General features: G+C 44.0%; 4 protein-coding genes and 1 pseudogene across 5 annotated transcripts; 1 reads left to right on the plus strand and 4 right to left on the minus strand.

Moving 5' to 3' along the window:
- Positions 1-408: 408 nt before the first annotated feature.
- On the minus strand, positions 409-7,646 carry LOC128942866 (E3 ubiquitin-protein ligase RNF170-like; annotated as a pseudogene).
- A 10,301-nt stretch (positions 7,647-17,947) lies between these two features.
- Positions 17,948-39,987, plus strand: HOOK1 (hook microtubule tethering protein 1). Its single transcript, XM_054286009.1, has 22 exons — positions 17,948-18,024; positions 22,193-22,278; positions 23,831-23,903; positions 24,214-24,264; positions 25,222-25,354; positions 25,997-26,064; positions 27,286-27,348; positions 27,940-28,023; positions 30,575-30,741; positions 31,345-31,485; positions 32,579-32,780; positions 33,651-33,761; positions 34,053-34,140; positions 34,219-34,270; positions 34,692-34,832; positions 35,402-35,489; positions 35,813-35,847; positions 36,395-36,477; positions 36,897-36,997; positions 37,333-37,434; positions 38,099-38,167; positions 38,349-39,987. The coding sequence occupies exons 1-22, from the start codon at positions 17,974-17,976 to the stop codon at positions 38,505-38,507; spliced, it is 2,148 nt and encodes a 715-aa protein (XP_054141984.1). The 5' UTR covers positions 17,948-17,973; the 3' UTR covers positions 38,508-39,987.
- Positions 39,988-44,268: 4,281 nt separating this feature from the next.
- Positions 44,269-50,061, minus strand: LOC128942912 (cytochrome P450 2J2-like). Of its 2 annotated transcripts, XM_054285600.1 has the most exons (10): positions 49,884-50,061; positions 49,222-49,526; positions 48,541-48,703; positions 48,244-48,393; positions 47,303-47,463; positions 46,731-46,907; positions 46,342-46,477; positions 45,983-46,170; positions 45,386-45,524; positions 44,269-44,782 (listed from the first exon to the last, which is right to left on the minus strand). In XM_054285600.1, exons 2-10 carry the CDS (start codon positions 49,408-49,410, stop codon positions 44,607-44,609), a joined length of 1,479 nt encoding a protein of 492 aa, XP_054141575.1. In that variant the 5' UTR covers positions 49,411-49,526; positions 49,884-50,061; the 3' UTR covers positions 44,269-44,606. The 2 variants fall into 2 exon arrangements, with proteins under 2 accessions (XP_054141575.1, XP_054141576.1); XM_054285601.1 differs by lacking the exon at positions 49,884-50,061 and having other exon boundaries at positions 49,222-49,622.
- A 3,101-nt stretch (positions 50,062-53,162) lies between these two features.
- LOC128942884 (cytochrome P450 2J2-like) lies at positions 53,163-63,296 on the minus strand. Its single transcript, XM_054285540.1, has 10 exons — positions 63,129-63,296; positions 59,218-59,522; positions 58,538-58,700; positions 58,241-58,390; positions 57,357-57,517; positions 56,785-56,961; positions 56,396-56,531; positions 56,037-56,224; positions 55,440-55,578; positions 53,163-53,758 (listed from the first exon to the last, which is right to left on the minus strand). The coding sequence occupies exons 2-10, from the start codon at positions 59,404-59,406 to the stop codon at positions 53,583-53,585; spliced, it is 1,479 nt and encodes a 492-aa protein (XP_054141515.1). The 5' UTR covers positions 59,407-59,522; positions 63,129-63,296; the 3' UTR covers positions 53,163-53,582.
- Positions 62,829-72,575, minus strand: LOC128942883 (cytochrome P450 2J2-like). Its single transcript, XM_054285539.1, has 9 exons — positions 71,673-72,575; positions 70,003-70,165; positions 69,230-69,370; positions 67,165-67,325; positions 66,180-66,356; positions 65,493-65,634; positions 64,744-64,931; positions 63,603-63,746; positions 62,829-63,123 (listed from the first exon to the last, which is right to left on the minus strand). The coding sequence occupies exons 1-9, from the start codon at positions 71,877-71,879 to the stop codon at positions 62,950-62,952; spliced, it is 1,497 nt and encodes a 498-aa protein (XP_054141514.1). The 5' UTR covers positions 71,880-72,575; the 3' UTR covers positions 62,829-62,949.
- Between the last annotated feature and the right edge of the window lie 69,997 nt (positions 72,576-142,572).

A 142,572-nucleotide genomic window follows, 5' to 3' on the forward strand; every position in this document is an offset into this window, starting at 1 on the left:
GCTGAGTAATCAGCTGTGATAACACAAACACTGCTGCAGGATTTTGCAGTGAGACTGCCTGACCATCCTTGTGTTATACAAGACTTAGCAAATTGTTCAGTTTGCCAAGTTCTCAAATTAAAATTTAATTCAAATTGAGCCAAGAAGTAAAATGTAAAAGCTCAAGAGTTCTAACACTCTTCAGCTGCAGGTCGATGGGCACTGTAATGTTAAACTCTGATTGTGGCTTGAGGCATTCTTGTGAATCTGTCCTCTCAGGGCTCCACACTGTGTGCCTTGGCCATGCCAAGCGCTGCTGAGTCCTTCAGCCTGTGGCAGCAGCACAATGACAAACCCATCCCAGTGCCCCAGTCCAAGAGAAGCCTCAGTCACGGCTTGATGAAGTTTGGCCAAGGGCCCCAGGTGGGGTCAGTCAGGCCCCTGAGCTGCAGACCCTGCCATCCTCACCCCACCAGGTGCAACTTGCTGATAGATTTTTATCATGCAAATTAAAAGAAGGGAAGCAACCATCATGTCATCAGCTGCTCCAAGAGTCCTGCAGAGAGGCCCAGGCTTTGCTCACATGGAGAAGACAAGATATGATGGTTCCAAAGAAGCAAAGAGCAACTCTTAGGAAAAAAACTCCATGAGACCTACCTGGGTGAAGAGTCCTCACAAGGTAAGAGTCAGGAATGACAGCCTGTCATACAGGTAACCTGCAAACTGAATGTTCACATGAGATTGGTTATTTTGTATTCTGATGCATTTCAGTTCCACGTGTCTCTTAAGCACTTTGAAAGTTAAAATCTCTTGAATGCAGAACCTTTCTGTGCTGTCCAAATGCCCCTACGCTGTTTAGTCATGGTAATCCAGAGGAATCCTTCTAAAAGGGATCCCTGCTGCCCCAGCCCTTGGATTCTGTATCAAGCAGAAAAGGATTCTGCTTGGCACAGAATCTTTCTGGGAACTGGGATTCCAGCATTAGGAAAGGGCAGAGCCAGTGTGAACTATTTGGATTTGGCAATACCTGAGGGAAAATCCAGCTGCTTTCTACTGGAATCTGATTTGAAATTTTAGAGGCAAGTTAAAGTCCTGCAGTTCAAATCTGAGGGATATTTGAAAAGTCCAGCCTGACCCTCTCTAGGTCTGCTTTTTAATTAACTTATGCTTTTTATGGAACACTGTGTTCTCCTCCCTGCCGGGGCGACTGCAGGACTTCTCCAGGTAAGAATTCCAGAAGCACCCTCACTAGAAAATTCTGGATGCAGCAGGATGGTAACATTCCACCACAATATTGCCAGTACCTGCATCAGAAGGTAATCACACAATGGTACAGACTGGTTTTCCTTGCTGGGTCTCTTTCAATCCATTTGTTATGTGCTGCTCACTCAGTAAATGCTGATTTATAAACACTTAGGGGTCGAGGTTGTTTCCTTGGCTTATTGTGTTGCTTCTCACAAGAGGTGTGAAAAGCAACACAGTTCCACAATAAAGAACATTTTGCTTTTTTCCCCTATATCCAGCCTCCCAGTACAAGAAGCAACCTCTGACTGGGGCCTGGTGAGATTAGGAACTTCCATGCTGCTTTTTGTGGAATGTTACCCCAGAGATTCAATAAACTACACAAAAGCAAAATGCTGGAGGCCTGTTTGATATTTCACAGAGTTGTTTGATCTGACATGTGTCAAATGATAAATGCAAATGGCTGCAGGATCATTCAAGCCCAAGTGGGTTTTGAAATGCTGTGGGAAAATTAGAGGATAAATAAATCTGATCCCAAGAGCTCAAGCTCAGTGTTTGGCATGTGTCAGAATGCAGACAGAGGTAAATATTACCTCCCTGCAGGGAGGGCAAGTTAGTGCTGCTAACCAGGGACTGTGCCTCCAGCAGGGGGTCAGGCAGCAACCTACCAAATTAAAAAATGAAGATATGCTGAACATATTGGGGGTTATTTAATGTTTACAGGGAAATTGACAGGATTAATAAACCCTCTTTCTACAATGGACTGTGAAAATGAATGTGATTCTTTATTTTTAATACATGCTTTTCCTATGCAAAGTGGCTGTGCAAAAATGGAGCCTTTGCTCTTCTACACTGGTATTTACAGATTTACAGAGAGATTTATGTACATATATATTTTTTTAACATTTATATTATTTACAGATTTACAGCAGAGATTTACAGATCAGCTAGGGGAAGGTTTCCTTTCCACAGCTTTTTTCCCTGTGGATCTTACTCTGGAAGCTCCCTGGGTCATGGCTGAAGCCCTCAGGATTAGGGGTGCCCATGGACAGAAGCATTGCAGCTGCATCAAGGTGGAGTTGTCCAGAGTGACTTCCAGGGCTAGTTATCCCAGATAAACCAGCAGGCACAGCCAGGAACAGCTTGTACCTCTGGAAAAGCCAACTGCCACATCCTTTTTTACCCAGACTGCTGCTGATTTCCATGTACAGCGTAGAGCAAAAGGGGGCAGACTGTGAGGACAGTAAGATTAGGCTGCACATGCAGTGACAGCAGTGAGTTAGTGCTGGTCAGAAAACAGGAAAATTGAATGTCAGGGCTGGCACAACCAACAAACCCAGCAAAGCACAAACAGCATCTCAGCAGAAGCAGCACAGCTTGACCGGCAGCTCCAGGGCACAGCGAGCAGTGTGACAGGTCAGGGAAATAAAACCTCTCAGCATTTCAACTGATGCAACTTGACAGGGACCCCAGTGAAAACAGCAGCACAACACTGTGCTGCCATTTTGATGGGATTGTTTTGTTGAGCTGAACAATGATCTTTGTTCTTAAAAACAGCCAGTGAGGAGTTTGTGAGCTGTGCTGTAACAAGAAGTCTCCAGGAGCCCTCAGTGCAGGGGTTCTGCACCCAGCATCACCTCATCTGCTGCCACTCAGAAAGGGAATTTGAGACAAACCATGTTTGAAATCCAGAAAAAAATTGTTCCCGATGCCATCAGTTACATCATGTGTACAAGGACTGGGAATGTGAAATTTGGCCCAAAGGTATTTTTATGAACCTCGCTCTGACTTGTGCTTTTTACTCATTTTCATTTGAGTGCAGGGTTTTTCTTTGTGCCTCTTGTGTTTTGTTTGCACACACAGAATGTTTGGCTGAGCCCACAGCTGTGTTTATTCCTAAATCCCCATCCAGTCTGTATGAACCCAGTCTGGCACTCAGCTTCCAGCTTCTCCTTGAGCTTTGTGTTTGACACCCCTCACCTCTGACTGGCTTTGACTCCCTGGTGTGGTGGATCAAAGTCTGGGGATCCCCATGGCTGCACTGCTCTGCCTGTGCCCAGTCCCAGCAAGGCCAACAGGGCACTGATGGATCCCAGAATCCTTCAAGGCCTTTCACAAAAGAATCCCATGCAAAGTAAGATTTGCTGCACTCTGAATCCTTTGTTTGGTAGAACAGGAAAGGTAGGACTCCTCTGAAGTTGACCCATTTGTGCTTCAGTGAATTTTTCATAAAATTGACAAAATCCTGTTTTAATCTATCCCACTCCACAACCTTCTGAGGGACTCTGTAGGTTTCTCTAAAATACCTCTGTGGTTATTGTTAATTAGAAAAAAATAATATTGCTGAAGGATCGCTTTTCAGTTGAACTTCCTGAACATATGGTTCAAACTGAAGCTGAAAAGGAAAACTTCAGGACAAACTGTATGAATTACTACTAATAATAAAATCAGACATTTTTTATAAGTCCACATTAATCTTCTTTAAAAGCTTTGGGTTAACCACATTTTTTAAATAAAACTTTTACCGGAGCGGAATTTATTAAGAGAGCTCAGTGTTGCCTTAGCTCTGTTCCACGGGGCATCAAGAGAAGTTTTATTACTGATTTCAGTCACAACAGACTTAGATCTACACAGAATGGTTTTGATAAGCCCAATGTAAAAGTTTTATTGGTTTAAGACATGAAAAACAGACATGTTACAGAGACCACTTCTACTCTATAAACAGCCATAACATGGATAATGCATCGCACTGGAGTCAGTGCTCCAGAGTGTAAATAATGAGGTGGAGGGAAGGAAAGCCTGGCCAAGTATGTTCAGCTAAGAAAAACAACATAGACCCAGCTTGTATATGGTACTTCTCCTCTACAGATCTCAAAATTAAATACAAATAAAGTCTGTATCATTAGGTCATACTCACAGATGGAAAAGGGAAAATTAACCAGGCCAGGGAAAGAGGGAAGTTGATGCTCTTTGTTGTTATGTCTATCTTTGTACTTGAAACTATAACTACTGAGGCATTATTTGAAACAGGTTTTGAGGCCATGTGGTTGCTGTTTGTCCTGGATGGGTTCTGTTCAAAGTCTCCTTTTCCTGTATGTTTTAAAACAGTGTTGGAAAAACATGAAACAACCGGAAGTATTACATGGTGTCTCCCAGAGGTGTCCCTGGCTGTTGGGGATCCACTGATTTGTTCTCTCAGAGGATGGGCATAGTGGCAGTGGTGATGTGGGGCTCTGCTCTGTTATCTTTATCCTAAAGATAAAAATGTGCTTTTATTGCACCAGCATTAACAACACGGCCCCTTGTTCTGCTTTGTACTTAGATCTTTTTATAGTGTGGTGAAAAAAGTGTGAATGGCTTGTAAATATAACTTGCACTTGCTTCAAGGTGCCAAGCTCACACTGGCTCCAGTGGTGCAGAACATGGGCCTTAAAAATCCTGAAATCCCTTTATAAATGCAATTATGGACATACTTCCTCCCCTATTCTGTGCTTCATCCTTGTATTCACTTGGAAAAACTATTTAAATGCTGTAATCCCAACCATATGGCTCAGAGCCTCAAAGAAGGCATTTAGCAGACACGTTTGTCTGCAGAATTAGGGTTTTACACAGATTATCCAGTGACTGGAGATGGGATACCTCCTCTGGGGGAGGACAGGAGCCCACACCAGGGGCTGCCTTGACAGAAGGACTCTCTAAATCTGTTCTGTCCCTTTCCTGTTAAACAGATCCTGGGCTGGAATAAACAGTGAGCTTACATTGGGATGAGATGTCTTTGAACAATTTTCCTCTGCAAGACCACACAGATTTCCTTAAAAACAGCAAACAGATTAAAAAACCCTTTATGCATGACTAGAAACCAACTTACTGAATTGTTTAAAATGGAACTTCCACTACTTTTGTTTTTGTAAAAAGCTTTTACAGGACTGCAAACCAATGTAATTATGCCTAGATCACTGTTTTATTTTAGGCAAATGTTTCCCATGGGAAGCAGCAATGTGGGACAGAATGAGACCTAAGCCTGCTGTGTCCTACTCCTGATTTTTACCCATAGAAATTAATTTTATGGGACAGCTGGATTTTTATGCTGCTGATTAAAAAGACAAGTTGTCTTCTCAGAAGTGAGTTCATGCTTGAAGATGAGACTTCATGTTTGTTACATCTCGAGCTTTCACACTTACAAATGTGATTATTGCACTGTTGGTTTTTGTAATAGGTTGGGTGTTTTTTGCATAGTCAAATACAAATAGTGGGATTTTCTAGTGCATTTTACCCATTCCACAAGTTTGTATTGTAATTTAACAGTATCCTCTGAGATCATCTGTTACTTTTTGGCTCCCTAAGACTTCATGGGCATTTCAAAAGCAGCACCTTTGTAGATATGAAAGCAATGAGCAAATAAAAATACAGTTACTGATTTTTCAGGGAATATAAAAATGGGATTTCTCCTGCTTCTAGCGAGGGAACCTACATTAATTCCAGGGAGAAGGGCTTGGTCCTGGTTCTTGCACAGGCCTTGAGATTGTTGCCAGAAGAATGCCTTGTTTAGAAGCCTGTGTAAGCACTGCCTGCACTGTCAATCCACAACACTTCCCACAGAATAAATGCCCACAGCTGGTTTCTGCTGGGAGAGGGGCTCACTGGAGGCAGGTGGGGCAGCTGGAGTTGCTGTGGTTCCTGGGAGAGATGTAGTGCACAGTCTTCACAAAATTAGTAATTAGATTGACATATTCAGTTCATTAATAATAATTTACTGTGATTAGCAGAGAGTCACAGAAACTCAGCATGGATATCACACAGAACTAATTGTCACTGTTTCCCTCCTCCTCTGCAGTTGTGTCTGTCACTTAAATGTACTGAAATAAAGTCTGGTGTGTTCTCTGCCTTCCTGGGATGCCAGAATGGGATTCTCTCTGTACCATAAACTGAATGGAAAAAACAATCCAGGTGAGTGTTCATGAAACCAGTCTCTTGCCAGAGCCAGGTCTAAAACTATGAATTCACCAAATTAGTAATTTTAAATCAGCACCGTTCATACCATTCTTTCCTCCTGTAATGAGGATCTGTAGATAAGAGCAACTGGAAATTTTAAAATAATGTGCCATGACTTTGATTCAATGATTTTCAAGGGCTTTTCCAGCCTTAACAATAGTGTTTCTATAACTACTGGAATAAAAAAAATCTTTCTTTACTGTGAAGTTATAAATGTATTTGTTTCCATCCTCAACAGAAAAATGTCAGATGCCAAAGGCTTTTTCATTGTTTTCAGATTTTCCTTTCCCTGCACTGATAAGATTCTCTCCTGCAGAGATAACAACCACACAATAGCCCAGCAAAGGATGGCTGGGTAGGAATAAGACACCACAGCGATGGTCAGATCCAAGTCCAGGACACCAAACTCCAGGCAAGCAGATTTTATTTCACATGGTGGCACCTAAAATTCATCTGGCACATCCCATTCCATTCTGACTTCCTGTGCAGGGCTGGGGGGCATTTGCAGATCCAGAACATCCTCTCAGCTGGCCAGGCAGTGATGGTTTCTGTCAGCTGCAGCCCAGAGCAGTGGTGTTTACCAACACTGCACACACACACAGGCTCATTGGGTATCTACTCTATTTGTCCACAGGAAAAACACCCAATTTCTTTAGCTTTATCTCCTACAACAAAGGGAACAAAATGTGTTTCTGGTTATGTGATAGATATGGAGTCAAGGGAAGCCCAGCATTCCCAGACTGTAACCAATGGAAATTCTGAAAGGCTCTCTTGCCCTTTGCAACCTCAACAAGTTGGAATCTCTTGTGTATTTTGTATTAGCTTGTCTTGTACAGTAATTAACTTATATATGACTCCTAGGGGACAAGTGATTATGGTTTATTTCCAGATGACTCATGAGCAAGTCTGCAGAAAGAGAGTTTGTGCTGCTCAGAAAACAGGAAAATGGAATATTTACTGTTGCTGATGATACCAGTTCTGGCTGCTGAGCTCAGGCACCAGGCAGAAGGGCTGGAAGCTTGTCAGCTTGAGTGCAAGGGCCTGTTGAGACCCTGCAAATGCTCCAGCTCTGCTCCCAGAGCATTCAGTTAGGACCAGGAATTACATCAAAGATCCAGGCAGTGATCCTGCCCTGTGTGAATAATATGTGTGTGTGTGTAGGAAGAATAACAATCATTCAATCAGCATTCCAATCCAGCATTGTGACACCACATTTTTAATTTCCTTGTGATCTCTCAGTGATTGAGTGAAGCAAGGTAGGAACCTCCATCAGCTCTTGCAGGATGACCAGGGCTGCCAGATCCAGAGGGAGCAAAACCAGGCAGTTCCTTACATACACAGTAAAGCATGGACGTGTTAATGGATGCTATGGAACTCCTGAGTCCAGCAGGTCCCAAGGCAGGGTGGGCCTCGTTTTACCTTTTTATGGACATTCTTTCCTCCAATTGCATTAACAGAGCATTTGGGAGGAAAGAGGAACTCGGGATCACCCTCAGCTAAGACATCAGCGGTTTAGTCTTGTCCTCAGTCAATCAGCTGGGAAAAACATGCCAGGTCTGTCATTTATTTTTAATAGATTATCTGCACATAATCAAATTTCTGATTTATTGAGTCCAAGCACTCCCAATGATGCTGGAGTTGGCTCTAACCAGCATCAATGGTTATGAGGGGCCCGCCCAGCTGGATCTGATAGAAGGAGAAGACAGATGATATCTGAGATTGCTGTAGGGCTGCCAGAACTAATTTACCCCTTCCAAAATCCTGAGCTGGCCTTTGAACATTTGAACTGTGATTGAATTAGACATTGATTGTGGCAGTCAGTGTTTGTGTCATGAGGCTTTGAGGTTTTGATGGCACTAAACAGTCCTAACAAAATAAAATATTTAGTGTGACTTTGCCTAAAATGATAAATTTTTAGGGAGCTTCCTCTCTTGCAGTAATTCTGTGTGTTATTTCAAACAGCACTATTGAAATTGTCATTGCTCCTAATATTTTAGGCTGGAAACTTTGCAAGTGCCCTTAGGAATGACTATTTCACTGTCTTATATTTGGATCTGGGTGTCTTTGGTGGTTCTAACCCATATGTTGCTGAGAATCCTCAGCCAGAACTGAATGATAAAATGTTTAGTCCAGTAGAAGTCAATTTAATTCATTTTGAGGAAATGAAAGGAAAAAAGCCCAACCAAAACTAAACTCCAAATGCAGAAGCAAAAACAGACTTAGAATTCAAAGACCTAGAGAAAGCCTAAAGTTTTTCAGGAATCAGATCTTTATGTTTCTGTTCCTTTCTCACTGCACAGCACAGGTGTTCACTGAGGTCACATTTCCACAGGCCAGATTTGCAAAGGAATTCTTCATGTAGGAACCTCACCAGGGGCCAGGCTTTCAAACTGTGACAGTCAGATTTTTGAGAAAAATGAGCTTTTCAGATCTGGACACATCTTTTGGCTAAAAATGAAAGCTGTGCATTTCAGAAAACAATTCTAGCAGAACTCTGCAAATCCAAGCCCATTGTGCTAAACCCCAGCCACCAGATTTGATACATTTTTAATTCTTGCCCACAAAAGGAAGGCGTGAAGCACTCATCTGTTTGTTGGCTATGCAACCAGAAGCTCCTGGGTATAAACCTTTATCTCTGTAACACAGCTCAGCTCAGAACATCTTCCAGTTTTACCACAAGGAAATTTAGCTCTAAAGCATCAGTGGTGAGTCTGTTCTCATCAGCATCTTTGAGGAGAGGTATTAAAGTTTAAAAACCCTTAGCAGGTTGAGTGCTCACAGACATTTATCGGTTTTTCCATGAGCATGTGGCATTGTTCAGTAGAGCAGCCCCTGCTTTGAGGTTGGAAGTTGTCAGGGAGGGGTGACAGTGGCACTTTGCTCTGGCAGGGGAGCAGCTGCTCCCAGTCTCACTTACAAGGCCAGTTCAGATGACAAGGGAGGCTACACTGGACAGCTCATGGTTTGGCAATCCAGATCTAAACTAACCCATAAGCAAACTAAAACCAGGACATTTGAGAAGGAAGAATTAATTCATGTGGATTTTCCAAAAGTAATCTAATGATAAAACATCTAAATAAATACTTCAATTATTTATTTCTAATCAGTCTAATGAACACTTCTTACAGTGGTCCAGGAGACTTCCATGAGGTTGAGTTTGCCATTCCTCTTAGCAAAAATGTTTGAGAGGAGCTGAGTCAGTGACACTGTTGGTGTGGAATCATTCTGCATGGCAAATTATGCCTTATTTGCCAATTAATAATTTAATTTCCCAATTTACTTTCCTTTATTTGCCTATTATTAATTTAGCTGGCAAGGGATTCTCAGGTTTTATAAATTATGAAATGCATTGTAGTTTTTTTGCATCCGAAATTAATGCCCTCCCTTTCTAAATCTTCTCCTCTAAAAGACATTTAACATCATTGAAAAAGTACCTGAGCCCAATAAAAACTTGCATTCCTATTTTTAAACATTAACTTGAATCAAGGGCACACTGCAGGTATTTTGATCACCTGTGCTATTGTGAAACATCTCTAAAACTTGCCAGACACTTGTGATACTTTGGAATTTCATAACAGCAGACTTGGTTGTGTAATACAAATTTGTCCACATCCTAAGTGAAGTGCAGAATTTAAGCAGAACGTCTAACATGTTGAGGTAATTTTTAATGATGGGCATTTATATGCCATAGGGTATTTATTCTTTGTCCTGCTGTGTGATCCTTGAGAAAGGTTTGATTTATGTAAAGGTGTTCTTCAATTTAATGCTGTAAAATTGATAAGGAAATGTGTTCAGAGCTTGGTTTTGTGCAGTGTTCACCATCCTGATCCTGATTCAACAAGGCACTGAAGCACAAGCCAAATATTCAGCCCTCAGGTAACACATAACCTCTTATATGTCAGTAATATTGGAATAGAAATACACTTAGAACAGAAATACTGCCCCTGGCATTCCTGCTGAAGCACTGATAAGCTAAACAAAGCACTTTTCAAAGCCTAATAACCGGATGGGATTTGTAGCATAAACAATGCTCCTTGTTAGTCACCAGTCCCCAGGGCATCTTCCTCACTTTGTTACAGATAAATTAGCAACAAATGAAATGCTGTGTGTGATTTCCTGCCCTGGGTTTGCCTGTGTGCTCGCGTGCCAGTGTGAGAGCTGTCATTTATTATTTATCCAAGAGCGTATTCACGTCCACAGTGTGATTTAATGGCTTATTAAAGGTGCCAGACTGGCAGATGCAGAAGCTGGAGCAGTTTGGTTGTCCAGAGAACGTGGTACAGGCAGTGACATCCTCTCCAGGATGTTCAGTGCTTCACCCCAATGGACTCCCCAGATCTCCAAGCACAGCTCTTTGTCTCCAGCCTTTTCCCAGGTTCTCTGCTTAAGGTGTTAAGTTCACAAAGGCTGCTAGCAGAGATGTCAGTCCTGTGGTTTTTAGACAAGATTGGATTACTGGTACTCTGGAAAATGGTTTGAACACATTAGGTCAGTCTGTTTTAGCTAGGCTACTCAAGCATTGGGTTAATACTAACAAAGGTGAAACCCCTTCTAACTAAATAATAGCAAAATATATTATTTGTAAAGGTAGTAAAAGCCCAGATTTCCTTCTGCTCACCAGGGGCTGTGTGCTGTGGCTCTACTGCAGTCACTCAGGCCTTACCACAGACACACTTGTCTTGGAATCTGCAGACTTAATTCTGCACTGTTTGAAGAAACAGGATTTTGAGTTCATTTTTTATGTCACTCTAAGCCTGTTACTGCTTAATTGTGTTGTTGAAAGCACTTCTCCCACCCCCAGGTACAGCTGGATGGAGGACAGCAGGGAATCTTCTCTTATTTCCATCAGTACACAGGCTTCAATGGGGAAACTGAGATTTTATTTGGCCTAACTCATTGGATTTGATCAGAGAAAGGCTGTTAAATAACAGCAAGGTTCCTTTCACATAGCTCCAGAATATTTTGAGGAATGAACACAGGAAAATCCAAACTTCTGTGAATGTACATTAAATCAGTCAATCCATGATTAGCCCAGGCCAGCCATTCCTGTTGCCTTGCTGACATTTTTGTCCTACTACATGCCCGAAATTTGGAATCCTGGATCCATTTTGTCTAAATTGTAGCTTGGGCTTTTTTGGTGCTTGATCTTTGGTTGGGTCTGTAAAGCACAACTGCAGTGCCAGGACCAGTGTTTGGTCTTAATGAGCTCCTTGTTTTGGCTCTGGAGTTTGAGCTGGCAAACACTGCCATGCCTATTTTAGTTTGCACAGTTGAATAGTCCCATCAAAGCCAGCAGGTCTGGACATGCCAACCACTGGCATTGCTGCATTATTAATTCCCAATTTTACACGTCCAGTCTCTTGATGTACTCCACAAAAGCCTACCTAACCAAAAAGGGAGCCTGTGAGGTACAAAGATGGGGCTGAGAGGTGTGAAGGTGTGAAACACTTCTGGCACTGTTCTGAGCAGGGCCTGCATGATGGCCTTTGACACAAACTGGGGGGGTTTTGACTGAGATAGGCTTTTGCATGACACACCCCCAGTGAGTCCCATCTGTGACTGAATTCCATCCTGGAATGTGAGAGTGGGGATTGCTGAGTATGTAGGAGGCTTCACAGAGCTCAGCTCAGAACCAGTGTGCCCCTGGTTCCTGTGCCTGAGCAAAACAGAGCAGGTGTTGGAGAGCAGCATGAAAGCAAGGGAGAAATCTCTACATGCAAACAGAAGGGACAGACAAGATTAGCCTTTATCTTAAACACAAAAATATAATTGCAACCTCACTGGCAGTCTGTCCAAGAGAGGCTCGACCCCTGCTGTGGGAGTTGGCTTTCCCTCTTTGGAATATGCCATAGCAAGAACCTTCAAACATGAAAGAAAATGTGTTCAAAATGCTGAGGCAAACTGAAGTCTATTTTCAAATAAAACCAAGAAAAATGACATTGATATAGAAATTATGGGAAATCTGAACTCGGTTTTGACAGGTAGGTACAAAATAACTTGTTTATTTAATATATAAATGTTGCAGTATCAGGACCACTCACACTTCACAAACCTGTAGCTCTCCTACTGTCACCTGTGGTTGGGTTTGAGACACTGTTGTGGTACTCAGTAGCAAGTGGTGGCTGTGACATTCTCACCCAGTGTTTCTATTTTTGAACACCAATTCTTCTACTAAAGAATACCTTTTCAATACTCCATTTAAAAGTATGCCTTTTAGTGCTTTTCACACTAACTTTCAGATGTTGAGAAAGGAATATTCTTTAATAACTTAGCTGTTAATTTTCCATTTTAAAATAATGATCAAGTTACTAACATTTTATTTGGTGAATCTTCTGTGCTGGTAATAATGTTTCTGAGTAATAAGATAATGGTATATAATTGGTATAATGGAACATAGAATTCTGAAAATTATTTTCTTTAAAGAAATTAGAGATGTTCCCAGAATTGGTTTCCCTAGCAATACATACCAGTACCCTGGCACAGAATCAAAGGGGTTACTTCTTGAAAATTGAGTTTATGATTTCCTTCATCTTGAAAAAAAACACATTCCTGATCTTACCTGTGGATTAATCCCTGACTGTGGTGAGTACTGGAGGTATTTGGTGCACAATATTAAGTGTGAGGATAGTCTCAGGATCAGAATCTGTATGGCACAAAACTGGGACACAAACCCATGTGCCAAAATGGTGCCTTAGGAGTCACCCTTTCAGCACACCTGTGGGAACAGGATCTCAAAGGGTCACTGTGTTCGTGTCCAGCAGGTTTCTGCCATAGTTCATATCCCAATGCTCCATTTTTTGTCCTGGGCACAAACTGAAATTGTATCTGAGACATTTAATACATGTGCATTTGCAGAGGGGCTGCTGCCATGACACTGCCAACAGTTCCATGATGTCAATGAACGTCAGCTGGGTAATGCTGGAATTGCCAAAGCCCACTCTCACTTGTGACCTTGTTCACTAAAAAAAGATAAGGCTACTAAAATAGAACTGCAGATATCAGTGAGAAAGTCAATGAAAAGGCAGAAATAAAAAAGCATAGATGGGAGATGAACAAATGTTAGGGAAACAACTGAGGCACTGAGAACGGGGGAGGGAAGGGTGCAGTGCCAAACTGGGGTTTTGCTGAGCAGAAATGAGGCTGTGGAGGTGTAAATATTTTATTCTGTTCAAGTAACTGTTCTTAAAAGTTGCCAATCCTGAGATTTTTCCCTGAAATCATTGAGGCAGATAATTCCTTAAGGATGTTACCATTTCTCTCTTGCTGGATGATGCCTAAAGGTGCAATTACAAGATCTGGTCACAGTCTCTTTCATAAATATAGGTCAGTAGTTTGCTACCTCAGACTTGGTTTGTCTTCAGTATAGCTTTTAATGAAATTTAATGACATATCACAAATTTTGGTTTCATATTTTCTGTTTCAGTTTACCTTCCTCACTGGCATATGATAAACCTTAACAATTACTTGGAAAAGCAGTTGTTATTTTTTTCTGCAGCTCCTATAGTAAACAATATTATTATTCTGTGTGAAAGATGTGCATGCATTTGTACTCTGTATATACACACTGTACCACATGGGCTAAGATATCTCTGTCTGGGAGTCTGCAACCAAAGAGTCCAGAAATTACTCCAGTCAAAACAAAATTAATTATAAAAGACTAGAAATGCCACCCCAAGCCTTGAGAGTTTTAATGAGATGCCTGTTTCTTACCAGCATTAAATCTGTGGGGATAAGGAAATATTCACTGAGTTAAGATGTACTAAGAAAAGTGTAAAGAAGAGCATAAATGGCTCAGGAATTTCAGGAATCCCACTGGCTTAAACACTCTTTTATTTAAAGCAAATGTTCTCATAGTTGAATGACTTCCAAGAAGGGCCTCAAGTGATGAAAGTATTTCCATCTAATGTGAAAATACTTGAAAGATGCTTATTCCATGTGAAAATATTGCCACCTTTCAGAAAAGCCTGAATATGAGACTCCTTTCATGAAGATACTCTCAGACAAGGTATTGATTTTCAGAACATACAAAATATCCAGAATTCCTACTGTTTTGATAATAAATAGATTTTAATGACTTTCATCTCCTATAGCAGCCAGGGAAAATATTTGAGAGTATTTCACAAAACAGATACTTCAGTAACAGAGTGAAAAATTTTACATTCATCATCCTGACATTGCTCCCTTTTCCCTCAGGGCATGACTGACCTGGAAAGTACCACTGAGCATCTGCAGGGAAAAGCAATGGGGAAACAAAACCTGTAGAGACAAGAAAGGCACGAACAACTCCAGTCCAGAGCAGTGGCTTTTTAATTCTTATTTTATGATTTTTAGATGTTCACTTGTGCTGAATAAACTCCATTTAATAACTTCTTAATTGGCCACATTTGGAGAATAAACAGATAGTCACTGCTTTCTTCATGAAAGCAGAGTAACTTCCAACACACAGCTTGATCCAAAAGTGGCAGGAAGGTGCCAGGGATTGTGACAGGGTGTGAAGGGATGTGTGGCCCAGCAGGTATCAGAGCAGTTTGTACTGTGCAATAATTCATTGCACACATACTGGGAATTGGGTTGATTCTGGTTTCTGCATCTAAAACTTCAGATATGCCTCAGGATTACAGAACACCATGGGGATCACTGGATGCTCCTAAAAGCTTTTGCAAGAAGTGCAGAATTCCAGAAATCAAATCAACTGAGCTACTAAATGTGATTGGAAAGTGGAGGTAGATTTTTTATCTTCTTTTCTAAAGACAAGAAATGTGCAAGTATGTGACTAACCACCAAGGGTCAGTGTTCAGTGTTTTTACACTCTGATATCTTTGTTCCCAGGTGCTTGGAAAATCCCTTTTAGATGCAGTACTGTAATTAGGATTTTCCAACAGTATTTTTAAACTACCAGTGAGATGCATATGTGCCAAAGTATGGGAAAATTCAAGTGTCTGGACATGGGGCTTTTGTCAGCCAGCTACAAAGTTATGTCTGAACTGAGTATTGTTCATATTCCTGGATATAACAATGTAAGTCCCATTGAAAATAATAAAAAAACACCCTAAGAACTGGATTTTATTTTTATGAATAGCAATTAAGTTATTGTAGCAAATGCCATTCTTCTGTTCTGTTAAGAAAGTTAAGACAGCTCTCACTGAGAGAATGTCAGGTGCTTTGTCAAGATGGCAAGGGATGCACTGTCAAGAGGAGTGAGCACATTTTAAATAAGTTCCTGTGGAGAGAAGTAATTTAACCTGACTTTAAATCATAGTAAGGGTGGATATCAGCCATCAGGAGACTGAGCTGCAGCCTGGCTGGCCTCCCCTGATTCTGGGATGTTAATATAGGTCATAATCCTTGATTGGCACAAACCCAGAATGTACTGACAGACATTCATATAAACTGCAGCTCGTGAAGAAATCTCCACCCAGGCTTACACAATAAACCCAACCCACCTTACCCCACATAAGACACAGAGATCCCTTTGTTCCCCTTCTGCCCCACACTGAGCTCCAGGCACAGCTGCCGAGGGCTGGGGTGCCCCTGCTTAGCTGTGACTCACAGGGTGTAAAACCTGTGCGGATTTCTGTGTGGAGCTGATTTTATTTCTCTGCAGGCACAGCCAAGCCCTGGCAGTGCTGACACTGCTGTGCCTGGGTGAGCTCTCAGCCACCTGGAGCCCGTCTGAGCTGGGTGCAGCTGGGGAGCACAGGAGTGAGCGGATCCCTGCTGACATAATCCCAGATTACCCGACCTGCACAGCCTGCCTTGTCTGGCACGGATCTCAGCCTCACTCCTTGCCCTGCCCAGTCTGGAGCACCCCTCCAGCACTGCCATCCCTCAGGAGTAACCATTTCTGGATGCTGAGGGAGGATCGACCCTCAGGAAAGGACATAAAATTATGGAAACTACAAAGTAATGAGAGAGAAAATAAACAAAAGATACTAGAAATTTAAAAAGAGCAAAAATACTAAAAAAACTAAAATGAGCATGCTAAACAGTACAAATCCTAACACAGAACTCTGGGGGATTTTACTGTAAAAACCTTTTATTCCTTATTCTATTTTTAATAAGGATTTATGTTAATCTTCCATGGCAACCAAATCTCTTTAAGAACCTTTGGTGAAGGAAACAGTAATAGGGATTCCAGAAATCCAAGTCCACTCTCGAGTCTTTATCAGTTCTGGAGAACACTAGGAGGGGAAATAGTTATGTAAATACCATCATGTCATCACCACAATTTTAACCTCTGTGAGGCAAAGTAGAATCAGTAGTAGAAAATTAAAGTATGTTTCTTGAAGAACAGCCAAAAACCAGCAGATGCTGCCTGTAGCAGTTATTATTCAAGTTGTTTAGTCGACTCTTAGGCTGACCTGAACACTGATGTGTTTAATGCCATCCTGCATGCTTCTGTAACAACAGGCAATATGGAAATGGTCATAAAATTGAATCAGCTAAGAAAAAAAATAATGGTTCAAATTAGTAAAAGAAGGCTGGTGGAGGGGAAATTTAAGTAAGTTCCTCTGGTGAAACAAGAAAGGGACAGAATAAATACATCTCCTTAGTGTAAGGTGCTGAGACTTTTCTCTGGCATGCCTGAGGCAGTGCTATAGCAGACAGGATCCTGGCTCAGGCATCCATCCATAAGTTCTGATCAAATAAGGCTAACCTCTTCCTATCAAACAAATACAGTGTTTTCTGGAACAAAACAAAGATCAAACAAAAAAACTACTTGTACGTTTTAGCTATGGTGCAGTGAAGTAAGCAAGATGAAAAGCAGGCGTGTGGTGGGGTTTGATGTGCTGAGAGGGCTGGAGCAGAGCCTTGGCCGCGAGCCGGGGCAGGAAGGAGCTGCTTGGGAGGAACAGCTCACACCTCGCTGGAGGTCCAGGCACTGGAGGCTGCTGGGCTTTGGGCACGAACAACTCTGAGCCTGAAAAGAAGAAATGAAAATATGAATGAAGAATAGGTCAAACTGCCCCGACCCTTCTCCATCCATCCTTTTGGAAGGGGGCACATTTCCCACCTCTAGAAGGGTTAAAGCAGCTGTTCCTCACCCCCGTGCTTAGAGTGCTCTTAATCCTTCACCTCCCCAGATAATTGAGTTGGTATTTTCACATCATTTAACCTTTTTTGGTTTAAACTTAACAATTTTTTAATCAATTCTTTACCATGCTCTGAAAGCAGTGTCTGTGGCAGGTACAGGTACACTGACCTACCTACACCTTAAGCACAGGTAATTCTGCACCACGCCAGCCGCTCTTCACCCGTGACCTCCCCGGCCCGTCCGTGCCCGCGGCAGCGCTGACAGCCGGGGCAGGGCTGTGAAGCGGCGGCACCCGCCATGTTGGGACGGAGCGGCGCCTCCCGGGCCGTGCGGGGAGAACGGGGGCCGCTCTCGGCCCAGGAGGTCACTCCGGGCGGGTGACACGATCGCGTTTGGCCCACGCGTCAGCCCGGGGCGGGTGACGCAGCCCGGGGCGGGTGACACGGTCCCGACTCGCCCCCTCACGGAGGCGGGGCGGCCGTGAGGGCAACCCCCGCCTCCAACGGGTCTCACCGTGATTGGCGCGAGCGCACCCCTTTTCCGCTTTTATTGGTCACAGGCGCTGTCACTCCCGGCCTCTGAGGGCAGGGGCGGGCGCTGAGTGGTCGGCGCTGGCGGCGGCCCCGCCCCCGCGGGGACGCGCGGGCGGAGCGGAGCCGCGGCCGGAGCCTCCGGAGCGGGGGCGGCCTGAGGGCGGGGGGGACGCGGCAGCCGCCGCCGCCGCCATGGAGGCGAAACCGGCGGACCCGCAGCTCTGCGACAGCCTCATCCTCTGGGTGAGTGGCGCGGGGGTTCTGCCGCCTCTGGGGACCCTCGAGGGCAGTGAGGAGGCGCCAGCGGCGGGGGCTTTTCCGTCCATCCTTCCCCCCGTCCCTCCGGCCACCCCTCCCTCGGTCCCCGCCCGCGGAGCGGGAGCTGCGCCTCGGTCGGGCACGGCCGCTTCGGCGGGGCTGCCTGGGACGCGCTGCTCACAGCCAGCAAATGTTCCCGCGGCACCCTTGAGTGTGGATGTGGCGGTCGGAATATCCCGTGGGCCCAAGTGCGGCTCTCCAGCGGTGGCTTCAGTGTGGAAACTGCTCGGCAATTAACACTATTAATAAATAAATGCAATTAATTTGCATTGACAGGCGTAGAAACCTCAGAGTATTTCATACCGGCTGGTTAAAGCGTTTATTAGTCAGGCACGCCACGCCTGGGTGTGTGATGTTACCTGTGCCACAGGCACCTGTTTGGTGCTGCGGAATTATTTAGGTCAGAAAAGACTTTTAAGGTCATCGAGTACAAACGTATTTATTAAATTCATCAATTCCTCTTGTTTCCTCTTTATCTTTCTCTCCAGGCTTCTTCTGTGACCTTGTCTGTAACTCTGGTTTTGCAGGTGCAGTAATTTCGGTGACAGGGAGCTCTGAAATAGAACTTCTGTGTGAAATCTTGGCAGGGAAGGTCACAGTTACCTGTGTGAAGGATTTCTCTAGAAGTAGCAGGAGTTTTGCCTCTGAAGTGTAAATCATGGGGAGAAGGGAGTGTTTTAGAGGCATTGTAGAAATCCAGGAATGAAACTGGTAAAAGTAACAGGAGCAGCAGCCTGAGTAGGTGTTCTTGATTTTTGCATGGCAGCACAGAAGTGTTAATGAGTTAAAGTCTGTAATAAGTCACTGATAAACAATTTCTTCTTTTCTTTTTCCTCCTTCCACTTTCCTTTTAGTGACACTATAACACTGTATTCTCCCAAGGTTTTTTTGCTGTCTAGAATTTTGGTGGCCTTATGTTGGATGTCTTTTGTTATTTAATCTTTCTCTTTTTTTGGGCTCTTTAACTTTGTATTTCCCCCTCAGTAGTCAGGTGAGAGGAACTCCATCGTGATTCAATGGCAAAAAAAAAAAATCACTGCATTTTTTTCCACAAAACTCCTGTCAGCAGTGCTGAATTCTTTTATTTTTCACAATTCCTGCTTTAAATGTTTCTATCCTAATTGTCATTTTTGGTGTGTTCACAGTGTATTAGCTGTAATCACATCATGAATCTTAATGGAACCTTAACTGGCCTTAAACTGAACAATTGTGTCAGTGTAAAGGAAGACCCAACCCTGCGTTCAGGTTTTCTATACAACACTCAGCAGTTGCATGGTTTTAGATTTAGCACCCTATTTCTCGGGCCTGGTTTGCAACTTAGAAACTGATTCTTAACACTTGGATGTGTTTGAAACATCCCTTCACAATTTGAACTTCAGTGTGAGTAATAGGGAGAAAAGTGATGTGAGGAGAGGGGGATGGAGTGCTCTGTGTTTGGAGAGAAAAGGGTTCTGTAACTCTCTGCTTCTCATGGCTTCCCAGTTTATTTACTCATTAATATAGCAAACAGATGCTTATGATTCTCTGTATTTTGCTGCCAGATCTGGCATTTTCCTATTTATTTCACCAAATGCAATATTAGAAAACATGCTGTGTCCAGAGAAGAAAGAGAATATTCAAATAAAAATGTTACCTGTTGTTTCTGCAGCCCGGGTGTCACTGAGTTTAAAGTTCTGAGGATTTTACAGGAAAAACAGAAAGCAGCTAAACTGAATTATAGGGGTAATGTTTATGAGTATCCATGAAAAATTGACTTGGGTAATGTCTGCTATGGTGGAACTCACAAGCTGCAGCAGAAACAATTTTCTAAGTTAGTTATTTTTCCTCTGTGTAGAGGAATAATTAATTGGGTGTTTTTCAGTGCTGTACTACCTGAGACTCCAAAGCAGGGACTGGATGTATGGCAACATCTTAAATTGGAAGCATTTTCCACTATAAATGCACTGCTTGGCCCTGGCACCACTGGTAATGTTCATTCTGTCCAGTGGCTGACTTATTCTATTAATATACTTGGTTTCAGCATAGGAATGTTTATTTTTATTTTAAAATCTCTTTGATTACTCTCTAACACCTCTGTCCCTTGCGTGTGTAGTCTGGGTGTGAAATGGAGTAACTCAACCCTTCATTGTCAGGGAAGCTGAGGGCACACCTTCCCAGGTGGATGGGCTGATTTCTGCTGGCACTCTTTACACTCATGTTTCATCTGCAAATGTTTGGTGGTAGAGCTACAAAATGAACTTTTCAGCTGTATATTGGGAGCATTACAGCTTTGTAATGAGAACTTTGAGAACTTTTGCTGTAGCAGCAGGTGGCAGAGTGCATTCGGGGTGGGATTCACAAAATGGTTTTCAGCATGAGTAGCAGCCTATCCTTGGAGCTGTATTTAGTAAAACTGAAACAAAAGGGAAGAAAGAGCACTGCTACAGTCCTGAAGTCTGTGGCTTCTTTTTCCAGCCTCCTCCCCACGCCTGCCACTTTTATTGGTTTTGCAAGAACAGTAAAAATCCATTTTGATGAAATGATTGGGCTGGCATGAGGTTTGGAGAACCCATAATTAATATTTCTACTCTCTTATTATTTCCAGGTCTTCGTGCAACTTTTAAATACATAGAGAAACCTAGACTGTCAGTTCTGCTTTTTGCTTAATTTTAATTAGCTGTTTCTATTCTGGGAGATCAGTGTTGCATGTCAGGGTGTTCTAAGGCCTCGTTTATCTGCCCTAACAGGCTCAGGTGAAAAGGTTGCACCTGTGTATCACAATTTCCTTGCTTTATGAGGGGCATATCCAGATGGCAGCAGCACAACATTGTGCCATGAAACTCTGGATTTGGGAAGCCCAGGCTGGAATGTAAACTTGCATGCCTGTGCTTGTGCTGAGGCTGCTGGAGCAGTAGAAGCCAGGGCTGTCAGGCAGAGCAGCTTTGGGCTGTGCTGTTCCACTTAATCTTTTATGTAACCTACGAGGGATTACTGACTTCTCACTTCCTGTAAAACAGGATTTAAACCCACTTTTTAAATTAAAAAAAATCCCCTTGCTCTGCCTATTTTTCTCTTGGCTTGATTGGGTTCTTCTTTAAGGAAGCAAACAAGGACTCAGAATTATGGTCACTCTTTATAAACACAGAGTGGACAAAAACTGCCTCAGATTCTCTCAGCTGAAAACTGCTTCTCCATCACTCTGCTCCCAGTAGCTCCATTACCCAAGCACAAGGTCATTCTTTACCAGGAGTTCTGAAGAAGCTTGTGTTGCACAGGATGTTTGGGAAAGGCCTCTTGCAGAGGGACAGGTAATTTAGGACATTGTAAATACACTAAATTTAAGAAGTCCATTTCTGCAGTGGGCAGGGTTTATAAGGATTTGTACTTGCTCCCATTCTATTCTGGCTTTTAGTAGTACCACTAATAAATTTTCTGTTTTGTTTATTGTGGTAAAGAAGGCTCTTATTTTCCTGAGTAACTGTGATGAGCTCACCTGTGTATGGAAATGGCTCTCTCATTTTGAGTAATTAGTTCTGAGTTAATTGTCTTTGGAAGAATAAAATATTACAATTCTAAATATGCAGCTAATTCTGTCAAAATGTTGTCTATAAGCTTGGGGATAATTTGAAAAACATCCCACAATGTTTAAAACAGAGAAACATTTTAACATTGAGGTAATCCCATCCTATTTCTGTTACTAAGTTCTTGTAGTAAAAGACTGGATTTTTTTTTTTTTTCTAATCAGCTTTCTGATAACCTTATTGTGATGCTGGTTTTTTGTTTAGGTAGTTATGTCCAGAACTAAGCACTACAACATAATTCAAAGGCTGGATAAATATGACTTCAGTCTCCCAAGTTATCATTCCATAATCTGCTTCACAAGAGAAGGCCTAGCATGAAAAAAGAGAGTGTGGGTGTTCCTACCAACTTTTTAAGCTACCAGTCATAACAGTCACAAGTTGAGAAAATTGGGTTGGTTTAAAATCTGTGTGGTTCAAAAAGGATTTCAAGTAGAAGGACATCTTGCTAAATGGTTGTTCCTGAAAGGGGAGAAGGAAGATGGCAGCTGATTTATTGTCTGCTGAACTAAACCTGTTTTATTCCCCTGTTTTAGCTGCAGACATTCAATACAGCTGCTCCCTGCAGGGATGTCCAGGACCTGACTAACGGGGTTGCCATGGCTCAGGTGCTTCACCAAATGTAAGTTGATTCTCCAGCTGGAAGAGGAGGGATTCAGTTGCCTGAGGTTTTTGTGTTTGACAGACATAGTTGCTTTTAAAGCAGGCAGAAATTCAGAGTGGACAGTTTATAACAGAAGATGGGTTATGCCTTTGTGTTGCTGTTTTGGGGATGATATCATAGCTGATTAATGACGTGGTGGGAAAGGTGGTGAGAAGATGTACAAATACTGCAGTATTAAATTCATACTTGGGGATAATTGGGCAAGGATGACATTATCTTCTTCACTTTTCCCATCAGCACTCTTTCCATGCTTCAGGCAATGTGTTCCTTTTTGGAATGAGAAACTAAAGATTCCAGAGGCATGGCTTTGTGTTCTTTTCTTCCTGAGGTTGCTCAGTTTATTTAGATTTAAGTTCTGGGTTTTAAATGACAACTTACTATTCATGTGGAGGACAAGAACTGTAAAACTTCAATTGCAATTAATAGTTAGGAATTATTTTACTTTTGATTAGTTGTTCTATTGGTGTGATGAAGATTGGCAGTCTGAGTGATGCACTAGTTTTGAAATTTGCATAGAGGGTTGTAGTGCAAGTCTTGTTTAGAAATAGTATCATGCTGCAAGTCATCACTGCAATTTTATGGCTATTGTTGGTCCAGGTAATTGAAGAGAAGTCTGCATTACCACCTCAGGTTCAAAGTATCATTTTGTAATTACTGAAAAATTACTTCAACACCATCACAATCCACCTCCCCCACCCCCAAAAAAAATGAGCTCAGAAACTCTCCTGTCTGTTTGTAAAGATTTTAAATGTACTTTTTAAAGACAGCTCACCCTTTTTCTGGACATGGCAAAAATTGATTTAGGGTTTGCTGAGAGTTGCTCCCCATGTATTTTGGATGTTAGGCAGCCACGTGCTTTGAGCAAACTTCTTATCACCAAGCTGGTTCTTGTGCAAGTGGGGATAATGATTGTTCTTTATTAGGTGCTTTGAGATCAGTGAATAAACAGTGCACTGTCAAAGTTAAATATTGTTAAATATGCTGAGTGTGTGTAACACCTCCCTCAGCAATTTATCCTTGGTTTATGCTGGCAAACTGAATCCCCTTCTGCCCAGGGGAACCAGAGACATACAAAATGTACAAAATGCCAGCAGTTTAAAGGGTTTTCTTAATACATGCCTATGACAAATTGGAGTAAACATTAGTTAGGCCAGCCTACAGGAATAGGTACCAAACATAATATCAGCACTAGTCAAAAAAAAGATGTTTCTTTACCTCATTATGGTTACTTTATCAGGTATAAAAATTCAGCATGACAAAAGCCTCCACATCCTTGTGCTCCATCCATAGCTGGCTCAGGCACACAGAGAAATCCTCTCAGCCCTGGAATGTGCCTTAATGCAGCCAGCAGCATGGAAATCTCCTGTGATATAAGTTTACCTTGCAATCTCCAGGAATTCTTGCCTTGTTAGACACTGGAGTTCAGCATCAAATGATTTAAATGCTGGGAATTTGCTGTCTTATTTATTTAAGTCTGTGCTCATTGATTAATAATTTCATTTTATTTCAGAGATGTTGCCTGGTTTGATGCATCTTGGCTCAGTCGCATCAAAGAAGATGTTGGTGACAACTGGAGAATAAAGGTATTTAAAACTGAAAGTAATGAAGTTTGTGGGGTTGGATGTTGTGCCTGTCCTGTGATCTGGCAGTCCAAAACCTAGAGAATTAATCTCAAGCTTTTCAAGGATATTTTAAATGAGCTTGAATTGTCTGTTGATAGTTTAAGAGCCTTCCAGCATTGCTGGATGGGGATTTTCTGCTGTGATATTTCTCTTCCTATGTCCTCTCATAGAGCTGCCTTGTAACCAATTTCATTAGAAATTGTTATTTGATTTAATGAGAAGTAACATTTTAAATAAAATTGTACCCTTGTCTTTCATGTACAACAACTAGTCCAGTAATTTGAAGAAGATACTGCAAGGAATTATGGACTACTACCATGAGGTATGGAAAAAACAATTTACTGTTGTTGTTCTCACCATTAAACACAATGATTATTGCTCCCCTTGACTTAGCCAAGTAGAAAAAAAGCTGTAATTCGTTCTGAGGACCTTTTAGGCAGCAGATGCATGATAATTATGTATTAAGGGGGAGGTCTGAGTGAATATGAAATTAATTTGGGCAGGTGTGTTTTAGATGAAGCTCTTGGAGTATGAACTGGGAGCCATGTCTCTGCCCGGGTGAATGCTGAAAGGACTGAGCTGCAGAATCCTGTTGACTTTTGTGTGTGTGTTCATGTTTGCTCTTGTCTAGAGAAGTTTTAATCCTGTTGTACACAACAGAACAGACTCAGCAACCCCAGTGTGGGTTTTATGATATTCAGTGGGAAGCTGGGAGCCAAGATAGGAATCCTCCTGTTCTGTGTCATGCAGGGATGAGTACAGTAGCCATAAAAGGCTGCTGTATTTTGAATTTTAAAAAAATTGCTGAATTTTGTATTGACGTGATTACAGTTATGTAATGGGTATGGTATAGAAAAACTTGCCAGATCTTGTTGTGGCTTCCTGGTCTTGCTGGGCTGAGCTGTGACACCAAGAGCCAGGCCCTGATGTGCTGTCAGTTCTGAGGATCTCTGGCAGGCCCAGAAGCAGAACTTGTTTAAAGTTATGAGAAGTTTTGTTGAAGGATTTGGAAGCAAATCCATCTGGAAGTGTTATTAATTCCTTTTTCTATTATGTTGGTAAAATAAATGAATTCTCTCATATGTGGGAACTGTCCAAATAACTTTAACTGTAGTCACTTTTTCTTGTAGAAGTGCTCAGTTAACTGAACCTGATAACCAACTTCTAGGGCATTTTCTCTGGCTGGCTCATTGAGCCCAGATTTCCTACATGATATCAGATTTTCATGTTGTACAAAAGTGGGAGTCTACTTTTTCTTATAATATTAATTTTTTTTCAGTTCCTGGGTCAGCAGATTGCAGAAGAGCTTATTCCAGACTTGACCCGGATATCTGAGAACTCAGATCCCACTGAACTGGGCAGGCTCCTGCAGCTGATTTTGGGTTGTGCAGTCAACTGTGAGAAGAAACAAGGTAGGCACTACCTTAACCTGCTCAGCAAACAGCAGACTGCCTCAGGTGATAGTTAAGGTGGAAAAGATGTAGAAACTTCTCTTTCTTATTTATCAAGATTGTTAATTTGCCGAATGCCTGTTCTGAAACTGGAGTTCACTTAAAAGCAGAAATTCCCTGGGAAATGTCTGTGAATAAAACTCAAAACTTTGTTCAGAGTAGGTTTAAAAATAGAGTCTGAAATGTGTATGGTCTATTCATATTGTTAAAATATGTACCAAGACCTATTCAAATGCAAATATAGCAAAATTAAATTAAGTCCTTAAATTAGAAACTGCTTCTCTGCCTGCAGAGGCTCAAGACTGAATTGGTTGTTTTCTCTCCCTTTACCAGAACTAATCCTCCATGCTTTGATGACATCTCTCCTTAGGCAGAGTGTAGATTTGTCCAGTTAAGAGTTTATAATGTTTTGTGCTTATCTGCCATATTACTGGATAATAATGCTGGTGGTTAATGGTACTCCTCTATACAGAGACCACTACTTGTTTTGTGGGAGCTTGATGGATAATAATTTTTTCTGGATCTTTCAGCAAACAGTTTATCATTTTACTCAAACCATTGAGATGACCATTGTCATGAGTCACTACAAATCCTTTTTCACAGAGCACATACAGAATATCATGACCCTTGAAGAATCTGTTCAGCACGTTGTCATGACAGCCATTCAAGAGGTAGGTAACAGTTCATAGCCTGATGCTGTCAGTTGAGAAGTCCAAATATCTTTTTGTTGACCTCTGTGAATTTTTTCATCCAAGCAAAGGTCAGGGAGGAGTATAAGAACTTTCCTAAGTTATTTGAGAGGTTTGGGGCCAAGACACCTTAAACCCCAGCCAAAAGGTTTTGGTTTTAGACTCATGGTGCCCAAACATACAACAAATGCTTAAGATTTTTTTGTTCCACACAAGAAATGTATAGAGTTGCCAGCCACTGATTATACTGGAGTTAGACTCTGAAATTCTGTCCCAGTACTGTAGTCTTGGTCCCAGAGTTAAGCTGATTGTGCTTGTGAGGTTGCATTGTTCTGACAGACCATTCCAGCGTCTGACTTAGAAGCTTGCAGCTGCATCTCTGCTATTTCTGTCACAGTGTGCTCCTCCTCCTGTCTTAATTTGTTCTTGCTTGGATCATCTTAGTGATCCAGCTCACAGCTTAGCTCTGCAGTCACTGGCTTTTGAGAGCTTCAGGAGTGTGAAGCAGAGTGTGGAGAGAGGCAAAAACTAAACACTGATTGTGAAGAGAAGGTGGTGTGTAATTGCACCCTCATCAAGGTAACAGTGGAGTTGGTAATAAGCTTTATAAATTAGATTTAAATTGTCTGTATAGTCTTTAAAGCTGTACTTGTCCTGTTGGTAGAAATAAATCCATAAAGCTTGTGTTTGTTGTCTTCTGACTAAGTAAACTTTCTAGAAGAAGGTCTGGAAATAATTCAGTCATTTCTGAGAGGATTAAAACCCTTTAATTGTTGGTAAATACACACTGTACATCTTCGTATCTGAGAAGTAATGCTCTCTGTGTTTGTTTAGTGGCAATTAATGGGACACAAAGAAATGTGAAAACTGTTAAATCAGTGGAGTGAAATCCTGTCTTTTGGTTCACTCCAGTTTGACTGATTAGGGGGTGGCAATACCTTCAACACGTCACACATTCATCCAATACAATGTTACTGCAAACTTGATTAATTTTGAGAGGAGGGAGGTGAAAAAATCATCTTACTGGAGATCTGTTTAAATCTTTTACCAGCCATGAGATGAGGAGGAGCATTATTAATCTGTTTTGGTACATTGAAGGGATGCAATAACACAATGGAAAATACAGTTGGTACTCAGTAGACAGTGAACTCACAGATCTATAATCTCTAATTTAACCTTTTTTCCTGTGGCCTCTCTCTGTAGCTCATGAGCAAGGAGGTAACAAGTGCTTCCCCATGTGATGCATCAAGTGAAGTGGAACAGCAGGTAATTGCCTGATCTGTGTTGCTATTGTAGATCAAGCCTGAACTGTAAGTTGGTATCTGACCATCCCTTAAATGAAGAAATGCTGGTTTTCAGTGCTAATTAACTAAAAATTTAAGTGTTATTCTATAGCTTCTTTAAAAAACCCACAGTGACTGCATGGGGTGAAACTGGTCAGTGCAAACCTACATTGCAGGGAAGGGTAGGGGTGCACCAAGGCTCAGCCTTCTTAGGCTGAGTGCTTCAGGTTACTCTTAAGGGGTTGTGAAAATTCCTGATAACATGAACACTACAGGATGTTGCACATAAAATGAACTTTTCTTTTAAGGCATATGAAAATGGTGACAGCACATTCCTGTGTTGTGCCTTTAGCCTAAGTTGTTGTGTTTCAGTAATTTAATTTCTAAGTGTGATAATCAGGCAGGTGAAATGAGCAGGGATTCTGATCTAGCAGAGTATTTATAGGTTTGTGTGTCAATGTGTGCACCCAACAACCAACTTAAACAATGGGTATAAGCAATTGAGGCATTTTAGAAGCTGTAACTGAGTATTTTGAATATGGGCCATAGTGATTGACTGCCTTATTTTTGAAAGCTTAAAAAAGCCTTGGAAGACCTTGAGGAAGCACGAGCAGAAAAAGAGGAGTTGGCACAAAGATGTCAAGAGCTGGATTTGCAGGTAAGAAACAGTCAGTTGTTTGTTTCTTGAATATGTAGTGGTGCTGCTATTAAGATGCAGAAATTTTTAAGGGCAAAGTGCATTTTGCGTTTAAATTTTGGTGAGAATTTGTACCTGCTTGTGGTAGAAAAGCAATTATTCTCTGCTCCAAAATGCAATTACTGGAAAGAGTTTTCTGATGGAAGTGTAAGCTGAGGCCCTGTGCCAGCTTATCTCAAAGGTTCTTTGTCTCAGGTTAATGTTTACCATTAGTAGCAGGTAGTGTTAAAACCACCTTATCATGGTTTTAAAAATTGCCCTTTTCATTCTTGGTTCTCTAGTCTTTTGTACTGAGTCCAAAAAATCCACTTCATGTCATAAACAGTAATTAGATTTAATCATAGGAAAATCATGCTGTTTCAATAGGAGTTGATGAAGGACAAAAATTCATAATTTATCTAAAACTTGCTAACTTTTTCTCATACACAATTGCAACATGGAGGAGATTTCAGGATAAAAATAATGAAAACTAATAGATCCTTGCTGACATTTTCAAACCAAGCTAATAATAGACCTATTTTTGTTTTTAATGGATATAGCAGTTAATCAAGTCACTCTTGAGAGAAAGGAATGAGGACTTCATGACAATAAAGAGAAATTTGCATTTCAATCAACACTTTAAAGAAAAAAATCACTTATTAGCCCCTCTCTTATGGCACTATAATCTGAGAATAGAAAGAGTTTTATCTGGGAAGGCAATTCATGTCAGATTTGGCTCTGCACAAAGAGAACATTGGGGTGGCATCTTCTTGGAGGAGCCAGAGGGCTGCACTGGCTGTGAGAGCCTCTGGAAATGAGCACCCACAAAAGCAAAGGCCACTTTTACATTTCTTGCTGACAATGACAACTGTAAAAACAAAATACTTGTGTCTAAAGCAGCTCAGAGCTACTTGCCATGCCCAGGAAGCCACTGCTGTAACTGAGTTGATATTTAATTTTCTTTTTTTCTTGAGGCAGTAGTAAAGTAAAGGGATGTAAAAATGCTTGTGAGAAGAATCTGCAGGAGAAATCCCAGGTGCTCTCCTGTTCTCTCTGGCTTTTCATCCAGAATTCTCAATTAATTAATCATAGGTGATGCAGAGCCAGTTGCTCATAACATGGCGTGGGGCAGGTGAGAGGTGTTCAAGGGAAAGGTACTGAATATAAACAGATGAGTTGATGACAGCACAGCTCTGTAATACTGTGATGTGTCTTTAAACCCTCTCTTCATAATTTCTGTCGACTGTGACACCACTTTGCTGCATTGAAATAATTTGAAAAGAAGAGAAGGCTACCAGAAAGCAACTGAGAAAAGATGTAAAACTTGCTCTGAGTTGTGTATCAGAGTATGATCTTTACGTTTTTTTTAAGTCTGAGATGAGTGATGTTTCAGGATTATTGTGAAAATCTGAATGTTGTGCATGCTTAAGGAGTGGCTGACCCTTGAACAGGAGGCTCAGATGTGCTCCCTACTCACAGGTGTTTGTGTGTATTTAAATAGTAAATGACATCTGGTGCATAAAAAGGAGTGAACCTAGAAAGCCAGCACCTCATGAAGTGGCAGATTAACCACTGATTGACTTTTACATCTGTTTGCCTGATAGATTTTTAAATTATGATCACAAACAAATTGTTTCTTAATATTGCATACTGTAGATTATATCTGTTTAATGTCATCATGTTATGTTTTATTTTATTTCTTTGAAGCCGTAATATTGACTTGACACTTCTCATTTAAACTAATTCTTAATAAATTCACTTGTAAGGTCTCAGTCTTCCTTGATATTTTCCAAGAGTATAAGAAAGGTAGGTTTACTTTATAATTCAGGAAAACATAACCCAAAAAGCACATTGTCCCTGTTTCAATGCAGTCGACTAACACATGCTGCGTGCTCCTATGTTCGACAGGACGTTAAAATTAACACAGCAGCTTTCACTAGACAAACTTGAAAGGTTCTATCCTCTTAATCCTTGTGGCTGTGAGGCTGGCTGCTGTGAGTGCAGTGCTGTAGCCCCTGTGCTTAGCTGTGACATGGGGTAGCCATGTGTGCTGCCAGGGTTGCATGCTCCCCCAGGCTGGCCAGGCTGTCCGTGCGTGTGCGCTTGGCCCACCCCGCTTCCCGCAGCCATCCCCGCTCAGCACGGCAGCCTGGGCTGCTGGCCATGCCCTGCTGCTTCTGGTTGTCAACTACAGGCAAGATGGACACTTGTTGCAGCAGCACTCGGAGTTTTTTGTACGGCGTCCGTGGTGTTTTTAATGGAAGTAGCAGTTTCTCTCCATATCACTTTGTCCGCCTTTTTACCGTGGTTTCAGTTACAGAAATTCGTCTTTTTATTTAGAGGGACTTTTCCTTTAGTGCTTCATAACTGTCATACACTAAAGCATCTGTATGCTCCAGTGTGCTCTGTAAACTACATTCTAAAACTTCTAAATGCTCAGCCTTTTTCATTAACTAATTTGGTGATGTATTGCTGTCTTGCTTCACTTCTTTGGACAGGTCTTATACTATTCATGCTGTTTTATCTGTGCTAGGTGGCTGCCCTCCAGGATGAGAAAAACAGCTTGATGTCAGAAAATGAGATTATGAATGACAGACTAGAGCAATTAGACGACTCTCTTGATGATCCAAATACCATGGTTGCAAAAAAGTATTTTAGTGCACAGTTGCAGCTGGAACAATTGCAAGAAGAAAACTTCAGGTATGAAATTATTTCCCCCCAAAATCTCTCACTTGTCTAATGCACTCTGCAAATTTCTGGTACTCTTAGAGGCTTTTCCATCTCATATTCTTTTGCATTAAAAGCTGTCTAGTGCTGTCTAAGCATATTTTAAAGGCAATCCTTACATTTGAAAAGAAAAAGAATCTGTTACTTCTTGTATAAAGTATTGATTTGTAATTGGAATAGCCCTCTAATACTTCCAAAAAGGGAAGAACGTGATGGAAGGCAAAAAAATGAGTGCTGATTTGTGTGACAACAGATCAAAAGCTAAACCCCCCAACACCACCATGTGTCTCTACTGAACTGATTTCTTTCTTTCTTTAGTCTCTCTCCGTGATCCATATTGGGAAACAAAATCTCTTTTCATGTGATTCCTTGATACTGATGTGATAAATTTGTAGTGTGCAATGCATTTTGATTTAACAGGTAGACAACAAAATGTTACATGTCTACTGTAAAATTTTCCCAGCTACTTAAATCAGTATTTTCCTTCTATCTTGTTTCTTTTTAGTAATTCTAGTACTAAAGAAACTGTGGAATAGTGATGAGTTCCTAACAAAAGTACTGGTTTTGATCTGGTAGGCTTGAAGCTGCAAAAGATGATTATCGTGTCCATTGTGAAGATCTAGAAAAGCAATTGATTGAGCTGCAACATAGAAACAATGAACTGACCTCTCTGGCAGAAGAATCAAGAGCTTTGAAAGATGAAAATGACATTCTTAGGTATGTAGCAGAGAGAGCTCCACACGCACATTAGGATTTAATGGCTAAGCCCAAGGATTTGTATTTAACAAGGTTTTTTTGAGGTGTTTTTTCTGCAGTTGTTACCTGAACGGGCTCTTTGGCTAAGCAGAGGTGAAGTACAGGCTTTCAAGGAAAAGCTCCATTGTTTGACAAGGATGACACATGGAATTTGAAGCAGAATTAATAACTACAGAACTTAAGCTTCTTTGTATGAGACCGAAAGTGGAAGTTCCCATGTACAAAAGCATATGTACAGCTAGAATTTTAACCTAAGTTCTGGTGTCAGCATTCTAGGCCAGATTTAGGTTAGTAAGATCATTAACAAAATGAAGATGAAACACACAGTAACTTCCTTGAGAATTTAATGTAACATTAAATTCTCATGGAAGTTAAAATGTATGAAATACCAGACCACCCAAGAAATATCCAAAATAAATTGCATTGTGAAAGCAGATCTGCTATTCATAAAATAATATGAATAAAACGGAATGGAAAGAAAAGTGGTTTCAGGTGTTTAACTTAGTGGTTCTTAAATAACATCTGAAACAAATCCTAGCTGTGGATTTTTTCCATTACTTTCTTGTACCAGCTTCTGGCGAGATATGAATGCAGATAATAAACACAAATGTTAAAATTAATTTTAAAAGTATGGTCCCAGTGTTTTCTTACCATGTAGATTTTTTTAATGATCAGCTGACAGTTCTTGGGTGTATCTGCCAGTGATCATTTTCTCAGAGCAGTTATGTTCTAATTCTGAATAATCCCTCAGTGAGATCATACCAGGTACGAGTATTTTGAGGTGACTGTGTAGCACAGGATGTCGTGGTGCCACAGAATTCCTCAGGGATATTTGACCCACTAACCCTTGGTATTATTTCTGTGACTGTCAGTCTCACTTGAAGGCTGGCTGATTTCAGTTTTTACAAGCAAGTTTGTGTCAATTATACATTTAAAAATAGAGCGGTGAAACGTAACTGCTGCTAATCATGTCACATCTCTCTTTGAAAACAGTGTGTGTCAGCAGCGTTGGAGTTTTCTAACATTTCCTTGTGGTTGCTGTTGATATCTCCAGGGCTACTGCAGACAAGGCAAGCAAGCTGGAGTCGACAGTGGAGGTGTATCGGAAGAAGCTGCAGGACCTGAACGATTTCCGCAGGCAGGTCAAGTCCCTGCAGGAGACCAACATGATGTACATGCACAACACTGTCAGCCTGGAGGATGAGCTCAGGAAAGCCAACGCAGCACGGGCCCAGCTGGAAACCTACAAGAAACAGGTAGTGCTGCACTTGTGTTTGAAAGGTTCCTGTTTCCCCAGGTGGCTGGGAACACTCTAACAACCCTGCATTGTCCTTCTGGAATTTCGGAGTTGTGAAAACTCCTTCATACCCTGCGGTTCCCTTGTGGGCTTTTCCCTGTTTGTTAAACTTGCAAGCCTAAGTGTGGCTGTGCTCTCGACTGATGTGAGAGTCCATAGTCTGCAGGCTTTTCTTCTTTACTCTGACTGAGGTAATTTGTGTGCCTGGGAGAGGTTGTTCAGCTGTTACTGAGATAATTTGTGTGGAATCATAGAATGGTTTGGCTTGGAAGGGGACCTTGAAGATGATCTCATTCCACTGTCATGGGCAGAGACACCTTCCACTGTCCCAGATTGCTCCAAGCCCCATCCAACCTGAGCTTGAACATTTCCAGGGATGGGACACCCACAACTTCCCTTTGAAATCTGTGGCAAGGTCCCACCACCCTCACAGTAAAGAATTTTTTCTTAATACCTGATCTAAACCTGTTCTCTTTCAATTTGATCCCATTCCCCATGTCCCGTCACTACATTCTTATATTCTCATATTCTTACCATTCTTCATAAAAATTATAAGTTTTATTTTAGTTTCAGTAGGAATTAAGAAAGAGTTAAATAAAAACAAAACAAGAACAAAAAAAAGACCACAGAAAAAAACTCAAAACCAACCAACCAATAATCAATATAACCCCCTCAAAACACAGAGGTCCCCATCCCATCTCTGCCTCCTTAAGATTGAGAAACCAACTGTTTTATTTTGGCTGAATTGGGCAGGAAGGATTGTCTTAATGTAGCTTTTTAAGGTAGCATCTTGCAACATTCCTGTGCTAAATAAAGTTTTTATGAAAAGGTCCAGGAGCTTCATAACAAACTGTCTGAAGAATCCAAAAGAGCTGACAAGCTGGCGTTTGAAATGAAGCGACTTGAAGAAAAATATGAAGCTTTAATAAAAGAAAAAGAGGTAAGTCCCTTTAAGAGTTTATTTGAGCACCTAAATCTCTCTCAGATCCTCTGCATGAGGAGAACCTTCCTGGAAGTAGTGCCACTATAAAAATGAAGTTTAGTGCCCTGTGTGTGTGCATTCACATATAAAACAAAATATAGAATCTTCGTATTATGAAGGTTGGGAAAGATCTCCAAGATCGTCTAGACCAGCCTAAATTTGCATGTGTCATTATTACTTCTGATGAATGTTATTTGGTGTTAAAAGTGGTGCACCTGACCTAATTCCATCTCAAATGTGTCTTGTTAGAGACTGATAGTGCAGTGTGATGCATTAAGAGAGACAAATGAGGAGCTGCGGTGTGCACAGATGCAGCAGGATCACCTGAGTCAAACAGGTACTGCTTTATCTTCTCTTTTATTTGGGTTTGAGATTTCTTTAAGTGTGCTGCATTAAACCCCTCATGTGATTTCAGGTGAAAAAAGCCATGAGAATCTTGCTGCTGAAATTCTGCCAGTGGAATATAGGTGAGATCCAAAAGCTGAGGTTGTTTGGGATGTTTGTAGGTAGGGCATGAAAATGTCTCTCTGAAAGTTCAGTATTTACATCAATGTGATTCTTTATCGCACTCCTTGCTTTGCCACCATACAGGTGTTAATAATTATTTTCCCACACTAAAATTACTTTGCTTTTTTTCTTAAAAGTGTATCAGATTGGTGTGTATAAATCTGGGTTTGGAGTGACAATTTAAAAGTCTGCTCATATATCTTAAAGTTTTCAAGCATTTTAACTTGCCATTTTATAACAAATTGCATTGTTACCCAATTGCATCATTAAGTACAACTTGCTTGGCTCACTTTAATATTGGGGGAGTGAACAGGACTACTTCTTCCTCCTCTTAGTCACCTTCTTAATTAACAGTGACTTTTTTTGTTGTTTTTGCTTTAGGGAAATGTTTATTCGGCTGCAGCATGAAAATAAGATGCTCCTGCTGAAACAGGAGGGATCAGAAAATGAACGAATTGCTGAGCTCCAGGAAGAGCTGGAGCAGAAGCACCGGACAGTGAACGAGCTGGAAACTGAGAAAAGGTGGTGGGGGAAACTGTACCTTAAAATACAGCAAAAATGATCTCTGGAGTTTTTAGGGTGACTTGTACATTACATCTGTAGTGTAGGAACATTTTCTTTCACAATAAATGAAGGATTGTGAAGCAAGGAAGAAGCAAAGTGGTTTAAATGTGGTAGATCTGTGGGTACCGTACCCTGAAGGAAGTGCTGCTTACAGGACACTCTCCTTCAATCTGAATTATTCTTGGTTGACCAAGAATGGATGTGAACTCTATTTCTAGAACTTCAGACTGTTAGACTGTGGATTTTCTATCAATGAATGATAAAAAATTTTACTAGAAAAGGAAAATTTTTGATAGTTACGTTTTCTCAAAGCTTAACATGACAATAGGAATTTCATTATAAAATATTCAGTAGAACTCCATGTGTTTGTTTCTGCAGAAGTTCCAGTCACACTAAAAGCATTTGAAATCAGTTTATTTGTGGCTTAAGTCATGCTGGGTAGACCCTATGAAAAACTAATGAAACAGAAAAATCTGCCTGTAAACTATTTATTTAGATGGACAGTAACTGAGTTTTGTTCCTAAAAGGCTCAATGAAGAGCGTATTGGAGGATTACAGCAGCAGATTGAAGATCTGCAAAAGACTTTACAGGAGCAGGGATCCAAGACTGAAGGAGTAAGTGAAACATTTTGCCACTTTTGTTTCAAGTCCTCCAGTTTGGCATCAAGTCCTTTGTTTAGCATCTTATTTTTCAGTGTGTCTGAGGAATACCTCCATATCAACTGCAGTTCACTTGAAAAGCTCCTTGTGATTCCTTCTATGGAACTGTAACCCTTCTACTTTACTTTCAAAGTCCCTGGTTTTATCATTCAATAGATTTATTTGCTTTGGCTTATTTAGTTGTGCTAAGTATTCTTGGCTGATTTGTAAGAGCCCTTGAATGTTGCATGGTATGAAATACTGAAATACAACTGAATTTTAACTCTCTCCTTTCACAGTCTAGCAACCTGAAGCAGAAATTGGCAGCACACATGTAAGTAAGGCACATGCATCCACAATAGCTTGTTTATGCTAAATAGAGCACAGGAAATGGTTAAATCTTGGTAGGGATGTCTTGCTTTTCTAAGCCACTGATTTGAGGATTATGCATAGAGTTAAATATTGGTGTAAATATAGTTTTGTTTACTCTGCCCACAATGATCTTGTAGTACCACTTCACTGTCTCTTCATCACCACCAGCATTTTAACTGTTCTGATTCTACAACTGACTGCTAAAACCATCACTCAAAGTGTATTCTACTCCTCTGAAATATTTCCAGTCCTGTCAGCAGATGTAGTTCTTCCTAAGATGATGCTGGAGGGACTTAATTGTTAATTTTCCTAGTTTTAACTAAAGTAAGATCAACTCAGAAGTCAAAACTTTTATGATATTAATATTTCGATTCAAACCTTCTATATATGAAGAATTGCTGGAGCTTAAAATACTTATTTAAATACTTCTGTTGTGAAGTTTAAGCTTCCAGCTGTTAAACCTGGAATTATTTGTCAGCTTATTCCTTAGCCCAACTTTTCATTCACAGGGAAAAGTTGAATGAGGTTCATGATGAGTTACAGAAGAAGGAGGCTGATCTTGCAGAGCTCCAGCCTGATGACAGCCAGAACCGTGAGTTGTTTTGTGGTTTGGGGATTTTTTGGTATTTTTTAAATAAGACTGTTTAAGTTTCTTCTGAAATGATTCCCATAGCCACTGGATCATGGGATAGTTGTCTGGATGAGGCTTTCTGCTGCAGCTTAGCTTTAAATCTGAACTGAGGGGTCTGGAGGGGTTCTGTGTGTGGTGGTGGGCAGGGAGAGGATCCTGGGGGGGATGAGGTTTGTTGAACAGTGCTCTGCAAAATGGGATTTCAGGGTCAGGTGGGACAGCTGAAACAAAAATAAGAACTTAAACCTTCTAAACTTGAACTTCTAGCTTCTACATTGCTCTCTGTTTGAGGGATGGTGAAATCAAAAGAACACAGAAGCCTTGAAAGTACCATGTCTGTTTTTATTTTGTCTGTCTATGTTGATAATTTCTGTAAACAGCCCAGAAGATTGGAGAGCTGGAAGCAGCTTTACGAAAAAAAGATGAGGATATGAAAGCAATGGAAGAAAGATATAAAATGTACCTTGAAAAAGCAAGGAATGTGAGTAGCATGTTTCTGAGCATATGCATTCCTCCCTCATAAATTGTTAAACAGATTGAGTGTGTGTGTCCCCACTTCCCAATTAAAAGCAGTCGCTTCAAATTGCATTTTTAGTCAGATGTTCAACTGCAGTCAGTTAAATCTGAGAGAATAAATAGTGTTTAGGCTGAGCATGAGGTGCAGTAAGGATTCCTTTGTACCCTTTGGTCTCTATTGTACAGAGTAACAGCCTGACCAGAGCCCAGCCTGTTCTCACACTCCTCCTTTGAGCAGGTGAGATGCAGAGCTGTTGAGAATCAAACTGACTTGCAATGCTCTTGTTTTGCCTTGTCCAGGTGATAAAAACCTTAGACCCCAAGCTCAATCCAGCATCAGCAGAAATTATGTTGCTCAGAAAACAGATACTGGAAAAAGACAAAAGAATCGAAGCACTAGAGGTAAAAATCTTACATATTAAAATAACTTCTAATATAATCTGTTTCTGATATTAGTCATTCAAGGTGTTGCCTAGTAATTCAGTAAAATCTGTCTGGCTGAAATTCTGAAAGGATTGTTGACAGTAGTCCAAACATAAGAAAAAAATGGGGAAATGCATTGAGTTTCACAGCAATATTGACAGGACTATTTGGAATAGTTGCCTGAGCAAATAGGAACTCCTCAGCATGATTCAGGAGGCTGATAGGTCTGACTGTAAATGCTGTGGCCTCACATTTCTTTTATGTATGAGTACAAGGGAAGTATATTATATAATAGCAATTAGCCTGTCACTGGAGGTACATTCTTTTCAGGTGAAAAATTACTAAATTATTTAGGGATTTTCTGATACACAGCAGACCTCTTGTGCATATCCCCACACAAGCCCTCAGAGTACATTTCCAAATTTTGTGTTTCTAACTGCTACTTGTGTATTTCTACCTCTTCTTAAAACAGGCTCCTATTTATCTCTCAGTTGTTTATGGAAGTGTCTTTGTTTATACTTCTAGGCTTTGTAGTTATTTGGTGTATTGAAGCATTTCTGCTGCCTGTGTTTATTTCACTCAGTGAACTGCAGCAAGTTTATGCAGATAAAATTCGTGGCTTAACTGAGATTTGTCCTTGCAGAATGAATACAAAATAGCCAAGCTACGTGACTATGAGGAAAAGCTGATTGTAACTGCATGGTACAACAAGGTGGGTCAAAAATCCACTTTTTGAAACATCTTTTGCTACACGTGCCAGTTAAATCTTAATTAACCTAAGAAATACAGTGGAAAAAAAAAATTTGTGTCAGTACTAAGAAAGCATGAGGAGGATGGGTAATTTTTTTCCCTCTGTTTTTGCTGTTGTTGAAGTTGCTGTTTGCCTCTTGCAGAGCCTGAGTCTGCAGAAGCTGGGCATGGAGGCCAGGCTGGTGGGCAGCAGTGGCAGCTGCGGGGCCGGGCCCGGCCGCTCCTTCCTGGCGCAGCAGCGTCACGTCACCAACACCAGGAGGAACCTCACTGTTAAAGTACCAGGTGCAACATCTGATTAAACACCAGGACATGAAGAAGACTCACATGCTAAAGTGTCCTTAAATGTTTTATACCTTTCCACTTTACCTACTTGATGAGAGAGGAGGTTAGAATGCTGGGCAGCTGCAAATGACAACATCAGAGCCTGTCAGGAAGGGATTAAGGTGATCAGCCAGAGGGTAGCATGTAGTTTTCCAAGTAGATTTAATAACTGCAGCATGTACAAGACAACTTAAGAGATTTCTATTTGCCTTCAGATTATATTGTAAATACGAAATTTGGCACTATATATTTAAAACTTTATTTAAGTGGGTTTGGGCTAGAAAGTTGACTTTTATAATGGAAGATGTTATGCAAAGGTGTACTTCAGGAAACTGGCAATATTGGACATTTTTGCTGGGCTCTTCTGAAAACAGATCTAAAAGATTGGTAACCTCTTTTTAAAAAAGAGGTTTTTAGAGTAGAAAGCACAATTTTAAAAGCAAGAAAGTACTTGCATTTATAGAAGAAAATAAAGGTGTAGTACCAGCTGTTATGTAACAGAAGACAGGATTTGTTTTATGAGAAACAGAATTTCTCAGTTTATTTAAAAAAAAAGCAAAGCTTAAGTTGGTGCATATATGCACTGAGGAAAATCTGTCTTTAAAATGAATTCACTTAAGCCAGAAAAGCTTGTCTTTTCCTGGGTAAGAAAAAAGCTATTATACTAACTCAAAAGTCTGGGCTATATTTTAAATGTCTGGCATATTGGTATACTGCATTTATCTGCAGAAAGGGGATTAGGTGGGAAGGAGCCCCATTTATTTCAACCTATTTACACAAGCCTGTGCATGGAAATTGCATTTCCTCTTTTTTAAAGGTAGTTTCACTTGGCTATTCTGAACTAACTGTGCTAGGCAGAGGAGTGAGAGATGGCTGTGGCAGTTACTGGCAGCAGAGGTTGGTTGTTGGCAGGGAGCAAAGTGCATAAGCTGTAATAGTTTGATTGAAGATTAAATGGGGGTTGTTACCTGACATCTGTGTGCAGGAAGTTGCTGTCTTCCCCAAAACTTGTGACTTTATTTCCCAAATGTCTAACTCTTGTTTTGAATTGTAATTTTAGGAAAGCTGTTAATGTCTGTTCTTTGCAAATGGTCTAGAAAAAGTTCATTATACCAATAGTTTAATAAAATAAAATTGCAGCAGCCCTTAAAATGAAATGAATACACTTAATTTAAGTATTTGAGAGTGCTGTACCAGACCACCATCTAATATAAAATTCAGCTGCCTGTGAGAATGAAAACACACCTGTCTTACCATTAAGGCCATCTTTGATTTGAGAGCAGGGTTCAGCTATACAGAATTTAAAGTTTTGAATTGGGACCTTTGGATAGTGTGTCATTTTGCCTGCCCCTCACTATAGCTTGTCCTTTAATTTGTTCCTTCCCCAACGTCTTCAATCTTTAATTGGGCATTGCATATCATGCCAGAGAAAAGGCAAGCAAGCATTCATTTTTGATACAGCTTACTTAGAGTTGCTTCTTAGTTGTGGTAGTTGTTTTACAGTGCTGTATGTATGCATAGACATTCAACAGATTTCCTCCTTCACAAGGCATTGTTTAAAAGCCAGGCTCGTGCTCAGTGTGGCATGAGCCAGACATGTGGCTGTTGGAGAGTGTCTGTGGTGGTGTTTTTCAGGACTCTGTGCTTCTTAGGACTACCTCGTGGGTTTTGAGGTCTTTTATTGCTGCAGTGGTGTTAGTGGAGTTGGTGTTGTTAAGGTACAGTTGCATATTTAATTTGCCAGTGCTGTGAGTGGGAGGGAGGTGGTGGTGAGCAGTGGAGCAGCAGATTAAGGCTTAGCAAGATGCTTCCATTCCTGAAGTTTGGTATTTGGTGTGTTCTAGTGAAACGTGGAGCTGTTGCTGACGGTGTTGAGTGGGTCTCTTAACCCTCGTTCTTTGCAGCATGGAAACTTTCATGGATGTCCTTCAAATACTCATGTAGTTGGTAGGCTTGATTTGTTGTACTTCTCCCAGTAGTGGAGCTGTGTCAGTAGTCTGTCAGGTGCTGAATAGTGACAAACTTGGAGCAAATGTCTTTGACTTACACTTCTCAAAACTGCAGACCCTGGGACCAAAAATAACTAAGAACCTCCCTATCATTTAATTGGAAGCTTGTCTTCTGACTAGTGGTGGAAGAATTTAAGTCCTGATCTACAGGCAGGGATCAGCCTTTTTCAGGGCACAGCTGTCCCCAGTAATCATGTTGGGGTTGCCAAAATGAATCTGGTTTTCAGGTATTGGATGAAATGTTGCTTATTCAGGGCTTTTCCAAACTGTTAAGAGTGAAGCCTCTGAATATCACTCAAGGGTTTCTTTGGGACTGAGAACCTGTTTAAAACAGCTTTTATACAACTAGTTAAACCTGGGTTCTGTCCTGTGAACGAGGAACTGATGTGTGGAAATAAATACTGGAGTATAAGCCATGGTGTTGTATTGACTTCAGCTCATCTGCTTCTGCAGGAAGGACCATTAGGTCAGCATCATTTTAATGTTTGCTTCACCCATGTCAAAGCAAAAAGCTGCTAAAAACACTGCTGTGTTACAGCTGAGCTGTGTCCAGCATGCAGCAGCAGAGCCCTGGTATGCACCACGGCTGAGGCAGGAGGAACAGAGAGCCCCCTTGGCTCTCCTGAAAGGTGAATTTGTACCAGCACAGTTCAAATGAGGTGAAAATAAATGAGGTGAAAAAATATGAAGTGTAACCACTGAACCCTGCTGAAGTTAAATGGCATTATTAGGAATTCAGCCAGTTTCCAGTAAAACGGGTATTGTAGATCCAAAGAAACAAAAAAATATGTTCTGATTGACATATCATTTGTTAATTATTTTTTATATAAGATTAATTACTCTGGAGGAGAGAAGTGTTTTATAGCAATAATACAAAATATGGACTAGTAGGTTCTTTTACTCAAGATGGGTCAGGCAGCAGTTTTGAGAAGATTCTTTTGCAACAACCTTATTATATAGTGGTTTAAGAAGCGTTCACTGAAAAAAAATTTTCACCTGATTTTTTTGTTCATTAAAAAAACATATATATATATGGGTATTCTATTTTCTATGATATACACTTACTTGGAAATAAGTAATATAAGCAATACTGATGTTCTATTTAGGTAGCCATAAATAGTTTAGAAATTAGAAAGTGAAAACAGTTGTTTAGGAGTTGATAGTGTCTAGTACAATAATTTTCTTACTTGTTTCCTTTTCCCCTTCCCCTAAGTTAAGGTTTTCAGTGTATCGGTGTCTACATCTTCTGTTTAAAACAAATGTAAACACTGTGTTGCATAGAACTCAAAAAATTGCACTAATTTTTAAACTTTCAGTTTTATTTTTTTCTTTGGAAAAAATCCTTTTATATTCACATAAAGATTTTTAAAATGAATTCTTTGGTGTCTTTATTCCAAGCCATGTATTTAATGGTCCCTAGCTGGTGTTTCTGGGCAATGCACAAGCTGGTTCTGTATGTTGGTACATCTACACCACCTCAAATACCCTGTTTCAGGACAGGTATTGTAATGAGGGTCTGGATGTGGTGAGTTGTGCTGCTCTTCTCTGCTGTTTCCAGCTCATTGATCCCACCCAAAGCTGGCTCCCTGTGCTCAGCCCACAGACTGAGGGGCAAAGGGCCTTGTGAAGTGAAAATGTAAAACCCCTCTGCAGATGGGCTGTGGAGTGACTCAGTAATTATTGCTGCTGAGGAGGGTGAGGGTCTCTGCCTGTTCTCAGCCCCACCTGAGAGGACACAGAGGACAGGTACAGCTCTAAATCACTGTTCTTGCTTTCGTTGGGAAAAGAAAACTGTCTGCTCTGTCCAGCCTGCTCTGCAGGTGATTTATGTGCTGCATCCTTACTCCTATGACCAGATCTCATTCCCTGTGCACTATCCCTGCCCAGAAGTGCTGTTGGAGAAGACTGGCAGCCTTCAGCCCTCTGGAGTGAACATCTGAGGATGAGGAGCTGCATTGAATGCCCAGTGGAAGGGCCTGTCCCAGAGGGGGTGAAGCCATTATGGAAGAACTGGTTTTCCTGCTTGCTGAGGCTGGACATAAAAGCAGTTTCAGACACTGAAACCACAGCGTGCAGGTGTGTGAGGGAGAAGGAAAGGGAAGAGCTGCTCAGCTGTGCAGGAAGCCTGAGCTGAGCTGCAGGATGTGTTCAGTCCTGACCCTGTTTGCATCTTCTGGCAGCTCTGAAGAGCCAAGCAGTGCAGCAGGAGCTCTGTGTGTTCAGGTGAGGAATGTCCCTGCAAGAGGAACACAGGATTACAGCCCTGAGTGCAAAGGAAAGGAGGAGCTAAGGTCAGTCATATGTTGGAGATAGTTTAGGTGGAGGGGGCAGAATATTCAAGAAGCCTGTGAAATGCATTCTTCTTTGCAATTTAACTAACTGAGCAGAGGCCTATGGAGGAAACTTTTGGATAGAGCAGCAGTTTGGGAAAGGAATGGGAATCTGAGCAGAGCACTGGGGGGAAAAAAGTACCATAAACCAGTCAGATGAGACCTGTGCACTGGAATTGTTTGGGAGTAATGCTCACACAGCAGAAACTTACCACTGTTCCCCAGTCAATTCCAGTCATGCAGCCCACTTGCAGCCTTCCCCTTCTCTCAGAGAACGAAAAGAAAGGAGTTCAGGTTTAGAAAGTCAATTTACTGTTTTCTTTCTGCTGAAAACAGATGTGGGAGCCCTTGCCAGCAGCAGGATGGAGGACAGCTGGCATGAGGAGAGGAGAGGTGTAGGGCTGGGGCTGACCAGGTTCTCCCTAGGAATGGCATGAGACAAGTCTGCATTTAATAAATGCACTGGTTTGTGTCCCACCATGTATCCTCATTTCTCCACCTCACCGGGTCTGTAAAAAGGCCTCAAGTTCCAGGAGCAGTATCTCAGCCCAAACTCTTGTTCCCACTGGCAGAGAAAATCAGAGGAGGTGGCAGAACCCACCCAGCCAGTGCTGAAAGAGCTGTGCCAGAAGCTGTGTTCACCTGGGAGAAATTTGCTTCCTCTAGGAAGAGGTGAGTTGTACTCCAGGGAAAACTGAAAAGAGGAAAAGATTGCTCTCTGCTCATTTCCTCAGCAGGAGAGCTGGAGCTGGAGGTGTGTGTTCCTGGTGCTGTGCTGATTTCCTGATTTCCCATCCTGCTCCTGGGAGCTGCAGCTTCTGCCTGGAGGTCTCAGCAGGCTCCTTGGGGTGCAGCTGCTGCCCAGTTCAGTGCATTCACTGGTGTTAACCATTGGTTGCCAGTCTTGCGACTGTTTCATTATGTAGATGATGGTTCAAAATAGTAACTTGTTGCTATTATTTGCCAAGGTAGCCTTTTCCTCTTCAGACTGAGTGCAGCTGAACTGCGTTGTGTGTTGCTGGAGCTCACCCCACTGCCCTTGGACACACCAGCCACTCCATCTTGCTGGGCAGGTAAACAGAGGATTTTGCATATTGTAATTCTAGCTGTGCTGCCAGGATCATTTTTCCCATCACTTCTGCAGGAATTGCCTTTGCTTTTACAGTGTCAACCTCCTGCAGTGCAGGGACAGAGACACGGGGCATGGCCAAAGCCTACAGCCCCTGCTGGACATGGCCTCTGTTGGTCTTCACTTGGCAGAACACTTCATGACAAAAATGCTTTGGTAAAGATTTATTATGCATGAGACAAGTTAGATAGTGACTTTTTATTTATATAAGTACTTATTAAGGAAATCTCAAATTAATTGATGCGTTAATGTTATAAAACAAAGGCTGTACCCAGCCACAGTGAGTGGCTCCACAGTGCAGTCTCTAGTGTCCCTCATTTTGCCAAGGTGAACCATGGCCATCCATCACCAAATTAGGAAATCCCCAAGCCCTTCATTAATTTACAGTGCCATAGGACAAGCCTAATAATGCCCTGGAAGCTCCAAGGCTGATCCCATGATCACACCATCATGGGATAGAGAGTGCAAGGTCTAATTGTGAAAAAACCATGATTTCAGAATTGCTTTGAAAGAAATAAACCACCCAGCCTCCCGCTAGAGCTGCCAAGGGCCTGTTTGCAGCAGCCCTGACAAAGGATTCTCCATGTGAGGGTGGTGGCCAAGGCTCCCCTAGCGAGGCACAGCACAGATCTTGTAGGGCTGTGGGGCATTTGTGATGCCCACCATGGACTGGAGGCTGAGTGTGGTGCCTGGGGGTGCCTGGAAGGTGAATTTCTGGAGCAGGGAGGTGAAGAAGAGGAAGAGCTCAGAACGGGCCAGCAGCTCACCCAGGCAGGAACGCTTCCCTGTGGAGACAGAACCCACAGCATCCTCAGAGTGGGCTTTTTGTCCTTAGGACTGTGGTCCAGCTGTGCTACCCTGTTCCTGGGTGAGTTTTTCAATCCAAACCAAGCTTCCCAAAAATACTTTGGCATTGCAGCATGATCTGCCCCCAAATTACATGACTTTTTACACACACACATGACCTGGATGTGCCCATGCTGGGAGAGCTCACCAAAGAGAGCTACCACAGGAGATGTTGGTGCTGGTGTAAAGGCAGGGGCTAAAAGCAACTTCCCCATGGAAGCTGCTGGCTGGGGAACCCTGTGGTGGCCACAGTGAGGCCCCTGGTGAGCTCAGCCATGGGGAGCAGAGCAATGGCCTCAGTGAAGATGTTCCTAAGATCTCTGGAATTTACATGGTTTTTTATTCCTCCTCATTACTCTTTGGTGCACGTGAAAGACAGAAAAGGGCTCCAAGTGTGGTTGTGGTGCTGTGGGGAGGCAATGGGAGCATTTTGAGCAGCACCTCCAGGGTGCATCTGCCCTTTGCATTGCTGTTTTCCTCTCTGTCTCCACCCTGCAGATGGAAACCCAAGCCCACGTGCACCATAATTCAGCAAATCTTACCTGTAGAAAATGGTAGAAAATACTCGTTTTTCCAGAACTTCCCATCCTTCAGAAAATGCTCGGGGTTAAAAGCATCAGGGGTTTTCCACTCATTCTTGTCAAACAGCAGAGAGGTTAAATTTGTCATTACAATAGTGCCCTAAAAGGAAAAAAAAAAATAAATCACACTTTTGTGGCACTGACAGCAGGAGGGGCAGTTTTGTCTTCCAGTCTCCTCTCCATGAAGAACATCCTTAGCCAAATTCTACTGAAATTATTTGTGCAACTCCCCACTGCAAGCCCAGATTTTCTATTTCTTCTCTGTTTACAGGTGCAGTTATGTAACTGCATTTTCCCTCCTCAGCATCATTTTTATCTGTTGTAATCTTGGGCTAAAGTCCCTCTAAGAGCTGGGAGCTGTGCCTCAAAGGCATGTGTGGGGTGGGGCACTATTCAGGGAGCTGGAGAACATTGGATGGCAAAATCCATGTTGAGCAGGAGTGAACTCTGGACAGGGCAGGGACAGTGTCTGCACAGGAGGGACCTGGCCTGGCACTCTGCCTGGGGAGCTGGGAGTGTCCCTGGAGTGCCAGCACTTCCCAGCACTCTGGAGTTTACCTTTGGGATGTAGTATCCATCCACGTAGGTGTCCTCTGATGCCATTCTTGGCACGTTGAAAGGGATAACGTTGCCTTTCCTCTGCACTTCGTGGATGACAGCGTTGGTGTAGTGCAGCTTGTTCCTGTCCTCCAGGGCTGGGGGCCGTGCCTGGCCGATGACCGCGTCGATCTCGGCTTGCACCCGGGCTGGGAAAGAGCAGGAATGAGCCCAGGGAAAAACTCTTGGAACAATATGAGGATATTGCTGTAAGGGACTACCAAGGGACCTCTTATGGGAGTGTGGGGATGCTCCCAACTGGTCTCTCACAGAGCTTTGAGGGATAAAAGCAAGGCAAAATATGTTTTTGCTAATTGTACCTTGAATTTCTGGATGTAGGGCCATAAACAGCAACGCCCAGCGGAGCGTTGAGGACGTGGTCTCAGTCCCAGCAAACATCAGGTCAAGTGAACAGGCCATGAGGTGCTCCTCCTGGAAGGTGTTACTGTCGCGGTCCTTCAGGAGAAGGAGTGTTAGTGCCACAGGAAGAGTGAGGCTGTCCTGGCACCAGGCTTGGTCCAGACCACCCCAAGGATTTTGGCAGATGCTGCTGACCCCTCGCATCCCCATCCTGCTGATGCGTGGCTGAACCTGACATCTGTCCTGAGCTCATAAAAGGCTACACAGGCAGCTCAGAGAATCGGGGCTCGTTTCCCATCCCTTCTGGTTCTAAGCCCCACTCCAGGAGGGTTTTCTCCCCATTGCTGACCTTGGAGATCTCCAGCAGGTAGCTGTCGATGTAGTCCCGGCTCTCTGAGGGGTTCCAGTCCTCCTTGTGTTTCTTGATCTGCTCTTGCATAAAGTTTTGCAAAACTTTCCAGTGTTTAAAAATGGTTTGGTGGGCTCCAGGTAAATACTTCATTATAGATGGGAAATTGTTGTACAGCTTTGAATACAAAAGGAGAAAGACAAGTCAAATCAAGAACTTCAAAAACTCTTCTGACATCAAGACTTCAGCCTGCGATTGCTCTTGCTGAATTTCTGGAGCTGGTGGAAACAGCTCAGCTCCAGAAGAGCAGAATTCTCATTATGGGGTAACTTGTGTGTTACCCACTCTTTCAGCAGGCAGGTTGGCAATCAGTGGGCAGGAAAAGTGATTTTGGATGAGAGAGAGCAGTGTGAGCTGGGTACAACTTAAGCAGAAGGAAGATAGAAATGACAGGCAAATCTACCCTGTGAAAAGGATCAGGGAATGACAGCTCTGGTGATGACAACACTGTGACTTTAAGATTGACTCCAGAGAAGAAACTATGCTCTGAGTTGGTGGCAGGAGGGCTGTACCTGGCTTGAGACAGCTCCATGGAGGGCAGTCATTTCATTCATCAGCTTCAGCAGTCTTTGGAAATCCTCATCGTGGTAGTCAAACCGATTGCCAAAGATGAGGGAGCAGATGACATTTGCAACAGCATTAGTGATTTTCAACTGAGGGTTGAAAGGATTCCCTGGAGAAGAGAAAGATCAGTTCTCTCCACTCTTCTCAGAAAAGAAGAAAACACATGTCAGAGGTAAAGTAGTCAAGAAATATGAATGAAATGAGTGTCCCCTAATGGGCACTGTCCCATGTCAGTGCTTTCCTGGGGTACCTGGCTGACCCCATGAGCTGGCCAAGCTTGGTAGGACAACCCCAGTGGTCCCAGTTCAATCAGCTTATGGTGATGTTTGTTTACTTCTGAAAACAAGGTCTGCAGGATATCATTTGAATTCATTGGAAACATCAGCATTTATGCACACATGGTATATCCCAGAGAGGAGTAGACTGAAGGTGGGCTGTGAATAATGCTGTGGGTGTTGCCTGGTGCATTCCCCAGCCAGTTGGAAGCCAAAGCACCTGTAGGAAGGAGCAGGGAAGCTGGCAGTGTTGTAGCATTGCCAGCAAGGTGCGGTATTTTTCTGCATGCAGTGACATTATAACAGGCCCTACCAGGATGAACACTCACCCTTTTCATCTCTGAACACATCCACCAGGTATCTGCACTCCTCCTGGATGCGCTCACCCTGTTCATCCCTAAACACATCCACCAGGCATCTGCACTCCTCCTGGATGCACTCACCCTGTTCATCCCTAAACACATCCACCAGGTATCTGCACTCCTCCTGGATGCGCTCACCCTGTTCATCCCTAAACGCATCCACCAGGCATCTGCACTCCTCCTGGATGCACTCACCCTGTTCATCCCTAAACGCATCCACCAGGCATCTGCACTCCTCCTGGATGCACTCACCCTGTTCATCCCTAAACACATCCACCAGGTATCTGCACTCCTCCTGGATGCGCTCCTCCAGGCTCCTCTTCCCCAGGCCGAAGTTCCGCAGCGTGGTCAGGGTGAATCTCCTCTGTGCCTTCCACAGGTGCCCGGTGGAGGAGATCAGTCCTGGCAGGAATATCCCTGTGAGCCAAGGCAGATCTCCCACTGAGGGAGAAAAGCTCCAGGGCTCTGCCTTGTCTCTAGCTGTCTCAGACCTCTGCAGGGTCGAGGCTTGGAACTTACAGCTGAGGCATGGCTTCAGAGGTAACTCACCGATCTTGCTGAAAATCTGCTCATCGATGGGAAGGTCAGGGCGTTCCAGGAACTTGTCCCCTTGGTTTACGAGCACTTCCTTCACCAGCCGCATCCCAGTAACCAACACAAACCTCATGCTGCCCACGTGCATGCCGAAGATGTCACCATATCTTTTAGTTTGCTGGGAGGGAACATAAACAAAAGGGGTTTTCATTTGCAATGGATGTTCCTGGTGAAACCAAAACACCCATGTCAGGGGACATGAGTAAAAATAAATGAAGAGTGGGAGGGGAGACAGAATGTGTGCACTCTGCCTGAGGGCAGGGTTTTTTTCCCGCTTTTCCTAAATCAGTGATTGGGATTATGTTAATTGGCTATAAATCAAGCAAACCTCACCGCGTTTGATTTTTCAGTCCTGTGTTTTTCCAGTTATTGTTCCACCCCATTCCAGCCCCCACTCGGACCTGTTGGGTTTGTACATCTGTGACTGCACCTGTGGGATCGCACTGTGACCTCTGCCCATGGAATCACTCCACACTCGTCACCCTGCTTGGACTCAGGTAAATGTCAGCGATGAGGACAAACCTCCTGCCTGCCTCCACTACCTGTGGGGTTTGGGTTATCCCTTTCCCTGCATGGCTGGGCAGGTGTTGCTGCAATCCCTCCATCCCTTCCCTGTGCTGCTCACCACCTACGTACCCTCTGCACTGCACCCACAGGATCTTTGAAGTCTACGAGGTAGAGGTGGCCCAAAAAGGGCAGGCGGAGGGGAGTGGGTGGGAAATTCTTTGGATTTCTGTTCTTCATGTAGTCTGCGATGAGCAGGAAGATGAAGAGAAAGATGAGGAATGTCTGGAGGGAGACGCTGTCCCAGAGGAAGTGCAGCATGGCTGGATGCTGGGGCTCTGCAGGGACGTGTCCCACAGCAGGTCAGGCAGGTTGAGCTCACAGGGCACCACTGAGCCCCCCAGGTCCAGGGGGAGATGGGTGATGTGCAGGCACAGCTGTGGGTGCAAACACAGGACAGCAAGGAGTGGCTTTTGCAGCCTGCTCTTGGGGCTACATTCAGACTCTGGCTTTTACAGCTTCAGAAAGGATTAAACCCCTTCTTGATTAAACTGAAACATTCCCTCTCATCTGATTTAAAACAAATGCACCATGAACCAGAACACCCCCAGCTTCCCACTTCCTCTTCAGACTCCTCCTCCAGACTTTTCTAAACCCCAGTGCTCCATGCCCTTGTCTAAAGGACAACAATGAGCCTTGTGGTATTTAGATTAAAACCTGGCAGTTTGAGCATGCAGCTCCCACAAACCCATCTCCCAGGATGACCCTGCTCCCTCCTTCCCAGGGGTCCTCACCGTGCTACGTCCCAGTTTCAGCTTCTCAGGGAGCCTGCAGCTGCTCCGAGAGCCTCGTGCTTTCCTTGTTTACAGCAGCTCCCTTCCTGGTATGAGGAGTCCCAGGCCCAGCCCCTGGTCTCAGGGGACACCGAGATAAGGTTGCACAATCTCTCCCAACCCATCTGACTGCGCTTTGTGTTTCGTGTCTGGGTGACGTGGGCTGGAGTGAACAGCTGTCCCGGAACTCGGCACTTCCTGGGCACCAACATTTCCTGATCTCCACCAGAGCAGTGCAGGCAGAGCAGCTGGCTCTGGCCGTGCCCTGAGCTCTCCAGCCATCCCTCCCCACCTGCCTTGTCCTTTGGGTCACAGCCCACAGGGGAAGCTGCTCCCAAAGCCCCACAGAGCTGGTGAAGGTGCTGAGAAGCCGATGCAGATGCCCAGTTGTGCAGGCTGGGGCCCTTTGCTGGGAGCTGGCAGCAGAATGTGCTGCATTTTCCCACCCAGGAGCAGCTCTGGGTTAGGGAGGAGTTCATGCACATGGACCATGTGGAACTTTGATGTGTCTCTTGTGTTTTACTGTGAAAGAAACAGGGAGCAGCAGCACTTTCCCCTGCACCATGTGGCTCTGTCACAGCCCCTTGCAGTCATCAGCTGCCTCCTCTTGCTCCGGGGGGCGTTTTGGGTGCCTTTTCTCTCTTTTGGGGCCATCAGTTGTGGCTGTTGGGATTATTGTCCAGTGCTGATGACAAGGCACAGAGGTGCAGCAGAGCCACTGTAGTGACGCCATACACATGTTCTCCATAACCTTAATAACCTTACACTGGGAAGCTGGAAAAGTCAAATCTCTGTTTTAGTGTAGAATTTTAAGGGGAGAGGCCTGTTTTTGAGAATATCTCTTTTAATCTCTGGTTTTTAAGCACACTTAGGCATGAGTCCCTGGAGATGCATTTGTTCACCAGCAGTGACATGAGAGGATCCACTTGAAAATTAAATGAGTTCATGCCTCCTGCCTTTAAGGTATGGCATCATTGCATTTAATTAAAGGGGAAAAAAAAAAAGATCACTTCAATCATCTATTCTCCCCAGGAGCAGGGGAGGAAACTCCGAGGTAATGAAGAAACACAAGTAGGAAATGAAAGAGAGATCAATATTTATTTGCTAAGCCAGTGCAAATAACACAAGCTGCAGCCACAAGCTAGAGGTCAGACCTACAGCAGAACTAACACAAAAATGGAGAGAAACCAGTGCTTCGTGCTGAGTGGCGTTGAAGACTTCATAGGTGAAAAAAGTCCTTGTATCTTTTATGTTTTCTCTTTCACAAAGACAAAAACACAACATGGGAGCCCGTGACTGTGACACAATAATTAAAAACGCAATAGGATTAAAGTGATCAGTCGGAAGGACAGCTCAGTGACAGAATCCCCGTGTGCCCGGCGTGGCAGGGATGTGATGTGCAGAGCACTCTCCCCTGTGGCATAAATCTGCCACTGCACAGGGATTGCTTTGTACCGCAGCAAAGCCGCTACTGCCGGGGACAGAGGAGAAAACCAGCGGAAATGAAACTCAATGTAATCCTCTTTTCCTGTTAACTATTCCATATCCAACATGGGTACCCACAGAAAAGTCACTTATGGAAGGTGAGAAGCAAATAACAAGAAGAAGAAGAAGAACCTTTGCTATAGTGACTATAGTCCAAACTGACGCACACAGGTGACAGCATTTCTAAGCACAAATGCTTGGTCACATAGATGGAAAAATTCTCTACAAGTTGCATATTTAATTAACTCTTATCCAAAGCGGCCTGGCATAGGAGGAAGCTGTGTCCATGGTGCAGGGTGCCCTGTCCCAGCTGCTTCCTTGGCCCCCTGCTACGTCCATGCTGCTCACACAGACACAAATCTGTGCCAGAAGCAGAGGGGAAGTGCTGAACTCATGACTTCCCACCACAAAACCACTGTTCCAACACTTCCTTCCTGCGGGCCAGCACTGAGCCGCCATAGGCATGACCCTTCCAACTCTGCTGTTCCCTTTCTGCTGCGCTTCAGGTGAGCTGCTCCCCAGCAACCCCAGGGGATTATTTTGTTGCAGCTTTTCTGATTTGTATTTTACTAGCACAAACCTTTTGCTTTTCTAATATAAAATTACTGTATCATATTTTTATAGCCCTTCCAGACCTGATGAAAGCACAGCTCCTTGTGCCATCCCACTGGGGCTGGGCTGTGGTAGAAGCAGCTTTTACCCCCCTGTTGCCTTTTAATTAAAATTCCCATATACTCTTTGAGATCCAAAAAAAATTCTTGCTCCTGCTGCTGCAGAGATCTATTTTATATTTTAGATATCTTTTATCCCTGGATGTGTCCAAGGCCAGGCTGATTGGGGTTTGGAGCAATGTATTTTGTGGAAGGTGCCCCTGCCCAAGGCAGAGGGGCTGATCTTTAAGGTCCCTTTCAAGCCAAACTATTCCTTGATTCTGTGATTGCCATCACACAGCTGCAATGTGGTGCTGCAGGGAGTTTCTACTACCCTGAGCCCAATCCCACCTGAGGCTCAGGATTGGCTGTGGCCACCAGAAAGTCCATATTGATGCTGAAGGAGCTGTGCCAGAAGCTGTGTTCACCTGGGAGAAATTTGTTTCCTCTAGGAAGAGGTGAGTTTTACTACAGGGAAAATTCAAAAGAGGAAAAGATTGCTCTCTGCTCATTTCCTCAGCAGGAGAGCTGGAGCTGGAGGTGTGTGTTCCTGGTGCTGTGCTGATTTCCTGATTTCCCATCCTGCTCCTGGGAGCTGCAGCTTCTGCCTGGAGGTCTCAGCAGGCTCCTTGGGGTGCAGCTGCTGCCCAGTTCAGTGCATTCACTGGTGTTAACCATTGGTTGCCAGTCTTGCGACTGTTTCATTATGTAGATGATGGTTCAAAATAGTAACTTGTTGCTGTTATTTGCCAAGGTAGCCTTTTCCTCTTCAGACTGTTGAGTTCAGCTGAACTGCGTTGTGTGTTGCTGGAGCTCACCCCACTGCCCTTGGACACATCAGCCACTCCATGATGCTGGGCAGGTAAACAGAGGATTTTGCATATTGTAATTCTAGTTTTCCCATCACTTCTGCAGGAATTGCCTTTGCTTTTACAGTGCCAACCTCCTGCAGTGCAGGGACAGAGACACAGGGCATGGCCAAAGCCTACAGCCCCTGCTGGACATGGCCTCTGTTGGTCTTGACTTGGCAGAACACTTCATGACAAAAATGCTTTGGTGAAGATTTATTATGCATGAGACAAGTTTTAGACAGTGACTGTTTTTTAGATAAGTACGTCTTAAGGAAATGTCAAATTAATTAATATGTTAATGTTATAAAACAAAGGCTGGTATTGCTCTCCCACTGTACCCAGCCACAGTGAGTGGCTCCACAGTGCAGTCTGTAGTGTCCCTCATTTTGCCAAGGTGAACCATGGCCATCCATCACCAAATTAGGAAATCCCCAAGCCCCTCATTAATTTACAGTGCCATAGGACAAGCCTAATAATGCCCTGCTAACTCCTAGGCTGATCCCATGATCACACCATCAGGGATAGAGAGTGCAAGGTCTAATTGTGAAAAAAAATGATTTTACAATTGCTTTGAGAGAAATAAACCACCCAGCCTCCCGCTAGAGCTGCCAAGGGCCTGTTTGCAGCAGCCCTGACAAAGGATTCTCCATGTGAGGGTGGTGGCCAAGGCTCCCCTAGCGAGGCACAGCACAGATCCTATAGGGCTGTGGGGCCATTGCGATGCCCATCATGGACTGGAGGCTGAGCGTGGTGCCTGGGGGTGCCTGGAAGGTGAATTTCTGGAGCAGGGAGGTGAAGAAGAGGAAGAGCTCGGAACGGGCCAGCAGCTCACCCAGGCAGGAACGCTTCCCTGTGGAGACAGAACCCACAGCATCCTCAGAGAGTGCTCTTGCTGCTGAAAATGCTTCTGCCTGCCCTTAGGACTGTGGTCCAGCTGTGCTACCCCATTCCTGGGTGAGTTTTTCAATCCCAACCAAGCTTCCCAACAATACTTTGGCATTACAGCATGGTCTGCCCCCGGATTGCATGACTTTTTACACACACACATGTAGTAGGAGTTCTAGTAAAATATATGTATTTTATAAGTGGCCTTGCCCCAATCCTAGTTGCTCTAAATGGGCTGCAGCTGTGATGTCCTTAATTGGGTGGCAGCTGTGGCTAATGAAGATAACTGGGATAAAAGGGGGTGGGTTGGCTGGTCAGGGCGAGCTTTGGAGGGGCCCTGCTGAAGAAGCAAGAGCAACACTGCTGTGAAGAGCTGCTTGTGAGAAAACCACCCAGAAGATATGGGACTCTAGAAATAGGATAACAGCAATATGAATACAACCAGTGGTGACCCCGATGTGATAGAAGATAGGGCAACCGAGAACTGTGGCAGCCTGAGAGCTGGGACTCTAGAAATATAACAACAACGAGTGGTGTCGGACAGCCGAGAGCTGTGAAAAATATGGCCCTTGAGCCAGGAGCTGTAGAAGAACATAGCCTTTCAGTTGAGGAGCTGTGACAGCTGAGAGCTGTGAAGAATATGGCCTTTGAGCAAGGAGCTGTGTGTGTGTTGTACGTGGCCTTTGAGTCATGGGAAAATGTAGGTATTGTAATGTGGCCTTTGGGTCATAAGCAAAATATATGTATTGTGTTGGGGAAATATAAGTGGCCTTTCAGTCACAGTGAAAGAGACTTATTATAGAATATGTAAATATGTCTATGTAAAACCTGTTCTGTAAGTAAATAAGAAGAGGGAAATATAGTAGGAGTCCTAGTAAAATATATGTATTGTATAAGTGGCCTTGCCCCAATCCTAGTTGCTCCAAATGGGCTGCAGCTGTGATGTCCTCAACTGGGCAGCAGCTGTGGCTAATGAAGATAACTGGTATAAAAAGGGGTGGGTTGGCTGGTCAGGGCGAGCTTTGGAGAGGCCCTGACGAAGAAGCAGGAGCAACACTGCTGTGAAGAGCTGTTTGTGAGAAAATCACCCAGAAGGTGTGGGACTCTACAAATAGGATAACAGCAATATGAATACGACAAGTGGTGACCCCGATGTGATAGAAGATAGGGCAGCCGAGAGTTGTGGAAGCCTGAGAGCTGGGACTCTAGAAATATAACAACAACACACACATGACCTGGATGTGCCCATGCTGGGAGAGCTCACCAAACAGAGCTACCACAGGAGATGTTGGTGCTGGTGCTAAAAGCAACTTCCCAATGGCAGCTGCTGGCTGGGGAACCCTGTGGTGGCCACAGTGAGGCCCCTGGTGAGCTCAGCCATGGGGAGCAGAGCAATGGCCTCAGTGAAGATGTTCCTAAGATCTCTGGAATTTACATGGTTTTTTATTCCTCCTCATTACTCTTTGGTGCACGTGAAAGACAGAAAAGGGCTCCAAGTGTGGTTGTGGTGCTGTGGGGAGGCAATGGGAGCATTTTGAGCAGCACCTCCAGGGTGCATCTGCCCTTTGCATTGCTGTTTTCCTCTCTGTCTCCACCCTGCAGATGGAAACCCAAGCCCACGTGCACCATAATTCAGCAAATCTTACCTGTAGAAAATGGTAGAAAATACTCGTTTTTCCAGAACTTCCCATCCTTCAGAAAATGCTCGGGGTTAAAAGCATCAGGGGTTTTCCACTCATTCTTGTCAAACAGCAGAGAGGTTAAATTTGTCATTACAATAGTGCCCTAAAAGGAAAAAAAAAAATAAATCACACTTTTGTGGCACTGACAGCAGGAGGGGCAGTTTTGTCTTCCAGTCTCCTCTCCATGAAGAACATCCTTAGCCAAATTCTACTGAAATTATTTGTGCAACTCCCCACTGCAAGCCCAGATTTTCTATTTCTTCTCTGTTTACAGGTGCAGTTATGTAACTGCATTTTCCCTCCTCAGCATCATTTTTATCTGTTGTAATCTTGGGCTAAAGTCCCTCTAAGAGCTGGGAGCTGTGCCTCAAAGGCATGTGTGGGGTGGGGCACTATTCAGGGAGCTGGAGAACATTGGATGGCAAAATCCATGTTGAGCAGGAGTGAACTCTGGACAGGGCAGGGACAGTGTCTGCACAGGAGGGACCTGGCCTGGCACTCTGCCTGGGGAGCTGGGAGTGTCCCTGGAGTGCCAGCACTTCCCAGCACTCTGGAGTTTACCTTTGGGATGTAGTATCCATCCACGTAGGTGTCCTCTGATGCCATTCTTGGCACGTTGAAAGGGATAACGTTGCCTTTCCTCTGCACTTCGTGGATGACAGCGTTGGTGTAGTGCAGCTTGTTCCTGTCCTCCAGGGCTGGGGGCCGTGCCTGGCCGATGACCGCGTCGATCTCGGCTTGCACCCGGGCTGGGAAAGAGCAGGAATGAGCCCAGGGAAAAACTCTTGGAACAATATGAGGATATTGCTGTAAGGGACTACCAAGGGACCTCTTATGGGAGTGTGGGGATGCTCCCAACTGGTCTCTCACAGAGCTTTGAGGGATAAAAGCAAGGCAAAATATGTTTTTGCTAATTGTACCTTGAATTTCTGGATGTAGGGCCATAAACAGCAACGCCCAGCGGAGCGTTGAGGACGTGGTCTCAGTCCCAGCAAACATCAGGTCAAGTGAACAGGCCATGAGGTGCTCCTCCTGGAAGGTGTTACTGTCGCGGTCCTTCAGGAGAAGGAGTGTTAGTGCCACAGGAAGAGTGAGGCTGTCCTGGCACCAGGCTTGGTCCAGACCACCCCAAGGATTTTGGCAGATGCTGCTGACCCCTCGCATCCCCATCCTGCTGATGCGTGGCTGAACCTGACATCTGTCCTGAGCTCATAAAAGGCTACACAGGCAGCTCAGAGAATCGGGGCTCGTTTCCCATCCCTTCTGGTTCTAAGCCCCACTCCAGGAGGGTTTTCTCCCCATTGCTGACCTTGGAGATCTCCAGCAGGTAGCTGTCGATGTAGTCCCGGCTCTCTGAGGGGTTCCAGTCCTCCTTGTGTTTCTTGATCTGCTCTTGCATAAAGTTTTGCAAAACTTTCCAGTGTTTAAAAATGGTTTGGTGGGCTCCAGGTAAATACTTCATTATAGATGGGAAATTGTTGTACAGCTTTGAATACAAAAGGAGAAAGACAAGTCAAATCAAGAACTTCAAAAACTCTTCTGACATCAAGACTTCAGCCTGCGATTGCTCTTGCTGAATTTCTGGAGCTGGTGGAAACAGCTCAGCTCCAGAAGAGCAGAATTCTCATTATGGGGTAACTTGTGTGTTACCCACTCTTTCAGCAGGCAGGCTGGCAATCAGTGGGCAGGAAAAGTGATTTTGGATGAGAGAGAGCAGTGTGAGCTGGGTACAACTTAAGCAGAAGGAAGATAGAAATGACAGGCAAATCTACCCTGTGAAAAGGATCAGGGAATGACAGCTCTGGTGATGACAACACTGTGACTTTAAGATTGACTCCAGAGAAGAAACTATGCTCTGAGTTGGTGGCAGGAGGGCTGTACCTGGCTTGAGACAGCTCCATGGAGGGCAGTCATTTCATTCATCAGCTTCAGCAGTCTTTGGAAATCCTCATCGTGGTAGTCAAACCGATTGCCGAAGATGAGGGAGCAGATGACATTTGCAACAGCATTAGTGATTTTCAACTGAGGGTTGAAAGGATTCCCTGGAGAAGAGAAAGATCAGTTCTCTCCACTCTTCTCAGAAAAGAAGAAAACACATGTCAGAGGTAAAGTAGTCAAGAAATATGAATGAAATGAGTGTCCCCTAATGGGCACTGTCCCATGTCAGTGCTTTCCTGGGGTACCTGGCTGACCCCATGAGCTGGCCAAGCTTGGCAGGACAACCCCAGTGGTCCCAGTTCAATCAGCTTATGGTGATGTTTGTTTACTTCTGAAAACAAGGTCTGCAGGATATCATTTGAATTCATTGGAAACATCAGCATTTATGCACACACGGTATATCCCAGAGAGGAGTAGACTGAAGGTGGGCTGTGAATAATGCTGTGGGTGTTGCCTGGTGCATTCCCCAGCCAGTTGGAAGCCAAAGCACCTGTAGGAAGGAGCAGGGAAGCTGGCAGTGTTGTAGCATCGCCAGCAAGGTGCGGTATTTTTCTGCATGCAGTGACATTATAACAGGCCCTACCAGGATGAACACTCACCCTTTTCATCTCTGAACACATCCACCAGGTATCTGCACTCCTCCTGGATGCACTCACCCTGTTCATCCCTAAACACATCCACCAGGTATCTGCACTCCTCCTGGATGCACTCACCCTGTTCATCCCTAAACACATCCACCAGGTATCTGCACTCCTCCTGGATGCACTCACCCTGTTCATCCCTAAACACATCCACCAGGTATCTGCACTCCTCCTGGATGCACTCACCCTGTTCATCCCTAAACACATCCACCAGGTATCTGCACTCCTCCTGGATGCGCTCCTCCAGGCTCCTCTTCCCCAGGCCGAAGTTCCGCAGCGTGGTCAGGGTGAATCTCCTCTGTGCCTTCCACAGGTGCCCAGTGGAGAAGATCAGTCCTGGCAGGAACATCCCTGTGAGCCAAGGCAGATCTCCCACTGAGGGAGAAAAGCTCCAGGGCTCTGCCTTGTCTCTAGCTGTCTCAGACCTCTGCAGGGTCGAGGCTTGGAACTTACAGCTGAGGCATGACTTAAGGGGTAACTCACCAGTCTTCTTGAAGATACCGTCATCGACCGGAAGGTCAGGGCGTTCCAGGAACTTGTCCCCTTGGTTTACGAGCACTTCCTTCACCAGCCGCATCCCAGTAACCAACACAAACCTCATGCCGCCCATGTGCATGCCGAAGATGTCACCATATCTTTTAGTTTGCTGGGAGGGAACATAAACAAAAGGGGTTTTTATTTGCAATGGATGTTCCTGGTGAGACCAGGACACCCTGTCAGGGGACATGGGTAAAAATAAATGAAGAGTGGGAGGGGAGACAGAATGTGTGCACTCTGCCTGAGGGCAGGGTTTTTTTCCCGCTTTTCCTAAATCAGTGATTGGGATTATGTTAATTGGCTATAAATCAAGCAAACCTCACCACGTTTGATTTTTCAGTCCTGTGTTTTTCCAGTTGTTGTTTCACCCCAATCCAGCCCCCACTCGGACCTGTTGGGTTTGTACATCTGTGACTGCACCTGTGGGATCGCACTGTGACCTCTGCCCATGGAATCACTCCACACTCGTCACCCTGCTTGGACTCAGGTAAATGTCAGCGATGAGGACAAACCTCCTGCCTGCCTCCACTACCTGTGGGGTTTGGGTTATCCCTTTCCCTGCATGGCTGGGCAGGTGTTGCTGCAATCCCTCCATCCCTTCCCCTTGCTGCTCACCACCTACGTACCCTCTGCACTCCACCCACAGGATCTTTGAAGTCTACGAGGTAGAGGTGGCCCAAAAAGGGCAGGCGGAGGGGAGTGGGAGGGAAATTCTTTGGATTTCTGTTCTTCATGTAGTCTGCGATGAGCAGGAAGATGAAGAGAAAGACGAGGAATGTCTGGAGGGAGACGCTGTCCCAGAGGAAGTGCAGCATGGCTGGATGCTGGGGCTCTGCAGGGACGTGTCCCACAGCAGGTCAGGCAGGTTGAGCTCACAGGGCACCACTGAGCCCCCCAGGTCCAGGGGGAGATGGGTGATGTGCAGGCACAGCTGTGGGTGCAAACACAGGACAGCAAGGAGTGGCTTTTGCAGCCTGCTCTTGGGGCTACATTCAGACTCTGGCTTTTACAGCTTCAGAAAGGATTAAACCCCTTCTTGATTAAACTGAAACATTCCCTCTCATCTGATTTAAAACAAATGCACCATGAACCAGAACACCCCCAGCTTCCCACTTCCTCTTCAGACTCCTCCTCCAGACTTTTCTAAACCCCAGTGCTCCATGCCCTTGTCTAAAGGACAACAATGAGCCTTGTGGTATTTAGATTAAAACCTGGCAGTTTGAGCATGCAGCTCCCACAAACCCATCTCCCAGGATGACCCTGCTCCCTCCTTCCCAGGGGTCCTCACCGTGCTACGTCCCAGTTTCAGCTTCTCAGGGAGCCTCCAGCTGCTCCGAGAGCCTCGTGCTTTCCTTGTTTACAGCAGCTCCCTTCCTGGTATGAGGAGTCCCAGGCCCAGCCCCTGGTCTCAGGGGACACCGAGATAAGGTTGCACAATCTCTCCCAACCCATCTGACTGCGCTTTGTGTTTCGTGTCTGGGTGACGTGGGCTGGAGTGAACAGCTGTCCCGGAACTCGGCACTTCCTGGGCACCAACATTTTCTGATCTCCACCAGAGCAGTGCAGGCAGAGCAGCTGGCTCTGGCCGTGCCCTGAGCTCTCCAGCCATCCCTCCCCACCTGCCTTGTCCTTTGGGTCACAGCCCACAGGGGAAGCTGCTCCCAAAGCCCCACAGAGCTGGTGAAGGTGCTGAGAAGCTGATGCAGATGCCCAGTTGTGCAGGCTGGGGCCCTTTGCTGGGAGCTGGCAGCAGAATGTGCTGCATTTTCCCACCCAGGAGCAGCTCTGGGTTAGGGAGGAGTTCATGCACATGGACCATGTGGAACTTTGATGTGTCTCTTGTGTTTTACTGTGAAAGAAACAGGGAGCAGCAGCACTTTGCCCCTGCACCATGTGACTCTGTCACAGCCCCTTGCAGTCATCAGCTGCCTCCTCTTGCTCTGGGGGACGTTTTGGGTGCCTTTTCTCTCTTTTGGGGCTGTCAGTTGTGGCTGTTGGGATTATTGTCCAGTGCTGATGACAAGGCACAGAGGTGCAGCAGAGCCACTGTAGTGACGCCATACACATGTTCTCCATAACCTTACACTGGGAAGCTGGAAAAGTCAAATCTCTGTTTTAGTGTAGAATTTTAAGGGGAGAGGCCTGTTTTTGAGAATATCTCTTTTAATCTCTGGTTTTTAAGCACACTTAGGCATGAGTCCCTGGAGATGCATTTGTTCACCAGCAGTGACATGAGAGGATCCACTTGAAAATTAAACAAGTTCATGCCTCCTGCCTTTAAGGTATGGCATCATTGCATTTAAGTAAAGGAAAAAAAAAAAGAAGATCACTTCAATCATTTATTCTCTCCAGGAGTAGGGGAGGAAACTCCAAGATAATGAAGAAACACAAGTAGGAAATGAAAGAGAGATCAATATTTATTTGCTAAGCCAGTGCAAATAACACAAACTGCAGCCACAAGCCAGAGGTCAGACCTACAACAGAAGGAACACAAAAATTGGAGAGAAACCAGTGCTTCGTGCTGAGTGGCGTTGAAGACTTCATAGGTGAAAAAAGTCCTTGTATCTTTTATGTTTTCTTTTTCACAAAGACAAAAACACAACATGGGAGCCCGTGACTGTGACACAATAATTAAAAACGCAATAGGATTAAAGTGATCAGTGGGAAGGACAGCTCAGTGACAGAATCCCCGTGTGCCCGGCGTGGCAGGGATGTGATGTGCAGAGCACTCTCCCCTGTGGCATAAATCTGCCACTGCACAGGGATTGCTTTGTACCGCAGCAAAGCCGCTACTGCCGGGGACAGAGGAGAAAACCAGCGGAAATGAAACTCAATGTAATCCTCTTTTCCTGTTAACTATTCCATAGCCTACGTGGGTACCCACAGAAAAGTCACTTATGGAAGGTGAGAAGCAAATAACAACAAGAAGAACCTTTGCTATAGTGACTATAGTCCAAACTGACGCACACAGGTGACAGCATTTCTAAGCACAAATGCTTGGTCACATAGATGGAAAAATTCTCTACAAGTTATATTTAATTAACTCTTATCCAAAGCGGCCTGGCATAGGAGGAAGCTGTGTCCATGGTGCAGGGTGCCCTGTCCCAGCTGCTTCCTTGGCCCCCTGCTACGTCCATGCTGCTCACACAGACACAAATCTGTGCCAGAAGCAGAGGGGAAGTGCTGAACTCATGACTTCCCACCACAAAACCACTGTTCCAACACTTCCTTCCTGCGGGCCAGCACTGAGCCACCATAGGCATGACCCTTCCAACTCTGCTGTTCCCTTTCTGCTGCGCTTCAGGTGAGCTGCTCCCCAGCAACCCCAGGGGATTATTTTGTTGCAGCTTTTCTGATTTGTATTTTACTAGCACAAACCTTTTGCTTTTCTAATATAAAATTACTGTATCATATTTTTATAGCCCTTCCAGACCTGATGAAAGCACAGCTCCTTGTGCCATCCCACTGGGGCGGGGCTGTGGTAGAAGCAGCTTCTACTCCCCTGTAGCCTTTTAATTAAAATTCCCATATACTCTTTGAGATCCAAAAAAAATTCTTGCTCCTGCTGCTGCAGAGATCTATTTTATATTTTAGATATCTTTTATCCCTGGATGTGTCCAAGGCCAGGCTGATTGGGGTTTGGAGCAATGTATTTTGTGGAAGGTGGCCCTGCCCAAGGCAGAGGGGCTGATCTTTAAGGTCCCTTTCAAGCCAAACTATTCCTTGATTCTTTGATTGCCATCACACAGCAGCAATGTGGTGCTGCAGGGAGTTTCCACCACCCTGGGCCCAATCCTGCCTGAGGCTCAGGATTGGCTGTGGCCACCTGAAAGCCCAAATTGATGCTGAGTCTTGAGTCCAGAGCTTGTGTCCAAGTCCAGCAGCTCGCTCTGAGCAGGGACACCTTAGGAGTCTTTGGCTATTTGGGTGCTGCAGCATTAGGGGTTGCTAAGTGGTCTCTGGGTGATGGACATATTCCCCATGGAAAACTCAACATCAAACCATGCTTTTGCAGGTGGCAGACAACTTTCTGGGAATTGCTGACAGTGGAAATTAGGGAATAAGGCTTTTAAATCCATGCATTTTATCAGACTGGTAGCAGGGAGTAGGAATGAGGTGAAGGGAAGAGCCCCAAGGGTTGTGTTTGCTGCAGCGGGCAGGATGGGGCCCGTGTGCCCTTCCCCAGCCACCCAGATAGTGGCGGGTGCTGGACCTCCAGGGCCCATCATTTCAGCCCAAAACCTCTGGGGTGGTCAGGAGAGGGGGATGTCCCAGTTTGTGAGGCTGCAGGGTGCTCAGGAGAAGGGGATTTGCCAGTTTGTGAGGCTGAGGGGGGCTGTGGGGCAGCCAGGCCCGGCTCAGTGCCGGGGCACGGCGCAGAGCTGGAAGGGTTTGGGGCAGCGCGTGAGGCTGAGCGTGAAGGCGAAGGACAGCGCGGCCTCAGCTGGGGCCTGGAAGCTGAACTTCTGCATCAGGGCCACGAAGAAGATGAAGAGCTCGGTCCTGGCGAGCTGCTCCCCGGGACAAGCCCTCTTACCTGGAAAAGGAGCACAAAGAACCCGACAGAGTGCCGAGCGAGCTCAGCCAGCTCCGAGGCTCCTCCGGGCCGCGCCGCCTCGCACAGGCTGCGGCGGCTTTTCTTCCTGGAAAGGTTAGGTGGCAATGTTCACCCACACAATCTGCTCAAAGCTTCCCCAGTTTACTGCCGGGGAAATTGCGCCTGTTCCGAGAGGCGAGGAACGGAAACTGTCTGAACAGTTATGTAACTTCTGCAGGAAGAAAAAGAGCCTTTTTCTTTTCCTTTTTTTCTTTTCCTTTTTTTCTTTTTAATCCTGCAGTAACAAATTGATTTCCTCCCCGCTCCGAGCAGCCTCTATTAACTGTGACTGGGATTTTCGCTGTGGGGATGGGCTGGAAGCTGAACAAGAGCGGTACCCCCTACTCTAAAAGCAGTGTCTCGGGGAAGAAATAAAAGCCTTGCAAGAAGAAAAGCCACCTCGCCATCCATCACCCTACCTGCAGAGAAGGGCAGAAAAGCCTCCCGCCTCCTGTACTGGCCGTTTTCCAGGAAATGTTCAGGATTAAAGGTGTCGGGAGTCTCCCACACGTTTTTGTCGAACATTATCGAGGTCAGGCTGGTCATCAGGGTGGTGCCCTGCGAGAGGTGGAGAAAAGGGGCGATTACGCGGAGAGGAGCCGAAATGTTGTCAGACTGGGTTATTATTAGCTCTGTAAATTACACTGTTTTAACGGCAAAACGGGCCTTTTCCCCCCCTAAGCTACGTAATTAAGATGAAAGCCTGCAGGATTGTTCACTTGTGTGTGTGTCTTTACAGATCACTGAGTTTTGATCTGCATCCTGAGCTGCAGTAACAGGTTATGGTAATGCAAACCAACTTTAAATTGGTAGCATTGCATTCCCATAGGACCTTGAAGCAATTTAATCAAGTAATTCTCAATTGATTTTTTAAAATGTGTTTTTTTTAGAAAAAAAATTACACTGATCTGGTTTATCTCCACATTCTCCATCAGCAAGAGAAATATTCTAATCAATGGGGAAGAAAATGCCTGAATTTTTAAAATTTTCCTCAGTGCAACCAGTCATGTAGAGGGAAGAGACCAGTTATATATAAATCCTATATTTGCTTTTGTTATTGCGGAACAGTGTGTGTGAAACAATATTCATTACCTGTCTTTCATCAAGTGCTACTTTTAATAGATGATTATTAATGCTGTGTAGAATTAACAAACCCAAACTGTTTGCTTTCCTATGTTTCCTCTATTCCCATAACATGCTGAGGGTGTCTTTTACAAAATTTAAGCCATAAACCTTTTTAAATTATCAATTACAGCCAACACCTTGAGGATATCACAATTCTCCTCTGTAAGGAGGTGAGATCCATAACAACCCCACAGAATCCATCAAGAGGGCTTGTATTTTCTAAATAATTGTGATATTTCTGTAATATCCTGCTGGTTGGTTCCCCTTCAGGTGAGCTTCAGGGCTTGGGCCATGAAGACCCTGCTCTGGTGGGATGAAGGCTGGTAGGGCGAAGGCTGTTGGGATAAAGGCTCCTGGGAAAAAAGGCTGGTGGGATGAAGGCTGGTGGGACAAAAGGCTGGTGGGATGAAGGCTGGTGATCCCCACGCACTTTGGGCAGGTGGAAGCCAGCCAGGGTGGTGTCGCTGGTGGCCATGCGGGGCACCCCCAGGGGCACCACGTTGCCCACGCGCAGCACCTCGCTCAGCACGGCGCTGGTGTAGGGCATCTTCTCCTTGTCAGCCATCGAGGGCTGCTGGCACTGCCCCACCACGGCGTCGATCTCCTGCTGCACTTTCTCTACAGGAAGCAAAAAAAAAAAAAAATTAAAATATCTCTCTTCATAGAATTTTTAGAGTTGGAGAAGCTCTCTTAAATTATGAAGTCCAACCATTAAACCAGCACTGCCAGGCCACCACAGTGCCACATCCTCACTCCTTTTGAACACTTCCAGGGTGATTGCACCACTCCCCTGGGCAGACTGTTCCAGGGCTGGATAACCTTTTCAGTGAAGAAATTTTCCCTAATGTCCAACCTAAACCTCTACTGGCACAACCTGAGGCCATTTCCCTTTGTCCTGTCACTTGTTCCTTGGGAGAAGAGACTGACCCCCACCTGGTTGTACCCTCCTTTCAGGGAGTGGTAGAGCATAAGAAGGGGTCCTCCCTGAGCCTCCTTTTTTCTGGGCTAAACACTCCCAGTTCTCTCAACAGCTTCTCCTAAGACTTGTCTTCAAAGGGCTCCCAAGAGGATACCTGGGGCACAGGCATATCCAAGATGTGGCAGAGCTGGGATAACTCTGTTCCCTGAGCTTCCCTTACCCAGTTTTGGGCTAAGCAAAGGACCCCAGAGTGGCCCTACCCTGAATGTGGGGGTACGCGGCCATGTAGAGCAGAGCCCAGCGGATGGCGGTCGCTGTTGTCTCTGTCCCAGTCAAGAACAGGTCCAAGGTGGAGCACAGCAGGTTTTCCTCATGGAAATAGGAGCTGGTGTCACCCTTAAACTTGGAGGAAAAACATGGCAATGAAAGCTCTTATTCTGGAGGGGATGCTTTTAAAACCCAATCCAAAATCACCTGTGTGTAACTGAAGTCCTACTGCTCCTTTATTATCTACACCTGGGCTTGGAAATTTCCAGCCTTTCACTGGGTTTCAAGCCCTATGGACTGTTTTGACAGACACCCTGGTTGCTGTAGAGTGGCTCTTAAAAGCAGGTAGCATTTTTAAATGTCAAGTTTCACAATAGCAAACACAGGCGTGCGAGTGCTCACAGAAACATGAACATGTTCCCTGAGAGTCCTCCTACGCCGTGTGACAGAACGAAAAAGGGAGAAAGACAAAGTGTAAATCCTTTCAAATGGGAAAAAAAAATTTATATATGTGTTTCTAAGTGATCAGGCTTCTGCTGCTACAAAAGTTTGATGTGGCAGAGGTAGGGAGGGGAAGGCAAGAGCTGTGAGGCAAGAACTCCCCTGACAAAACAGCCCTGAATCTTCTCTGCTCATTCTATGGGTTAATCTTTAGGTGGTTTTGGTTATTTACTTCCTACCTTTTCTATTTCCTTCAGGTAACAGTCAATATAATCTCCTGCCTCGGACTGGTCCAAATCCTCCTTGTGCTTTGCAATCACGCCTTTCACAAAATATTGAAGTTTCTCCCAGTGCCTGAAGATTTTCCTGAAGGGTCCTGGCAACCATCTCATGATCAAAGGAAAAGCATTATAAAGCTGGTAAGAAATCAAACAGAGCAAAAGAGCATTTTTTGAGTTAGAAAAGAGCAGGTATCATAGTTGAGAGGATGGGACTCTCAATTAATTGATTAACTCTGTTTGCTACCATGAAAAAAAATTATCCTTGCTGTAACTGTCCAATTTGTACAAATTTATTTACATAGGTGTAAACCAGTGCAAACAAGGTAAGAATTGGACAGATATTTCCTCCTGATAAAGTTCTCAAATACTGAATGGCCAAAGCTGCCCCCTAATGTGAGGTGGCCACAGGTGAGGTAGATGCAGATGAGCCCCTTAGTGTGTCCCCATGGAGGGGACAGAAATCAGACCATGGTGTGTGGCCACACAGAAAATACATCACCACAATCCACCTATTTGGTTTCTAAACCTGGAATCTCAAATTTTTTTCCTAAATAGAAGTTATTTAAGAAACTGGTTGGGATATGGTGTGGGAAAAGATAGGAATTTTCAAAGTGTTACTAGTTCTTCTTTTTAGATTTTCTTTTGAGATCTTTTAAGGTTTTCCTGTTGTTTTTTTGGTTATGTCAGGCATAAGATTGGTTTCACAATCCTGTAGTATTTTTTTTTTCCTCCATGTGTTTCAATAATTTTAACTTACTTCCTTGCTTTCCTGATAGGCTTTGTGTATAAATCCCATCTAATGTAAAACAATTCTCCTGGTCATCTTCCTTTAAACATGGCTCTTTTTCTACAGGAAAAGGCAGATTATACCAATGCCTTAGAATCCCCAGTTTCTGAGCTGTTCCATGCAGCTGAAGCTGGAAAAACATCCCAGTGGCTTTACCTGGCCCCAGAAACTTCCGATGAGCAGCAGCGTTTCAGCCAGGGAGTGCAGCAGTTCCTGGAAACGGTTGTCATGGTAGTCAAAGCGGCTCCCAAAAGTTATGGAACAGATGATGTTTGAAACAGCACTGTTAATTTTGTAATGAGGGTCAAAGGGCTGTCCTGGAGGAAAGAAAAGGAAAGGAAACTGCCTGTAGGGAGGTTGTGGCCAGGTGGGAGTTGGTCTTGTCTCCCAAGGAACAAGGCATAAGAGGAAACAGCCACAAGTTGTGCCAGAGGAGATTTTGACTGGGTATGAGGGAAAATGTCTTCGTTTGAAAGGATGGCAGGCTTTGGAAGGGGCTGCCCAGGGCAGTGGTGGAGTCACCATTCCTGGAGTGTTTGAAAGGTGTGTAGATGTGACACCTAGGGCCATGGTTTAGTGGTGAACATGGCAGTGCTGGGTTAATGTTTGGACTCAATGAACTTAAGGATCTTTTCCAACATGAATCTCTCCATGATTCTATGATTCTAAAGACAGCTTTCATTTGTTTTTCCTGTTCAGTCTCAGTCAAAACCATATTCTCTGTCAGATCCACAGCTGTGAATCAGGGCAAGACCTGCTTCTCACCCATGGTGGTGTGAGGTTTCACCCCATGTCCTGGGGTACCCACCACCCCCATCACCTCCAGCATCCCACTGGAGCCTGGGCCAGGACATCCCATCCTGTGTGCAGCCCAGGCTGCTAGTAGGCAGTGACATTAGCACTGAGCTGCCCAAGCAGGGTCTGAAGCATTTTCCAGGGAAAACAACCAGCAGCATGCCATGCTATGGCTGTCAACTTTGCCCACTTCAACCTGTGTTTGGTGCCAATTTTAAACACCAGGAGAGGATCCCTCAAAACTTTTCCCAGGGCAGGGAGCCCAGGACAGCCACACTGCAAAAATACCATTGCCCTGGGCTTTAGTTATCCACCATGAAGAAATCAAGGGAGCTGGAGGAGAGGGTTGCAGATCTCTGTGCCCACCTGTAAAGCCCAGCAACAGCTCATGTGGCCCATAGAGCCCATTTATAAAGTGAAGTGTGATGTGATGCTTGTCACATCTGTGTTCCCTGAGAGAGCTACTGAGCAGAGACCTCCATCTCCTTGGGCAGCCTGGAGAGCCACTTGCTGTGACAAGTGACTGATCTCAGTGACAAGCCCAGTCCAGCCCTGAGCTACTGCTGAGCATCACTTTGAAATGCAAGGCACTCCTCGCAGCACTGCTGCTCTCTCCACTCTTCAAGAAAGTAATTAAACTGGGCTGGTGCTCAGATATTAGAGTGATGGACATGATCACTATTTGTCATTACTAATGGGAAGAAAGGCCCAAACCAGCAGCTTAATTAGTTTATTGATTAGGACTATAGAAGACTATAATCAATTGGCAACATGGAGTATTTGGCCTGTTCAGTGCAACAGCAATTAAAATGGAGCAAGTTTAGTATATAATTTCACAATTCCTTTTTAGATCTTTCTTGTTTACTATATATAGCTCCATAGAATTAGCTCAACCCCATCTGCTTCTATTTAAAGCTGAAGTGCAACATCACCCATGTACCAACATACAAATTATTCTTACTAATATCCCTCTGGCAGTTTTTAAAAGCTGGACCATAAAAGAGCAAGGCACACACTTCATCTGTGTGCGATACAAAGGGAAAGCCTGACTAAACAAGTTTTAAAATACTTTGCAAAACCAAGGACAAGCAGAGGTTAACTAAGCCTCTGAGTGGAAGTGCCTGATAGCAGGAGAGCTGTGTTTATTCCTTCGCAGAATGCATGAGACACTTCCTTAGCCATGTAAACACTCATGTTTTAATAACCACCTAGTATATATTTGCTTAATATTAATAAGGAACAGCTAAAATAGGAAGCCTGAGGTCTAAAATAAGTGCTAAAAGGCACAGTCTGGAAGTATAAGATAGAGATTTGAGCTATTGAAGAAATGTTTTGCATTTTTGGAGCTGTGCTGGGGTAAGAGTTTTACTTCTCATCATTCATTTAGCTGGAAGCTCTGAGCACAGTGCTGTGCATTAACCCCCACCTTTCTCCTCCTCAATTGTCTCCACGAGGTATCGACTCTCCTCTTGCACTTTTTCCTCAAAATTTACAGCAAGGCTTTTCAGTGTTGCTAAAGCAAACTTTCTCTGCTGCCTCCATATGTGCCCGTTGGATGATATAAGCCCTGTAGGTGGAAAAAACAGGTGAAAAATCTTCTCTCTGGGTCATTTGTGAGTGTTAGGGTTCTAAAACCATGTCCATTCATCATGGACAAAAACCCCAAACCAAGGCAAACAAAGCTCGTGGATGTGGAAAAGGCTATGGCTTTTCCTGGGAATTAAAATTCAAGAGTAATTGGCTTATGCTAAAGATCTAGCTTTATGGATTTGCTTTAATCTGCTACTTTGTCACTTTGCGTGGGAAAAAAAGGTGTAAGCCAAAATACTCTGAGTACTATCACGCTGTTGGCAGAGCTGCAGGCAGGAGCACCCCGTCTCTGGAGCTGTGTGCAGCTCAGGCAGGGAAAGTAAAGGAGCAATGAAAACCAAGGGGAAACGCTGCAAGTGTATCAATCTTTGGGCAGCTTCCATTTATTTCTCCTCTTTCTTTAAAACCTGGTTTTGAGCCCATCCTCATCCCTAAATTGCACAGAGATTAAAACATACCCCTGTGAGATTATTAGTATTCTTGCCTTCCCGTGTGCAAACTTTCACAGGTGCAGCTCACAAGGGTTGAATTCAATCATTTTCTTTCCCTCTAACAGTTATCATTCCAGACATGAAAGTTTTGTCCCAAAATCCTGGTGGCTGTGCTTACCAAAGCCTTTAAATATTTCTTGGAGGAGTGGAATATTTGGCCGGTCAGCAAATATTTCAGCCTGATGGACAAGAGCTTCTCTCACCATCTGGTACCCGTTGACCACCACGAATGTCAGACTTCCAAACTGCACACTGAAGATGTTCCCGTACCGACCCGTAAGCTGAAAGAGAGTCCATTGTCCTCTGAGAACAAGAATATGGGAATGTTCAAAACCCTCCAGGCCAAGACCTTGAACAGGGAAATCTGACTTTGAATTTAACCCTGCTTGAAGCAAAGGGACTTCAGAGAAACCCAAACCCGAGCATGCAGGTCCCATCCAATCTCAGCTTCTCCATGAAGGCTGGAGAAGGCATAAAAAGGGCTGGAGAGCTTTAGTATGGGAGAGATGGATTGTTTATATTTGTTATCTGGTGTGACCTGGGCTTGACCAGGTGTTTCCATCAGTTTGGCTTGTAACAAGGATGTAAGTTGCTTTGTAACTGATGGGCATCTGCTCTGTCCCTTTCTGTCCCACCACCTGGGTCACCACACTCAGGCTCTTCCTGCTGAGGGCAAAGCACGACAAATTATCCCTTTCATCAGCTTTGTGTCCAGAGCAGTGTGGTTTCTTCTCCAGCTCTCCCATTTAGACAGGAGCTCTAACTGCTTATTGCTAGACACGTACTTCTAATTTTAAGCCTGACTGCATTTATGGCCAAATTGCAGCCATTTTCCTTGCATGGACTTTGCTGGCATTAGTGTCTCCTCTGAGATGTATAAGGGTAAAAGGGGAATCATATCTTCTCTCTGTCAGGGTGCTCATCTTCTTCTTAGAATGAATCTACATGAAAGGACACACAGGGTCACCCCAGACTGCTGTGGTGACTCATGAAACCAGCCTGGGACCAAATGGGTGTCTCAGTCATTGTGCTTGTAAGTAAATGGGATTCATTTTCTTAATAACTGTGTGTATTGCCAAAATATCCTAACTCAGGGATTCCCTCAGGGACCACCCATGCTGGTGGCCTGAGAGTACCCAGGGTAGACAGGCTGGTGTCAGCCTGCTAAGCAAAAGCAAGAGACAAATAGTCACCAGAAAGGATTTTTGCAGTCAGCATGTCAGAACTTCTTCCACCTTTTCAGAGAGGAATACTCAGCATGCATAAAATCTCTCTCTTTTTGTCTCTGGTGGGAGTAAATCCTTTCCAGAGAGATCATTGCCTCTTTCTGCAACACAGAAGAAGCCACAGGACAGGATTTTAAATGTTTCTTTCAGATGTGATGGGGTGAATTGTCGGCCTCTGAGCAAAGACAATGACAGGACAATTTCCAGAGGTGATCTGCAAACAATTCCGCTGTCACACAGCACTTTTCACCTTTCCCCCAGCCTGGCCCAGCCCTTCGGAGCCCTTTCTGAGGTCCAGAAGGAAATGTTTATAGTCAGATGGGAAGAAAAAGAAGGAACATATAGGGCTTCCTCTGTTATGGATTTCTTTCCCATTGGACCATCCTACTCCCCTGGAAGAGGAGGTGATAATGAGAGATAAAACCAAGAAGGGTCATCTATCTCATGTGGTTGTTATATACCCAGCTCTGCAGAGGCTGCCCTTGCTGCTTCTCAGTGTGGTGATAAGAGTCATGGAAGGGTAAGATATTGTTAGTAGGGAAAATGTCTGTGGAGCTCTTACCTTCTGCAGTGCAAGATGGAGGGGCTGCTTAAAGTCCACAAAGGTTCCCACGAGAGGAAAGAGCTGTGGCCCTGGAGGGAAATTCCTGGGTCGTCTCTTTTTCGCTAGGTCAATAATCAAAAGAAACAAGACCAGAACCACCAAGAGCATCCGACCATTCAGCTTTTTCGAGAATGACACAAAATCAGGCCAAAACTGAAGCTCCATCTTGGCCGATGAACTCGCAGGTTTTCATCCCAGGAAGGGACTTGATTCTGGTGTTACATTTGCTAAAACAGGAGTAAGCAACGACTGGAGAAGAAACAAAAAAAGCTAAAATGCTGATAGCTGACTGGAAGCTGCTTTTCCATATACAGCTGCTGCCAGACCACCTGCTGAATAACTAACTTTAAACACCAGGAACTCCAAAAACAACCTTGAAACCACACAACATTTGGCCAAGCAAAAGCAATCTTGCAAACCTTTAGCTTTACATCTCTGTCAACTCCCTGATTTCCTTATGGAAGAGCATTCCTCCCTTTTGCCCTGAACAAGGGGCTCCTTTATATGACACCCCGTTGGGATTATCAGCACAGCAAACATTCGAGGTGAGGTGAAAGCAGCTTATGGGGCTGATCACATGTGGTGGGCGTCGCGCGCTTTCAGGGATGCTGAGGCATCTGAGGTGATGGACACCACACAAGGGGCTGAGGGGCTGATCCTGTTAAGTGCTAAGCACCATCTGCAAAGGGCTGGGTGCCTTCAGTGCCCACCAAAGCCTTCCTGGCTTTGCCAGAGCTGTCAGGGGAGGTTCAGACAAGGGAAGAACTGCAGGGGCCCAGGGCTCTCCCAGCCACACAAATGAGAGTTAAAGGAGCTTAATTTCAAGAGTGAGAACATAGGCTCATGTGCTTGCCATGGGATTGGAACTTATGCATTTAAATCTCCTGGGTTTTCTGAAAATCTCCTTTGAATAAGGCTGTCCTGGGGGAAGGCTGCAGTGGACTGACAGTGACCTCTATGACTTGGAATCAATCTTGTGTCATCTGCTGATATTTAGCTACAACTTGGTTCCAGCTCACTCTTTCCCTTTTTTTTTTCCCCTTTTACGAAATTTACTTTTACAAGGAATCTAAATGTATAGTAAGGCAAAACTATAAATAATGAGCTTTCAAGTTATTTGCCTAGAACTTAATATGAGAAATTCTGAAGGATGGTCATTTTTTACTGCCATAGAATCCTATAATGGCTTCGGTTGAATGAGAATTTAATATGAGAAATTCTGAAGGCTGGTCAATTTTTACTGCCATATGATGGTTTGGGTTTTTTAATTTTAAAGGAAAAAAAATTTAATATGAGAAATTCTGAAGGCTGGTCAATTTTTACTGCCATATGATGGTTTGGGTTTTTTTTCATTTTTAAGGAAAAAAAGTGCAGCTTTCCATAAGAAACAATAATTGGAAAAAAAAATCTGGTATTCTCTAGTCTTTGACCATTTTAAAAAGCTTTGCTGTCCCTGTCTTTTATTATCTTAGAAGCACAAGCAGGCTATCTGACAGACCTGCACCTTGGCTATGGCAGGAGTCTTTTTTAGGGGCAAAAGTTATCTGCAACCCAATCCTTCTTGCTTTGAAGTATTTTCAGGTTCCTAGATGGGATTAGGCAGCAAACAGGGAACAGCAACGGGAGAAACATCTCACATCCCTTGTGTATAAAGCACATTTTACATGTCCCCATAGCACAGCTGTGAGCAGCAGTGGTTGGATGTGCTTTGCTTCTCCTCATGCCGGCGCGCCCACGGCGCTCCTGCACCACTTGCGTCCACGCGCCTCTTCCAGCCTTCCTGGTGTGGCAAGCCAAGCCTGGCTTACCAGAGGCTAAATCAGGATAGCAGGCTCGTGCTCCTCATCCTGGCACCGAGGAGATGACTCGGTTGGTGGAGGTGTCAGCCTACAGCATGCTCAGAGGGACTGTGATGATAAGGCGTCAACTTCTGCTAGCCCAGTTTCACTCCTCTGTTCCTCGCTGTGCCATATGATTTGTCAGCATGCACAGAGTGCAGATCCCTCTACCACTTGTGGCTGCTGTGAATCGGGCTACGTGCAAAGCCAAGGTGTTAATGTGTTCTTCTGGGTGGTGTTGTGGGGGTGGGTGCATCGTGGTTGACAGGAGAAATGTTATTTTTAGCACATTCTGCATGTACTCACATGTGTCTTGTCAGTCAGTCAGAAACCTCAAGTCTATTCCTTTGCCTTGAAGCTTCACATGTCCAAATGCATCCTCTCCCAAAGTTCTTAACACACCAGATTTACAAAGAATTAGGGAAGAGCCTTCCAGTATTACCAGGGCTCTCCTAACCTTGGCAGACAGTAACACCAGCATGTTATCAAACTGTGGTGATTCTGTTTTGGGTCCCAGGCTTTAATCAACCCAGTTCTCAGCACGTGGTGATGTGCAAATCCCCAAAACACTGAGGAAGTCACATCGCCATGGCACGTGGGCAGTGCAAAGGTTGTTGGACAACACCAATCTCTGCAGTATTGACCAGATCCTTATCTGTAAGATCTTGGTCACCTGCAGGATGAACTTGTTCCTCTGGCTAGCACCATGAATGCTGGAACTTTGGTGTTCTGCAGATCAAATAACACAAATTTGAGTTCATAAGAGGATGTGCACCCACACATCTAGTAGGGAAGAGGATGTAGACCCACCTTCCCCCAGTTTCTCCTCAAATACCTCATCTAATGCCAGTACACAGCTTTTGACCACCTCACCTGAGCTCAAGGATACCATGTGGATAAATTGTGCCATATTGCATGGACAGGCACACATCACTGCCTGAATATTAAGGCATCTTGAACAGCCAAGAGACAGAAATTGGCCCATATGCTTTGTACCTTCTTCCCTGGCTAGATGTCTAACTGTGTGCAGAAGGTTTTGAAACACAAAGAGAAACATTCTGTTAAAAATGCAATTACCATTTGTTTTTCAAGATATAGTATCCCATTATTTTTTCCAGAGAAGTGAAATTCAATAAGGTTACAACAGAATGTAGTCCAACAGTTACCGTACTTTCAGAGCATTATTTAAGCTACAGAATTTCTTAATGATTAGAAACATATGTAGGAAAAATCACAAGCAAAATGAGAATGACTGGAGACAATTTTCCCCCAAAACACTTTTTTTCAGGCAAGTAACAGCTCATCCACCACTGTTGTTCCATCCATCACGTTGGAGGTGCGAGACTCCCACCCACCCCGGGAGCCGCGTGCTCAGGTCATGTCAACAAACAGGCTCAGCAAAGTCCAAGGACCCATCCTGATTTCAAGTAAGGAATATTTTGCTGTTTCTCTCCTCTTTATGTCAGGCCCAAGGAAGTGAGGCCATTTTCACCACAGGCAAGCTCTTGAACAGCAGCGACCACCCCGATCCACGTTCCAGAAGGTTTTCACACAGGTGCAGCTGCTGTTTCATGGTCCAGCACAGGTGAGTCTTCATGAACCTGGACTCAATGGCAGATCAGGACACTCATTTCCTTTCAGGATTTACTTTACTGGATCAAATGAAATCTACAGGGGTTTTGTAATTTCAGAAAGCCAGGCATGGAGAGTGCTGGAGCACCCAAACCTGGGGTGAACTCAGGAAAGACATGGTTGAACTCACTTAGTCTGAAATTCCCTACTTGGGTTATTTCACTGGGACATAAGGGCTCCCATATATCCCAGGCTTTGACTTCAATGCCCAGAATCAGTAAGCCAAGTCCATAGTTACTGCTGTGTATGTTTTTGGTGAATACTAAAGTGCCTCCAATTTTGCATCTTCTCTCTCTCTCTCTCCTCCCTCACCCAGACTAGGTGCAAGTAATCTTTAGGTTTCCCTGGGACTGTAGACCTCTGAGCTGTAACCTCCTGGCCACAACATTTCCAGTGCTCATTAGAGCTCCAAGTCAGGGAACTGTCACCAGGAATGGGCAAACTGAGGCATTAGGAGCCTAAACCAAGTGGTGTGAGCAGACCTACAGTGTCTGCCTGTGCCATCTGGGGAGGATCCCAGAAGATGGGATGCTCAGTCTCCTTCTGTTAGAGTCCAAAATGTCCCTTTTCTGCTGTAGAAGCCAGTTGTGAAGGGGTCACATTCAGACTTGAACCAGCTAATTAAATGCAGTTAGCAGAAAGTGCTGCAGGGAGCCCTCCCTGTGCCCCCCGACCCTGCATCACCCCTGGCTTTTTGGTCCAAGATTTTATTCCCTTCTCTCCCGGGAGCTGCGCCGCCGTTGCCAGCGCCGCCCCGCAGGCACATCCCGTCCGGATGCAGGATGCAGAGTGGGATTTGGGGGTGCCGGGTGCTTCCCCCCGGGGCCGCGCCCGCGGCAGCGCCAGAGGCAGCGCCCACCCTCCCCTGGCACGGCTCTCCCACCGTCTGCCGCAACCCGGGCTGCTCCGCATCCTCCGGCTCCCCGCAAACCTCGGGAAAGCTCTCCCGTCTAAGGCGCACCTTTTCAGTATTCACAGAGAAGAGTACAGTCACATATTCCTCTCAAAGCCACAAGGACTTGACTAGAGCTAAAATGTCATTTATGTACATATCACAAGCGTTTTTCTAGGCACAGATGTCTTTCTGGTGCCAATATGCTGTTTATGTACTTATCTGTCACAAGCACATGTCTACATACATATGCCCTGCTGGCAGAGGCACAGAGCATTTTGAAACTCTTATTAGACTGCTAATGAATAATACGCATACAAAGGAGAAAACAGAAGGTGGGTCTATCAGGAACAGCCTCTTTCTTAACTACCTTTTAATTGTAGGAGAGGAAGAAAAGAGATGAATTTTGATATGTTGGCATCTGTGAAGGCCTGCTTAGCAGCATCCAACGCCATCATTTTAAAAGTGGATTTTTCACAGGTTTGGGTATTTTGGGGGGAGGGGAGGATTTTTTTTTTTTTTCCTCTTAAAAAAAAACCCACAAAATTTTGACACTGAGAGTATTGCAAATCCTGGTGCCAATGATGTATGATAGTGTGATTGTCACCATGGAATGCTGAAAAGCTCGAGCAGCTGTTTGGCATATTGACAGTGCGAATTTAGAGCGTTTTAAATGCAAATGACAGTATTCAATTGATCGCAGGAAAACAATGGGTCATAGCCTTACCTTTCCTTGGCTATGCTCTGAATAATCAGGCTGCAAATCCATGCACAATAGGGATATTGTACACGTTCTGGGGATTTTATTCCCCGCGTTCATGGGGGTCGATATGATGCTTCTTTTGGGCAGAGCTGAAATAGAGGTGCCGCTGAACCGTCCCAGGCACCTAGCAGGGGTGAGGTGGGGAAAAGGGCATAATTTGCTCCAAATCCACCACGTCCTAAGTGTCAGCCTGTTTTTCTTCACTTCTATCCTTTCCCGCTTGCTCTTTAATCATTCCCAAGGGTGGCTGGCTTTCTGCCTGACTTGTCTCCATTATACCCTGCTGCAATCAATATGGCAAGCAGAAATCAGCAGGAGAAGGCATGTTCTGCTCCCAGTGAGAGCCGGTGGGAGGGAAGGAGATCAGGCCAGCCAGCTGCAACCCCAGCCCGGCAGGCGAGCCGAAATCCAGCCGAAAAAAGCTGCCGCCAGACGGCTGCGTCCTGTTTCCTTCGTGGTGCCCCCTGCCCGGCAGCGAGCAGCAGGTAAAGGTCTTCCTCCTTCCCCCAGCCCTGGGATGGGAAGCAGGAAAACCTGGCCCTGGTAAAACTTACCCTGAAAGCCCTTCTTTTTTATTTTTCTTCTTATTCTTCTTCTTCTTCTTTTTTTTTTTTTTTTTTTTTTTTTTTTTTTTTTTTTTTTGGCTGTGGTGGAAAGAAAAAGAAGGGTCTTTCCAAAGCGGAAAAGTCCAGGAATGGGGGAGCCACACTTTCACCTGAGCAGGTCTGTTACATATGGACACTGGTGAGTTCTTGTTGGGTTCACCCTGGCTCAGGTCTCCAAGGCTGGCCATGATAGATTGAAGCCAGCCACTGCCACTCTTGAGTACCTCTAGCAATAGATTTTTGGTTTTAAGACTCACACTTCTTTGAAAACAAGTTAAAAACACATGCAGGAGTGGTGTGGATGAGGACATCACCAAGACACTGCTCTCTGCCCATGGCTTTACCTTTCCATGTAGATATTTGACAGCTCCCTCCAAGAATTTTAACTTGGTGAATTTCTTCCCTTTCCCTAATTTGTAAGCCTGAACTGGATATTCAGGATCCATTCCTTTATTGCAATCCCCTGATTGTATCTAAATTATATCAATGAACAGAGCTTTTCCGTCTCCAGTGCTTCCATCTACCCTTCTGGTGTTTCAATCTTAAGTACTTTGGGCCAAGCACTAATTTTTGGGTCCCCTTGATCCATAGGTTGTGTGCTCTGGGACATTTCTGAGTGTTTCTGCAAGACAATCAATGTACAAGCAGCATCACAGTTGCCAGAGCAGTTGCTGAGATGTCTGCAAGATATCCATGATCAGATTTGCACCTGGGATCAGGAGGGTGAGTGGAACATCACAAACAGCTGATGCTCTTGTCCTGTCTGCATGTGAGATCCATGGTGTGGGCTCCTTGCACCAGAAACTGCTTCTCCAGGGACTCTGACAGTTACAAAAAATTCTGATTTATAAAGGGGAGGTTGATGAGGAGCTGGGGTTGGAAACCACGTGTTAATGGTTAATGTCATCCTTTTATGAAATCTTGTTAGAAGGCTCCACAAGTTTTTTAGGCTTTTCCAATCATGCCCAGCAATCCCAGATGCCCACTCTGCCTAGGTACAAAAATCAAGGGACGGTACAGCTGAATGACACCCATCTTATGATCCAGGCCTTCAGTCTCTGATGGAAGGCAATGAATAAAAAAAACCTAGCATCATTATTACCAATGCCTTCCTAAGATAAATCTGTTTACCTGCAAAACAGATGCATTAAAAACCAATCAGCCAATAGAAGTAATTAGTTACAGGGTAGGCATGTGATTTGCTCAGCCTCTGGAACGGGGTAATGTCTTGCTTAGCTTGAACTCCTTGCTGATGGATGCTTGGTGAAAGGTCTTGGAGACGATGTACTCAGCTAAACGCTGGGGAGACAGAAAATGATTACTACAGAGAGACATTGCTCAAGTCAGCTCTGCGAGAAATTCATCACCAGCAGCATTGGCACCACACATGAGCAGCAGCGTATGGAAACTGAACTGTAAAAAGTAACAAAATCAGTGAACTAAGGGAACACTGCATACCGTGAACGTGAGGGAATGCATCGTTTCCCAGAGGGAGAAACGTTCCTATTTAGCAGGCTTTTGTTTTGTTACAGGAAACACTTGGATGGGGGATTTAGCTGTGAACACAGAGCCTTTGTTTTCTGGGAACAAAGGGAACCCAACCAACACAGGTTATTAATGGGTAAACTTTCTATGCTGAGCTGGTAGGTGAAGCCTTGGGCTTGCTATAAAACACACAGAACTGGCTTTTTGTGCCTAAAATCCCCAAAACAGCCCAAAACAGCAGCCATTGGAGGTAAATTTATCGCTCATGTCTGCTTAGTGGCCACAAGACCACCCTAAAATAAAGCCAAGACCAAGAGGGGCTGCTGCAAAGGCTGCTGCCCCCTCCCCAACCGTAGCAAGATGCTCTTGATAAACCTTCAAAAGACATCAATGTTGCCTTTAGTCTGCTGTGAGTCCTCCTGGGAAAATCCCCCTGCATGGAAAGTGGAACTGGGGTCTCCTCTGCCCCAAAGGCTTCCTGTGAGCCCTTTTACCTGAAGGGTGGAGCGCAGCAACCTTCAGAGGCTCAGGAACACCCCACAGTTTAACAGCAGCCCTCGTTGTTTACAAGCAGCTTGGCACATCTGGAACGAGAGAGAAGATGCCTTGACTTCAGCTAAATGAAGGGACTGATCTCATCCTACCAGAAGGAGAAGGGTAACAATAAAACAATTCCACAAGCGTCCCTTGCGATGACAGGACCAGTAGAATTTTTCCAGTCCTGCTGGCAAACGGTAGAAGGCAAAAGTCTTGTGGAGACAGAAGGAATAAAAACAAAATGTCTTGCAGGAGGCTAGAAAACTTTCCCAAAGCATTTTTCTTTAAACTTAACCACATGATTTACAAGCTTATTATTAGTTTCCCCCCTTCCTTACATAAAAAGAGAAATTAAAAAAGTGTAGATTAACACATTTTTGGAAATCTTCCAAGCTCTCAATTCCTCTGCTTAAAGGATTATTTTGACAAATCAAAAATCACTTTTTGGGTGGCCTGGAGAGACTCAGATTTGCTCTCTCTCTCTAGCAGAAATGATCCCTTCTCAGAGGATGCTTACTTGTGCCTCTCAGACAAATAACAGAGAGAAATCCAGTCCAGCTTCTGATCTAACTGTAATACAATACTGGCTGCTGATTCCAGGGAATTTTTTCCAGATTGGTCAGGCTGGGGACTGTGTTGGGTACCTTAATCTCTACCTAGTCACTACTCAGGAGATTCTAGAGGTTCTTCAGTGAAAGCAAGCCTTGGGAGCTGCTACAAGGCCATTTCACCTGGGTCATGAGAGCAGAGAATGCTCCTGAGCAGGTACTGACTGACATGGTGGGAGAGGGCACAGGAGCTGGGCTGTCTGCTAGAACTCCCTGGTGTCACCCACCTTTGTGGCACCCAGATGGACACCAGAATGCCACATCCATGGGATGTGCTGGCCTTCTCACTGGGATGTGGCTGCAGCTCATGGTCTGGCCCTGTCACAGTGATCACCCTACATACGACAAGAATTCCTGGTGGCCTCAAAGTGTAATGAGCACACTGAAGGATCACAATGCATATTGGAAAGGTAAATGGATTAGCAAAAACAGTGCCCAGAGAAGTTCAGAGAGGCAGTTTAAGAACAAACCAAACCACTGTGAAAGAAACAATTGTCCTGGAATAGAAAAAAGAGTTATATATAAGTTATACATAAGTTATATATATATATATTCACTTAAAGACAATCTTTGTAAACAGGTTGAAAAAGACTATGAGGCTGGAGGAACAGATGGGAAAATGGAACAAACAGATGGAAAAATTCTATTTCTGAAAAAAAAAAATATATATTTGTAAAGCTATAGCTACTTTGAATGTTTCAAGGTTAGGAAGCTGAGGCATCAGGAAATTTATAACAAGGCCATAAATTCATCCATCTGAGATCAGCAGGATGGTAAGTGTTTTAGACAGGTGAGTAAGGTGCTTCCCAAACAGCCATTTATATTATTTATCCATACTTATTGCCACCATCCTCAGGGATACTTTGCTCCCCTTTAGGGTTATGTCTTATTCACTGTACAGTTAAAAATTACATTTCAGCTTTTCATTAACCATAGCTGGCTAATATATTAAAAGAAAAGGAGAAAGTTCACCTTGATTTCTGCCGTCTAATCACAGGGGAAAAAGAGACCTGAGCTCACCAGCACTGTTAGAGAAGTCCTACAGACAAGAAGGGGACAAGGAGTGAGCACCATTGCTCTCCAAGTTGATGGGTAAGCAAAGGCATCTTCATTAAATGCCTCCTACCCACCTAGCTGTTCTTGAACAGCTCTCTGAGTAGTTTTAGAGGGGATGATCAAGAGAAAAAGTGGGAGGAAAGGTTTGCTGAAACTTCTCTTGCAACAACCAAGCTGCAGTGCTTGGGGTAAGACAGCCTTGCAGGAAAATGTGTCTTGTGTTTTAGTCAAAGAACCACTACCTGCAGAGAAAAATCCAGCCCAAGCCACACATGTTCCTTGGTGAAGAATGGTGAGATACAGAAAAAACATTTCCAGCCACGGACCAGATGTGCAGAAACTCTCCCTGGAGCAAATGAATTCAGCAATCTCCGAGCAGTGCTGGGATAAGCAACAAAAACTGCATTACAAAAAGGATAAGTTGCTCCAAGGACTAGAGAGATGGTGGATCGGGCTGGACAGTGTTAATAGGTGCTGGTTTATGGTGTTGGCTCCAAGCCCTCTGAATCACAGCTTCACAGCTGTGAGAAGGGACAGTAGAAGTGCTCCAGCTCACTGGGGAGATGCGAAGATTGAATTTTTAACTGTGTGCAGTCAGCAGCGTGGAGGTAAATAAAGGATGTTTGCTTTCAGCACAGGGTCTGGGATGGGGATACAGGGGTGGGGACCCAGCTGCCAAGGGTGTTTTGTTGTCTCCCTTTTTTCAGGTCATTTCTTTTAAGTCGGTGCAGGGCTTTTAAGGACTGTGTCCCATATCTGGGTCTTAGCAGATTTGCCCACATGTTTTCCTGTGTGTGTCTCTGGGACTCATAAAAGCGTCTTTAGTGCTCAAGTAAGTTCCCCTTTGAGAAGGGACTGTCAAAGACAGGCACTAATGTCATTAGGAGGTTACAAGGGGGAAACAAGAGAGAATTTGCTACAGATCCTCATTTCCATAATCTTGCCTTGGCGTCCTCGTTTGTCAGTTCTTAACCTCAATTCCTTAACCTCCAAATCTGTGGAGTCATTGACCTTGGGGATTTGTCTTCAAACTGATTTCAAGTTTTAGGCAATCTAAATTAGGCTTCCCGTGACAGAAGACAAAACTTGGTCTTTCACCCAAATGTGAAAGACAGGCCCAGAGTGCAAGTGAAATCTTGCAATCGTTTTTTCAAACCATCTGCCCATCTGCAGTCCCAGAACAATATCCGTTCGGTGCTGCCTTCCCTCTCTCTCTCTCAGGAATAAAGAAATTACCATAAACAAAGCAGATCAAGGGTCTTTTAAAGCCAAATGCAGCCAAGACACATTGCTTCAGAAAGAAGCAGGAGAGGAAAAAAGAGCTGCAGGGGAAGTTTCTTCCTAATTCTCATTAACTCTAGTTTGGCCAGTGATGCTGGACACTGCAGTGTAATTTGGAGGGGATGGTGCTGTGTCCCTCTCCATGGGCACTCAATTTCCAAGGTATTTCTGTGGCAAACAAAAGTGATCACCACAGGAAAAAAAAAAAGGAAAAAAGACTGCAGAGCTGCTCCTTAAAAGTGCTCCCTAACTGTGCAGAGGAGGGAGAATACAAGAAAACAGGGAAATTAGTCTGGACACAAAGAGCCTTTTGGTCTCCCAGACCATTTCTGCGTTGCACATGGCATCAAACCCCTGCCTGAATCACGCTCTTTATTTCAGGGAGTGAAGCCGTTGTGGGGAGATGCATTTATTTCCAAGAGTGTGCTCTGAGTTAGAGAGGCTGCAGCAAGCTGGCAGGGCAGCTTGGCACGAGGATTTTCTGGAGCAGCAGGTAGAGATGAACAACGGGAGCTGGACCAGTCCCTGCATGACGGGGAAACAGGGGAGGCAGAGAGATTAAATAATTCAGTGTGTGTTGATGTGATGCATGGAAAAATACCGCCAGAAGTCACAAAGCTAAATGCCTGGGTACCTCTCCAATGGATCAGAGAGCAGGTTTGGGGGGAAAAGGGAGGGAAACAGGCACATCCGTGCTGGGGAGCAGCTTGTGCAGTGGTGGCTGCAGAGAGGCTGCCCCCGAGGTGCCGAGAGGGGGAAGGAGATCTGCGGGAGCCTCAGCCTCATTATTTTTATGTTCAGCTGCCTAATTACTACGTGTCAGCTGTCTGTTGGAAGGAACGATGTACTGCAGCCTCTCGTTTGGGAATTTATAGTGATTAATGGGCCTGGAGGGAATGACTAACGAGGAAATGTTAGAATTAGTAAATATGCATCACCGTGCAATGAGTAAAGTGAGGGACATGACAAATGAGCCCAAGTATGTGAAAGATGTAAATGTTGCAGAGGGACAACCTTTGGGATGTCCTGGGGACCCACAGAAACTGAGAGGAACAGGAGGGTGGGAGCAGCACAGGTGTGATCCCATGGGGAGACAACAAACCAAGTAAGAAGGGCTCTCCAAAGCTTTCCAAGCAGTCCTAGGCAGACTTGGAGGAACAGACTCGCTCTGGCAGGACTGCAGCAGGATGGAAAGCTGTTTCCCTGTCTGTTGTGTCCTGTGGAGCACAGCAAGGAGCACTGGTGTCATGGCCATGTGCTGGGCAATCACCACAATCTGTCCTGCACCAGGACCCACGTCTTTGAAGATATTTAGGTACTGCAAGACCCAAATCACTTAGTTTATCCATTTCATGTGCAGAAATTGCTTTCAGCTCGACTGTTTCAGAAGAACTTGTTTACCAAATAACAGCTTTGCTGCGTGCCAGGGACCTGTAGCTGGTCCAACATCCATGCAAAGTAACACCTGCAGGCTCAGCCTTACAGGCAAGGACAGCACAGAGCAGCACCATAGAGGGGCCTGGGGTTTGGGGCTACTTTCCTTCTATTCCTATGTAAGATACATGTGTAAACCCCCAAAATTACAGCTTGCAGGTGTTCTTGAATGGCTAGCATTTTAAAATTTGTAACTTTAGGAAAAAATCCACTATTTTCAGTAAATGTATTAAAAGCTGTAAAATGAACAGGATTAAGGAAGAAAAGCAGCTGTCTTAATTTCTTGATCTAATATCTCACTGAGATCATCTGGCAGTTGCTGGTGTGTACACCTGTCCACAGCCACCATTCCTTGAGCAGTGCAAGGTAAACCTTTGTACCAGTGTTGCAGTCTTTATATGAAACTAGAACCCAGATTAAAATGTTTCTGAGTTTTGGGTCACAGAAAATTTAGAACTAGATCTGCTACAGAAAACTAAAATTTGGTCTTATTTGCACCTACCAGATCAAACCCCTCATTCCGTGTGGCTTTTCCATTTTATTTCCAGCACAGCAACATTATTCAAATTTCACTCAATTGAAAGATGCAGCTGTTTCTATTTTTGGTGCATCCCTGTTAGAGAATAGGAATCAAACAACAATTCTGCACTGTTTGGTGATCAGCAATATTCTGTCTGTAAGATAATTTTCACTCATTGGAAACAGAAGTCAGGGGAGCAATAGCTTAGGTGCTTCTGCCCTTTAAATACTGCAAAACAGCTGTAATGCTATGTTTTCTCTAAACCAGACATTTCTGAAAGCTGAGGCAATTTTCAGAGGACATAACTAGATCATAGACAAGCCTGTAGCTATGGAATAGATAATTTTCCTTTTCCAGCATGCCTAGATGAAAAAATAAAATTATTTATAGGAGGAAAACAAATCAACAAAACAAACACCCCCTCCCCCAAACTAATCAACTAATCTCCTTTGTGAAAATTAAACAATCCAAATAACTCCTGCCTTGGAGGACAACTGTGAACTCCTACAGGTAGAAGCAGGATCACTCTGTGTTTCAAAGTCCTTTAGAGCTCTGAAGGCAAAGCAGAATCACCAGTGCTGATCTCCAGTTTCTGACTGGACAGCAACGATTTTTGTAATTACATTTTAAAAGGGCAAGTACTTCCCTTGCTTTTTTGTAGAAATTAATATAAACTAAGACTAGACACGTATCAAACAACTTCTTCATCCACAGCTTGACTCTGACAGTGGAAGTCATCCAAAGTCACTTCTTTAGTCCCTCCTAAAGCAGAAAATGACAATTCCCCCTGCAACACATCCCCTGTAAAGCAACACTCACAAAGGCAATTTTGGCAAACCAAAGACCACCTCCATTGTTCCCATGGGCAATGGGAAGTATCTCATGGACCCAAACCCTCAGGAGCAGCCCAGCACTGCCTCTTTCTCTGGCAGCAATGATGTGAAACACCAAATCCCAGTCACAAAATCAGGACTTCTTCCTTTCCCATAGGCCTCAGCCAAATGCCACTTCCATCACTCCTAATGGTGCAATGACCACTGCATCCCATGTGAAGGGAGACTTCATCTCTCTTGAGAAAGTTCAGGACTGAACCAGAGCTCTCACTTTTCCTGGATTCACCACTGGCAAGAGCAGTTCAACATTTGGTTGAAATGATGAAAAAGAAAACTTTTAGTTGAAACATTATATATACTCTAATTACAATCAATCCATCCCCAAATGAAATATTTAATTTCAATTTTCCCAAAGATGGCTTTATTTGGGGGCTGTACATGCAGGGGGAAAGGATTTCTATTTTTTCAACAGCAAAACATGATGTTTTCGAATGTACTTTTTCAGTTGGAAAATGACAGGATGGAAAATCCACAGCTATCTCTACTTATAACACATCATGGTTAGGTGTGTGTGCATAGCACTTAGCACAGCATAAAACATAACATAGCACATAACACATCCAGGTGGGTGTGCATATGGCATGGGCACAAAAAGTAAGTTTTAGAGACAAAGTTTGAGAACACAGAAACTATTGGAAAAGGAGGGTTAAATAGCAGTCAGATCAGATGGTACAAAGCAAGCTGTGCTTTCTTCATCTCAAGGAAAGCTAAAATACAAAAAAACCTTTTTGCAGGTGATGCTGAAAACACTTTGGAGGTCCTTCCATTCATTGTTGGGTTCAGGGAGACCATTGCAAGAAACATTTGAAATACAAAGTCATTTTTACTGGGGGAACAATATGCAGCCGTCAGCAGAGAAAAGTCAAAACTCAGCTGGTGTTTCTGAGTCAGAAGCAAGTGCAACTGGTCAGATGTGCCACACGCTTCTCCCCCTCCAGCTGAAAATAACACTGCTTCCAAATTTTCTGGGAGCATGAAGATTTCAACAGCAGCCTCAGCAGAGCTGCCCTATGCTGTGTTGTTTACTTTTGAGGGAAATTGTTGACTGCTTTCCATTTTGCCACATGTGAGACAAAACAATCCACTATCCTTTTATTCAATAAAATTGTTTAATATTCCAAGTTTCTCGTGTGATTCAGAAGGGAGCTGTTTCCTAGAGCCAACCTCTCCTGCTGGGGGGTGGAAAATGCCTGTTCCTGGCTTGGTTTAGCAGCAGGATGGCAGCAGATTGGCCTTTCCAAAGCAGGGGGCTTGGGCAGCGGTGCCCAACCATCAGCCAAAAATATCACCCAAATCCAGGGCAGGAAACATTTTTAATGGCTCACCTAAAAAGGCAAAAAATCTTTGCCGGAGGTTCCGGCAGCATCACAGTTAACACAGCCATTTCTCCTGGTAAACAGGGGGAATTGCCTGGATTGCCTGAAAAGGGTCAGTTATCACCCTGGGAGCTGCTGGCCAAGTCTGACCTCTCCACCTCACACCTGGGTGCAATTTCCAGCAGCCCAGCCAGTGCTTCCAGTGAAATCAAAGCCGATGCAGCCGTTGACTTCTAAGATCTCCAAGAGGGAGATCTCAGCTGTGGTTACCAGCTGGGCTGCGCAAGTGTCATTTTCCAAAAAACCCATCTGCCACACTGAGGCTTCAGTAGCCAAGAATCTGCTACTTACTACCACAAAACTGCTCCAGATTTTCACAGGGGTAACTACTAGCATTTACATTTTGGGAGGGACAGAGAAGGTGGATTTTAGAAACTGTTACTTTCAGTGTTGAAAGGAAATTTTTCTCCTCCTGCGCTGGTCCAAGTCTGCCTTTTTCTCTGCTGCTTTCTTGCAGAGAAAATGTTTTGCTGCTTCATTTTCAGATGGGTGCCCTTGGCCTCCCAGGACCATGGGCACCTAATGTCTTTTATCTTTCTTGACATTTTGCATCTGTTTTATGTCCCTAACTGCCTTTGATTTCAGCCTGGCTTCTCTTTTCTCATATTCAAGCTTAGAGGCAGAGGCAGCCCAGCTGAGATTCGCATCTCCAGGGATATTAGATGTCTCCAGGGTTGATGTCTCCATTGGAACTGGTGCTCTAGATCCCCTTTAGCATCAATGGAGAGAAATGAGTGACTAAACCATTATTTATTTGAGCTACTTGAGGCATCTGAACTTAGTGGGGGGTAATTCCTGCATCACCAGCATCTCTTTCTCTCAGTTAGCAACCAGTGGAGAAGTCAATGTTGGGAGGCACGACTTCTCTCCTGTATCACAAAAAAATAAAATTTGAAGTGCTCTGAATGTGCCTTTCCTTTGGGAGAGTCCTGTCCCTTCACAGGTGCCTTTCTACACCTCTTGGCTCAAATGATTCACATGCACCTGCCTTCCCAGGTGATGCCACCAAGGTTCATGGACCTGGTCACGGATTTCTGCAAGGTCTGGCTGATCCATCCCCCCTTATTGCCAGAGTATCTGGTGTGATTTTTCCCCAAGAGGACTCATGAAACCTAAAATACCATCAACAATCCTGTTTGAAGAGTATGGCCATTTACAAACAGGGAGGCAGGCTACAGAATGAAGGTTATTTAGTAGAAAAGGGGATTTATCATGATGGATGAAGGGCATTTTTAGCTCGAGAGGCAGCTGGTTTCCCTGCAACCAGATGGCCACAGGGTCCAGGCCAAACTTTGCATCTTGACCATGCTCCAGTGTGATGATTACGACTGACTGAACTCAGAGTTTGGCCACCGTGCGAATATTAAACACCCCAGAATGATTTCTAAAGATTATTAGATTAGTGCAGCACTCAGGTCAACATCTCACCATTGAGCTCGTGGAAAAATGAGAGGCTGAAATTAACAGTTTTAAATCACAGGCATCAGTAAAAAGCACTCTCCAAGAATGAGGCACTAAACTATTAAAACTGGGTCAGGATGGAGATGCTAGAGGCCACCTAATACAAGGAAATTGAAATATGCACCAAATCTGAGGTCAGAACTCTATCCTGATTTTACAAACCTGCATTTTGTCGATAAAATCATTGGCTACAAATATCTCAGCACCTCCTGGCTACCAAAATTTGGCCTGGGGTGGAAATTCAGGTATGTGAGGCACGTCCACTACTTCTTCATAGAGATGGCATAGGATTATCCAGAATTATATACTGAACCACAGCCTTAAAATCCAGTTTGAGTTGCCCTTATGCTAAATTACTCCAACAGAGATGTGTGAAAACCTGCTAATAGTAATCTTTAGGCTACTTTAGTAAAACAGCTGAGGGTGGTGGCATCTTGGGAACTTGCTGTCAAGTAAATTCCTGCTTTGGGGAGCAGCAGGAGCAAGGGGGAAAGGCTCTGGTACCTCTCTGCTCCGGTCATCTGCAATTAATCTGCAGCCAGGCATCTGTCAAAGTTCCCAATTCTTTGGGTATCCAGAGACAGATGAGGGAGATAGCGCATGCAAAGGAAGTCCACTCTGGAAATCACTTCTGTGCACATGAGGCAGCCTGAGCACCCAAAACCTGCACCAACAGAAACCACTCATGTTCCTGCAAAAAGAGAGATTTTATGCCCAGGTATAACACACATTTTAAGATTTATACACAGGGACCTGATGAACCATTTAGCAAATAAAAACAGGAGTCAATAGGAAGATAAAAAGAAGTAAAACTCTCTCTCTGCAATGCCTGCAAGTAGCTTCTGTGAATTGCTCGCCACAGCTCCTCGGCTCATCCCGATCCAGGGCTCATCCGTGGAGGAAGGATCTTCCCCGGTGCATCTGCACTTCATTAGGAGTTTGTAGACTGCTAAATGAGCAACAGACCCCAGCATGAATGCACATTGTCTGAGCTGGGCTGATCACACTGTGTGATACAAGGGAGTGTTAAAAAAAACTGCTGTTCTTCAGTAAACATTGGAAGAGAAGACTGAAGATTAATTCAAACAGCTTGGAAAACTGAAACAAGAGAAATGAGCTGAATATTTCCAAATATGGGCTACCTTACTTCAGTATCAAGCCAGGAGAACCTTGGGGCATGCGAGCCAACCAAGCTGCAACTCCCTGGATAACAAGGCCTTAATTAAAAGCTAAATTGCACATACATAAAAAACCCCTCAGGGCTTACTTCAGCCACAGAGGTCATGAAATCACAGGCAATCATATGACAAACATTAATCCAAAAGTCCAGGGAACAACTGCTCTGCACACACTCACTCAACACAAGCCACAGAAACACTTGCAAAAATGCCATAACGAGCTTAAGGCTTTTAGTACAAATAAATAAAGCCACAAATAGTAACACCAAAGGAAGAAAGAAAAGGAACCACCAAAGGCTCTGGAATTCTGTAGTGGGGAGTTGTTCAGTGAAAATGCCAAATTAACTCCAAGAGAGAGATTCTATCCAGTGTTCCCCCAAATCCCTGCTTCCCTGCTGCACCTCCCCATCAACTCCTGCTAATCTGATCTGGAGGAAAGTCTTCCCTGCTCCAAATCTGGCACTCATTTTACCCTCACATACAATCAAAACATGCCAACCAGTGCTTGAGATGTTTTTCTTTAATACCATTAGGAGCAATAACATACCATGTTCAACATCCCATCTCCAGCTGCTTTGGAGAAAAGCAAAAAACCCCAGCTCAGACACCAAACTATGCACAGGGGGCTCAGGGAGAGGAATAATTAGCTGATTTATGTAATTCCCACATCCAGCCCTGGGTTTTATTCAGCACCCTGTGTTGGATGGTCCTGAACCCCATCACCTCAAGCAGCAGATCTCCCCACACACACACACCATGGCACCAGGGATGAGCACAGATGGTTCCACGCTGAGGCTGCATCCAGGAGGTCAGTGCAGGGTCATTTATCCCTTGGAGCACAGCAGACCCTGGGACTCAGCTGCTGTAATTTGGGGGCAAATCAGCCACTGCCATGGATATCTGCTGAGGATCTGCTCCTCTGTTTCAGCACTTTTTTTGCCATTAAAGACCAGCAGCTTGCAAGAAAAGCAGTAAGAAAAACTGTAAAAGAGAGGGAATTTAGCCAGGGCAAACCAGGTACATTGCCCCTGCTAGCAGTGCTGACCCACCACCAGCATATCATGGTTCACAACCTACCCTTGTTGACTCTGTATTACTAATTTGGACTCCAGTCACCATTTAATGAATGTTCTTTTCATTTTCATTTCAACTGGAGACTTCCAAGACCATTTCCTTTGGAAGACACACCAACCCAAAGCTCAGTGTGGTGTTTGGGGATGGTGGGGTTGTCCACAGCAGACTCCTCTTAGAAGAAGGTTCCTTGTACCTGTAAGTCTTTCCCCAGGCCTTCCCTGATGGCTCATTGCATCTGCCAGGTGTGACATAGAGTCACAAGCCCTTGTCCCATGGGACAGGCAAATGGGGAGTTTCCTGGGAATTTATAATAATAATAATAATAATAATAAATATCATCTGGCTTCACTGGTGGAAGACCAGAACCTTGCCAAGAGCAGGAGACAAGCATGTGGATGTACTCTTGAAAAAAACCAATGTCCTCTCAAATAGGTCACAAACCAAGACAATTAAACACAGTCTACCAGCAGAAATACACTTGGGACAATGCTTCCCAAGCCTCCCCTCTGCACCCATTACCCTGAGCACGTTGTGGATGTGGGTTTGGCTGTGCTGACTGAGATAGCAAGAGAGCAGCCACAGAAGCATCACTCTTAGGGCTGGATCCAGAGGCTGCTCAGAGCTGGATTTTCCCCCGAGGGTCCAGCCGGTGGGATGCAGCCACACAGCTGTGAGGGAAGAAGCTGTAGCTATAAATGAGTGTTGTTCTCCATCTCCTGACGTCAAGGGAAGCTTTGCTGTTGAGCCCTGCCAAGCTCCCAGCTCCAGAGAAGCTCTCGCACCCCGCACAGCCCCCACGTGAGATCTCAGCCGGGTGCGGGCACCGCCTCCACCCCCGGCCCGAGCTGCCGGCATGGGGGGACGTGCTGCCAAAAGCTGCTTGCCCAAAAAGCCACTTTCTGTGGGCAGCACCTCGGGCTGGACCCCAGGCTGATGGAGGAGATGGTGGTTTGTCTCCAGGAGACCCCGGGGTGGGAGTGTTGTGGGTGCCCGGGTTCATGGCAGCAGGATGGAGAGAAACCATCTCAGCAGCTGCTTCAGCCTCCAGTGCTGCTCAATCAACACCTGGGCTTGAGCTGCTGCTCTTTACTTTCATTGCTGACAGGGGATATCTCATTGCACTGCTCCCTTTATAGGGAGAGAGAGAGAGCTTTGTGCCTCTTCTAGAAAAGAGAAATAAATAAAATCATACAGCCATTTCCTTCTGCAAAGTCAGGACTGAGCTGGGGAACAGGTGAGGCCAGGAGCAGGTAACTCTTCATAGCTGTGATGCGGGACTAAAACAACATTCCCAGCATATCCTTAAACAAACCCATGAGAGAAGCCAAAGCCACCCCAAACTTTCCCCTTCAGCCTGCAATTTTCAGACAACAAACCAATCCTTTCACTTTTCTAAAGGAGTGAAGAGAGAGGCAGAGAACTGGAAAAACCCTTTATAGAAATATCAGCTGTTCCTCCTCATTCCCACCCCCAGTTCTGTTTTTTGACAAGTTAAAGTGAGGCCATAACTTATTCTGCTTTGTTCGACAGGGCTAATCACACGTGACTCTAATCACTCATGATGTTTTATTGATTTTAAGCACATTTAATCAGAAATTGGCTCGGAGTTAGATTCCTGCTAATTACTGAGAAGCAGCATTTTGAATGACTTCACAATTGGACTGCAGATTAGAATGGACAATATGTACTAAAATAATGATTCATGCATTCAGCTCCCTGGATTTATTTTGTTTATATTGGATTTTTTAATCTTTAAAGACATAATTCTGCATATGGGCAAGCAGCATTTAAAACCCTTAACAAAATGGGTTTCATTTAACAGGCCAGGCTTTCAGCAGAGATGGGATATGGGGGAACAGTTTATCCCCAACAAATGCAGTTATTTCTTTGGAGGTCACTGGATGTGCCTTGCCCCACAGTGACACCACACACAGGTGGTGGTGGTGGCACTGCCAGGAGGGGGGAGGCCACTTCTGGGGGCTCCTTTAGCATCCCCACCAAATCCACCAGTTCTGCTCTGAAGCCAGGGTGAGCTTTCCTCTGTCCCTATTTCCAACCCCAAACCCCAAATGCAAATGGCTCATTAAGGTAAAGGCACCCAGCTCCAAGAGGTGCCTGTGGTGAGCTGAGTTCTGCCACCACCTCACCCCTTCTGCTGCTCAAATCTCTCCACAACACAGGGTTAAACAGTTTATATTTCCATATTTCATGACCTAGGAGCCACCTTCTCATGGAAAATCAGATTGTTGCTGATCACAGCCTGGAAACAGATTTTTATTTTTCAAGAGCTGCAGGTGTCTCATCTCTACCAGTGTCCAGGAGATCCCTGGCAATGTGGCTGCAAATGCTCCACTGACATTGTCCATGCTCAGAAAGAGCTGTGGCCAAGCACAGACCTTTCTCAGCTCTGCAAATCTTCCTCTGCCTCCTGCAAAACACTGATCCATGAGCAACAGGGAAGCTGGAGGCTGGCAGAGAGGCTAGACTAGAGCCTACCAGCTATTTGAACTGGTAGGAAAGGAAAATTTCCTTCTGATTGAAAACAGAAACTTTCCACTTCCATCTCTGCTCTTTTATTTTTGTTGGAAAACAAGAAGTCACACTGGGGAAGGCTCTCACAGTTTTCAGCTAAAATTTTCAAGTTTTGAGTTATAAAGTCAAAATTTTCCATTAAGAAAAGGAATCCTTTTTCCCCCAACACAACTCCACTGGGAATACTTACAGCAATCTTGCCAGCCAATTGCTTTCATACAAAAACAAGCCTAAATTCAGAATGATGCACAGAATACTCTCCAATAAAATAACTGGTGTCTAAAGAGTGACAGCTCCAAAGTCTCCTGTTCTGCTCCCACTCCTTTCCATGGGTCTGTGACACCCCAGTTCAGTGGCTGGAACTTGCTCATGAACAATGTGAAACCTCAGTTTCACAGGAAGCTGGAAAATTCACCCCAGAATCACCACTGGCCTCCCAAGGAACCAGCCTGCAAATCTGTGCTAATTAATCCTACATGGAGAAGTGGTGGGATTTGCACTCTTCAAGTGCTGTTCCACTCTGTAAGATGGCAAGGCTCCAGCCTTCAAGTAGGACTCAAACTCTAAGTCCAGAGTGTAACTCTGACTCCTGCATCCTTCCCTTCATCCTCACAACCCTCCCCATTCCCCACTGTGCTGTCTCACTGTCACTGCAGAACAAGATTTAGAGGCAAAGGGAACTCTCACCCTGGGTGTAACTTCACAAGTTATAAAAAGGAAATATCTCTTTAAGTTGGACTCCTTTAATATTTTTTCTTTCCTCCTTTATTTTTTCATTTCTTCATTTATTCTTTCTTCTGTTCTTTCAGTTGTCCTTTATTCTTTCTTTTCTTTTTACTTTCCCAGGAGTTGGATTCCTAGAGTCCTTTCTAATCTGGATATTCTAGAACTCTATAAAACTCACTGCATCCAGCACTACTGGGTGTAGGTGTTCACAGCCCTGAGGAGTGTTGTTTTAGTAGTTTTCTGAATGGTCATGAGTGACAAAACAGCAAATCTGTGTTCTTCCACTCACTGGTTGACTCCAACTTCAGAGTCTTCAGTGAGAAGTACAGGCCTGAAATTATTCTGAAGTTACAGCACCTACAAGAATTTTACCAGATGGAAACCTGAAAAAAGATTGCTGATTACTTCTCAGATGCATTGCTCATTTGTTCAGAGTAATTACTAGATGCAAAACCAAAAATAGACCCTTTTCCTTTGATCCTCTCCAGTTGGAGTCTGCACATGACAACACAGAGCACGTATCTGGATGTTCTGTACTGAAGCTGCCACAGTTTTCATTCAAAACCCAGCCAGTGTTTCTCATCTCACCTATGAAAATGCAAATGAAGATAAAACCTGTCAAAGGACACTGGCAAGCATCAACCTGTCCCAGCTCCTCACAGTTTGCATCCTTCTGGGGAGGAAGAAATCACTTACAGAATTTCAAGCGTCTCAGTGATGACACTGTGCTGTTCTCTTCTGGTTATTTAATAATTTGTTTAAAAATCCACCCTGAAGCCAGCAGCAAGGTCTTTGTAGGTCCAGCCTTTTATATACAGCCTAGGGCAACGGGTGAGGACGAAGAGTGGCACCAGGAGGTGTGGACTGAGGGCAGAGCAGATGAGGCCAGGGCAGAGCTTGGCATCCCTCTGTCTGTGTGAGAGCCAGGGAGAGCTGGCAGCAGGAGCTCAGGGGTGCTCAGGAATACTCAGTGCTACCAAAGTGACCCAAGAGGCACGGGCCAGTTGATTGCTCCAGAAAAGGAGGCGATTCTCTCACAGTGCAAAGCTGAGCACACACAGCCATCCTGCTCCAACATTGCCGAGTGCAGGAGCTGCCTCACTCCCCTCTGAGGAGCTCCAGCACCTTGACATGGGCACCTGACTCCCAGGGAGGGGCTGGGAGGGGGTAAACAGTGCCTGAAGTTTTCCCTGCAGGTTTTCTAGCAAGGCTATATTAAAGGAAGATTATATAGATCTGTTACTCATCAATGCCTGTAGAGACTTTTCCTCCTTGGATGACTTTAGTAATGTGGCACCAAGAGCTAGACTGGCTACATGGCCAGGAGTGAAATGGAGGGTGGAGAAGCTGGAACTCACACTGCTGTAGCATTCTTTTGGCTTGTAGCAAAGCTTCAACACAATGATACAGTCCCAAATTCAACCATCAGCAAATGATTCCTCTCCCCCAGCAGCAGCACTGAGGCCGGTGGGACTGTGGTCAATTTTCCAGCTGTACATTCAACAAACCTCATTCTTTATGCTGAGCATTAGCCTTGATACCCTGAATTAGAGATTAGGCAATACTATACATTATTTCCAGCCAGGGATTAATTAAATCTCAACATTTCTGAGAGGCAGCTGGTATAAAGGAAGCCATTCATTCCAGCAAGGTCCAAATGAACAAGCTCCTCAATTGTTTCTAGGCTTGCTCCATGGTGGAGTGAAAAGTAAGCTGGGAACTACCTCTTGCAAATGCTTTTAAATGCCTGATAATAATGTATATTAGGTACCCTCTAGAGGTTCTTTGTGCCAACAACTGCTCCTTCTTCTTGAGGTCCTGAAACTGCCTTTTCTCTGCCCTAAGAGTAGGTCCCAAATGTGGCAGCAATGTCCCTTTCAGTACACTGCCCAAATGAGCTCTGTAGTTCCTTGGGCTGGAGGGAAGCAGCACAAAGCCCCTGGAACCATGCTGGAAAAGACCTAAAACCCTGTTTGTGTCTTAACATGGTGAGGGCAGGCAAGGGAGGACAGGACTGTGTGTTTTGCTCCAACGGCTGCAAACAGGGGCTGTGAAGGAGACAGCAGGGATGAAGATGGGGCAGCAGAGCTGATGTCTCTGGGGATTGAAGTGGGAGTCCACCAGCCAGCGTCTTCAGGGGGATTCTTCCCAGAAAAATGGGAAATCTGCCATCAGAAAGCCCCAAAGCTGAGCAAAACACTGACTTCATTAGAACTCTTCACTGACAAAGCTGCTCACAGATTTACTCATTGTCCTCCCTTGCCCATGGTGCTCATGCCCACATGCACATGGCTATGGAGAGACCTGGGGATGTCCGTGCCATTCCCCACATCAGGGCATTTTCCATGGTTTCTTGGCTTTTTCTGGGGCAGTGAAACAGCTGGGGCTGCCCACAGCTGCTCACTTTGCTTTCTCAAAATCTGCTGTTACTTGTTTGGGCTTATTTAAACTCGCTTTCTTCCTGTTCACTTTTATTCTGCTTTTCTTCATCAAAGTCCTGCTTGGGCTGAAGAGGGACTTTGAGACCTGGAGGGTTTCCATGGGTCTGGCTTGTATTAGAGGGGGCAATTTCCCAACCACCGGCTGAGTTTCAACATTCCCTCTCCCCCTGCCTTACTGAGGAAAACCAGGGGCACACTTGCAGCCTCCTGCAAAGACTCCTTTTCCAGCAGGATGAAATCAAGGTGAGGGAATTTTGACAAGTTCAGCAGAGTGGGCTGGGCTGGAGACCTGCTGCTGGCATGCCTGGAGTTGAGATTTTTCAGACTGATGTTAATTTCTGCAGCTCTTCCTCTATCTTCTTCCCTCTCTGCAATCACAACCCCACAATCACAGCAATCTTCATTTGCAATCTGCACAGGGGGCTGTTGCACAGGTTGAAGTAAGTGACATTCCCAAAACAGTGCCAGTGCCACAATAATATAAAAAACATCATAAATCTGGAGCTTGCTCTTCATTATTTCAGTGCAGCTCAAGCTAGTCAAAGAAGTAAGATGTTGTAAAAATCAATGAAATAATAAAAAAAAGAATTTCTTAGACATAAGATACTCCACCCCTGGAAACCTTTAAGGTCAGGTTGGATGAGGCTTGGAGCAGGCAGGTTTAGTTAAAAATGTCCCTGTTCACTGCAGGGGGGTTGGACTAGAGGAAGTCCCTTCCAATTTTCTATGATAAGCATGCCAGATATTCCACTATAAATAACAGCTTTGTTGTCTTTCATAATTTGGAGGAGAATTTTCTCCTAGTCCTTCTCATGGATTAAGTTCATGCCATATCCACCAAAAACCCCTAAATCCACTGGGCAATGATCTCTGTGTCACACAGGACAGTGTGTGGCTGCTTAAAGCCACGTGAGCTCCTGAGTGTTGGAACTGCAGCCCCCATTTCCCCCTCCAAACTCCCCTGTTGCAGGCCCAGTTGCACAATATTCATCCCCCATGTGCCTCATGTCCAGTGGATATTGCATTTTAAAAGGTGCCTTCGTGCAATTCAGCATCAGCAACGCGAGCAGACGTTCTGCAGAGCCAGCAGTTTTTGCAGGGAACCACGAGATGGCGATGGAATAGAAATTTCCATCCAGAGGAAAAGCAGTTCTGTGTTAGGGAGAAAGGACTGAACCCCCTGCACGCTGAGCCCTCTGCCAGGAAGTAAAAAGCAAGGAGGTGTTGAAATTTTACATTATTTTACAGCTTTTTTTTGGGCAGAGCACATACTGGTTCTGTATTTATAGATTATCAAATACCTGAAGCATAGCCCAGTTTTCCTTTTTTTTTTTTTTTTTAATTATTATATGCTTTAAAATCTCCTGGATTAGAGCAGAAGCTTAATCCTGCTATGACCAATCAAGTCACCATGAAGGGGCAGTAAACTGTAGCCTTTTAGAGTTTGCTGCATAAGAATAATTAAGAAAGGTATATCGCATTTCTCCAGTTGCATTTCCCAAGAGATATGTCCATCATTGATCAGCCCACTGAAGGGAATTTTGACACAAAGTGAAAAATTAATTAATTAAGATTTTTAATTAAAACACAGAGAGGCATGGGAAATGGGAGCTGGTAGTTGCAATCCCTTCACCCTCTGAGCTCACCCCTTCTCACAGGATGGTGTGAATGGGATTTGGAAGGTGGGATGAATAAATGTTACTGGAGATTACAGCTTGGATGTTAAGAAAGGTCTGAATATTGTTGCTTAAACCCCTCCCCTACTTTATCGCCTTATTTTTGCTTATAGTCTTTCTCCTCTGCTGGAAATGTATCCATATGCAAAGGTGCAGTCCTTTTTATTTAATGAATGAATATTCATTAAATTATTTGGGTTGGAGGGAACCTTAAAGCTCATCCAGTTCCACCCCTGCCATGGGGAGGCACACCTTCCACTACCCCAGGTTGCTCCAAGCCCTGTCCAACCTGGCCATGGACACTTCCAGGGATCCAGGGGCAGCCACAGCTTTTCTGAGCAATGTTTCCCAGTCTGTGACCACCCTCACAAGGCCCCGTGGTCATTTCTGTGATTATTCTCAGCATCAAGGAGTAATGTTGGCAGTTTTATACAAGAGGAACCAAATCAACAGTAACTGAACTGTTTTCAAATGCTTGCAAAGCAGAAAAAAATACATGTCCAGCATCTCCATCCTCCCTCTAAAAACGCTCAGTGAGGAAGTACTCAAATCCTAAAGCCATCAAACTTTTTTTTTTTAATGTGACTTTTAAAGGCAATCCCATTAAAAAACAGTGTGCCTTTTTTCTGGGTCTCTGTCCCCCCAGCTGCCACAGTGCAGGGCATGGGAGCAGCACCCACTTCCCACCAGCCCCTTCCACACCACAGCAGTTTTCACCTTCCTTCTCTAGGGTAACAATATTTCTACTGCCAATCCCAAATCTGGGTACCCGTTAAACTGAATGAGGATAAAGGTCCAGGTTTTGAACCCATAATTCAATTAGGACTTGCACAAATGCAGCTTCAAAGTGCCCTCATGAAGATTTGCCCTGCAAATTTAAACTTCACTTTTCAAATCTGCCCTTTAGGTTCCTGCTTGAGAAGGAGAGGGGAGACAGCTTGAGGAGATTCATTTTTCCTTTAGTTTATATATAACTTGCTAAGCTTTTTATTTTTTCAAATGAGCTTACTATGTCCAATTTAAGTCAAAATTTAATGATCCCTGCAGTAATTCATTTAAGGATACAGCTTCCATAAACGGCGTAGCATAAGTCAGGGAATAACTGTCCTTGTCCTCAGTGCAATCATTAATCAACTTTATTAAAATCACGATTGGCTGAGGAGGTTTGCATAATAAAAGAAGACTCAAAGCCTTTCCCAGAACTAAAATGGACCTGAGACCAAACTTTGGATATTTCCTCCCCTTTTCCCCAGGACTTTGCTCCATGTAACTTGGGAGCATCCAAGTCCAGAGTTCATGGCTGGGCTCACATGTGGAATTGGATGGGGTGATAGTGGTCCTAAAAAGGGTTAAAAAAGACCAATAGTCCCTAACATAGACAGGCATGTTGCTTTGCACTTAGGGCAGGAAGGGGATGTGGGAAACATCCTATTTCTGGCAATTTTAGTGGGGTTTCTCAATGCTTTACTGTAGGGATGCTTTCTGGATGAGGCATTAGCCTCCAAGCAAGCACCTGGAGTTATTTTAGACTATGTTATTTTGTATTATTATATATTATTTTATATCTTCATCTTCCCCTTAGGTTGGGCAATGCCTGCTCTGCTTAATGATGGTGCTGTGAGTGGCTGAGCCCCTTGGCAGGTCAGGGGAGGCAGGAGCAGCCCAGGGTGCCACCACGAGGGACCAATTAGATCTCTGGATCCAATTAGCAGTAGCTGTGATTTGTGTGCAGCCCCTCTATACATATGGCTACGCTGAACTTTCCCTGTGCTTCAAACGTCCTCACGGAGCGCGGGTGAAACGAGAGGAAGGAACATTTGTCTGGGGCTTTTTTTGAAAGCCTTTATCATGATGGACGAGGAACCTTTTACATCATTCTCCAACTTGCAAACAAATGAGGTACCTTCATCACCCTCCCCTGATAGTGGAGCTGGCAAGCGACAGCGCAATGAGCTGCTGGGGAGAGGGTAAGGGTGTGCAAGGGTTTCATTGGACATCATCAACCAAGTTTGCTGGAAATAAAATATAAGTGAAATCAGATGCTGAGGGCTTAAGTGTCCATGCATTAACCAAGATGGTTTCCATCTCGTGGAGCAATTTGGGCTCCGGCCATTTAGGGCAGGACAGGAATTGTTACTCATTTTAATGGATGCTGGGCATCCAAATCCCTTCGGTGGCATTGAAACATCTCATCCCTAATTTCTATGTGTTTCAGTCCCTCACATGCAGCCAACTCCTGCAGGGCACTCCAGGAAGCCTGATGAAAGTGTTGCTGGTATTACCCAAAATGATCTTCAGTTTCATTGAAGAGATCAGACCAAGAAGAAGAGAAAGAAAGGTCCAGGTCTGTTGACAAAATGTCAGGGAGATGATTAAAGCTAGTTCCTTCTTCCCCATCAGTGGTTTCAGCCCAGAAATAGAAGATGCCATCACCTGCAGCCCACCAGCAGACCCCAGCTCAGGGTTTCAGAGGCTTCAATGAGGCTGCAGCTGGGCTGGCAGCAGAAAGGGACAATGCAGGGCAGGGCAGGTCCTGCTGCTGCTAACCATCCTGGTAAGGGATGCTGCCAGCACTGAGGAGCAAGGCTGTGATGAATGACTGGGAGCTCTGCAGCACAGCCCAGGGGTGTTCAGGTCTGCCCCTCTCTCCTCCATCCAGAGGGATTTTAATGTCAGGATGTCCTTCCTGGCAGGAGGTGCTGATAATGGGGTGGATTACCAACTCCAGCCCAAAAGGAGGAGATAAAAACACTTTACAGGATGCTTTAAAAAAATAGTAATCTAGCTGGAAAGTCTCTGTTAGAAAAAAAAGGGCAGTGTTGGAGAAGAAACCCCTGCAGACATTCATAGCCTTGACAGAATTGTTTAGGGTAGAATAACAGGAGAAAGGCCCCAGATTTTTTCCTAAATGCACTCCTTAACACAGCAACTGGCTGGCAGTCAGCTCCTAGAGATGAGTGTGGGGAGAGGTTGTAAGTAAGTTAAGGGAGCAGCAAAGGGGGCTGAAGGTTGCAGGACATCACTTCAGGTCAGAGTGCCTGAAAAAACCCAAAATAGTTTCTCCCTGTTTGACTGAAAAGTGAAGGGGGTAGTTCCCCATCTCTTCTCTTACAGGTGGCTCCATTTGTCTTTCCTTGGTGGGGAGCAGGCAAAGCTGGGCAGCGTTATCTCTAGAGGGGAAGGATAAAGTGGGTGATGTTTTCCAGAAGTGGAAAATCCAGCAGAATTAAATTTGATCCTTGGAAAAAGATAAACATCTTTAAATGCCCAGCCCAAATGCTGAAGTCACCGTAGCTGACCCACAGAGAGGAAGAATGGTTTTGTGGTTAAGGCACTTCACTGCAATCTGAAAAATCTGGGGTTGATTCCATCAGCCACAACCTCCCTGTGTGCTCACAGACAAATCTCTTGATATCTTTTTGCCCAGATCATTATTTATAAAATGGAGTTGAGAACTCTTCTTTTCCTACTGATAGTGCTGCCCATGAGGCGTTTGCAGCCATGGTGAAGTCCACACATTGTGGACTGAAGCAACAAGTTTCAGGAATGCATCTCCTTGATAATGATTTTATCTATTTCCTTCATGGAAAGAGCTGAATTCCCCACTTGAAAGCAGAATATTATAGCCACAATCCACTCCTATTCACGGGTCAGGATTTGAAACCAATTCTTGTATTAAAAAAGATGAATCACAGCACAAAAATGACTTAATTAGCTGTGCAGACAGCCAGTGTGAGCACAGAATACCCCGAGCGAGGGTCCTCTCCAGCCAAACATCGTCCTTTAGGGAACTTGGCATTCCTTCCAGGCTGTGTGTCAAGGAGACTGAGCAACTTTACATCAACACAACATGGATTTTCCTTCTACCAAACTACTCTGCAATCTGTAATTTTTAACCTCACAAGTTTGAGATTGTACCTTAACATTTGCAGGAAGCAGATGGCTTCTGCATACTGCCAACCTGTTGTTACAAAAGCATCTTCCAAGAATTGTTTTCTACCCACAGTCGCTAACCATAATTAACCTTTCATATGATTTAATAAACAGCAAAAAATATTTGCCATCTCATATTAATAAAGAGAGCTTTTCAGGACATTTTTCCCCCCTTTTCAAGAACGTAGAAGCTGCGGTAATTTTTGTGTGTGCTTGTTTTTATTGCCCTTCAAATTATTTAGGGATGCAGTTTACCTACGCTGATTAAAGCTGAGAAGGACAGCAGAACAGTGGATGAGCAGAGCATCTTCTGGCATGGCACAAAGTGACCTTTTATTTCAGGAAAAAAATGAAGTCTGGGTGAGAAGCATGTCTGCTAAGTGTGGGGCAGCGAGGGAGTGCAGAACCCATTGACAGACACAGTTATATCAAGTTGTGTTTTCCAGCTTTGCCACACTCATGATTTTAATGCTTCATGGAGTTTTAAGTGATAATAATAGTCCAGTAGTACTTTGACCTTTTTTATATTGAGAAACCTCACTGACTGGTCATTTTTGGGCAGAGTGCTCTCTCCATATATACACACATACCAGGGTGACAGACACCTCCAAAGTGCCTGGGAGACAGCTAAGTGAAAAGTGGGATATTACCATGATTTCATTAATGAATGAAAATGAAGATGTTGGCTAAGACTTACCCCCTTATTACAGGGGAAATGAAATGGCAGACATAAGTAAAAAGCTGGCATGGGGGACCAAAGTACATCTTTCTGTTTCTGATGGGCAGTTGCTTTGGCTTAGGATATTAAAGGCTTTCTAAAGAGCTGAAACTACAAAGGAAATATTCTCTTGGTTTAACCAATTTCCATAATGGGGGTTAGGGAACACTGTCCCTGGTAGGACAGGAGAACTTCTTCAATAAATATTTCTTGTGACTGTTGAGTGCTCACCATCCATTAGTATGATAATGTACCTTTGAAATTACAAATACAATTATGATGATAAATGCTTGGCTATAAAAAAATAAAATCATATACATATGAAGATTGAGTTGCAGCCCAGGAACTGATTCCAGGGGATGGCCCCAGGTTTTCTGCTTTCTCCCTGGTTTTGCTGGTAGATTGGAATTTGCCAAATGGTGTTTGGTTCCTGTTTATTATCAACGTGCTGCCAAGACTGAAATGGATCAGCTTCAATTAAGATGGATGCACATCAAATTAATGCAAGCTCAAGAAGGCTGACTTTGTAGCTGAAAAAAAATATATTAAAACAATTAGAAAAGAATTTGCTTTCTGAATCTAGAAAGTAGGCAAGGGAAATCAAAGATCTCAAGGAGAGAACCGTGGGGTTTTTTTTAATATTAAGGATAAAACTTCTGGTTTTTATAAACATAATATGCTCCTGAAACCAACCAAGCAGTTGCAATGTTTTCTTTGCATCACATTTCAGATGTTGACTCATATATTTGCTTGCCTGGAATACAGCAGAAAAGCATCATTTGTTAAAGATGAGATTTCTTTAAATATTTCTGGTATCCTTTTCCAGTAATTAATGCTTCAGTTATGCCAGACTGTGGGTACACTCCTTATTCTGCTCCATTTTGAGATAATTTTGTCCTAGTCTTGCTCTAGAGATTTTTTTATACTGTTAGATTTTATCTGGTTAGAAAGACTTTTAAAAAAAAATTATTCTCACTAAAAAATTATTTTCCTGTGGAGACAAAATATTTATCATGATACAGACACAAGTTTGAAACATGCAAATGTGGTTTTTACTGTTGTAGAGCTCAGTGAAATACAGGATAGAAGAATCAGTAATTTTTTATACAATCCTTTTTGTCTTTGCCTGGTACCCCAAGGTACCCTCTCTGACTATGAAAATTCAGAGTTTGTTGCTACTGTTGTCCTTGGAAACTTTTATTTAAGCACAGTTTACAAGGTCTAATCAACTGAATTTAATTTTCTTTCCTTTCCAATTTAGTTTAAAATTCAGGTGGAGTTTTAGCCTTTGACCTTCTGAATTTTCTTTTTCCTGTCCAATGTCCCATTACTATTATTATTATTATTATTATTATTATTATGTGTTTTCTTGCTGTTATTTCTTGTTTTGCCTTTTTTTTTGTTTATTTAGCCTGTTGGGGTTTTTTTCCCCTTTTTTTCCAACAGGATGGGTTAAAGAGTCACTCCCAGCACTTTTTGGATTCATTGGGTCCAGCTCAAATCCACAGGACAAACATTTTGTTGCCACAAGAGCCCTGAGGATCTATAATCTGCAGTTCCTTTCAGTTCCCTGGCAGCCGTTTCCAGCCAGGACGTGTTTTTTGGTTTTTTGGAAGAACACGTTTTCATTCAAGAGATGTTACAGCAAAATTCAAGCAAGGTCTGCAGTGGTCTGTGTCCGAAGGCAACAAAGCCAGCTTTCTCCTCGGGTTTGGGTTTCTTTTCAGCACTTACCAACTTTGTCTCACAACACCCTTGAGGAGGCAAAAGCGCTTTTTGTTCCTTTATTAACAGGCGAGGGAAGCGGGACATTAAAATCCCGGTGGTGCAGCAGGAGGCAGCCCTGGGGACGCCTTGGCGGGGCAAAGAGGGGGTGTGGGGTGATGCTTTGGGTACCCCCCGGCCCCTGCTCACCTTACCCACACTAAACTCCTCTCACAAATTTATTCCCTCAAAATTCAGAGCCACAAAGCTCTGGGATAGCTGCTTCGGTGGGAAGGCAGAGGATTTATTTGCCGCTAACCTCTTTGGGGAGTTATTTTTTGTTCCTCTCCAGCCTGCACATGGCCCTGCCATTGCTACCGCCCCTCGCCAGTTTTAAGGCATTTGTACACAGATCCCTGTGGAGGAAATGGGCTCTTTTTGTCCCGTATTGCAGATGGCAGCTATGAGAGAAGAAGATTTATGTCACTTGCCCAACTTCGCCCTGGAAGTCTTTGGCAGAGATTTGCACCCTGGTCTCCAACCTCACGCTACAATTTGTGACCATTGCTCCTGGCTCCACTTCAGCCTCTTCTCTCTCAAAGCAGAGATAAGGACATTTCCATTTTTCATCCTTTTATAACAAATCTCATGATAATTTAATAATATATTTTTTAAAAAACCCTCTCTTTGAAGTGGTTTGAGACTGTGGAAAACTCCACTTTCATTAAAAGGAAAATTAAAGTTGTGGACAAAAAGGCTGAAGCAGAAAGACTAGAATCTGTAATCTAACAGAAAAATTAAACACTAAAACAACAATCTACTGCTCCAAGGGTCATCCTGTGATTTACATGGAGTAATTCATGATTTTCCAGCAAGTTGCTGGGCAGACCTCAAAGATCGATGCCTCTGAGGGAATACTAATTTTAAAAAGTATTCAGCTCCTCATCAGATGTTGAGGAGTATGGCACGCTTTCATTTCTCCCTGCACATTAGCCAAATTAAATCAAAATAAATATCAATGAAAATATTGCACAGGACATAAAACCCCATCCATTTGTGCTCTATCCATATGCTGCTTTATGAGATGCTGGGTTTCGCTCCTGCTCCGCTCTCCGCTGCCAGCCCCGAGCGCGCAGCAAGGCGCGGAGTCCCCGATGTGCTTTAGGCATTCATCCCTCCAATACTGCACCCCGGGGCCTGCCTGCAGTTTTGTTCTCACCCTGTATCTTCGCCAGGCTTGTTTGTGCCCACGGGCAGCAGCAGTGGCCTGGCCAACGCCTGCCAGGCCGGCTCCAGTCCCGGCCACCGGCTCAGGCTGCGCCGCCGTCCCTGCGGGATCAGCCGCAAGGTGCATTCCTGCCAGCAAAAAGTACAGCTGCTAAAAGGTGCTTTGTTCATTAATTATCTTAGGGTGGTTTGGACAAAGCAAATATTTCCATGTCCAGGAAGTTGTTTCTGAGGGATGCTGGTGCATTTGCACCCCGCGGGGTCCCTCGCTGTGCATCTGCACGGAGGCACCGTGCAACCTGCAAAGCGTGGAGTGCCCGCGGCAGAAATCATAAACCGCAACTCAGGGTTTGGAAATGCAACCAATTTGTGCCGGCTCAGGAGCAAGAGCAGCGATTTCTGCTTTTAAAACCGGTGCAGTTTTTAGGGTAATGTGATTAGAGATTCAACATTTCCCCCTCTCATTATTATTTAGCTCCCTCATTTGAATGCTCAGGTTTGAGGGAAGGGGGATTGCTTGGAAATTACAGACGCAGCCAAATTTCTTCCTTCCCCTTTGACAGGGCAGCGCTGATGGTTATTGTTCTTTTCTAGCTGCATTACGCTGTCCTTGATTTTTGTTTCAAGCAGTCTAATGGCATGATGTCAAATCCTGCTAATTGGTTTAGGATTAAAATGCAGGGCCACATCACTCTCTTGATTAACCAGCAGCAAAACTGCTTTTGTCTAACGATCGTTTCAGAGGAGAAAGAAAATAAAGCATATAAAGGAAGCGTCGGGCTTTTGTCAGTAAAAATACGTAGGAAAATGCTTTTTTTTTTTTAAGGAAAAAAAATTGCCACTGTGAGGCCCACTAAGTTTTGACTTGTAGCAGTTCAAAAGCAGCCCTGTGGGGAAAGATCGCTTCCTGAGGAGCAGGGACTGTTCTTTTATCCAGCATCCAGCCACTCGCTGCACTGCACTGGAGCATCCGTGGCTGGACCTGCTCATATTTAACATACCAGTAACAAAAAAATACCAGGAACATCTCAGCCCCATTTCTGGCCTCTCTGACACCCAAATAATCCCAGTCCCAGCCAAGTTTGTACTGGGATAAATAGCCCAGGAGTCAGCAAAGGCTGTGGCGGGCAGTGCAGCACCAGGGAGGTGGTGGGAGCTGCAGGCTCTAGCAGGGATCTGAGCAGGATGAGGGATGCCTGGGGCCATGGGAACGGGCTCTGCAGCTGCAGCATCCCAATTCACTCACCCTAAGGACTCAGAAATTAGTTCTGCATCCTGGAACGGGGTTGGCTTGCTGGGACAGAGCTCACCTGTTGGTTAATGAGCATAAAGAGGTAGTTTTTCATGGGGATTATTGGGAGAGGAAGAGGGGAATTCATGGTTCAAATTAAAATAGTGGAAGCAACACCAAACCAATACTTTGCTACCCCTCTGCTATACAAAATAATACCCCAACAAACCCACAAGAACACCCCCAACAACCCTCAAAGATTCTCCCTACTGCACTGTTTAATCTTTTTGGCTCCTGTTTTCCCTGACCAGCTGAGGGATTTAATTTCCAGGGAATTAGACGTCCAATTCAGGGCATTGTTTTGGGAAATGTGCACACGATTTACCACACACAGTCCTGAAAGTCACCGTCAGACCTAGCACTCCCAGCACGCTCCAGTCCCATCCCTGCTCTGCCGGGAGGTGAAAGGGGCTTTATTGGGAAGGTTTTGATGCATTTGGCATGTCTTTGAACCTGGCTCCCCCAAAGGGAGAGAATGAACTCAGGCGGAGAAAGAAAAAAGGAAATAAAAGGGCCCTTCCCATCTGCCCGGCTGCATTCAATGGGGAGCTTTTTAAAAGGTATAATAGAGGTTTGTGTGTTCCTGCTGAGATTTGTTCTGGTCAACTTCTCCAGGGCGCTCAGACAGGGTTGTATGGTGTGTCTGCCCTCCCCCAGCACCCTCAGAAAGAAATTACAGTCGGTTTCTTTTTTTTTTTAAAACTAATTTTTTTTGGCTGCAAAAAGTGTATGCCCTGCACACACATTGCTCTTGCACAAAAGCAACTCGAGCCAGCCCTGCCAAAAACTAATGTGGGTGTTTCTCTGGGTTTTCAGCAGCAGTGCAGTAAAGCCTGGTGTTCCCAAGCATGGCATTGAGGCATCCAACCCCCAAATATCCCTACAGGATCCAGCCCACGTTTTCCTAGAGAGTTTCTCTGGGACAATGGGGATGGGGAGCACCTGAGGGCTCAGCCTAGTTTTCCAGCATCCTATTGTGGAGGTAAATTAACAGCACATTGGCCATACTCCAGAAGTTATCCCGATCTTTATTGTGCTCTGTGACTTGTTGGTGTGATTATTAAAAGCCAGGTCGGCTGCAAAGCTGATTTTTTTAATGCACTCCTGGCCCCAGAGCAGACGAGATGACATTTAACAACACCAAGCACTCAAGAAGGGGCCCTGTGTCAGCACCCAACAGGTACAGAAACGCCTGAGAAGTTCTTGGCTGTCGTGAGCAGCTTTCTGCTTTGCAAACTATGATAGAAAGAGTGGAAATACGCTTTGTGTGCTTTTCCCTGACTCTGGGACTCCAAAGCAGGAAGATGAGAACATCCTGCACACATGTTAATTAGTCATTCCTTAAAACCAAATGTCACAGCACTCATATTTAATTCCAAGAACAGACTGATGAATATGTACGTATAGTTATATTTCATTTACATACTCTGGGATTTGTTAAGAGATGCCTAATAAAACCATCTAAAACGAATTAGATGTTCTCTTAACAACATTTATTTTGAATTCATGTCTATCAGAGAAACATTCCCAATACTGTAATAGGGAATTTTCATAGATATAAAATACATATATTGCATTTCATAAATGAAGATAGGGAGTTAAAGCAGCCACCTTCTAAATGGGATTTGATTCTTGGAGTAGCAAACACACAAAACGGGGCTTGAGGGTCGGGGGAGGCAGTGATTGGGTTTGTAGGAGCCCAAAGAGGATGAAGCTCAGCACCCAGACTGCTGTAAGAAAGTGTCCACATGAGGAAAATATTAAAGGAAATTAATTCATTCCAGAAAGCCAGCAAGAAAAGAAAATCTCCTTAAGACATTTGCATCCTCTTATTTTCAATTTCCCAGTTCTATATCTAATACTTTTTGAAATTTATTTTTTTCTTTACTCAGAGCCCCTACCCTTGAAGTGGGGTCCATCCAGGTAGCTGCTCTCAAAAAAGCCATTCCAGCCCAAGAGGCCCTTGAGAGACTTTTTTTCCCTTTTCAAACCAAACCAGTTTATAGGGAAACCCCTGTGGTTTTGGTTTTGTGTTTTGTTCTTCCCCTTCTAAGTGCCCTGCACCCTGTGAGCTCCCAGGGAGCACAAAAGCGTGTCCTGGCGGGCACATCACCGGCTGGGCAGGTCGTGCCGCGGGAATTCAGCTCACACTCCCGTGGATGTGTGAGTCTGGAACAAATCTGGCTCACCCGCCTGCCTTGGCCGGCCTCCGTAGGGCTAAGAGGGGTGGAAGGCAGTAAAATCTCCTTTCAGTCTATAAAAATCTGCAGAGATATTTGGAATGTGCAGAGGGAGCAGATCTCCCGGGTAAAGCGGAGCAATGATTAAAATAGTCACTTTTCTGACCGTAATCGCAATTTAAATACTGCAGCTTTTGTTTGCAGAATGGCTTTGGTTTATATTCTAGTGACAGTCACACAACTCCAGGGGTTGTTTTTGGATTTAGTGGCAAAAACATGTGGTTTGAATTTAAAGTCTTAAAGTTAGAGGATCAACGTTTCTCCAGCAAAGATATTGCCAGTGTCTCTATGAGTCATAATTCTAAATCATCAGGAACCTGAACACTCCTCATTAAATGATTAAAGGGAACAGTAATGAAAAAGCTAAAAGAAAGGATAAATATACAGCTATAGAAACAGGAACATCTATTTTCAAAGTAGAAAAAAATACTACCATCCTGACAAAGGACAATAAACTTATCAAACTAACTCACTTCTTTTTTTTTTTTCTTTCAGTCGAGAATGTAATCTTAATAAAGAAACAAATTTCAGATGGCAGGATAAGATTACAGCTCTTCTAGACTAGGAGTAGAGTTTTCCCATAAACGGGTTATTACTGTGGGTTCTGGTCATAATTAACTCTGTATTTATGCCCCACTTTCTGAGAATAAAATGATCCCTGAGACCAAGTGCTTGATGGTTAAGTTTCCTGTTAGGGTATCAAGCTTGTTTCTCTCTACAAGCTCCATGTTAATGTTTTCCCCAATAATCATGGCCTCAACTCAGCCCTCCCCACCTGAGCTCATTCCCTTCTCCCGTTCCAAAACAGAGAGTGGGACATGCAGATCAGAGCAGGGCTGGGTTTTGCAGACCACCATCTGTATACAAGACAGAGGAGCAAAGGTAACCACACTGTGTCAAAACATACCTCAGCTGAGCTCCTTTTTCCTTCCTCAGAAAGATCAGGGGCTGTCCAATTCTCCAAAACCATTCTGACCAGTTTCAGTAAGGCATGGAATGGCAATGATTGTGGTTGCCAGAGCTGGTGCTTGTTGGAAACCTTGGCACATTGTGTTTACAGGAATTGCATTGGGTGGGTTGCAGTTTTTACTCCTTCAGTGCCTGTTTTGAAGAAAATATGTGAAAAAAACAAATAAACAAAATAGAAAAAAAATAGGTAAGTGTATTGACTGAGGCATTACGTAGCATAAATAAATATAAATACATGAGGCTCACTGCCTGACTGTATCGATACATTGGCAAGAATTCAAGGGTTATATTTGAAATGCAGAAAATAATCCAGTGAGTCATCTTCCCCACGCTTTGGCTTGCCATCCTCTCCCATTTTCGCTTTGACCCGGGAGGGCACAGCACACAGCCTGAAAATAGGCAGTGGGATGATGTGGCGTGGCTGCGCCGCTCCGCTCCGCGCGGGGAGCGCCCAATCCCATCCGCAGGCAAACGGGAGGGATGCTCGGGAAAAGTCTGAAAAATGCTGCTGTCACAGGCATTCTCATGCTTTTCTTTGGTCTGCATTCCACCAGCCAAGAGAAAAGAGCATATAAGAAGAACCCCCCCAAAATAGGTGATAATAATAATAATAGTGATGATGACGAGGATGATAATAATAAAATAATGACACATAGAAACACAACACCCAAAGTCACTGCATTTTTAGTCCACAGGTCCATGGCTTTAAACTGAATCACAAACAAAATCAGAACAGGAAACTGAAGCCACACGGTTTAAATACAAAAATGAAATTTTGGATTGTAACATTTGCAAATGTAAAAATAGGATTCAGCCTTAGGCTTCATTACAGATGACTCCACCATGACAGCTTGGCAAACTGAATCAGTGACTTACCTCCCCAAAACAGCTCTTTTCTAGCAGATTTCCAGGGCCAGACAAGTGGTTTTGGTCTGGCTGAAAGAGTATTAATGAAAATGGCCAAGGTGGGCTCTTGAGAGCAGAGAGAGGGCCCCAACACCTGGGTCACCAAACTCTTCCCTGATGACATTCCAGGGCCCTGCTCTCCCACTTGGATTAGATGCTGCTTTTAGAAGGGACAGGACTTTTCCACAGCATCCCCCTGATCACTGAGTGGTGTGGCAGGTGCTGCACCAATCCCCAAATCTGGCCCTGGGCACTTAACTCCTCTGCAGTGACCTTGTGCAATCCAGCTGGAGATGCCCACTCCTCCCTCATGTCCCTAAACATGGAATGCAATCCCCAGGAGAGAGCCTGTGCTCATGTTTAATCTGCTGCTTTCCTGGAGAATGAATCTGACAGTCCTAATCCACCCTGCTCTGCTCCTCCACTGCTGAGCACTAGCTGTTGGTCAGGTTAAAGGAACTTTGAACTCACATATATATATATATATACATATATATATATATATATAACCCCCCAAATATATACATGTACACACATATAATATATAGACACAGATGCACAAGATTGTAAGCAAAAGTTACCTAAATCTCTGTGATTCTAATCACAGTAATACACAGTGGTAGTAATACATACATTGATATTTCATTTCTAAGGATCCAAGGCATAATTTAGAGAAAGGATTCTTCAGAGTATAGCACCTGGCCATAAACAGGTAATTTCCTTTCATTCCACCATTCTCCTGTCCTTACCCAAGCCTTGCTACTTCATATAAGCTGTAGAACCCTTCACAAACTACCAACATACTGTGTTCCTATTTAAGATATTGTCTACACTCAGTTTTTATGCAGCTTTTGATCCCCAATCCTAAAGCATCCATATGAAGGGCCTTAAAAACAGGTGGATATGTTTGCAAGAGCAAGTTTTCTCCCCCATCCTGCCATCTCTCATCTTGCCATATTTCATCTTGCTTCATGGATTTTTCCATTAAAAGAATCAAGCATTTAAAAAAAAATGATTGAAGTCTTAAGACCTATGTATTGAGATACTTCTTTTTTTTTCTTTTGTACATTGGAAGGAGTTATCTCAGAGATGCATCAAAATGTGGCTGTCTCTTATTTTATCTTCTCAGTCCAACAGCCTGGCAGAGTCACACATGGGACAAAGTGACCAAGGGCTTGTTTAAGGACGTAGGAGAACGTTCCCTTTTCTCTCTGCATCCATCCACACACAAATCATATGTACAACATGGGTGCCTGCTAAGCAACGGATTCAGCACATTCTCTAAAGAGATTGTTTTCTTAATAATTCCTCCAAGTGTGGGAAAACAACTGAGTGCTCAGTCCAGAGGGATCCCCAGGGCCAATGTGGTTTTGTTCTGTCCTGTCCTTGGAATATTTGTGCTTTGCAAGTCCCTGGAAAGAGGGATGCTCGTGCAGCAGCATAAACCCCTTTGGTGTGCTACCACGTGCCTTCCCTTGGACAATTTGTATTACAGAGGAGCTACAAAGAGGCAATATGTTTGGAATGGCTGATAGAGGAATTGCTCATATAGGCAAAACATAACATTTTTAATCCCATCCTCATTTAATTTTTTAAGCAAAATAAATGATCCCTGTATCTTGGCATATGCATCACGTTGAAATGGAGCCATTACTCTGGGCAGCTTTTTCACAATGTCTTGCATAATGTGGTATGAAAATCATGTACAGCTCCTGTGTTTGTATCTCAGAAGGAAAATAAAAGGCAGTTAAATTACAATGCAAGAATTAAGCTATGAATGGATGTTGCACTCAAGAAGTCTAATGCTTAAGAGGGGGAAATGACAAGATTTTTTTTTCCTCTTCTAGATATTTTATCCTTGCAACAAGCTCAACCATCAAATGTTTTGGGAGAGGTCAAAACTAGTCTATCTGTCTTTTTTATGTGAGTTTGTGAAAGGAATCTCTCCGCGTGGAGTTGTACAGGAATTGACATGATAAACCTAAATGGCTCCTTTACAACTGTTAGGGTTTTCTGTAAACACATGCTGTCCTGCCAGCCAACCAGCTTCAAACCCGGGTGCTGAGCACAGCAGATGGTCTATCCTGCCGATACACACACTACTAATTCATATTTCAATACACAGCTTTGCTGCCTAAGCGAAGCCACTGCCTCTTGAAAAGTTTTAAAACTCCCCATAACTGGTAATCTTGAGGAGGTTAATTGTGAAGACAGGGAAAGGTTGCAAAGAGGAGGCCACTGGCTCTCAAGGGAATGGACATTTTGGAGGTGCTTGTTGCAGAGTTGCAGGCATGAATTCTGCCATGCAGTGCCTCCTGCCAAAGGGAAACCATGGCATGACTGTGCTGCATTAATAGATGAATAAATAAACCCAGAGAAATCAGCCCTGCAGAACAGAAAAGGTAAGTGGCAATGAAAAATAGTGCTACTGGCAGCATAGTGGTCACAACACCCTGCTATTGGCATGGCCATGTCAGAGGAGGATTTTTAGGGGAAGGCAGGCTTTTGGGAGGGATGCAGGATAATGCACCAATTTAAACAGCTGCCTTGACCCTTACTGCACTAGCTCTGCTACTGCTGCTATGTGCAGGAACATATTTTGGCAACAACACTTGATGTAAAAACCCTTGACTAAATCAGTTTCCTTTCTCATCTGCTGCAAAATCAGCTGTCACCTCACAGGTTTGGGTACAATGGTGCAGTACAAGATCATTGTCTTTCCACTGGGCTGCCAGAGCAGGAAGTAAAGGGGAAATTGTTATTTCACCTTGAAAACTAAAGGAACAGGGGATAATGCAGGTTCTTTGGGTTTTATGACTTCATGATGCAGGGTAACAGGTTTATGAAGCTGAAGGTACCGTGGACATGGTAGTGTGCAGAACTTTGGGCACATCAGCTCAGGGCTTGTCACTGTGTCCTGTCACCAGGGCATTCTAGTGTCACCAACCAGTGACTCTGAGGGTGAACTGGGAGCATCCACTGGCGAGCCATGGACCACTGCTGCTTCTGGTGGAGGAGGACACAGGAGACACATCCTAAACACTAAACACAAGTGCCTGAAGACCGATGTTCCATACATGTGGCCTGGAGCCCCCACACTGTTGTATTAACTTCTCTCCATTGCTGACAACTATTTACACCAGAAAGAAAAAAATAAAGCTAAACCCCCAAAGGAGCAATGATCCTCAGCATTAATAACCCCTCTCCTTGCAAGGGGATTGCTGCTTGAATTCCCTTTGCTGAGGTTTTATCAAATGCTGTGCCTCCTCCACTGAGCTGTGATCAGCTGGGCGACTTCATCAAGTTCAACACTAAGTAGGAGCAGAACCTCCTTCTAAAATTCATTTAATCTTTCTCCCAAAGGAGAAATGCAAATTAATATTAATTTTCTCTTTTTATTTCAATTTACCTACTTCTCTTCCAGAGACTAAACTATAGAGGTGTTCCCAAATCCACAGTTTTTTTCTATGGCTGTAACAGAGAATGAGCAGTTCTGATAAATTTGTTAGAGGGGAAAACAGAACAAAAGTGTCCCTAAGCAGGGGAGAACAGCCATTGTTTTCATACACTACTTTGGCTTTCCTTGGTTAAAGAGTTTCAGACATATAATTGGGTTTATTCTTAAAATGAAACCCCCAAAACCAACTCAATTTTGAAATATTGTATATTGTTAAAGAATAGAAAATTAAAATCAGGAATTGCTGCAGAAGTCACTCACACTGTAAATAAGCATAAATCAGCAGAGAGACATAAATCAGCAGAGTGACAGAGTCTTACAACTTAATGACTAATTAAAAAATACTAGTATGCAATTAAGGAGTGTCCTTTGATAAACACACGCTGTACTACATGAGTTAGCTCTATGCAGACACACAGCATTGCAATAATTTATTATTTTTATATCCTAGGCATAAATGCATGGCATGTGTGCGTGGGTATTATATTGATGCAAGGTAATGCGCAGGGCTCTGTGTGTTGCTGTTTGAAATGAAAAATCTACTCACTGTAAATCAGATAACCCCCTTCCATTTAGATTTAAACCTTATCCTTAGCACACCTATGGCCAAGCTGTGGGCAAAAGGCACAGGAAGCAGTTCCAGAGGGAAAAGTGGAAGCTAATGAGAAACAGCCATGTGTCTGTGCCTTTTTGTGAGGTTCTGCAGGGCTCCTGTCCATGGGATGGGAGTCATTGCAAAGGGCAGTGGCACTGTTTCTGATGGATATGGGAGTCTTGCTTTTCCAACTTTTTTTTGGTCACCTGAATCACCTTGTCATTCCTCTAAATGAGACTTACTCCCATCACACACATCCAACTGCAAACCAAATTCTGCCACTTGCAGCTCCAGAAGTCTTTCCCCACATTTATCTCCCCATTCTCTCTGTGCCTTGACTGAAGGCAGTCATTGACAGATACAGCACTACTCACATTTTGGGTTTCTGAGACCAGGATACTCAACCCCATGAATGGCATGAAATATGGTGCTGAAGAAGACATAGAACAGAGCAGGTGGATGCGAATAAGATGGTTTGAGCAGACAAAAGATGAGCAGCAAAGCAACACAAGCTCAACATGCCATCCCTCAGAGTTTATCTCATTTCTCCTGCAGCCAGGCTGTTTAGATCAGGAATACATTTTCTAAAATTTTCCTCCTTTCTTACTTTCTGAAAGATCCTCCCATAAATTCTTGGCTCCCTGCAAGCCATGGGGGGGTCTCGGGGTGCTGCTTGGGTGGACAAGTGGCTGCGCTCCCGCCTGGAGGCAGAAACCACAGCAGCAAAAAAACAGATTTCACGAGAAGAGCAGGGGAGGGAGGGGATGAACAAAAAAAAAAAAGGGAATGTGTTAGTTAACTTCGTGTAGTTGTTCGAGCCACTTCCTGACACCCGAGCGAGTCATCTGAATTTAACACATTTCTCTTTTGCATTTTGCAGCTCACCTTTAAGAGAGCACAAGGCGGAGGAGGTGGGAATATATGGACTTCAGCCCTTCCCATCCATTTCCCCCTGTTACTTTCAAAGATTTTCTATTTAGAAAGGAAGGCTTTTTTTTTTTTTTCCTGCTGTTCATACATTACACATACTTCCCAGCCAAAATATCTTGCTTGTATATTTTTTTAATTTAACCTACATTACTCAAAATTGCTCTAAGAATAATTAAAGAGAATGACTTTCCCCATCTCTTTGATTTACCTGAGATTTTATTTCTGAAGGGTGTTTTAAGAAAAATCATTTTAAAAATGGAGAGATTAACAATTATAGAAAAAAACAATCCCACATCCTCCTTCTTGTTTGAATCTAATGAAAATGTTTAAACTGCATGGATATTTATCCTTATGAAAAACATATGAACAAAACAAAACCCCCAGTATTCTGGTAAGAGTCTGTAAACAGGACAAAACGTTAACTGCGGAAATATATCATTTAAGACCTTTATTTCCTTCTAGCTCTTTCCAGGCACCAAACGAGCTTTGCATGCAGATTTCGTTTCAGCTGGGTGGAATCATTCTCATAACTATTCTCCAAAGCCCAAGCTCTGAGGTCAGCCCTGCTCTTTCTGCAATGGGATAAATATTAACAAGTGTGACTAACCCATTCCTTGCGCCTTTCTTAAATTTTCCAGAGTGTGTCAGCAAGCATGAAAGCCAGAGATCAAAAAAGGCAAGGGTTTTATTGTTGGAACCGGATGGGAGCAGGGATGCAATATAGGCGAAGTCCCAGCACCTCGGAGAAGTTGGTTTATAACAACACCAATAAAAAATGAAGGAATTACTGGGCTACAAGAAAATGACCTTGTTCTCCTGCTCAAAAATGAGTCAGTTTTCACTTGACCCCTGCAATAACGTTTTACAAGAGCTGGACCAGCGCCCCAGGAGCAAACCTGGCCTTTCCCTGTGGGTCCCAAAGGACCCAGGAGGGGACAGAGGTGGTGGAGAAGGTGTAAAATAGCTCAGTGCCTCCTGGGCAGAGGTGATGGGGCTGTGGTGGCCTCAAGGGCTCAAGTTTGCTCCTGTTTTGATCTGCACAGCTTCTGCTTATGAAGTTTCATGGATAATCTTCCTACCTCTCGTGCAATGCATCCTGCTGTGACCCAATCTGCCCCCCAAGATGGAGTTTGTGAGACTAGACACATCTGGTTATATCACCCAGATGTTTCTAGGGGAGAAACTCTTAGTTTAACAAATCTGGGGTTCAATAAAGTACCTCAAGATGGTTATTACAAGTGCAGTTTGATCCGTGCAGCAGCAGCAATGCAAAGCCCAGTTTGGAGAGGAATCGGGACACAGGAGCCAAGCAGTTTTGTACATAATCAGTTAAGTGACAAGAAAGATGTGGATTGCACTTCTGGTGAGCAGGACATTGGGAAGAGAGGGAAAGAAACCAGGGAGGGTTGGGAATTTAAAGGCATATATCACACAGCTTCCCAAAACAGGACAAATCCTGTGGACATGAGGAGATCACGGGGCCTCTCTACACACTGCTCATACATAAAATTTGTCAAAACCAGATTACAGCCTTGAGAATATCCCTGCTCAAAGTCAGACCTAGTCCTAACAAAGCCAAGGAAAATTAAAAGCCAACTGAAAAAAACCCAAACCACCAGAAATGATGAGCAGAGGTATTAAATCCTGAAGGAGGTTTTATTCGTGTGATCAACCAAAACCTGGGCCCATATGATTCAGAGCTGTTCCCTCATAATGCACAGGGCTCTTGCTTTCCAGAACGTGTTTAATTCTCCTACGCATTCCCTCAAACGAAAGGTATGCCCCACATTTCAGCACCTCTGCTCATCTACTCCACTGACCCCGCAAGAAATCGTCTCACTCACTTTGTTTCCACACCTGGCTTTCCTCTCCTCCAGGATGTCAAGCTGCAGAGCAGAACACACCCAAGAATATATACTTTTCTTCCTCCATCTCCTGAAGCACTTTAGCTTGAAAACCAGCAATTTTTGAGGTTACTGGGTTTGCAGATTATAAGAAGAAAAAGAAGATACCTGAATTAGATACCTGACAGATAGTTCCTGTTCCACAGTCTTGTTCCACCCTGGTGCAGTGATAGCCAGAGCTTCCAAAGGCATGAAGGGATCTTGAAAAGAAAGGAGGAAAAGGCAACATTTAGTGACCCCTTATCTCATAGCCTGTGATATATGCCATGGCTTGACAGAACATGTGAAAACCTCCTGCAGACACTGTACAGGAGAGATGGACCTGTCCAGAGGTGACAATAATGAAAGCAAGCCTCATACCCAAACCCCAGTTTGAAAGAAAGCCTTTATGTTTTTCCAGCATAGGAAATATTTGGGTTCTTTTTTACTCAGTGGCTCCTGATGTCCTAAAATTTCCTGTGTGTAAATGTCAGGCACTCAGTTGAGTCCAAGGAGAGTCACGAAGGAGCCACCTGCAAATCAGTGCCCACTGCTCTGCCGAGGTCACCATCTCCATGGCACGGCAGTGACATTCCCTGCAGCAACACCAATGGAGCCATGTGGGAGAGGCCGTAAGGAAAAGTCCCAGGAAACTTTGTAACTTGCATAACTTCTAAACTTCGCCCAATTAAACTGTGGTTCCATTAAACTTTCCTTTAGCTGGCAAAGGACTGGCTGAGTTATTATGGGGAACAGCCTCAGGCAATTAAAGCAAGAGCAACATTACAAATCTACGATTTGGTAGACAAAAATCCCTTGCAAAAGACACAGCCTTATAGAGTTATAGCTTACCCAAATGGGGAAAACCAAATTAAATGAAAAAACATATTGTATATTATCTTAATTTATATATGAGATTTTAGACAGTTCCAGATTTCTGGATTAAATACAATACCATGTGGCTCCATTAAGCCTCACTGGCCTTTTAGAATATTATTGAAAGAAATAATATATAACAGTTTGAAAGGTTTTTGGATGCTTGGTGGCATCATTATGCAATTTATTAATATGTGGGCAGAGTGACTAATGCCTCTGAGGATGTATTTTTAGTTTCAAAAATAAAATATATAAAAAAGAAAAGTGTGCTGGGGGGGGGGGCAAGAAGGAAAAGCAGCTACAACTGGGTTTGTGCTGGAGGCATGTGATGGCATCCCTCATTCTGTCTGTCCCTCCACACACCCAGTGCCCAGAATAGCCCTTCTCCTTTCACTTATGCCATTCCCAAAGGGGCCCAGAGGCTCCAGCTCTTGCAATTTGGTAGAATTTGGATATTTAGCTATTTTTCTGGCATCTTTCCTCCATTTTTAAGGCTGAAAGGGACAATTCAGATCATCTAGTTTAACGCTCAATATAAATCCCCAAGAAAATAATTTCACACATTCACTCGCTAATTGAGCCTACTACTATATGTTTCACCAGTCATCTGGGCTGGCCTCCAGTTCTGATTTCAAGATGCAAAAGGATGACAAATCCCCTGCCCCCTTCAACAGTCTGCCCCCTCTCCTTTCCCAATCTCTCAATTTTGCCTGTCTTAAATTTCCAGCCATTGCATCTCATTATGTTTTTTCCCCATTAGACTATAAAGCCCTTTTGTACATGGTATTTTTTCCTCCAGAAGCATTTTCTGCCCAGACTCAGGGCACTGCCTGATCTGATTTTTTTTGCTAAGTTCACTAAAATGGAGCACCTTAAGCCTCTCTCCACAAGATTTCTTTTTCCAACCCTCAAATCATCCCTGTAAAACTGAACCATAGGCTGAGAGTTTACAGCCTTCATCATGAAGCTGAGTCCCTGAATCTCAGGTTAATAAACTCTCTATTTTTTAATAAGGCTTCTGTGAAATGACCAGAAATAGTCCCGCAGGATGTGTTATTTGGAGGTAACTATTTCCACATGGGCTGGAGGTACAGCTCTGGGAGCAAAGCCTGGGGAGAGCAGTAGGAGAACTCTTTACCCTTTTCTGTAGCCGTTTTTAGCACTCTTCCAAATTGCATTTCAAAACCCAGGATTTTTCTGGAAAGGCCCATCCTGGTGGACGTTTCCTAGACCACTAGGAAGAAGCTGATGATTTTACCTCCCCATGCACACACACAGAAACCAGCTCCTGAGAAAGCTGCTTCTCCCAGCACAAAACCTTCCCTGTGCTCAACAGCACTGGGAGCCCCATCTCCATCACAAGCAGAGGTCTTGGCACATCTCACTTCCCAAACTACTCCTTCCCCAAGCCCAAAGAGATATCTAGAAAATCTCTGAGAATCACCAGAGTCCCTCCTTCCCCAAAATTAATAGTATAAATTAATTAATAAAGAATAAACCCCGGGGATTTTCTTTGCCATTTTTTTCCAGCATTGGTGTCCATGCTTTGGAGCTGCTTCTTCCCATCATTAATTGGTTTATTTGCTGCTTGTTAAATGACAGTGGAGTTTCACAGGAAGCTTGGCTCTAGATCATTGGAGAAAACTTCCCAATATTGCCAAAAATACAGTGACAAGACATGGTGAGTTCTAGACAGTCTCCTCAGGCGCCGGAGCTCCAGCTCACTGTTCCACAGAATCTGGATGACATAATACTCCACTTTTTCATCCGTCCTGTTTGACTTGGATGTGACATTACACACCAAATGAGGAGTTTGAAAGAAGTGCCAGCTCAGTTCCATTTGGCCTGGCCTTTATATATCCCACAGGGACAAACTTGCTGTTCTGAACTGAGACCAAAAATTTTGGAGTCAATCATAAGTGATAAAATATCTGAGCGAGGTCAGTGCCACTTTTAAACTTGTTTTCCTCACTTGATTTGTTTGACTCTTTGTTGCCCAGCTTTACTCCCAGTGCTAGTGATTAAAATCCTTCCAGACGGGCCATTCACTTCACTTCACTTCAGGCCATTTTCTACTTCCCAAAGTTGCCTTTCACACATGTTGCGAAATCTTCCTGTGACTTAAGAGCTCCCCTAACCTACTTTAACTATTTGGTTTCAAACAAACCTTTTGTGCCCCTCTCTGATGAAAGACCACCAGTTTAAATGCAAATGTGAATAGGCATTACAACTAGAGCAAGCCAGCTAATAAACCCTCCAAACCAGCCAATATGACCCTCCTTCCCAGCTGTGAATTGTCCACAAAGAACATATGGAACATCTGGATTAGAAGAACATGCCATTGATTAGTGACTCGGCATCCCAGTACTGGTGTTACACCCAAAAAGTAATGCAGGCTTGTGCAAGCAGTCTGCAAAATCTATTAGATTTACGTGAGATTTTGGATTCTGGTGTAAAATTAAAAATTTCCATATGGCAAGCAGAATTGCTCAAGTATTCTCAGAAATATCTGTGCTAGGGAAACCTAAAAGCCTGGTTTTATTGTGCAAGCAGGCAGGAATGGGTCAAAAATGCAAATAGGTTTGCATGCAAAGCAAATAAAAATAATCTTTGAAAGGAAAGAACATTAGTGGATGTTTCCTAATGGTCACCATTCACCCTGGTCATTTTTTGCACTCCACTTGCCAAAGGCATAAGGTTTTAATTTATAGTCAATGTAATGTTTGTAGTTTCATCTCCTTGAACGATTCTTTGGGGAATGGTTGCAATAGCTATATTCTGGGTTTAAACTGCATTTATTTTTTTTTAAACTAGAACAGAATCTTACCAAGGAGTGAAACTGGAAAGGATAAAATTAGATTCCTGAACCTTCATCTCTTTTTAGAAACAGACATGAAAAAAACTGCATCCAGTTTTGTTAAATATTTTTTCCACATCTGGTGTTCAGTCAAAACCATAAGAAAAGTGCTGGAAATCTCACAAGAAGGCTCGTACTCTTGTGATTTCCAGTCCAATTTTTGCAGCCACAGGAGATCTGTATAGTTCAGATAAGAATCTGAAGCAGAAGCCAAACCCAAACTGTGAACCTCCTGAGGCTCACCCCACCCACAACAGCTTATGTCTTTACCCATCATTTGCAGCAGATGTTCTCCCAAATTCTCTAGTGAGATAAATTCCATTAAAAGTTTCAGGAGAAAGATTATAAGATACATACAATACCAAATAAAAGTGTCCAGAGGAGCTCATCATGGCCCATTAAACTATTGTTAAAGACCTTCTTCCAGCAACATCTATTGATTAGAGCAGTTTGCTTCTCCTCAGGACTCATTTTTCCATGCTGAGCTTTGGGGGCTTTTTGATCTAAAGGCCACTGACGTCAATGAGAGCATTTCCATTGTCTTCCGTGGGCTCCAGATCAAGCCCTTGACAAGCTGGTTCCCCCATAGGTCAGTCTGGAGAGTGGGTTTCTGCCAGCAGATTGTCCCTAGAACATTTCACTGTAGATTTACAATCTTTATAAAATTTTTAAATGAAGTTCTATAGTTAGATTCATATGGTAAATCATAAATTACAGCAGACTCTGCAAGCTTGGGTTTGAGGGTTGGGATTTTTTTTTTTTTCATTTTGCTCTCGGGAAACATATAGCTTTTTTTCCATAGGAACTTTTCTCCAAATGCTAATTTTACCTGTTTTCTTTCTGTCTTTCTTTCTTTTTTCCCTCTCAACATGTGCATTTTCACTGCCAAACTCCTCTGAGGAAGGTTGTGCCTGCAGCAGTGTTGGTGATGTGGGCAGGCAGGGACTCACCATCCTCTGTCTTGCTGCTTGTTGGAAGGGCAGGAGGTGTTTTTGGGCTCTGCCTGGTACCAGACTAGTGAAAAAGGAAAGCAAGCCAAGAGTTTCAGAGTACTTTTCCCTCTTAAGGTGTATTTAAAGTTGGAGGAACATCTTCTGTCCAACTCCTCCATCAAACCTTTGAGGGATAAATCCCTGGAGCAAGGGATGATCCTGTGCAGAGCCTTGCACACATGAATTGTGGTGCCAGCTGGGACCTCAAGGATTTCAACACTTCCTGCAGTCACCTGGCCATGTGAGAGCAGGACACAAGGGACAGTCCTCAGACACTCGAGTCCTAATTCAGGTTCCCCCTCTCCAGAGCCTAAATTTAAGAATTCAATCAGCATTAGCAGGCCCATCTGCAAAGTGAGAGCAATAATCCCACAATACCTTCACAGAAACACTGCGAGGCCACGAACTCTCTCTACACAGAGTAGTACTGTTCAGTAGTAAATGAAATCTGTTTTCACTTCCAAGGCTATGGCATAAATTACTATAGGCAGAAATCCAGCCTAGCAGGCAATGAACTGGATGGGGCCCACTCAGTTCCTTCCATCTTTAGCTTTGATTTTCATTGTTCTGTTTCATTAATAGAATTTCCTTTTTTTTCTTTTTTCCCTCCCCCCCCCCCCCCCGCTGTAATTTTTCTAAGCTGTTAATTTGCCAGCAGAAAGAACAGCCTCAAAATTGTATACCAGCTCCTCCAAAGCACCCACAAGAATCTGAACAGTTTTTAGCAGACTCAGCGTTTTCCTCTTTACTTCACAGCCCTGGTATATATAGAAAAAGAGGCTGAAGAAAGTCTGTTGTTGTGTTTTCACTGGGGGACCATAATCTGGCCACTTGTTTTCTGCTTAAAATACATTGCATTCTGCAGAGATTGTCCTTAAAATCAGGGTTATCCTCCCAAGTCAGTGGGGCTGTTACAATTGGCACCACAGGTTTTGAAGGACATAAATATCACCCCAAACCAGGCGTCAGCCGAGAATGCCTTAATTCATTCTATTGTCTCATTTATTCCTTTTATTTTTAAGGAGGGAAATTCTTCTCAGATCATCTCTGCAGGAAGGAGAATGGGGGACATTTTCAGGAAAACTGTAAGGAACAACAAAATTGTCCAGAGATTTTTCCAACTCTCTCATTTGCTTTCCCATGTTCCCAGCCCCTAAATCCTACCAGGGATCAGCTCCACTGCTGGCCCCTTCTCTGATCAGTGGTGTCAAAGGCTGTGGATGAACAGGCATTTCATCACCCCTAGCTGCCCCTTCTGATTCATGATGTCTCTGAAACGAATTAACAGCAATAAATTTGATTCAAATCCTATTTTTTCCCCAATAGCAGAGTTTGTGAGTGCATAGAAGTGCTCCCTCTGGAAAGAGGACTGGAAAGCTAAAAATAAGTAAGATGAATGAGGGATTACAGGATAAAATGATGGCCACTTGCAGCCAAACAGGATTCGCTGCTGGAGACTGATAAGTCTCTTCTGATGTTGAGAGCAGTAGAGAATCTGCTCCATAATTTTTGTTCAACCAAGCTCGTCTGGAAGCTCAACCTGACCATCTACTATTTCCCTGGGGCACTGGCAGGGAGGATTTTTGATGTCAACCTCTCAGGAGGAGCATGTCCTGATTGATGAGCTCAGTCAGGGTGCTGGGGTCTGCAGGGTTGGATGACCCAGGTTTTAGGGACTGAGGTGAGAAAGGTGGTGTGGAAACCGTCACCTAATGCAACCCTTGCCAAACTTACCTCCTCCCAAACATGATTAAATCCTCACCAAGGAGGTTTCTGCAGGCAATTAGGAAAGAGCACATGGCAGGACATTACCCACCCATATCTGAACTTGGGATTTCCACTGTACTTTGGCTTTGCCTATCACAAAGCCTTTGCTTCACCTCCACTTTTGAGATACAAACTCTCAGGCACAGAAAGGTTAAGAATGAGCCCAAGTCTCAGAGCCAGAAATAAAACTCATTAGTTCTTCATCCGCAGGGAGCCCTTTGCTTCCGTCTCATCCGAACTGCCGTACAAGCACCACTGTCAAAGGCATCTCAGAGGAGCAGATCAATTTTATAGTGGTTTTACTCCTTGAAAGCATGAACAGGCTCTCCATTAGGAGCTATAATTTATCTGTCTGTGACCACTGACTGCAGGTCTATGAAATGCATCTAAATGGATTGCACGGAGCCAGAAAACTCAACCCAAGTATGTATAGCACACATATAACAAAGCTCTGCAAGGCTGAAAGTGCAGAATATCAGCAAGTGCTCTGGTTTCTGGATTGATTTGGGAGGTAGGTAGGCTTAGCTGAGGGCTATGGTTTCTAAATTGGACATGGTTACCTAAAACTATTGGAAATTTGAATTGCATGTCAGATGTCTGGAATAAATGGACTCAGGAGACATAAGAAAAAACATGTGGCCCAGTATTTTTCTCTTTTTTTAAATGTCTTTTGGAAACTGTTTAAATCTCATCTGGGGCTTGTATAGTTTCTTTGTTTAGTAATTCAGAATTGAAATTCTTTATAAAGCTTTGCTAATCAAAAGGTAAAAACTTGATTGTTGCACACAGCGCCCTTCATCCTGAAAGATGCCTGTACTCTTTCCAAAAACATACTCTCCTTTCCAGAAAAGTAAATGATCCTTTGCAAACTAGGCAGTGCAGTTATTTTATTTACCTCAAGTAGACCGAATTTAAATTCCAAGCTGGGCCCTCATGGCCTGACCCTGTTTCTAACTCTGCCAAGAGCTGTTGTAGCTGGGCTTTTCCCCCCAGCTTCCTGGTGCAAGGCAGACTTTGAGCTGCACATCTTTAGCAAGACCATCCAATAAATGACAGAGATTTCAAGCCATAAATCTCCTGTGGACTGCAGTCCCCTCTGAGGTGAACTGTATCACCTGGTCCATGTCAAAGGCTGTATTGTTCCCCTGTGACACTGAAAGGGACACAAGAAAACACCTTTCTGTAGGCAGGGGGGCCTAACCTGAAAGAAGGAGGCAGAGCTTGGGATGAAATGTTTCCCACCAAGGTGTGGCTTTGGTTCATAAAAAAGGGAAATTTTCAGCCTTACCACATCTTGGAGATGGCACATGGCTTCCTGTGCTCACTTTGGGGTCTCCAGTCTCTCTTTTTCTCAACCTTCATTGTTTCTTGGTCAGCCAACTTTTCTGCTTCTTTTCCCACATTCTTTACTTGGCGGACCTTCCCACTTCTGATGTTCTCTAGGAAATTCCCAGAACAATGCAGATGTTTTTTAAAGCTTTTCTACTTCTCAATTCTTATAGCATGCCCAAGCTGGACAAGAGATCTTATCTTTCTCTTTTCATCTGGCAAAGATGCAAATGCTCAGGCCTAGAAAATGCTGGGAATGACATGGGCAAAAAAAAAAATCAATTTTGGTTCTAGGATACCTCTTCCTCTCCAGGATTTTGAACACAATGAAAAATGGCAGACAATCTGTGTAGGAGTCCAGGCAAAACTTGCAGCTCCTCTCAGCAGAAACCTACAGTAGTTATTTCATCTGAAGTCATGTTTTCTAGAAGCCTTAAACTACACCAGCTAAAGCAGAGTTAATAGCAGCATATAAATGTCATTGGAAAGAATTACTGCTGTTTTATTTGCTGCTTTTGCGGACATTCAGGAATCTCCATCCAGGCTCTGTTTTGGATATATGAATATTCTGGGCTGTGCAGTCTTGGCAGGGTTAAACTGCTAGGGATAAGAAAGGACATAAGCTCTTGGAAGGATTTGACACCCCTCTCTTTCCCACTCCCAGCATTCAGGTGTGCCAAGTTATGGTTTCTTTTAGATCTGCATAATTAAATGAGTGATGAGGATTTTCTCACCAATATAAAACTAAATTATTTGTTGCTTAAAATAGAGCTGTATCCTCTCCAGGTTGTCAGCTGGTGTCAATCAGCCTGTTCTGGGACACTTCTTGGGAATAACACCACGAAAATCAGGACAGCATGGTGCAACCCCAGCACCAGGATTGGGAAGGGAGCAGAATGAGAGTGACCAGAAGAGAAGCAATTCTTGAAGTACTCCTTTTTTTGGAGGTGTTCTAGTGTTCGGGAGGAATTCTCACTCCGGGGGGCGGCTTGTGGAGCTGTGGAGGACACGGAGAATTGCTGAGGGGGAAGCCCACGCAGTTTTTCTCCCGGTTTAACAGACAGCCCAGGTTCATAGTTGCCAAATTTTGCGAGCAGGCAGTAGATTTACGAGCCCCGGGAGCGCACCCGGCTCCGGCTGCGGGGCTGGATGAGAGCGGCGGGGCAGGAGCCGCTGCCCTCGCTGAGCTGCAGGGCTGAAACCCAGTATAAACTGGGGGAAAACAACTGTAAAAAGCGGGAAAAGCAAAGAGGAACAAAAGGGAAGGGGGAAATTTCGGTCTCATCACCATAGTCCGCACTTTTAAGGCGATGAGATTACGCAGGTCCCTGAGCATCGCGGGGCTTGCAGTGGCAACACCTGGGTTGGGAAAGGAGGAGAGTTGGGAAAGGAAAACTCTGGGGAGGGGGAATAAAGAGGCGGACGAAAAGGATCCGGCAAGAAATCCTGTAAGGTTACGAAAAAGAGTAACTTGTCCACAGGGTGTCACTCTTGACCCACATTTGGGCCAGCACCCGGCCTGGTCCGTGGCCCCAGGAAATTGGGAATTTTTAGCTCCCCAAGAAGTCCTCAAAAAGGCAAAAGTCTCAAAAAAGGGCAGACTGGCACCTCTGGGTGTGCTAGCCTGGACAGTCACCTGCCAGCTACTCCTGACCCTGCCTGCCCTCCTTGCCCGTGTTGCACCTTGCCTTGCTGTGTCCACAGAGCACAGTTTGAACTGCACCTTCCTTAGGCCAGGCTCACAGCCCACCATGGAAAAGGGGATGAAGAGTGGAAGAAACCACTCTTCCCCACAGCCAAACTCTTTCTCACCATTCTTGCACAAACTCCTGCCATTCCCCTTCAATGTTTCAGGAGTGTTTTATCTTCACATGAAATTCCCCCATCATGCCATACTGTTAGTCTGCTCCTTCCCTGCAGGCAACCCTCCTGTTTCTCAGGCACTTCCTCATGGAAGATGCTGCATTACAGCTTTATGGTGAGCCCCAAACCAGGATAAATCAAGTGCTGATAATCCCTTGCTTTTGGTAGCTGTTACTCAGCAGAGATTAAAGGGGTTCTCAGGTTAAGAGAAGACCTATGAATCCCCACCTTGTTTTCTGCATTGAGCTGTAGGCTTCTGCAGCCATGAGGACAAAGCTGGGGGTTGCCTGAAAGCAGGGAGAGCCCTGACCTTTGGTGGGATGTGGTGCAGAGGCCAGGCAAGGCAGGACTGCCTGCCTGCATTGCCTGTGCCAGCTGAAGGGTCAGTTGATGCATTAGCCTTCCCAGGACAGGCACAGGAAACTGCGGTCACCCACCAGGCATGGAGGGGCTGCAGGCTGACATGGATGCTGGGGTCAGCAGCACAGCAGCCAAAGTACAGGCTGCAACTTTTATAAAGCATCAGCAGAGCATGAATTATGGTGTGTCCTCCTGGCAGGGTTCCTGGAGCAGAGGACACACCAGCAAGAGTGCTATCTCCTCTTCCAGGGCTGGCTGGGACAGGATTTGTGTGTAGTGTGTACAGCACATAATTCATCAGGCTATCACTTACAGAGCATGAGCTCAGCACTGCAGCACTCTCTGACATTTTGAAATATTCTGCTAGGGGCCCAGCAGTTTACTGGGAGCATTGCACAAGATACATCCCAAAAGGGATGCTGTCCTCCTCCTGCACAACTCATCCCTCTGTAGGGAGGTGTGCCCCTGAAAAGTCCACATCCATTAATCCTACCTGTCTGTGCTCCCTTGTTCGTGCAGTGACTTCACTCTTCTGCCCCAGGACGATATTTGTAAGTGTGCTCAGTAACATTTGAAGCACTTCTCCATTTTCTTTCAGGCCATCCTGAATGTGTCTACACTGAGCTTTTATGGAAACACCTGCAATATGTAAACGCAAATGTATAAATCTGTAATGCGAAAAAAGCAGCTTCATGAAGCTGTACAAGAGTGCAGCCATATGACTGCAAAACTTCATTTATAAGTATCTAAATATAGATCGTAGCAAGCAGCAAACCCAGCCTTCAATTTTAAAAGCGAGGGCATAGGGGAGAGCGCAGAGTCAGCACTTCTTAAATAAGAAGTTCTTCTTGTACTAATTCATTTACAGCGGCATCTTCCTTTGACACAGCAAATTTGCATCACCGAATCCTGATCACAGAGACATAAAGATTTTTATGGGAGTCGGAAATAGCCTCCATGCAGGCGCTGCTGTGGAAGCACTGCACCACCACCGACCTCTGCGCCCAGACAAGGGCACGCTGCAGCTCCTGCACCAAGTTCTGCGCAGGCTTTGCTCCTCCGGGTGCTCTGATCACATCCCATTTCCATTCCCTGGTCCCAGTTTGCTCAAGTTATTTCCCGGCACCAGGGGCTGTGATTGCTCATGATCCCATTTGGAACATTAAGCCAGAATGTGCAGGCTGAGAGGAGAATGCTGGACACATCCTCTGTTGCACCTGCCCACACCTGCAGCTCAACTGTTTAGGATGATGGGGATATCATAGTCTGGATGATATTCCTTCATCAGGAACTACTGACAGGACAAGGGGGAATGGCTTCAACTGAAAGAGGGAAGGTTTAGGTGAGATGTTAAGAAGAAATTATTCTCACGAGGGTGGTGATGCCCTGGCAAAGGTAGCCCAGAGAAATGGATGTGTGGAGATGACACATCCCCTGGAAATACACAAGGCCAGGCTGGTTCAGGCTTGGAGCAACCTGTTCTCATGGAAAGTTTTCCCCCTAGAAGATCTGTAAGGCACCTTCCAACCCAAACCATGTGAGGATCCTATGATTTATACCCCACACATCACTGTGTGGCTGTCTATTGCCATTATCTGGGCTGCCATTAGGCATGAAACTTTCTCAAATCATTCTTCTAGCCTTGCCGTTTCCATAGAAATACATTTTAAATTTAGAAAAAGTCAACTGTCCTTTGAAAATCACTTAAAATTCTGCAGAGAGACAGTGGCAAGTGTCCTACCCAACTTCCCCTGGTCAAACAGTGGGGCAGTTTTGCAGGATTCAATGATTCTCCATGTTTGCACAAGGAATAATCTCACAAACCCACCTGCCATGGTTTGAGCAGAGAGCAGAATGAGGAACTAAGGTTTTGAGAGCCAAAACTCTAATAACCTGAAATTAGCCTTGTTCTGGGTTTACAGGAACCACTTCCTAAACCTTGAGGACTGTATCCAACTCACAGCCAAGACTGGATCCAGCTGCAGGGAACAGGAGATGTTTGGGGAAATTATTCCCTCCCCCTGGACACCTACCCCACTGCAGGAGTGGTTGTGAGAAAAGCTTGAGACAGACCCAACAGGGAAGCACTTTTCCAACCTGAATCCTCACCTGGGAAAGCACTGCTGTTTAGGAATGGGATTTAGGTCTTACAGCATCAACAGGACCTAAGCAGATGCTTGAATGAATCCCTACATCTAAATCACCACAGAGACTGCTCTGCAAATTCCTAAACATTTTCCACTGGAATAATCAGAAGATCACACATTTTCTAAATATTGCATAAGTTGGCTAGTTGCTTGAATTTAAAATTTTGGGGCAAGGATCTGTGTCATTATCAACAAAATCTGAAATTATTATAGAACATTTTTCACACTCTCTTTCTTACTCACTGATTTCCTATTTAATAAACATAAAGAACATTAACTGGTATTTGTTTTCAGCCAAATGTTGAAGCACTGAGATTTTCTTACAGAAGAAAAATCAAGTCACAACTGTTTATGTTGGATGGGACATACAATGGAATACTGTGATGTTCTCAGATCAGGATATCCAGCTGAAGCTGCTGGACTTTGGCACATTGGTGTGATCCCAGAACGCAATGCTGCATTTTGATTACTCCCATCAGATTTTTCCATAGTAAATTTGAGATTTTCATTTGGAAACTTCCTTTTTATTCAATTAAAAAACCCCAAAGACCCAGAAATCTGCTCTACACATCTACACTAGGCTGAAGAGCCAGACCAAAAACACCCACCACAACCATTCTGCATTTTATCTATTAAAAATACATCTGCATTAGCAGCAGTTTTCTGGGCTCATGCCTGTACCCCCTAGTCCTGCTTTATGTGTTTAAGAGCACTTTCTGCCATGGTGTTTGGCAAAAATCCCAGCAGGACAACCACAACTGCCCCACTCACACTGTCAGGGGCGGGCAAGAAGCAAAGGTGCCCTCAGATGGGAGGGGATGACAGACATCTGCCAAGAACTGGCCAGGCAACAAAGGCAGGAGACAAAGCAGCTCTTCCTCCCAACCAAAAAGTGTGAGCAGAGGCTGTTACACCCCCTGGACTTCAGCAATGGAGGAGGCTGCAGCTACTTCATGCTCCAAAGCCCAGCTTCTTGCAGCCACACGGCACACAGAGGCAACACATTCATTATAAATACATATATACCTCCAAGAATGACCTGGTAACTGTAAAAAAGTACCTACTTCATGATATTTTACTACTGCTTTTGTTGGACTCACTCTGCAGTTACAAAGTGGTTGCTAAGGAAAACCAATCTCTTGGCTTTGCCACGAGCAATTTAACTCAGGGTACCAACACGATGGTTACACAGGGCCAAAGCTAACACTGGCACCCAACCATATTATCCATCTCTCAGTTGTGGCTCCCCAATAATGAATGCTCTGCCTCATATTACATAGCCACAAGCTCAGGGAACAAATGGCACCAGAAACCCAACTGTGCTACAGGAAGGAAAACCCCAGGAGCAGATAGATCGTGTGGGTTGTGGCTCCTTTCATGTGATTCCTGGTTTTGATGAAAAGGCAGAGCTGGCTCTCTTGCTCTGTGGGGAAGGTTTGTGGATGAGTACCTTTGCCACCCATAGGTTTTGTGTAGACCTTGCTATTCTTACCCCCCAGATTTGGTTTTCTTGTGGCTGCTCAACACCTGATTGCAGCACTGAAACAGTCTTGGGTACCATAAAATCTGGAGCAAGAATCCCCTGACAACTTTGGAATTGCTTTTTAGGCTGCAGGATTTAATCCATGGTACACAGGGGGATCTCCTTGTCAAGGGATTGAGTTCAGTGCTCTCTGCCATTTGACTCACCCACCTCTGATACACAGAAAACACAAACTGTGGTTATTTACAACACTAGAGATGATGGGGCAAATTCATGGGTCACTTGCTCCTCCTCTAAGGCACAAAAACACAGGCAAAAGCTCCTTAGTGTTCTCATCTGTCCCACTACTGCATGTTAGAAACACTGTCAGGAAACCATTTTTAACACTGTGCTGCTTTCTCAGAGTAGGAGAAAGACAATTACTGGGAATTTGGAACATTTAGACCACATCTAAAACAAGGTAAGAAATAACAGCAGGAGAATTTGCCATTTCCATTCTTTCCCAGCACGTTTGGCCGAGGGATTCCCACCTGCTCCCACTGGGGAAATCACCATGATTTTCCAGCCATGAAGCCAGCACAAAGAGGTGACTATAGGAATATAGGAGTTCCAGTGCCAGTGGTGGTCACCAGGGAACTGGTTTGGACTGGTGAGAAACAGAAATAAATCTGGTCCCTGTCAGCCCAGAACACAAGGAAATGGTTTTTCCAGGTTTTTCTTCCATCCTCCTCAGGGACATAGGAATAGGAGCAATATCTGTATTTTATTACCTATTCTGGGTTACAAAAGCACAACTAAGAACTTTAAAATTGCAGCCTGCATGATGCCAGTGTTAGGAATGGTTGTCCATTGTCCTTGTCTGGAAAAGTGACCACACTCCCGTGCCTCTTTCTGCCTTTCCCATGCTGGGAGGTGCTAACACTTGTCGGGATAGGGATACTTACCCAAAAAACTCAGCAAGGCTGGATGCCAATGGGAAACAATGGGTAAATGCTGGTGGTGGGTCATCTGCACTGTCTTCCCTAGAAGGATCAACAGCAATCTGTAGCCTTGCAGGTGAACCTTACCCAGCTCCAGATGAACCTTCTTGGCCCTTAAAAACAAAGCAAGACTCATTAGCCCAAATTAGAGCCATCAACCAGACATTTAGGCTTCAGATCATTAAGAAGTGCTAATGGCAGCCTGCAGGCATCCTTCACCCAAACCTCTTTCATATCCTACCTTGATGCTGGTGTGAATGATGGCTCCACACTCTCACCTGTGTTTGCCACCTGTGACAACACTTTCACAAGCATGATCAAAAGTTCCGTGCAAATCAGTTCTGGACTGTTTTATTTCAAAGCTGAAAAAAAAATTCAAAACAAAAGGGATCTTCAATATTAAAATAACAGGTTTTTTGCTGCATCTGAGGCAGCTTCTGGCCAATGCTGCCTTCTGAGATGTCACAGAGATGTCCCATCCTCTGAGCAAGAAGAGAGCACCTACCCCAAAGCCACCCCACAACCATGAGAATGCACCAAAGCTGTGTTGCTTCATTTCAGATTAAAATTACAGATTTAACTGTATCATAATTTACCACACTTGATTCTTCAGCATCCAATCTTCTCCTTATTTTCAACATCCCCACATTTTTCATTTCCTTTTCCCATCACATATTCATTGGATGCTGTACAAACAAGCGTAGATTTAAAGTGTCCCTGTAACATTTTACTTATTCCGTGACTTAATAATAAAAGGAGCACTGAATAGAAAGGCTAGAGTTCAATTTCTGGGCTCTATTGCCACTTGCAAGCTGCACTCTCCCACAGCTCCTCACTTGAAATACAGCCACCCATTCAGCTTTATGCTGCCTCTGGAGCAATAAAACTGCACTTTGCTGGAAGAATTTTAAATTGTTCTACTCCAATGCAGTGATCTTTAAAAAAGAAATCTAAAAATGTAAAAAGTGAGGGTCAAAGCAAAACTCTGGATTTTACCAAGTGAGTAAATTTTCCCAGAAAATTTTCCTTTGCTTTCAGAAGTGAAAAGGGACTTTTTTTTGTTTGTTTTTTAAACAGGGATTTTTATTTTAAAAGGCCCCAGCAATTTAAAACTTCTAGAATGAGAATTAAAGAAAAACAAAAACCTACCTTATGTGAAAATCTCCATCATATTGATGCAATTTAGACTGCAGGAGCCCATAACCCAGGCTCTGCTCCTGGGGTTGTGTTCATGTGGGATGTGTGGGCAGTCCTTGAGAGCACTAATGTGGCTGATGTGCAGCAGGATGTGACCCCCTGCTCCAAACCAAGGGGAACAACATCAGGTCTGCGCATCTTGCCTGGTGCAGGAGGGTCATTATCTGAAAAGTGTCACAGTGCAATGAGCAGGGCAGGGAGGGGACATTCCCATATCCTGTTGCCTGTGGCTTGGCATTTCCCTGCCAGGTGCTTGTTTTTCTCCATGTTTTCTTTGTCTGCCTTGGATTGAGTGTCCCTGGAGGAGAGCTCACTTCTGTGCAGTGCAAAGCCTGGAGGCCTGGCTGCACCTGGCTTTCTAGGAGGGAAATTAAGCAATTGCAAATTGTTACTCTTATTTTTCGGCAATTTCAATGCCAAAGTTCTGTTTTTCTTCAAAGCTAAAGGTCAATGATTAATTGAAAACTTGTATTTTCCCCAAAATTATGGACTAGGGAAATAATACAGAGGCAGTGAGCCCAGTTCCACTCTGCTTTATACCTTTGTAAAGCTGAAATAGCTCAGTCTGTTTGTACCAAGTCTCTGCCTTCTGATTTCTTCTGGTCTGTTCCAGAGCTATTCTGGGGGCTGACTTTGTATGGATCCAGGTCCCCCCATGACCCAGTTGGACCAGCTAAACTGGACACCAGCTCTCCATAGCCCTGGAAGCATCTTATCTGGGGTTCAAAAGTCCTTCCAATGCAGGGGTTGATGATGTACATGGTGACAGATGGTGTGATTCTTGGGGATGTCCTGTGTAGGGCCAGGACCTAGACTTGATCCTTGTGGCACATTTCAAATCAGGATATTCTGTGATTCCATGTATGAGATGATGGGCTGATTTAAACCTTCCTGGATGAAGGTGTTGAGCCTCTGAGAGATCACAAAAATTTCAGTAGAGAACAGATTTTGCAATCCATTATGGACATTGCTGTGTTTTTATTAATGTGTCTTGAAAAATAAGATGTTTAGCTAAGCTTACTAATTCCTTGAAACTCAAATCATTTAAGCTGTCTAACCTTGTTCAGGATAATTATTTCTATCCATTATCCATCATGTTAAAAATGACAGCTCTGGGACAAGGAAGCTTTTCAAGCAAATGTTTTAAGACAGTGTTTTAGGTTGCAGGCACTAGCAAATGTTAATTAAATTAGATAAACAATGACTCAGAGTAGCTGTGCAACACTAGAAAGAAAGATGGGAGGTAATGGGGGAAGGAATTTGGCAGCTCAAAGGTCAAAGCAGCTTTTTTGGAACCAAGAATCTGTCCCTCAAGTAAGTACCTTGCTGAATTAAACAGGATGGAAGGAACTGGTGTCTTTTTACTTTTACAGCTCCAGACAGCATTTGTGTGGGCTTGCTGAGTGTTGTTCTGCCAGGGCATGTGGTCCACACTACCTGTGCAAGGCATCCTCCAGACCTGTCTGCCAGCCTTGGTGACATGATCATATTGTCCTCCAACAGCCTCCTTTCCCCTGGGTTTGGTCAGTCCTGAAACTGTGGGTCCAGGCTGAGCACTGGATTGCACATTTGGTAGTAGTCTAATGCACTGAAACAAGCCCTTGCAAGAGTAATGCTCAAAAGTGACCTCCAGGTCTGGGAATTTCCTGATAATTCCTGTGACATGGCCATCCTTAATCTGTACAGCAAGACAGATAAATACTACTAATACTTAATGCATAAATCTTGTGTGACTGTTCTTGCAGTGTACAATAACATTTTGGAAATCAAAGCACCAAAATGAAGATTTTCTCCTGAGGACTTGTTGCACTAAAGATCCCAAATCAAATACCTGGGTTTCAGCTTACCCTAAGAGAAGGGACAAGAACTGAGATCCTCATTTTTGCGGAGAAAGAGTGACTTGCTGATGTGAGGGGTTTTCCTGGTGTCCCACACCCAGGTCCTGCAGGGGGGGTGGGGCTCATCCTTTGAAGGAGTTTTGGAGAGGATTTGTTCCACTGCTGCACCTGTGGAGTTTGAACAGGGAGACAGAATTCCATGAGTGCAGCAGGGGTGCACCTATATTGGGGCAGGATGAAGGAAAAGGGAAGAAAGTCACCCAGCACTTTAAAACAATTGGAGTTAAAGGAGTATATGGGACACTTATAAGTGTTTAGTCTTTTACATCTTTTAGTCCACAAGAGAGGCTCTTATGTTTGTTCCTGAGGCCTTTTGTCCCCAGCTACATGAGGAGGCAATGGTTCTTCTGCTCTGCTGGCTCAATCACCATCACCTGCCTGAAGGGAGCACAGAAGGGAGTGAAGGGTGGTGCCCCCTTGTCTGGTGCCCACAGAGAATGACCAATGCTGACTCCCGCAGTGACTGGGAAGCAAAGGCTTTGGGAATGAGTTGGCAAATAAGCCAGAGAGCTACAGCTCTCCCAGTTGAAACCAGAAACTGCTCAGCTATTCTAATCCCTGCACATCTCAGGTCATGCTCCTCCAAGCATTCAGCTGACTTGCCTTTCTTTCTGGAAGCAGTGGTGCTGCAGTCCTCCACCATGCATGTCCCCAAGGAGGACCCGTGGTGCCCTCACCCTCAGCATCCCTGTGAATTCAGCCAAGTGTTGGCTTTTAAACCACAGAGATACTGATCTGTCCAAACTTTCTTCACCTGCTCTGATCATTTCAGCTCCTTGGGGACACACACCTCCATGCCACTGCCCAGCTAATTAGTTGCTTCACTGGCTGCATTCTACAATTCTTCAGTGATGGGTCCCCATCTGACATCTTATGACAACTGATTAGTAAAGTAGGCCATGTGTTTAAGAAATATGTAATTTGGGCACCACTTGCTATTAACTGTTTGCATGCTCTTGTTTGTTTTCTTGTTTTTTAGAAATTGCTACACTTCAATGTAAATAAATATCAAGGGATGAGAAGTTGTTTGTGATTTGGCAATTTTACAAAACAAGATGTGGTGACTCTTAAGATCATTTCAATAACAAGCCCTGCAGAGGCAATAAGGGAATATATATCCTTACAGCAACACTATATATTATAGAAGTCTAGATACCAAGGCAAGATCAAAAATTGCTGTCTGTCTTGTAGTCTTGGGCCAAAACAAGATGCAAGCTAATTAATTAACTAGAATTAAGTCAAAACATCCTGTCTTCACCCCAAGTTTCCCCTGCCAACAAAGCAGAAAAGAAACGATAAATAAAATTGAAGGTTTAAGTGCGCTGAACACTCCTCTTCAGGTTAAAAGGATTTCAGCAAGCTACAGCACCACAGTGGTTAAATGTCGTTGAAGATTTGACTGCCTTTGGTCTGGGATTTGCTCTCGCTTCAGAGCTGGTCAAACCAATCTTTCCAAAACACTGACTTCTGAACTTTTGCCAGAGGTGCCTCTCTCCGGTGACCAGGCAAACGACATGTTAAACCTGTCAGTTCAGAATAAGCAGAAAAGTGTGCACCCGCCATGGGGAGGGCATTTAAAGGCACAGGGATTCCTTTGCTGGGTAAGGTGGAGGTCTTGTTTATGTACCTGGAGACTTAGGAACACTTGGGGAGAGGGGTGGGACCCCATTACCAGTAGGCTTTCTCCATCCCAGTAGGGTGGAGAGAGCTATTCCAATTTTAAAATCCATCTTTTCTGAAAGACAGAGCCCTGCTCTTGCAGGATGATGCACAATCTGATTTCAGAGAAGCCCAAAAGATAAAGGGTGGGAAAGAATAAAAGCCAAGCTGCTACCAAAAAGAAATGAGAGGCAACAACCTTCCAGGTTTTTTGTTCACATACAGGCCACCCCTAGCTAAGGATCTCAAGTAATTTTTGGTCTAAGCTACTCTTGACAACATGTTCAGCCTTCCTGATAGCTCTGAGGGAACTGCAACCAGTGGTGACACAGGTTGTGAGCACATTACTGCAGTGGTTAGTCCAGAATTTATAAGACACTAGCAGTTAACAGAAACCACCAAGAATCCTGGTTTTAGCACCATGGTTTAGAGGCAGAATCACAGAAACCTTGTGCTCTTCTTGAACCAAACAGTCCCAGTGGAATACAGCAAAGGAGTTTTTCTTTGCTGCTTTGAACAGAGACTTCTAAAGAAGTTCCCTCTATTATAGATTAGTAAACAAATGTCTGCATGAACCTCTGGTGTCAGATCAGGATAGCTGGACTGCTCTAGCTGGGAAGCTGAACATTTGTTTTGCTGTGACCTGTGGTCCAGCCTAGCACAAACTAGACTCACAGCAGACTCACAGCTGAAATGGTTCTGCTGCCACCAAAAAGTCACTTAGATTGGCAATGTCATCTCACCTGCATGAAGCAACATGGATCCAGAGCAAAGTCTGATCCTGCATCTTCACCCTGTGGCATAAAATCAGCCAAAATTTATCTCCAGCTCTTTCAATATTTATATACAGCTGGGGGTAAGTGGTCTCAGTGCTGGCAAGGCACAGAAAACAAACATCTCTATTTTTCACCATACACAATCATACCAGTACCAGGATGAGGTTCCAATGCTGAGTCAAGACATCCTGAGAGGTTCACCACAGGTAAGAGAAATTGAACTCAAGTAGACATGAGATGTCAGTATGCAGAGGAGAGAATCTGGAGTAGGTGGCCAAAGCATGCATTCACGTTTTAGCTTCTATACAAAAAAAAAAAAAAAAAAGAAAAAAAAAAGAGAAAAAAAGAGAAGAATCCACAAGTACATTCAGCTCTCTCATAGCAGCAATTATCACTTTCAACCATCCCCAGTTGGCTGGGAGACTGCATCCCATCCTGCCAGATACTGACCTGGCCTTAGTTTTTCACACCTTGGTCACTTGGCTGTATTACAGCAAACCGATATACCTGGGCATGAAGCCTGCAACACTTAGGAAAGTCCAAACAGTACAAAATGTTACAGTAAACCTCTTCAGTGACACTCTCTGCCACAAATACATCACAGCTATCCTCAACTGTCTACAATAGCTTCACAATTTTAATTTGGAGACATGTTTGAGTTTTTAAACATTTTCTTTCTGATGCTCCTTGGCCTGAAGTTAGGATATATAACAAACTACGTGAAACTATTGGATAAAAACCATGGACAAGAAATGTGCTTCTTTGTTGCAGTGCAAACCTTTACAGCAGGTGTAATGCATGTCTAAGCGGGAGACTGAACTTTTGCATGAGCATGGTATGAACTTGCTTAATCATAGAAGATTGTGTGTGCTGTAAACAGGACTCATCCCCCTCTCTCAGCCAAGAACACTTGTAATTGCTTGATGAATATGTAGTATAAAAATAAATAAATCAGAAAAGCTCTGGAGGAAGGCACTGAGCTCTCCTCCAGTATGGATTCAGTTGCAGGTATTGCTCTTATTGGTGTTCCTGGCTCACACAGACCTTCCCCTTACTTGAAACAGATACAAGTAAGAAAATAAATGAGTTGCAGGCTGCTGAGACAGTCAGCAAGATGCTGTCAAAGGGAGGTCCCAAATGATCTGTTCTCTGCATCTCTTCTCGTTTGTAACCAGAATCTACAGTAAGTCAATTTTTAGTTATTTGAGATGAATAACAACTAGACTGCTACAGTTGTTTAAACCCACTAGGGGTGGTTACATCTCATTGCATTCAGATCTCTCTCCTCCCAGATCTAAAGGGTTTGAGCAAAAATCAAATAATCCTGTGTGTAATGTCGGGAAAACTATGGATATTAGCAAGAGGTGGGTGACTCATAAAAAACACCTTTGTGTTTACATTTGAGTTCTTGATTTGTCTGAATAACGCCAATAAAAAAGAGAAGCCTTCACCTTAGATTTCCAAGACCTGGCTGACACAAAGGGGAGGTGAATACTTTTTTTCCTAGTAAGTTTGGCAGACTCTTAAAGAGGAAGTGCCATTTTTCAGAGAAAGCTGCTTTTACTCAGTGGTAAATGTATGTTTGGTCAGAGTTTTGGCAAACAACTCCAGCTACTTTTTGTCCTATGTAAGCCTTTTACATCATGCCCTAGAAGAAACAACAGCTGTAAATTATTTATCAGCTGATGAGCATTGGCCTGTTAATTGCAAAACATTACAAAATAGATTAGTCAGAAAAGCTCGATATGTATGCAAGCAGGGGATTTTGTTCTGCTTTGTATGTGACTTGATTAAATAAGCAATTTTATGACTCTGCTTAGTTTACAAGAAACACCTTCACCAGTGACTTGATCTTAGAAACTCTAACTGGCCCACAATCTTCAGGTAAATTTACTAAAAATTGGAAGGTTTTTCAGACATCTAGCTCTTTGTGCCCCTATCACAACTCTAATCCATATGGAAGAAGAGATCTCTGCAATCTCCAGCATGTGCTGCTTTGACCCAGAATGATTAGAGTTCCTTCAGAAGGGGAAGTGCTAATGAGCAAGGAGAAGACCACAGGATCCAATCTTCTGCCTGCTATGTCTTAGTCTCAACAACATATTCTTGTCATTCAATACTATTTAGTGCTATATGAGAAGACCACTGTACAGAGGTCTCACTGCATTACAGGTCCTACTGGCTTCTTTTTTGGTCTGCTGAAAAGAAAACTGCAATTGACTTTGTACCAATGGAAGAAGTTTTCAATTTTCCTACTGCATGCCTTGTGCCAATGGAGTGTTTCATCCTATTAAATTGGCCCCAGTGTACAACACTGTCTTTCATATACAAATGGCTACACCAGGGCAAGGAGAAAATATAAACAAAAGGGTTTTTGAGAGGCTGTGCCAGGTGAAGGACCTCTGGGCAGCATTCCCATGCCATTGTTCAGTGCAGGCACTTGGATATGTGTGAGCATGAGTGGTCTGATATTAGCATTAAAACAATCTGTTCCAGTTGCCATCACTGCTTCATACTCATCACTTGGCCCCATCCTCTTGGAGGCCTTCAAGCATCACAGATTTGGGGATGACAAGGAGAATATTGGGTTTTTTCACTCTAATCTCTGATGCATTTTCTCATTCCCTTTTTAAGAGGGAGGGCAATTTTCTGTGACAAACTCAAACATCCCAAGAGGCCAGTGCTCATCGACTGCCACATGAGGTGGATCTTAAACCAGTGTACATTTGAGTAGGTTAATTGGATTAAACGGAGCCTCACTGATTCACACCAGATGAGAAGAGGACTAGAGGAAGGGATTTGAGAGGGTTTAGGAGTTGTCCCAACTGTGAAATGCTTCAAAGTTTGGTTCACAGACCAGCAAAGCAGAGAACAGACTGGCACTATGTGCATCAAGACTAAAAACAGCCGCAAAGGTGGTAAGACACTTCCACCAGGATTTTGTCCTATTTGATGGACTTCTTGTGCCATTTACAAACCACTCCATATTCCAGCATCCAAACTGCTGTAAAGAGCAAGAAATCTCATGCTCTGACCAGCTTCTTGCAGTGCTCACTAGAGAAACTTCTCTCATTTCCATTGTATTTTGTTACTACAACACTAGAGCAACATCCAAAAAAACCCCTTTTAAGCTGTTCTGAAAGTCATACCAAGCCATACCCAACTCCAAGGAAAACAAGAAAAACCCAAACCAGATGCATACAAGCTTGGTCTTAAGAAACAGGGAAGGGTGGGGATAGTGTACTTGTTGCTTTTTACTCTAAATAGCAACAGGAAGCCCTACAAAACCCTGAATTAAAAAGGAAATAAACTTTCAGTGCAGGCTGTGGGATCAACAGTTTACACAGGAAGGCAATATTCATGTTTAATAGTCTGAAAATGAGACAGGTTTACACCACACAGAAAATAAACTAAATCCTTGGAACAACCATCCTGGAAGGTTTCAGCTCCAAGTCGGACCAACATTTCAGTGTACAATGAAGGTGTGACTGCAGGGAGGCCAAAGATCCTCCAGCTGGGACCCAAGGGCTGGGAAATCGGGGCCAAGTCCATCCCTCTCACCACGAAGCCAAGGTCAGCTTTGACTGAACAAAGGATGCTGGAAGGGGGCCATAATTCACAAAATCATTTAAATGGTTAAATGGGCTACACATGTGGTAGAGTGCTCCTAGAGTGACAAATTTAGAGTGCTGTATGCTGTTTAAATAATAAATGATGTATTTTTTATTTTCTTTTTTTTTTTTTTTTACAGGACTTGTACAGCCTGCAAAGTGTCTTCAAGTATAGAAAATTCCCAGTTGCTCTAAGTCTCAAACCACCCTGACCACTGGGCTTTGGCCAGCTAAACCAGAGCAGAACTGGGATAAAAATGAAAGTGCATTTACAAAAATATCAACCACCTTCACCAATATCCACCATTTAGACACCCCTAAACTCTTTCCTAACAGCATCTGATCTCAGAGGGGCTTGAACTCTGGTTTCATAGGTACTGCTTGGATCTCTGAATGCTCCTCATGTTCTTAATCACGTCTGCTCCAGAGATGAGGCTATGAATAATTAACTGTGCCTCCAACATTACAGTCATAGATTATGGTGGTGGTGACTTGTGGACTGCCATGCGCAGCATAAACCATTTAGGAAACTCTGTTATCCACTTTCCCTTTATATTTGTCTTGCAATCACTTACCGCTTAAAAGGGTAAATCTTTCATAGCTTTAATTAAAGCATTTAAAATAATTTACACTGAAATTGTATGTGCTTGGGTCTGTCAAAATTGATGCTTTAATAACATGTCATCCCTTTTTTCGATTGCCCTGAAATCTGTTAAAATTACCACTAATCTAATTGGGAACAAAGTTGTCAAATGCATGCAGCTCTGACAGTTTGTCTTTCTGCAAACTGCCGACAGATTGCAAGTTACGCATGTGTTGAGCAGATGGGTAAGTTAAAAGGAACACAAAAAAAAGCAATTTATTAAATCACCTGGAACCAGCAGCTCCATTCCAAAAATAGTGAGAATGAAATATAGCAAGAGCTAGGAGAGTTGGCACTGGAATATGCCAGAAGGTACCAGTTACAAAACAAGATAAACATTTTGAGAAGCCTCAGCTGTGTTGCAGAATAATGAGGCGTTATTTAACCCGATATAGATTACCAGCAGAAATTAATTTAGGGTGCAGGGTTTTGTGAGAGTGTGTGAGTGTGCGAGTGTGTGAGTGTGTGTGAGTGTGGGGTTTTTTTTAAAAGGATTTTTTTTAATCCCTGTGTTTTAACTCCTTCATGTCTGAAAGACAAGTCCCCCATCTCTTTTCCT

This window comes from Melozone crissalis, unplaced genomic scaffold (genome assembly GCF_028551555.1).
Source record: "Melozone crissalis strain CALT ecotype California unplaced genomic scaffold, PUWL_Pcris_2 ptg000045l_1, whole genome shotgun sequence".
Classification (NCBI taxonomy): domain Eukaryota; kingdom Metazoa; phylum Chordata; class Aves; order Passeriformes; family Passerellidae; genus Melozone; species Melozone crissalis.

Bases quoted from the DNA above. Each gene is read 5' to 3' on its own strand.
- LOC128942912 (XM_054285600.1), bottom strand. From the start codon at position 49,410: ATGCTGCACTTCCTCTGGGACAGCGTCTCCCTCCAGACATTCCTCATC. The intron at 48,704-49,221 runs GTACGTAGGTGG...GTTCCCTCCCAG, and splicing joins CTGTGGGTGCAGTGCAGAGG to CAAACTAAAAGATATGGTGA. The intron at 45,525-45,982 runs GTAAACTCCAGA...TTTTCCTTTTAG, and splicing joins ATGGATACTACATCCCAAAG to GGCACTATTGTAATGACAAA.
- LOC128942883 (XM_054285539.1), bottom strand. From the start codon at position 71,879: ATGGAGCTTCAGTTTTGGCCTGATTTTGTGTCATTCTCGAAAAAGCTG. The intron at 67,326-69,229 runs GTGGGGGTTAAT...TCTTTCCTCCAG, and splicing joins GACAATTGAGGAGGAGAAAG to GACAGCCCTTTGACCCTCAT. The intron at 65,635-66,179 runs GTAGGAAGTAAA...TTTTCCTCCAAG, and splicing joins ACCTGAAGGAAATAGAAAAG to TTTAAGGGTGACACCAGCTC.
- HOOK1 (XM_054286009.1), top strand. From the start codon at position 17,974: ATGGAGGCGAAACCGGCGGACCCGCAGCTCTGCGACAGCCTCATCCTC. The intron at 28,024-30,574 runs GTAAGAAACAGT...TATCTGTGCTAG, and splicing joins GTCAAGAGCTGGATTTGCAG to GTGGCTGCCCTCCAGGATGA. The intron at 31,486-32,578 runs GTATGTAGCAGA...TGATATCTCCAG, and splicing joins GATGAAAATGACATTCTTAG to GGCTACTGCAGACAAGGCAA.
- LOC128942884 (XM_054285540.1), bottom strand. From the start codon at position 59,406: ATGCTGCACTTCCTCTGGGACAGCGTCTCCCTCCAGACATTCCTCGTC. The intron at 56,225-56,395 runs GTACAATTAGCA...GCTCTTTCCCAG, and splicing joins CCTACATCCAGAAATTCAAG to CCCGGGTGCAAGCCGAGATC. The intron at 55,579-56,036 runs GTAAACTCCAGA...TTTTCCTTTTAG, and splicing joins ATGGATACTACATCCCAAAG to GGCACTATTGTAATGACAAA.